Below are 134,157 nucleotides of genomic sequence, written 5' to 3'. Positions count from 1 at the left end.
TTTTTTGGAGACAGAGTCCATTCTGTTGTTCCAGCTAGAAAGCAATGGCATCATCATAGCTCACTGCAACCTCAAACTCTTGGGCTCAAGCGATCCTCCTGCCTCAGCCTCCCAAGTACCTAGGACTACAGGCACAGGCCACCATGCCCAGCTGATTTTTCTATTTTTTATAGAGATGAGGTCTTCCTCTTTCTCAGGCTGGTCTCCAACTCCTGGCCTCAAATGATCCTCCCACTTCAGCCTCCCAGAGAGCTAGGATTACAGGCGTGAGCCACCTCTCGCCCAGCCTGTTTTTCTTTATTTTTAACAGCATTATTGAGGGACTATTGACACAATAAACATCACATAAAGTATACAATTCTATGAGTTTTAATTTAACATACATGCGTGAAACCATCTCCATACTCACAATAATAAACATTCATCAGCCCCCAAGTTTCCTCCTGCCCTGGTGTAATCTCCCTCTATCTGCCCCTCTCTCCACACCCAGGCAACCACTGATGTTTTTCCAGGAACCATCGACTAATGTGCATTTTCTAGAATTTTATATACATGGAATCATATGATATGCACTCTTTACTACCTGCCTTCTTTCGCTCAGCATCATTATTTTGAGATTCACCCATGTTGTTGTATTATAGATCTATATCAGCAATATATTTTATTATTGAGTAGAATTCCACTGTATGCATATGCCAATTTTTTTTATACATTCACCTATTGTTGGGCATTTGGGTTGTTTCCAATTTGGGGCTATAACAAATAAGGTTCTTGTGACCATCTGTGGACAAACCTTTGTGTAGACATACACTTATTTCTCTTGGGTAAATACCTAAGAAATGAAATGGCTGGGTCTTGTGACAGGTACATGTTTAACACGTAAGAAACTACTGAGCTGTTTCCCAGAGAGGTTATATGTTGTACCTTCCCACCAGCAGTGTGGGAGAGTTCCAGCTGCTCCCAGGGTGTCTGGGTTTGGTGGGCAGGGGAGGAGGCACAGGGAGGGGACTTGGGCCTCTCTGTCCTCCCCTACCAACCACTGTGCTGACTTGTCCTATGTTGTCAGTGCCTGGAGAGAGAGGTTGAGTTCAGCAGACTCTCTGTGCAGTGCTCAATCAGCCAGACTTTGATAAAAACAGTTCATGAGAACTAGAGTGCGGGGGTGTGAGATCATGTCCCCTGAACCATCCAAGAAGGCCTATGCAAGTTGCATGTCATTCACTGGGCACCTCATTGTGGTGCTTCTGAGAATACTGTTTCAGAAGAAGTGTGTACCCCGCTCTACAACAGACAATTAGCTGCCCTGCCCAGGCTCTAGGGCATGATTTGTGGGCCCAGACAGGCATTTTCACACTGTCCCCATCTGCTCTGCTTTACAGGCACTGCCAGAGCCCCTGCAGTGGTTGGGCAATCCTGTGGCTCTAACCAGAGCCTGTGGATGGCCTCTTGGGGTCGGGGCCATGCAGAGTTGCATCCCATTGCCTTTGCATGGACCAGGAGTTTTGCAATAGCAGTTTCTGCCTTGGAGAGCTGGTGAGAATTTCTCCTTAGCAAACACAGCAACAACACTGGGAGAAGGAATGAGGGGCTCTGGGAGCCACCAGGGCAATAGAGTCACCCCTACCCTAAAGGGCAGGAGTCCCTTCCTGGCGATCAGACTTACCCACATATTATAATGAGGGCAGAATTCTCATTATAGCAGAAGAGTTCATATTCTATTCTAGCAGGAATTCCAGCATGGAGTTCAGGCCTTCCTGATGAACTGAGTAGGGAGGGTACAGTAGAAGTCTATTTTCAAAGAGGAAGCAGGGTGCTCCCGGAAGAGCACTCATCGGAAGGGAATCTGGGACCAGGAATGAGGGAGCCTGACCACCTCCCGCTGTCCAGAGAAAGGACGGGCAATGCTGAGGACCAGCCTCTAGTTCAACATTGTCCCCAAAGAGTCCCCACCAAGTTCAATGAAGAGAGAAAAGCTCTACAAAGGAATCAGAAAAGTTAGATTTGGGGAACCCTCTAGCACAGAGGTCTGCAAAGGTCACCATAGACAACCCAGGGCCTGGCACTGCAAGGGCACCCATCCATCCTTCAGCAGTGACCCCAGGGCACATGTCAGCAACAGCAGATCCCAGAGATCCGCAGGGGAGACGTCCCCAACAGACTCCCCCCAGATCCCTGAGGAGCACTGTACAGGGCTGAAGTCCTGCATGAGCAATGGGGTCTGAGCCAGTGCAACCTGGGTTGTTGCTCTTGATGTGACTTCATTTGTGCTCACAGGCTGAGGATGCTCTGGGAAACTGGGGCAATGTAATTATTACTTTAAATTAAATGTCACTGGGATGCCCCAACATACATCAGTTTCCGCTACTGGTCAATTCATTCAGTGCTCCACAAAAATGTATTAAGTATCTTTGATATGATGAACACTGCTGGGTTTGGGGCTACAGAGATAAACATACATATATGTTTATACGTATAAAAAAGGGGGATCAAATTCACATTTAGAAAGATTGTTCTGGCGGCAGAGTGGAAGGGGGATTGAAGAGGGAAAGACTTGAGGCAGAAATCATTTAGGAGAGGAGGAGGAGGGGTTGAGGAGGAAGAGGAGGACGAGGAACAGCTAACAGTGTCAAGCCTCATTCTAAGTGCTTTATAAATACACACTCATCTAATCCACATAACAACCTTGTGCAGTAGGTGCTCCCATTATCCCCATTTTACAGATGAAGAAACTGAGACCCAGTGAGAGTAAAATCATTTGCCCAAAGTCTGGGACAAGTAAATGGATCCTAACTCAGACAGCCCAGCTTCAGAACCCACAACTATTGCGTGACTATTGCTGTAGTCGCGGCACGAGCAAATGAAGTGCTGCCTAACGCCATCCATGAAGATGGGGAGGAGGAGACAGTCAGGAGCCGTGCTGAGCAGAGTGAGAGCGAGGCCGCGTGGGGGTGGGCACGCTTCTGGCTTGGCAGAGGAGTGCACGAGGAAACCCTCAGCAGGAGAAGGACATGAGTCAGGAAAGCAACGAGATGGGTTTTCTGCATGTTGAGTTTGCAGCATCTGTGGGCCCTGGGGGAGATGCAGCAGGTAATTGCATGTCAGTCTGCAGCTCAGGAAGGAAGCTGGCTGGGAACAAGAGGTGTGGGAGACCCGGCGCATGTTGGGGGGCAGCTGACACCACAGAGGCAGGTGGACTGGTCTAAGGAGAGCAGGTAGAGTGAGAAGAGCAGAGGACCAAGATAAAACCCTGAGGAACATCCCTACTTGAGTAATGAATTGAGAAGTAAAGCAACAAAAGAGACCAAGAGAAACGGGGGGAACTAAGAAGAGAATGGGTCAGCGGGACTCAATGAGGTAGAGACCAAGCAAGATGAGACCTGAATGGTAACCGTTTCACATGAATACAGTTAAAAAGCATACAGCAGGCTGGGAGAAAATATGTTAACATCATTCACAAATATTTAAAATGTACTACTCCCAAATTATATAAAGAGCTCCTACAAATCAATGACAAAATGACAATCCAATGCAAAAGGGAAACAGATAAGAATTACTAATTCACAAGAGAAAAATACAAATAGCTATAGACAAAGATACTCAACCTGACCAGCAATCAAGAAAACACAAATTAAACAATAGGATATCATTTCCTAGTATCTGATTGGGAAAGAAATTGATCATCTACAGTGTTTGTAGTGAATACACAGAGTAACAGGCCTTTCATAAACTCATGATAGGAAAGTAAATTGGCACAGTCTTTTTGAAGGGCAATTTAGTAGTATTTATCAAAATGTAGATACAGATATTACCCCCCAAAAATTACACTTAAGCTGCAGAAACACTCATACAAATTCCCAAATACCTATATCCAAAGATGTTCATATATTCACCTATAAGGTAATTATCAAATAAACCATGTACATCCACACCGTGGACTATTACGTAGTTGCTGAAAAGAAGAAGATGGATCTACATGTATTCATGTATAAAAGGTCTGCGATGCATTGTTAGGGTGCAGGACAATATAACTAGTAAAAATGGCTTTTTTATTAAGGAAAGAAGGAAGGAAAATGTGTTTCTATTTGCATGGGGAAGAATCTGGAAAAATGTACACACCAAGCTGTAGACAGTAGTTACCTTGGAGAAAGATCTGGGTGAAGAGAGGAAAGGAAAGGAGACTTTCAAGTTTTACTTTACATGTTTTGTACCTCTTGCATTCTTTACAATATCCGTGCTTTGTTTTTATAATATTAAAGCGGTTTTATTTAAGAAAAGGGCGTACTGGGTTTAGCAACCCAGAGCTCGTTGGGAACCTTGGCACAGCCGTTTCAGTGGCGCAGTAGGAAGGAAGCCAGTTGCAGGGTCTTTGCTGAACAGCGCACGGGAGGTGAGGAAGTGGAGAGAGCAACCGCTAACTACCATTTTCATAAGTTTGCCGGCGAAAGGAGAACACGGCAGAGTAGCCACCGAAGGGTCCTGGGACAGAGGGAGGGTGATAAAGACACAAGTAAGGTTGGGGCGGAAGGGGAAAGAGCCCACTGAGGGACAGAGGAGACGGAAGGCAGGATCCTCAAGGACCAGAGAGGCAGCGGGTCCCACAGCCAGGTGCGGGGATGCACCGGAAGCAGAAGGAGGGATGCTTCTCATCCTGACCCTAGAAGGAAGGAAGAAACTTTGCGTGCAAGTGCAGGCAAGTCTGTCGGCAGGGGGCTAGGATGCCTGCTTCTTCCCTGTTAATAAAAGAGGTGCAGGTTCAAAACGCTCAGAGTCAGGAGGTGGCTAGGCAAACCTCCACCCTCAGACGAGCAGGCTCCTCCAGAAGCCCTTAGACAGAAAGGCGTGAGAACCCCAGAGCTCATCTCAGAGTCATCAGGTGGGACCTTGGCCTGGGGTCAGAGTCCCAGGACAGACCTCCTTGTTCCTCTGAGGGAACACCCCCCGCCCCTGGATTTCCCTCTCACAGCCCGCGTAGAAGTTTCGACACATCTGCTTCACTTTTTTCCTGTCGAAGAGCTCTGGCCACCACCAAGCCTTGGGTCACAGCTTGGATAACAGCGGCCACTCTAATCACAACAGCAGCTGTAGCAGCAACAGCAGGTAGGTGAGCTGTTCAGTCTGAGAGACTGGAGACATATTTCTGATGGAAGGGACCTGGAAACTTCTGCCTCCTCGGAGGCCTCTGAGAACGGGGATGATAAATTGCAGAACCTTAGAGCTGAAGGCAACTACATGTTCACCTAGACAGTGCTGTACAAAAGAACTCTGCAATCACGGAAATGTTCCAGATCCGCACTGTCCAATATGGTAGCCACTAGTCACAGGTAGCTCCTGAGCACTTGAAATGTGGCCAGTGTGACTGAAGAATCGAATTCTTATTTTATTTTAATTAATTTAAATGTAAATAGCTACTTGTGGCTAGTAGCTACCATTCTGAACAGGACAGACTTAGAACAATCTGCTCGTTTTCCAGAGGAGCACGCCAAGGCCCAGGAGAAATGGTTTGTTCAAGCTCACCCTGACCATCAACAGCAGAGCCAGAATTGGAAGCCAGTTTTGGTGGGGTTTTTTGTTTGCTTGTTTGGGAGACAGAGTCTCACTCTGTCACCCGGGCTAGAGTGCCGTGGCGTCAGCCTAGCTCACAGCAACCTCAAACTCCTGGGCTCAAACGATCCTCCTGCCTCAGCCTCCTGAGTAGCTGGGATTACAGGCTCGCACCATACCCAGCTAATTTTTCTATTTTTTTAGTAGAGATGGGGTCTCGCCCTTGCTCAGACTGGTCTCAAACTCCTGATCTTAAGTGATCCTCTCTCCTTGGCCTCCCAGAGTGCTAGGATTCCAGGTGTGAGCCACCACACCCAGCCTGGAAGCCAGTTTTGTATTCCTCCACCACACACATGCATGCGATGGGCTCAGTGGAAATTAAATAAACGTAATAAACATCAAGAATTGGGCCCACTGGGAAATATCAAACCTGGACCTCCCCCTCTCTGCAGCCTTTGTCTCTGGCTGTCAGGGACAGAGAGATGCCCAACGGAGCTCTGAAACCTGAGGCTGAGATCCAGCTCCTTGTCACGGTGGACAGAAGGTAGAATTTTGAGAGTAGATTTTTCTAAAAGTTTTTAAAACTTCTTAAAACTTAGTTCAGCTGCGTCACCGTAGGTAAGTTGCTTAACCTCTCAGAGTCTTCGTTTCCTCATCCAGAAAGTGCCTACTTCATGAGGTCGATGTGAGGATTAATTGATACAAATTCCGAAAAGCACTTTGCCCGGAAACTAGAACCTAGTAAGCACTCAACACTGCAGCTGGTCTGACGAGTGTTACCCAGGTCAAAGCGAAGTAGGAGGTACCTCCAAGTCAGTCGCGAGAGCACACTCGCTGCTTTCCCTCGATTGTGGGCACAGTGGGAGATACCACATCATCGGGTGCTAAACTATTCTAATAATAATGATCACAACAATAAAAGCTAGCACTGTGCTCTGTGTGTGTCCTAAGCGCTTTACGGGTGATCCCTCATTTCATCCTCACCGTAACCCAGTGAGTTGGATTCTGTTATTGGCCCCATTTTATAGATGAGTAAACTGCAACTCAGAAAGGAAAAGTCCTTGCCCGGAGTTGCTCAGCCAGCTCTGCTCTCCTCTGCCTGTGTGTGTAATGAGCCTCCGTCTGGTTTTAGCATCAGCTGGCCAGGTGGCCTTGCATTCTTCCCCAACACGAAAAAGAGAGGTGACAAATACTGAGGGATGATTGCTGAACACTTGGACTCAAAGGTTCTCTCCTTGGGGTGAGGAGGCAGGTTAAGTGCATCCGCCACAGGCTTCGAGTGCTCTCTGGGCCCTGGGACGCGTGGGCCAAGAGATAGTGTAAGTGGTGGAGGAGGTTGAGGCGTTGATCACTGGGGTGGGGGCTTGGGAGGAGGCTGAATTAGTGCTCGTGGCTCTACCTGTATTAATCCTCTCATTTGTAACCAAGAGCAAATGTGATGCTTGTAAGGTCACTCAATACTGTCTTTAAAAATGTGTTTGGACTTGGGTGGGATCTTCACTTTTTCCAAAAGTTTTTCTTGCTAAATTAGAGGGTACCACTCCATGGGTGGTGGCTGCTACAGTCGTACAGCGGTGGGGTCCTCAGATCCAATGCCAAGTGTATAAGCCAAGAAAGAACAGCAGGGCCCTAAGATGGGCTTGTGCTCAGAGCAGATGGTCAGGGAGTGAGGTGGAAGACAAGAAAGGTAGGAATGGCGTGAGGGGGCCGGCGGAGGGGGTGGGGCGCGGGTAGAGATGAGAGGCGTTAGGTCCAGGGAAGAAAGCTACCAGACCACCAGCAGCGTAAGTTCCAGCTCTTTTGTTGCAGTGAGCGGCCGCCTTGCCACGTGAAAGCCATTCAGGAGCGGCAGTGCTGCGGAACAGTAAGGCAGGGAAGCCTGAGACAGCTGGAGCGTGGCGACACTCAGGGTGGCCGAAGGCGCAGGGGCTGTGAGATCACAGCAAAGATGAGAGGAGTCCGTGTGGCAATCCACTTCCTTTGGGCCTCAGTTTCCTCATCTGCGAAATGGAAAGACTGGCTAAAACCCCCCACAGGTCCCTTCCCAATATAAACTCTAGGAGTCCATAAATGAGTAGGCATCCAAGAGCTGACCTGGGAATTAATTATTCAAAGTCATCAAAAGCATCCTGCACCCTAAGGAACTCCACCCCTGAATTGAGTAATCTAATCCACCACTCACTTCCTCCACTGTGTTCTCACCACCACTCCCTTTCATTGGTCACAGCTGCCCTCCTGGAGGTGTCCCACAGGTGAAAAACCCAGCATCCTGGTAAGTCTTGGAACACCCACCCTTCCCCCCACCCGGTATGTGTCTGTTCCCTGTTCCCCTGGGCACCCAGCTTGCACTTATCCCAGGCAGCTGTCCCCACCGTTGGTGGGCCCCTCACCTCCACCCTCGCCCCTCCTCTCTTCATTCTCTTGCTTTAGGCCTCCCTGTCCCCAAAGGGAGAGCCTCTGCCCCTCCTCCCCACAGCCCTCTGCAATAACCACTCAGGGCAGCCTGCTGCCCACCCCTTCCCTTGGCCCCATGGCCTCCCCAGACTCAGCCAGCCCTCCTTGCTTGGGCTGGGATCGGGTCTGTGGAGGAGCCACACTGTTGACTCCCCACTCCCTATGCTAAACACAAATATTTGGGGATTGTATTTATAAAGAGAAGAAATAATGGAATTGTATTAAAATGACTGTTTGAATTTTTTTGTTGTTGTTAAAAAAGATTGCCTTAAAGGTTTGGGATCTTGTAAATGCCCCTCTTTCTATAGCATTCTCTTGTGATAAGATAGAATTCATCCCACCCATGGAGTGTCTGAGCTACCGCGAGTCACTCAGGAGCTGGCACTTTTCCTGCGTCAAGGAAGCTCCCGCTTGATCTCATGACTGACTGCATGGCTGGGTGGGCAGTAGGAGCCAGTTCAAAGGTGATGGGTTTATCCTTCCTGCAAGAGCTGTTTCTTTCATCCTGGGCCTCAAACAGCAAAAGAAAAAGATGCACAGAGCATCAAACATGAGTGCACTATATACAGGCTGACTTGGTAGCTCAAGAACTTACCTTACAGTTTTATTTAACATATGAGATGTGGTTTGTTTGGTGTTTTTCAAGAAGCAGGGCTATAGACTGAAGATAATATAAGTGGAGCCCGTTACACCGAGTTGGAACCCTGGCTGCACCAATTATTGGCCCTGTGATCACAGGCAGGGTGCTAAACAGGGCTAATCATGTCTGTTTGTAATAAGTGAGGGAGATCATGTAGCTGTGAGGCACAGAGTGGACCTCAGATGTGTCATCTCCCTTCACTTCTTAGTTTGTCCTCTCTGTAGATTTGATAAATTTAAAAAATGAGGCAGGGGCGATGGCTCACGCCTGTAATCCCAGCACTCTGGGAGGCCGAGGAGGGAAGATCGCTTGAGCTCAGGAGTTCGAGACCAGCCTGAGCAAGAGCAAGACCCCATCTCTACTAAAAATGGAAAAAATTAGCCAGACGTGGTGGCGTGTGACTATAGTCCCAGCTACTTGGGAGGCTGAGGCAGGAGGATCACTTGAGCCCAGGAGTTTGAGGTTGCTGTGAGCTAGGCTGACGCCACAGCACTCACTCTAGCCTGGGCAACAGAGCGAGACTCTGTCTCAAGAAAAACAAAAATGAACAAACACCAACAACAAGCATCCCTACCCCTGCCCCAGGGACTGGGGGTCATTGGTCTGTCCTGGTTCTCTTTTCTCTACTTTCTGTCCTGACGTGCATGTTCTCCCTCTGGAACTTCCAGCTGCCCTCCGATGCCTGGGGACATGAGCTCACCCAGACACCTCCAGCCCACCCCAGCACAGCTGAGCTCGGGGTTATCCAGAATGAGGATTTTCCCATGAAACATGCTCTGCCGCGGCTGCCTGTGCTGATACGGCAGTTGCCGGGGCGGCCCCGCCCGTCTTCTCAAAGCCGATGCTCATACATGCCATGTTCTGCTCTCTAAGGGCTCCAGCTCTCTGCCCCCACCAGGCCCTGCATCTGCTCTCAAAGGTGGGTCTCCTCTCAGGTCATTTGTTCTCTTAAGAGCATCGGCTCTCAGAGGTGACCCACCCATGATCTCGTGACTTCACTGGACATAAACCCCAGGCGTCTGAGCAAACTTGCTCTTGAACATGGGACTGCAGAGCCAGCGACTTCTTTCAGGTCTTACCAACCACACTGGCCAAGCCAGCTGCACTACCTGGCTCTCACACTACCTCCCGGGCTCCTGGCCAGGCAGGGCCCCACCCTCATCCCCACATCCCTCTAGGCTCACCAACTGATCGAATCTTCTCTACCTGTGTTCTTGGCATGGTGGGAGACTAATTTATCTGGCCTCCATACTCTGGGGAGAAAGTAGTACCTTCTCAGGAAGGTGAAGGCTAAGAACTCTATCACTCTTGGAGGAAAGGGGCATTATTTTCCCAGTTTCCCTATTCAGCTTTGTACTTTGCCAGATATGATTGACAGTAACAGAGACTGCCTTCTGCTAAAGAGAAAACCTTCACTGAGCTTTTATTGTTGTTGTTTTAATATTTGTATTTGCTTTGCAAGGCTGTGCATCTTTGGTTAATCTTTTTTTTTAATCATGATATAAGACCCACACCACAAAAGTTATCCACTCAAAGTGTATAATTTAGTGGTTTTTAGTATATTGTACAACCATAGCCACTAATTCCAGAACACTTTCATCAACTCAAAGAGAAACCCTGTGCTCATTAACCTTCCTCCCTCTCTCCAGCTCCTGGTAACCACTAACCCACTTTCTGCCTCTACCAATTTGCCCATTCTAATCATTTCACATACATGGATGAAGATTCTTATTTGTGTCCACCTTTTTCACTTAGAATAATGTTTTCAAGGTCCATCTATGCGATACTGTGTATCAGTACCTCATTCTTTCTTATGGCTGAATAATATTCCATTCCATGTAAACACAGTCGCTTAACAATGGGGATACATTCCAAGAAATGCGTCGTTAAGCAATGTTGTTGTGGTGCAAGCATCACAGAACATACTTAGAACCTAGATGGATAACATACTACACACCTAGGCTGTATGGTACAGCCTATTGCTCCTAGGCTACAAACCTGCACAGCGTGTTACTGTCCTGAATACTGCAGGCAACTGTAACACAATGGTAAGTATTCGTGTATCTAAACATATCTAATCATAGGAAAGGTACAGTAAAAATACAGTATTATAATCTCATGAGACCCCTGTCATATATTCAGTCTATCATTGACCAAAACCTCCTTATCCTGCACATGACTGTACCTAAACTTGTTGATCCATTCATCACTGGACGGACATTTGGGTTGTTTCTACTTTCTAAAAAGTGGAAACAGTCATCATATTATGATGAATGCTGCTATGAACAGTCATGTGAAAGTTTTTGTGTGGACACACATTTTCACTGTCTTGGGTATACACCCAGGATGGGAATTGCAGGGTCTCATAGCACCTCTGTGTTGAAATGTTTTAAGCAATTGCCAAACTGTTTTCCACAGCCGCTGCACCATTTTGCATTCCCACCAGCAATGCATTAGGATTCCAGTTTCTTCACGTCTTCGCCAACATTGTTCTTGTCCATTGTGTTTTCAGTATGCACAGCCCGGTGACGGTGAAGGGGGTCCTGGGACTGATTACTTCTATTTCTGCTCTAACACTAGGGTCCACGTGGCAACAGTATAGTCACGCTTTGCTCTAAAGGAATAGCAAGACGGGGATCTATTTTGTGGACAAATTCAGGAGCTGGTTTACTTTAGTTTAATCTCTGAGACACTGGGATGATGTTTCCCAGTGGCTGTAGCCAGCCCTCTACACCCAGGCATGCGCTGAAGCAGAATCTCTGCTGTCCCTGTAGCAACGACAGAGTCCTTGGACATAGATTAAGTCTGTGGGGACAGGGGAGTCGGGGTGGATGAAGGCAGGCATGTGCAGGACAGTAGGGTACCCAGCAGGACTGAAAAGCCACCAAACAAGGGTAGTGTGTCTCCCTGTCTTCTCTGCTGCTTGCCGCCCTCCCCTTGTTTGGGGAGCAGACTGTCTCTGCTCACCCCGCATGGCAGAACATGGCTGCCCACAGCTGCCCAAATAATCTGTTACATTTCCACCCATTTGGAGAATCAGTCAGCCACTTGCCTATCATTTATAATACATTTTTTGAAAGTACACAAAAACTCCCAGATCAGGCCTCCTTCTTCCCAGAAGAGAACCACTGGGCCTTGTTAACTGACTAAAGATGCCTCTAGCTTGAACCTTCAGAAACCTCATGCTGCTATTGCTCAAACCTTTTTCCAGAACACTTCCTTTAATAACTTTCAGAAAGTTGCACAAAAGAATTCACCCCTCAGATTTATAGACAAATCTTGACCTTTCTCTATGGGGTACAAGTCAATTGGATTGCGTGCTTAATCCACAGAGTAAGAACTGATGGCATCTCACATTTCTGGGCATTAAATGCAGCCTCCACAGCCAAAGATGCTCACAACTGAGCAATGCAGCAGGACCCTGTGTTCTGTAGGGATTATCTGAAGGGAACTTTCTACACAGACTTGCGTGATGACCATGTAAAAGAAATGCTAAGAACCTCTCTCTGATATTGAAGACAACTATAGTATTGTCAAAAAGTTTACCTTTTATCACTAAACTTGCCTCATAACATTAGTGCCCCTACCACTTACACATCTGAAGTGAAAGTTACTTCCATGTAATATACAAACCAACACAAGTTATCCTATCCCGGTTTCTTGGGTGGACGGGCAAGATCCTGGGCAGGATTTACTGTGCAATCACTCTCTTCTCTCTTCTCTAGGCCAGGATTTAAATTTGCCTCAACAATGGAAGATGTTAACTGGGAGGACTTCAACTTTGAAGATTTATTCGATGGAGATTTTAGTAATTACAGTTACAGCACTGACCTGCCCCCTATTCTACCAGATTCTGCCCCGTGCCGGCCAGAATCTCTAGAAATCAACAAGTATGCCGTGGTCGTCATCTATGCCCTGGTGTTCCTGCTGAGCCTGCTGGGAAACTCCCTGGTGATGCTGGTCGTCTTGTACAGCCGTGTCAGCCGCTCTGTCACCGACGTCTACCTGCTGAACCTGGCCATGGCCGACCTGCTCTTCGCCCTGACCTTGCCCATCTGGGCCGCCTCCAAGGTGAATGGCTGGATTTTTGGCACAGCCCTGTGCAAGCTGGTGTCACTCCTGAAGGAAGTCAACTTCTACAGTGGAATTCTCCTGCTGGCCTGCATCAGTGTGGACCGCTACATGGCCATTGTCCATGCCACACGCACTCTCACTCAGAAGCGCCACCTGGTCAAGTTCATATGTCTGGGCATGTGGGCCCTGTCCCTGTGCCTGTCTCTCCCCATCATAATTTTCCGTAGGGCCATCTACCCGCCCTCCGCCAGTCCAGTCTGCTACGAGGACATAGGCAACAGTACAGCCACGTGGCGGATGGTGCTTCGAATCCTGCCCCAGACTTTTGGTTTTATCTTGCCCCTGCTGGTCATGCTGTTCTGCTACGGATTCACCCTGCGCACGCTGGTTAAGGCCCACATGGGGCAGAAGCACCGGGCTATGCGGGTCATCTTTGCTGTGGTCCTCATCTTCCTGCTCTTCTGGCTGCCCTACCACCTGGTCCTGCTCGCAGACACCCTCATGAGGACCCAGATGATTGCAGACACCTGTGAGCGCCGCAACGACATTGACCGGGCCCTGGAAGCCACCGAGATTCTGGGCTTCCTCCACAGCTGCCTCAACCCTGTCATCTACGCCTTCATTGGCCAAAAGTTTCGCCATGGACTCCTCAAGATCCTGGCCACCCGTGGCCTGATCAGCAAGGAGCTCTTGCCCAAGGACAGCAGGCCTTCCTTCGCTGGCTCTTCTTCAGCGAACACGTCCACTACCCTCTGAGACTCCTGCCTCAGTGCAGCCCCTCGGGTTCCTCCCTTCCCCTCAGCGTCCCATTCCAAGCCCCTTGTCCACTGGCTGTTCATGGTGTGAGTGTCACTGCAGCCCCCATTGTGGCTGCAGGAAGGGGCAGAGGCCACGTCCTTACCAGCCCCCACTGCATGGTTTAGAGAACCTGCCCTGGTGCCCACCCCCTGCCATCATCACTAGGCCAGCGCTAGAGCTCTGTCCATCCTGCCACTGGCCACGGCACTCTGCTCTGTAAGAAGTGCTCGTCAAAACCCCAGTGAGACGCCCCGTCACACTCACTAGGATGGCTCTTGTCAAAAGAAAAAAACCATGAAATCGCAAGTGTAGAGAAATGGAACCCTTGTCCATAGCTAGTGGAATGTAAAATGACGCAGTCACTGCAGGAAACAGGATGACAGCTTTCCTCAAACATTAACCGTACAGCCACCACATGACCAGCAATTCCACTTCTAGGACTATACCCATGAGAATTTAAAGCAAGGACTGGAACAGATATTTGTATACCCATGTTCATAGCAGCATTATTCACAAGAGCTAAAAGGTGGAAATAACTCAAATGGTCATCAGTGAATGAAAGGATAAACAAAAGGTGGTATACACACAACGAAATATCATTCAAGAAAAAGGAGGATATGAACGATATGCCCAGAAGACTGAGGCAGAGACTGAGTTGCACTTATGGGAACTCTGTTATATTTATCCCTATCTCTTCCAATCCCTGTCTTTCCCTCTCTCTCTCTCATAAAGGAATGAATTCCTGATGCGTGTTACAACGTGGATGAACCTTGAAAACATTATGCTAAGTGAAATAAATCAGACATAAATGGAAAAATATCATATGATTCTGCTCATAAGAGGTACTTAGGATAGTCAAATTCACAGAGATAGAAAGTGGAATAGTGTTTCCCAGGGGATGGGATCAGGGGAGAGTGGGGAATTATTATTTAAAGGGTACAGAGTTTATGTTTTGGATGATGAAAAAGTTCTGAATATGAACAGTTGTGATAGTTATACAATGTAGTGAAAGTGCTTAATGGCAGTAAACCATACAACTAAAAATCATTAACTTGGTAAAGTCTGTAATACAGATTTTTTACCTCAATTAAAAAAAAAAAAAAAACCTTGGGCCTCAAAAGGGACTTTAACCACTGAACCAACAGAAAAACCAACTACCTATAATTTCATGTTAAGTAAGATCATTAAATACCTTTTTTTGCATAAACCACTTTTAGTTGGGTGTTTATTTTACTACTAAACACTTCCAACCAGAAGCATCCAAACTGCTACAGAGAGGTGGGGCAAGGGTGAGCAGAGGGCCCGGGTGAGGGGCTTAGCAGGAAGTGGCCCCTCTGCTATGTGCTGTGTCCATAGAGGAGGATTGGAACTGAGATGGGGACCAGCCTGCCCACCCCCATCCCCAGCCACACCTCCTGCTGTGGACCAGGTGTCATGCAAAGACATGTGTTCTGGAATCCTCTGGGATCTGTCACATCTGTGGAGTGTCAAGGGAGGGACGTAGAAGGCGCAGAGGGTTCAGGGAATCCACCAAGTCAGCCTGATCAGGGAGCAGGAAGGCAGAGAGCTCTCCTGAGCTCAACCAGCAGCTCACACCATAGTCTCCCTCCCTCTCTCTTCCCCAGCCAAGCACACACTCCCCCTCCACTCAGGATCGGATGAGAGCGCCCAAGCGCAGGTGGGGACATGGTTTATAACCTGTCATTCTGAGAAAACACGAGATTAGGATTATCCCTGCAACAACATTTATTGCCTACCGACTGTTCTGAGAGTTGGGATGTAGCAGCGACCACAACAGACTGGAGCTCACCTGCCTGGGGCTCGTCCTGGAGGGGCTGTGTCGGGAGGGGCTCTGAGCAGCCTGCAAAGGAAAAAAGCAAGAGTCATTGAGCTTCCACAGTGACCAAACCTCCCCCTTCAGGCTGACAACCACCTGCCCACTGGATCTAGACCTAGCAGGGAGGCAGGAGCACAGCTCTGCGCTGAGGGCCCAGGGCAGGGAACGTCACTCCTAGGCCAGAGAGTGCATTTCCTGTCGCATCAGCAGACAGGATCAATCCAGCACCAACACGCCCTGTGTCCTGCCCACTCTGTGCCAGGCACTGTGCTAAAGTCAGGATCACGTGTGACTCAGCTGCTCTGGCCGAGCCTTCAGAACAGCTTCTGAGTCAGCAGGAGGCAAATGCAGGAGAAGGTGTGTTTAGCAAACACCCGAGTTGCCAGAGGACCGTGGTGTCCTGCACAGCCAAGGCGCACGGGCCACACGCCTCCCTGAGATGACGCTCAGAGGGAGGAGGCCTAAGCCTCGCTCTGGTTCAGGTCTCTGCACTTTCCTCCCTCACAAGGGCTGGAGGAAACATGGTTCTCTAAGAAAAAGAGAAGGATGTGGACGAAAAGCCCAGAACAAATGAGGCAGAGATGAATCGCACTGATGTGAATTCTGTTACATTTATCTCTCTTTCAGTTTCTCTCTCCCTCCCTGCCTTTCTCTCTCTCTCTCTCTCCTCTTCCTCTCATAAGAACAGTCTTGGCAAAGATAATTTACCAGCCAAGCCATCACTAGGAAAGGCAAATCCAGGGCCTGCCTTGAGTGGCTGATGTCTTTCCTCTGATGTTTCCTGGCCTGAGTCCCAGAGTCCAGCATGGCCCTGCCAGGATCTGCCTGCCCTGCCTCCGCTGGCCTTTCTTGCTCCCAGAGCTGCATTCCTCGCTCATGCTAAGGCCATCCATCTGTCTGCTTCGTAATCTGTCCCCCTGAATTGGTGACGTTTCTCTCCACCACCATCCCCAGTCTCTGCAGGATGGGCTCCCTTGTCCCTGAAATCAAGACAGCCTCCAGTCTAGTTTGGGTGACACTGCGAAGTACCCCCTGTCTACACGTCACATTCACATCACTGCGGGCAGACCCAGGGACAACCGCACTGCAGGCAACAGCAGAGGCCAAGAGGCCTAAAGCCCCAGGACGACCATGCAAGACACCCGTGAGACACTGAGGGAGGAGGAAGCAGCCTGGCCACAGTCTCATGGCGGGATAGGAGTAGAGCAAGAATTAAAAATTCTACTTCCGTTCATTTTCACCATATGCTTTGCTTTTCAAATGGTGACATTTCAGGCATGTGACAGACAGATGGGAAATTATACACATGACCCTCACAGAGCATTACCCTCACACAGTAGGACCCATCTGCTTTTTCCGCACCTGGACGCCTCTGTGCCTGGAGCTGGGGCTGCTGGCGTCCAGGTCACACTGACAGAGGCCAGGCCCAGCTGAGGCTCAGGGCACAGGGGTGGGCACAGGCTCACTGGGTTCCCCTCTTCTGAGCTGGCAGGCGGGACAGTTAAAGGGACAATCACAGCCCAACACAAAACGCAAAGTCAGGCACATCCAGCCCCTCTGTCGAGGGCACTGCTGTGTCAGGCAGGGGTCCATCTGCAGCAGAGCCACTGGGAGGGAGTGTGTGACGGGGACGGGACCCTACACAACTGGGGGCTGGTGACACTGTCTGTGGCTTTGCTTTGGAGGCTGGGATCTGAAGCTGGCAGGACAGGCAGCCAGGAAGAAAACACGGACGTGAAGTGAGGAACAGTGAGAACAATCTGGAACCTACAGGACAGACTGACACCTGCTGTGGTGCAGGTTCAATATGTGGACCATATTCACCAGGTGAACCCACCCGGAGGGGCTGCGGCCCGGCCCCTGGCAACGCCAGCAAGAGGAGCCGGCAGATGAGCCACAGCAGGCTGGGTGCCTGGTGCCTGCGCTGCCCCGCCAACCTCCAGCAGACCCCGGCGCTGCTCCTCTTCCTCCCGCCAGATCCACATGAACCGTCCCTTCTGGCCAGGAAGAGAATTTGGGGAAACAGTTCCATCTTAGCTAAGTTGACTCAATACAAATCCTCCACATAAACATGGGTGCAAACCCTAAGGAAAAGGACGGGTTTCCACCAAGGTTCGTATGTTTATTGAACAGTGGGGGTGGGGAGCGAGCTGCAATGAGTCAGGGAGGAGCACACTGTGGTTTTTGAGGACATGAATATGTCCTCTTTCTTAACCTACATGACGGATGTCTGCGAGTCATTGTATTAGTCTTCCTTAGGCTACAAATGGAAGTTTTCTGTAGTTTGTAGCATGTATGCTATTCAAAATGAAAATGTTTTTAACCACTAAAATATAGGGGAAAAATTAAGGAGAAAGTGATCAGAAGGACAAAGGGACAACTCGGGTCATTCTGAGGCGCCACTTCAGGGACTGTAATTGTGACTCTATAGTTTAGGATCACAACTCACCAGATTAAAAGAAGACAGTATCACCCACTGCTGGGAGGAGAGTAAACAGGCACAGCCTCTAGAGAAGGCATTTGGTGCTATCTACTGCAATACACACCACCCCTGATCCAGGAACTCCCTTCTGCAAAGCTACCCTACAGAAATGCCCACCTCGGTGGAAAATGTACACAGGATATTCATCACAGCATTATGCATAAAAGTCAAAGCTTAGAAACAATCTAAATGTTCAACAATAGGGAATTGGTGAATACACTATGGAAACACATCCACACTACAAAATGCATTGAATGCAGTGGTTTTAAAATAATGTTAAAAATATTTTGCTATGTGGAAGAAGCCAGAAAAGAAGAACACATCTTGTATGATTCCATTGTCATAAAACATTTCTAGAAAAGGGCAAATCTATAGAGACAGAAAGCAAATGAGTGGTTGCCTGGGCCTGGGGGTGGGAACAGGGACTGACTGCAAAAGACACGAGGGTTATTTTGAGGAATAAAAATATTCTAAATCTGAATTATGGTGAAGGTTGCACAAACCCTTAAATTTACTAAAAATCATTGGACTGTATACTTAAAACAGACTGTGAATCTTACAGTAGGTAAATGATACCTCAATAAAGCTGTTTTTTAAAAAGAATCTTTAAAAATAAGGAAGTAGTTATTAATATGAATGGACATGGAAAGGTCTTCATGAAATAATGTTGAATGAAAAAGGAAGGCAGATGATTCATGAATTGATGTTTACTCAACTTCTTTAAAATTTCAACTAAAAGCAAAAAAGAAAAGGGAAGGTAGAACACCATGTATAGTGTATGGCTTACTCATTTGTGTAAAAAAACACTATAACATATGTGGGTTTATAAATGTTCAGAAAAATGTCAAGAGGATATACACCAAGCTGTTAATAGGAGTTATTGCTGAGAATTGGAGAATTGGAGGGCATAGTCATATTCATGTTGGTTTGTACAGTTTCACATTGTTTCAGTTTATTTTGTTGGGGCTGAATTTTTCCCAAAATGAAGGGTCTAAGGCTGACAGTGGCTGGGGCCTGCCAGGCCAGCATGGGTGCAGCCCTCCTTGTAGACAAGGAAGCTGGGCTTTATGGACAATTTCTATGTCTTATATTCTCTCATTGGACAATATGAGTCCTCTTTTTTTAACTCCATTTCCTGGTAAAGTTGCTTTTTGAAAAACATCGCCTTAGTCTCAAAGAGTTAAGCAATAAGGAGGCTTATTGATATTAAACCAAAAAAGAACTAGGCAGCATTCATGGCCATGGGGCAGCATTTCTAAAACACTTCCTGTTTAAAATGGACTCCTGGTTTAAAGGTAGATTTATTCACAACCCCTAAATGGATCAGGGTCCTGGCAGGATCCAGACAGGCACTTGAGCTCGATGAGAGAGAGTTTTATCAAACTCAATAAGAGTTGAATAAAGGGACTTTGAACAAAGTGTAGGAAGGGTTTGGGACAAGTAATGAGGAATGGTACAGTACCCTAAGGCTAGTGACAGTGGGGAGCAGTCACTATCCCTAGACCTAAAGGGGCCCTAAGGTGAGGAGCCATTACAGGATCCCAGCGAGAGAGCCATGTGACCAGGGCTGCCTGTCGGTTGCCAATCCCAACAACCAGCAGGGACAGACCTGATGGAGGACATGCCCTGGCTTGACACTCCTCTTGCTCAGGGTTCTTGAAGCTTCTCCTATCAGGGTTCCCCTTGACTGAACCCAGTCCAGTCTCCTACTTGGGTCCCCTTGGTTGAGCTCAACCCAATCTCCTACCGGGATTCCCATTGACTGAGCCCACTCTGACTTCCTTGCAGGATTCCCACTGGCTGGGCTCAGAAACCAGAAGACATGGGAGTCCACTGAGGCATCCTTATAGATCAGTAACCCAGGGCATAGGTCACACTAGAAAAAGGCAGAGAGTGGATCTGGAGGAAAAAACAGATATTCCACTCACTACCCAGCTTAAGGTTAAGGCTAATGGTTCCAGCTCTACTAAATCTGAATAGCTATGGGAGGACATGGGAATCTGGAGACCCAAATGACTCAGATCAAGATAGAGATTAAAACCCACTGACCCAGAAGCAATGGTGGCAGAGCTAGGTAGCCTAACTGGAGATGAGAAATGCCCTCTTGGAAATAGAATCATTTGTGAGGGTGATTCTTTCCCTTACAGGTATGTACCCTACTTCCCCTCTCTCTCCTGTGCACTGCCAGTCCCCAAGATCCCCAAAACCTGCTGACCCCTAGCCACAAGGAAGGTGGCCTTTCACTGGAGTCCCCTCCTGACCATTCCTTCTGCCCAAGGTGGAGCAGCTGTTGGAGTGGGGAGGGGAAACGGGGAGGAGCAGAGGGCATGGCCCCAACTCAAGGGTCCCGCATCCTGCGGCTTCAGTGACGAGCAGAAGGCACCTTCCTGGAGAAGACAAACGTGTCACCGATTTCTCAATAAGGTCTTGCAAGGTCTGATGTCAGACACGTTCCCCTGGCCATAAACAGCAGGGCCAGCTTCCCATCAACGTTGGCTCTGTGCCAAGCAGACCCAGAGGCAGGGCTAGTGTCATGGTTGTCATGAGATGGTCTGTCCTGGTTCTTTTCTCTAGTCCACTACAGTGCTAATTCCAGCTAGCATTTCCAGAGGACTTCCTCAGATGTCCAGCACTACACTAAGGAATTTGCTATGGCAGACTGCACGGCTGGCTATGGCACTTTGAATACATCTGCTGACACCCGCCCAACTCCATGCTAGCCCAAGGGTCCAACCCAATTGCCCAAAATGCATAAGCAGTGCTGCCAGGAAGCTTCTTCAAGGCTCATGGATCTCAATACCATAGTAGCTCCCAGGCACCAAGGTCAGGGTGCACAAAAACCCTCCATGTATGGGAAGATTCTAACTCATCTTAGGACATATACACATAAGTATGTTATTCACATCATACTTTCCACTCACCACTTATGTCAATGGTGGCCCTGAACTGCTTGACCTAAATCTAGAATATCTGCGTGGAAAGGAACTTGAAGGTCCACTTATGAAACTGACCTCCTCTTTTGACAGGTGAGCTACTGGAACCCCAGAGCAATTGGACTCTTGCCAACTGTCTTGAACTCAAGTGACAGAAGCAATACTGGACCCTGGTCTCCAGGTTCCCCATTCACTACCATCTTCACTTCCAGGAAGCCTCCTCTCACGTCACTGGGGAACCTGATTCTCATGGGACTGACAGCAGGATTGAGAAGATTGTGCCCATAACCATTTTATTCTAGTATCTTTATATAAAAATTCAGGGGTAAAGAAAACCCAGGGGTAAAGATGCAAAAGGCAGTCCTAATGCTATTCCTTCATTTATTAATTTATTTCCATCCATTAGGAGCTGGCTTAGTGGAAAACATTGTCATGATTAGAGCTTCTTGCAAGAGCTTTAAATGCCAAGATGCCTTGCACCCATACAGAGAGATGATGATTCTTACCCAAAAACATAAACATAAAGGATGTGTTAAAAGAAAACCTCTATTAAATTATGAGTTATTAAACAAGGCATAACTGAAATAGCAACCATTAACAGAGAGGTACTGGAAGAAAGCTACCAACGTGGGGCTAGATCCCCACAGGCACATCCCAACTCTAGTTACTTAAATGCTTGTGCCTCAGTTTCCTGCTGGGTAAAATGGGCTAATTATAGAACCATCCTCATAGGGTAGTTTTAAGGATTAATATAGTAAATACATATAAAGCACTTAGTCCAAGACCTAGAACATGGTAAGCTCTCAATACATGTTAGCTATTAGTATGTATTTAAATATTTTGTTCCAGTTTCACAGATATAGTAATCTGGGCTAAACTTTATGCATAGAAATTTTGATATAAAGTTCAAACTAGTTCCCAGCTACACTGTTAATGAAAATGTACATAGCCAGCATCAACTAGCCTGTCAAAAAAGGTAGTGGCATTTTTAAAATCAATTCTAAAACTGACCTATTCTACTTTTAGCCATTCATTTATTTACACCACCTAATCAGTCATATTACAAAGTTTTTATCTAGAAGCCCATAGATAACTCTGTAAACTCACAAACGAATGCTAAATTACACAGCTTCCTGAGGGCTGATACTCATGGAATGAACAGTGAGGAACACATAGCCAAGGCAATGAGCCGGCTGTGGCATTTTCTCTTTTCCCATCACGTGCCCGAATCTTGCCCCAAGAATCACCTGCATGGGGTGAATGGAGGTTAATAGGCTGCTCGGTTCCTTCACTTAAAAGTTGAATCTGTCCCTGTTTTAGACCTGGCTGCTCCCCTGACACTAGAGAAAAAGAGGGGAACAGGTCTGTGTCTACTCCCAAAAATCTCATGGTCTAATGGAGAGACAGACAGGAAATCAATGAACACAATCCAAATGTGATGTGTTAGAATCAAGGTGTGCTACAGTTTTACAGGAACACATGGAGGAGCTCTTAGCCTAAGGAGGCTTTCAGGGAGGTCTAACCCTTGAGCTAACTCTTGAGGGATGAATAGAATATGGCCAGATGAAGTGTGGGGAAGGGTATCCAGTGACAGGGAACAGTATGTGCAAAAGCTCAGCATGGGAAGCTTAGAGACCTCTTTGAGGCTATCATACAAGCCTTCCTTCTCATATAAGCTGTGTTTGCTCTACCTGATGCTGCCTCCGTGGCCGTAGCTGGGCCACCCACAGTTGCTTTCCTGGAAATGGGAAACTGGGATGCTACCTGGACTTTTCCATTGATCTGGGATAATGTACACTGAGGAGTGTCTATGGGCTAAAAGATGTGGAGAAAGCAGATGTGCCTAGAAAGAGAACAAAATGGACTGGATAAATGGAGTAGAGATGATTCAGTGGCCTCAAAGAGAGAGAGCCTGAGAAAGGAGCCATCTTATTGCTCCTGCCTGGTTCTGGTCCCTCTTACAATTTCATGACCCTGGGGTCCATCAGATACCCTTGGACCCTTCACTAAATTCCCTTTGGCTTTAACCTCTCTAAAGAAGGTTTCTGTCACCCACACCCACAGAAATCTGGACTAAGACAGACAGCATGATGATGTGTTAGGGGAAACACGCATCCAGCATGGCCAAAGCAAGTACCATAGCAGATGTGGGATGCGGTAGAAAGGACAGGGGCCCGGGCCAGTAGGCAAGGCCAAGCCACAGAGGGCCTTGAGTGCTGTGCTAAAACACTGCAACCTTATCCCGCAGACAATGGGAGCCTTGGGAGAGCTGTAAGCAGATGAATAACACAGTCCGGTTGCTCCCCTGGCTTGCGTGTGAAGGCAGTGAGAGGGGCAGGGGCCCAGCAGAAACACTGCAGGTCTGCACAGAATCATGACACTGGGAATGGAGGTGAGGGGACGAGGTTAAGAGATCTTTAAGGGAGAACCAACAGGACCTGGCTGTCAACTGGATGGGGACGGAGCAGTGAGAAAGGCAGAGGATGTCAAGCAGGACTCTTTAGCCCATAGTTTGGATGAATGGCTCAAAGGGGCAGGTTTGAGGGGAAGATGCTGGCTCCAATGTCGGACTCATGGTGAGGGTACTAGTAGACATGTCAATGTGCATTGGAACATCCAGCTCTGGGAGCCCAGGAGAAATTGGCTACACTGGACAGGCATTTTTGGAGATTGTTCGCACAGAGATGGCAGATCATTAAAACCGCAGAAGTAGGGGACGTCACCCAGGGAAACTGGAGAATCGAGAAAGGACAGAAAATCGGAGAGAAGAGAATCTTGGAGAATGCCAGCACTGAAGGGACTAAAAGAGGAAGTCGGGGCCCTCAAAAGAGACTGAGAAGAAGCCAAAGACACCAGAGGAAAACAGGAGCCCAGGGAAGTAGAAGTTGAAGAAGGAGGAAGTGTGACATGTGAGAAAATAACACACTCATACCCAACCAGGGGAGTGGAAATCTGACCACTCTGCACTGTCTCCTCCACTGTCACCCTCGTCCAAGACCCACCATCACCTCTCTTCCAGAATGACCTCCAGCCTCCTGACTGCTCTCCCTGCCTCCACCCTTTCCTGCACCCTCCACCTGGCAGCCAGGTTGATGAAGATCCTGCTCACATTCCTCACTCTTGGCTCCTGTGTCCTGACCTGATGTGCCCTGTGGCTGCCTCTCTATGTCATCTCCTGCAGTGCTCCCCCAGCACTGCACTCCAGCCACACCCGCCTCCTTCTCATTCTGGAAGATGCCAGGAAGAGTCCTGCCTCAGGGCCTTTGCACTGCCATTCCCTCCTCCTAGAATGAGCTTCCCCCAGATATTTCACTTCCTTCAGGTCTCTGCTCAAATGTCACCTTACCCAAGAAGCTTTCCCTCACCACCTCACCCAGATGAGCCCCCCTCACTCCTTACTGACTTGCCCTGCTTTATTCAAAGCACTAGTCGCTGCCCGACATTACAGTTATTCCCATTTGTTTGCTGTTATGTGCCCAGCAGAATGCAAGCTTGCCCCTCATCCGCTTGGACCACTGGTGTATCCCCAGCACCTACATCAGAGCCAGGAAAATAGTGGTCATTAAGTATTTGTTAAATGAATAAATGTGGCCATATGTATCCAGAGCCCTTTCACCCAGATTCTACTTCTAAGTATTTGTTCTAATAAAACAATTATGTTACCCGCAAAGTTTTAGGTACAAGGATGTCCGCTGCAGCATTGTTTCCAAGAGTACATTGGTTAGATGACATATGGTCCATCCTGACAGTGAAACCCGGCCATGCCAGAAATGAGGCCGTAGGTGAATATTTATGAACACGAAAAAGATTTCACGATAAACAGAAGTTTCTGCTCCAGCATGAACTGGACATAAGAAACGTGCATGCACAGTGTCGAGGACTGCTGTTAACTTTAACAGGCAAAGCAGGGAGCTGGTGTCCTCGGGCTCCAGGAGGTAAAAGTGTTGCCCTCCCAGCACGTTCACTGTCCGGCACAATGGGGGAGAGAAGTGCCAGGACTCTGTGTCACCAGGAGTGACAAGAGAAAGACATTCTTTTTGTGACTCCGGATTCACTCAGTGGTGTCTAGGGTTTATAGTCCTAGACTTAACTATCTTCAAACATTACCATTATGGACATTCCTAAGGGCAATACTGTCATTGTGAACTTGACCTCTCTTGCTTTTAACCCTTTTTCTCCCCTTTAAGACAATTTGCTATAGCAAAATTTCTTAGGAATGTCATATGGTGTTATAGCAAAACAGACTGTATTGAAAGAAAAACAAATCAGGCTATGAAATACCATATTTTCATTTTGTTTTTTAAAAATGTGATATATGCATAGAACGAGCTATGGAAGAATGTATAACTCATTGTGACAGTGCTTATCTCCAAGTGGGGAACTAGGGTATTTATTGTCTTCTTTAGCTTTTCTGAATTTTCTAATTTTTATACGAGATAATATTTTATGCAATAAATGTTCTCATTTTTATACAATGAATCTTGTCATTTTGGTTTTTAAAAACTCAAGCAAGAAGTGTGGATTTACGTTCTCGTAGGGCAAGGCTTTGGGAGCACTTTGCTCCCGCAATTCCTTGGACATAGCAAAAGGCCTGGCACATGGAAGCTGCTCCGTGTGTGTGTGTGTGTGTGTGTGTGTGTGTGTGTGTAGAGAAAAGGTCTCATCATATTGCCCAGGCTGGTCTCGAACTCCTGGCCCCAAATGATCCTCCTGCCCTGGCCTCCCAAAGAGCTGAGATTATAAGCGTGAGCCACTGCCTCCAGCCACATGATGTGTTTTAATCAATGGACAATGATATGAATGTGTCAAATGCCACAGAGAGGAAGTGTTGTCCAGAAAGGCCATACGCAGATACATCAGGAAGCCTGGGAAAGGGCGACACAATGGTGGGATCAGAGGGGACTGAAAGCAGAGTGAGTTCAGCATTACTGAGGGGTGAGGGTGGGTCGGGCCCTGCAGGGGATCCCACCTATGGAGTAGAAGGAACGGACGCCGCCCCTTCTGTGGACATCAGAGGAGGGGCAGTGGGGGAAAGGGGGGCGGGTGCAGAGGCTGGTGGGGGGTCAAATTGCTGGGGAGCCTCCTGCCCAACAGCTTAGGTTCTCTTAGATAAGTGGGAGGCAGGAGAGCCAACTGAGAGAGAGAAAGTGAGACAGGGCCCAGCCCTGGGATCGGACGCTAGAGAGGAAAGTGACAGAAATAACAAGAGGCCAGAAGAAAGTCAGAGAAAATTACTAAGTGGGAGTAATAAACACAGCCAAGGAAAAGCTAAATATGATAATAACATGAAAATGACCTTATATTAAATGAACTAGCGAGACTCAGCCTAAGCTGTACCAACAAGACATTGTGGTAATGTGACGTGGTGACACTGTAACATTCAAAATATAAATATTTCATAGAAAAAATGCTGGGAGGTTTTCTGCTCAGTTTTGCTGTGAACTTAAAACTGTTCTGAAAAATAAAGTCTATTTTTTTTAATGCCGGAAGGAAATAAGCCAAAAATGTGCAGCGTAGTATCAAAGTCAAGTGGGCGCTTTTTTGCCTTTTTTCTTCTCAGCTCTCTCCTGCTCGCAGCCTCTGTGCGTGTACCCACCCAGCAGCCTGTGATCCACACCACGGGGAGGGGACCGGCTCCCGCCTGCCCCCTGAGGCTGCCTGGGCTCTCAGTGCCAAGTCAGGCTCTACAGCTCAGCGGTTCCAGCCCGGCCACCGGCCACCGGGAGAGGAACAGGGCCAGCTCTCCCTGAGTGTATTGCTTGCACTACCAAGATCGCCCCACTTTTTTTGCTTTCACTCCCAGCCCCAGCTCCCTACCACTCAGGTGAGCGTCCACCAGCCAGGGCCGGTCTTGGCCTTGGCACTCAAGCCCTGCTGCCCCCAACTCTGCGTCATGGCCTTAGGTGGCCTGTGTGCTTCTCCCCTCCTGCACTCTTGTCCCCCAGACACGAACTCGTCCTTAAAGGGTCCCTGACCCTTCATTCCTTTCAGGTATGCCCAGACTTATGTGAATCCCAGGGTGGGCCCAGTTAGGTTCAAACTGAGACTCTACTAAATGTCACTAATCTGCCTTTATGGGCTTGAAGTGTCCCTTGAACAGTGGGACTCAGACTTTAGCTGCAAAGTGGAGCAGAGAAATAGGACTGTACCTGACAGGAGGTGGGGCAAGGGAAGGTTCTCATAAAATGGGAGCTCTTGCAGCAGCGGTGTGCTGATGGAACAGTCCGGAAGAGAATAAAATGGATGTCGCAGGAACATGAGAAGGACCGTTTATCCCCTTGCCAAGCCTTGTCCTTTCATCTCAAGCAGCCCAGTGCCTCGGGAAGTGGTGTACCCCAATGCTCCTAGTAGCCCCCGGCCCTGTGACATCCTGCAGGAAGCACTGCCACTACAGTGAGAAGATTCGGTGTCACATCCAGTTCCTCCCTGACTCACCTTTCCAAGACATGTCTGCTACGATAAATAATGTTTGCCGTTCATAGAGACCCCAGTCTACCCGAAGAGCCTAAGGTACCTTACCTTGAACCTTGGCAACTAGCTCCTACCGCTGCCGTCCCTTCAAGGAAACCAGGGCCCAGAGAAGTTAAGTTACTTGCTCAAGATCACACAAGTCAGGATCAACTGAGCCCCTGCCTACCTCAAAGCCACCTCGCGGCTCTCTCCACCACAGAGCAAGGGCAGCTGGCCCCCAACTTTAACACCAGGGGTTTTTGGGGGGTGGGAGGAGGATAAACGGGGAATGGTTAATTGGTGCAAAAATATAGTTAGATAGATAGAATGAACAGTATTTGATAGCACAACACAGTGACTATAATCAACAATAAGTTATGTTATACTTCAAAATAACTAAAACAGTGGAATTGGAATGTTCTTAGCACAGAGAAATGATAAATGCCTGAGGTGATGGATGCTCCAATTATTCTGATTTGATTATTGCACATTGTATGCGTGTATCAAAACATCACATATACCCTATAAATATATATAACTATTATGTACCCATAATTTAAAAAAAAAAAGAAACTCCAGTTTTGCCACTTACTAGCTGCTATATTACCTTGAGTGAGGTATTTAATCTCTTTGGGCCTTATTTTCTTCTTCTGTAAAGTAAGGACAATAATTCCTGTACAAGGTCTTGATGAGCATTAAATGAAATAATTCATGTAAAAAGTGCTTTTTGCAGTGCTTAAGTCGTCAGTGATCAGCGAATAATAGTTATTAATATTGGCTGAGTAACATAATTGGAAACACATTACACATAGAAGGAACTAGATGAGGGGTCTCCTTATGTTGTAAAATCTAAAACCGAACTCAGGGATTAAAGTAACAATTCCATGAAACGGGGGCAGAAACAGCTTATCTTCGGGTCCCTTTCAACACCTTGCTCTCCCCTTGCAGGAAGCCCTCAGGAATCCCAGGTTGCTGCTTTCTCTCTCCTTGCAAACTCTCTAACAGATTGATGTTGGATTCGAAGAGACTGCTTCTAAATCCAAAGCATAGCCATGTGAGCGAGCACAGATGTATGTTAGTGAGAGGCTAAGCTGGTGTGTTGGACTGGGGTGTGCCAGTTTGCTCAGGATCTTAAAGGCTCAGAAAAAGAGGATCTTCGGTGCAAGAGGACGATTTCAAAAACCCACTCTCATTCCAGGCTTAATGACAGAAAGAAAAGTATTTCCCCAACCCAGGGGCATTTGCTCTTTTTCTAAGGGACCCGCCTACCCCAAAGGAAGAGTGGCTGGCAGACCAGGGAGAGAGGCATTGGATGGGGAGGGGGGAGAGAGAAGGAAGGAGGGGGAGGGAGGGAGGGAAGAATCCCAGGCAGGGTCAGCAGCTGCCTGGAAAGCGCATGCTGAGAACTGGCCTTCTTGGGAGCACCTCACTACTGACAATCATGATCTGAGCAAAGATAGACATTTCATAACAAGTTCATGAGAGCTTTATCCTACTTATACATCTCAGCAGACTCTCAGATTTAGAGCATCCTCCTCTTCTTAGAACTGGAAGGGAACTTACCTAACCAAACCTCACCTCATGGAAAGGAAAACAGAAATTCAGAAAGTTTAAGTGAATATTCAAGTCACACTGCTTCTAAGTCTTTCTTTTATTTTTCTTTTATTTAATTAGGAGGATTTTTCAAAATCTTCAGGTTCAGCTTGTGGTGCACTAAGACCCCCAAGTAGATCTTTTTGTTCCAGTTCATGGAACTACAGGAAGTTTCATAACTCCTCACACATCCTCCATTCACAAGTTTCCTTTGTCTCCTAAATTTCATTTCTATAGTATGGCCTTTGTTCACAGGGCCTAGCGCAAAGTTGGTGCAAGTAGGCATTTGTTACATAATCAGAAACGGGTTGTTTGATTCTTGCTTATGGACATGTGGGACTGTGCACAGCGGACCGCACAGGCTGAGCACTGCAGGATCCAGCTAGGAGGAGGGCTGAAGGATGCTGGCAAGGTGAGAGCCCTGCACCACGTGGCCCTGACGCCTGTACCTGCTTAGTCTGCTCACACCCTCAAGACCTTCAGGGTTGGAGCAAAGCCAGCTCTTTCAGGAAGACAGCCATGTTGTTTACAGTACGGAAACAGAGGAAGAGCTGCGGATGTGGCCTCTTAGGTTTCTCTTGGGCAACACCATTCCTTCCCATGTCGGAAGTGACTAGATTTCTTCAGAGGCCCCTCCCCACTTACCTTCGAGATCCTACTCCTTCCATCCCCCTAATTTGAGCCCGGCTAAAAGAAAGAGGTGACAGTTCTGGGATAACGGTGGGCTCATTCACTCCCAACACACGTGTACACGTGCACACCATGCACATGCAACATACATGCTGTGGATTACCTAGAAAGCTGGTCTATGTATCCTCCTGGTTAACATTTAACATTCACTGCGAGAAGGTTTTAAGGAATGTTTATCTTTAAGGAAAGGAAATAAAGAACAAGAAGGGAAGTTTTGTTTTTCATTTTATGTACTATTTTTGTTTCCACTGATTTCTGGTCATGATAGTAGACTAAGGAGGCCTGGGAACAACACGCGACACACGTGCACACACATACATCATAAAAATACTACATAACTTTTTCTGTTTTTAAATAAATCTCTAAGGTGAAAAGCAAAAAGAGAGAGACAGAGGGATCTCTGAGGGCCAAAGATGAAGAAGGAACTTGGAGATGTGCAAGTTATCAGGGAGTGGGATGGAAGCCACAGGAACCCAGAAAGGTACTAGAACTGGTCATGCACAGTCAGCATGGGAATGGTGACACCAGGGAGCCTGCAGGCCCCACGAACAGCAGGGAACTGCAACTAGGTTCCCGCCGAAAGTCAGGAACCAGCAAAGAACTGGCCTGCCCTTGTTTGGGAATAGAAAAACACATGGCAATTCTGTGACATGATCCCCCAAGTGAGCTGCCTGCCCTAGGCCACGGGAGAAACAGGGCCACTTGAGGGACATTCCAGAATCCCAGTCCTGGGGAGGAAGTGATGAGGACCCAAAAGGGATGTTTGGAATGGTGTGGAAATTCAGGGCCAAGAAATAGCAACAACAAAAAATGCTTTGAACCATGTGACCCAGTAGGGCCCCAGCAAATACAGCCATGAAACTGTCCTTGTGTAGACTTCTTCATAATGAATGCAGAGCTCATGCATGTCTCCTGTGCAAAATAAATCCCTTCAAAAGGTGAATTCAAAATCAAATATTCCAAAGCACTAACAGCCACTGCAATCAACAGTCAGCTGACCTGATAAAAGGGAGAATTCATACCTGAGGAATTAAAGATAACAGAGCAATCTAAACATGAATTTAAAATAAGCATGTTTTGGCTGGGCACTGAGGCTCACACCTGTAATCCCAGCACTGTAAGAGGCCAAGGTGGGAGGACCACTTGAGGCCAGGAGTTCGAGACCAGCCTGAGCAACACAGCGAGACCGTGTCTTTATAAGGAAAAAAGAAATAAATGAAATAAGCACATTTTTAAAATCCAGAGGCATTTTATATCAAATGGAGAATTGGATGAATGTGTTTACATCTGCTCCCTCTCAAAAATCCACTAAAAATGACACCAAAGGGATTTTTTAAAGGCATTGTCCCCTGAGATACAAGAACAAAGAGAATGTAAGGGAAAATAACAGAAGATAACAAATTTTCTTTTAAGTGGAAGTCAGAGAGTAGATGGACAAGTGGGAACTGAATTATTAGACAAGAAGAAAAGCTACAGAGACAGCAAAGGGAGCCAGAGAAATCTTTACAAAACCTTAATAGCCTCCGAAAGATAGGAGGAAATATCGCATTCGTGAGACAAGAATGGGATGCTATAAAAGGGAACATCGGGAAACAGATTAATATCTTTTGGAAATTTAAAATATGATGGCAGATATTTTAAATCCCAGGGAAAAGCTGGGAGATAAAGTTAAGGGTAACTTCTTGGAAAGCAGAAGGATGAAGATATTGAAAAATAGGCAAAAAGTGATAAGAATATTAGAGAATTAATCTTGGAGATTCAACACACAAATAAAAGAAATCCTAGGGGGAAAAAAAGAATAAGTAAAATGAAGGGTGGAAAAGTATCAAAGAAATAATACAAAAAAAATTCACATAACCTAAATTTCCAGATTAAAATGATTTACCAGATGCCCAGCACAATGAATGAAAAAAGACCAAGGCACATCACCATGCATTCTAAAACTAAAGATAGAGAGAAGAGTAAAATGTTTAAATGATTGCATACAGTTAAAATCCAAAAGATTCTTTTAAAAAAAACCTACTAAAACTAATAATCGAATTCACTTAGGTTTCTATAAACTAGTAACAAAAAACTGGAAAATGAAATTTTTTTTAAATTCCATTTCTAACAGCATCCAAAAAACCTGTAAAATACTTGGGGATAAATTTAACCAAATACGTACAAGATCTGTGTGCCAAAAACTACCAAACATCCTTTGTGAAAAATTAAAGAAGACCTAAATAAATGGAAAAGATACCACGTTCATGGACTGGAAGACTTAATATTGCTAAGATGTCAATTTTCTTGAAATTGATCTATGGGTTCAACATAATGCAAATCAAAATCGCAGTTGGATATTTTATAGAAATTGACAAGCAGATTCTAAAATTTATCTAGAAAGTTAGCCAAGGCAATTTAGGAAAGAGGAACAGGCCTGGGAAGTCACCTGTCCAGGTGGGAAGAAGACAATGAAGAGCTCCAGGAGAGAGGTCTCCAGGAAGGAGAAATTAATAAATGATCCAATGAATGTGAACGTGTTGAGGGAGACATTGGGACTGATGTTACGGTAAGTCCGTGGAACATCCTCTCATCAGTTCCAGGGAAAACAAACCTTGTACAAAGGAAGGAATTGTAAACATTGAACCCAACTGCTGATATTTTTTTTACATAGTCCTGGCAACAAAAACACTGAATGTTGACTTAACCAAGAAGTGTGGTATCTGTATCCTGGGGGAAGGGGGAGGCAGTATTTGCGTTTGCTTGGATGGAGATGAAAGCAGGAGAGCAGCTGAAAGAGCATTAAATTCTCATACGCCAAAACAGAAAGTCGATGATAATGTCTAAAACAGAAGGGGGGGGGTCAAGAACTAGCACAGTAAGTTTGATATTTAGAAACATGTAGACCACTACTAGGTGAAACAGCTGTGAGAGCTGACAGTCGTTGCCTTGGCCTGCAGGGTTTGGGACTGGAAGGCTGTTGGTTTTCATTATAAGCTTTATAAAGCCATTTCACTTTTTCAATAATGTGCATAAAATACTTAGATTAAAAAAAGAAAATTAAGAAGTCCGAGTGGACATATTCTATACATTCTTTATTTTTTTATATCTTTCATTCATTTGCACCCTCAAGGTGGAAAGAAAGATCTTGAATTTAAAAACAGAATAGCAGGCTGGACAAAACCACTGGTGGTGAGAGTTCAGCTATTAGCCCCTTGTGGCTTTTTGGGTCGAGCCCAGAGTGGCCCCTCCAACCTCTGCCTGGAAACAGCTAAAGGCTGGACTCCACCACCGTCGCTTGATTAGTGGTCATCTCTGGAAAGACACAGCGCTGGGAAGATCCTTAGGCCAAAGGGGAAACAGTCATTTTATTTCATTTGCATCTGTAAGACTTTTCAGCCTCTGAAAGACCCTTATTAAAAAGTACGTTTCTGGGAAAGGGGCAATTTTAACCCCTAGGACATAAAACCTGGATTATCAATTAGCATTTTTTGCTGGAACTAACAAGAATGGGCCACAGGATGGGGGCAAGGGATGGTGAGGGACGGTGGTTTATCAAAAGGGAAGTAGTTTAGGGGAAACAGTAGATTTTGACATAATTTCTTGGAGGCTGGAACATTGTGACCAAGCCTATAACAAATTTTCAAATTTAACGTCAGCAAGCATTGTACAAAACACCCATTCACATCCCAAGCCCTGTCCCCAAACTTATCTCTGATGTGCACCCCCTCCCTGACACAATCCCCTCCCTGACCCCTCCCAACTCTGACCTTCATCCTCTCCTAAGATTCACCCCATCCCTGGTCCCAGCCCCACCCTGGACAGGGGCTCCCTCCCTGAGGTGAACCATCGCCTGGCCTTGAGCAGAGATCTAATCCTTACCCTATCTAGTGATTCAAACACCAGTTTTTGAAATTACTATGCACTATGTTAATTAAGTACCTGAATACTGGCATTTGTAAAAATTTGAAATCCAAATCATTTATGTCTTGAGCTATACCCAGAGAATTACATGCCTCATTAAAATATCTAATCAAACCATGCTGCACTTGTTTGAGAAGAGTCTGGCTACATCCCTCCCCTGTTTAAAACACTTTCAAGTTACTTTGTAGCTGACTAGGTCCCATTTCCCAAGTTACTAGTGAGCTGAGCATCTTTCCACGTGTTCATTGGTCGTTCGTATTTCCCCCAGACTCCATACGGATCCTTGTTTACCTGCTGCAGCCCCCGATGGAGTCGTTGTTGGGCTGGCACATAGTGACAGAAGAAAAGTGGACATTAAGGAAACAGTGAGAGAGGTACGGGGATTGGGGGAGGGAGGAAGAGGAGAAGGAGACCCCAGTTCTCAGCCCTCCTCGCCTAGATTGTCTCTTCCTTCTTCTGTCTTCTCTCCTGAATCAGATCTGTCTTAGGGCTTGAGGGCCTAATGCCTTCCCCTCACCCTGCCTGGAGAGCCTCGTCCGCTTCCCCTGGAAAAGCATCTGAGACACTGCTCCGGAGACGATGGTGACCCTGCCAGGGATGCTTTTGCTGCAGCCTTGTAGCCACCAACGCATCCCTGACAGTCATTCCCTGCCTGGCGCCCCCTCCCTGGGACTCACTGCGCCCCTCACTGATCCCAGCCCTAAGCCTCACTCTGCACCTGGTTCCAGCCCCATCTAGAATCTCCCTGTCCCCGATGCCTCACTGCATCCCTGAATCTCACTCACCCCATCCCCAACCTCCCCTATTTCTAGATCACTCCCCACTCCTGACATTCATCCTCATCTGACCTTATCCCAAGCTGCTGCCCCATCCCTGCCCCCCAATCTCTAACTGGAACCTCAATCGCTGATCCCAATCACAACCTTGATGTCAATCCTATCTCTTAGAGCATGGATAGCATGACATCACCAGAGGCCGGGAAGGGTCGTGGGGAGGGGGATAAGAGGAGATGGCTAATGAGTGCAACAATACAGTCAGACAGAAGGAATATGATCTAGTATTTGGTAGCACACACAATAGGGTGACTATAGTTAACAACATTTTATTGTATATTTCAAAATAACGAAAAGAGTAGAACTGGAGTGTTCCTAACACAAAGAAATGATAAATTCTTGAGGTGATAGATATCCCAATTACCCTGATGTGATCATTACACATTATATATTTGTATCAAACTATCACATGTACCCCATACATATGTACAACTATTATGTACTCATAAAAATTAAAAATTAAAGAAAATAAATCCCATCTCTGAGCTTCATCCCATTCCCAACCTCAAGCCATCCCTGTTCTTTCCCCACCCCACCTAAACCCACACATTCTAAGTTTTGCTTAAGCTGGTTTGAGTTCAGTTTCTATTATTTGCAATCAAAAGAGCCCTGACACCTCCAGGACTCACTTGGGACATTTCTACACAGAGAAAAATCTAACGGGATAAAGCATGAAGGCAAACTCGATGTGCAGCCGAGGACAGCAGGGGGCCGACCGGGGTACAGACAGGAGGAGCTCTGAGCAGATGGTGTACGAATGCACTGGGGTCCTTCCAGCACCCATTCACTCATTCCATAAATGTTTACCAAGCATTTAATAGGCTCAAGGCAGTGTGACAGACACGGGAATATAGAGTGAACAAAAGAGACAGGATTCCTGCCTCAAGGGGGGCAAATAGACAATCACTGAAACTCAGGGTAAGCACTTGGGGAGGGGGGAGGTGAGCTGATATAGTTTGAGGGAGCCAGGCAAGGTCTAACCCAGAAGATGATGGTCAAGTTAAGGTGAAGCTGAGACTCTCTGGAGGAACAGCTCTTTTTACGTATGGACAAAGGGATGCTCCTCAGCCTGGGGTATGAGCATGAATGGGAGTTTCTGTCCCTCAAGAGACTGTTCTAGCGGGAGTTAAAGCCCCAGGGAATGTCGCCCTTCAACCCAGAGAGATGCCTTTTGGGGCGTGCTGCTCCCATTCTACTGCAGGAACAGCCGACACTGCACACACATCTGACTCTGTGTCACACCCAAAATACTGCCCCAGGGACAACCTGGAACAGAAACTTTATTAGAGACATCTGGCTGCACGGCTGACTGATGACAGTGTCTGGCTTTCTGGGGTTGCTGGTGTCAGCTTGGAGGCTCCACAACGGCAGAACTAATCCTGCTCCATACGTGGCTTTCTGTGTGCACAGTACATGCTGTCTGCGTGGGAGGGAAGGGAGTCCTCATGCAGTAGGGCTGCCTTCCTGCCCCCTTCCTCTCTGCTCACCCACCACACCCAGGGGAAATGTGCTTCCAGCTCCATCCCAAGGCCACCTGGCGGTTTAATGCTTTTTGGTAGCACCTGCCTCGATGTCCCCAGCAGACACTACAACATACGCAAGATAAGAAAACAGTTCCACAAGCTCAGATCAGAGGACACAGAGGTACGAAGGAAGCAGCCTGGTTGGAGCACACTCAGTGGTTGAGGAGACGGTCCTGAGAGGGTCACAAGATAGTCCAGCCCACGTGAGCAAACAGCTTCAGCCCCAGCTCTTTGATCTCACATCAGATTCAGGCTGTGGATGTGACTATGCTGATCATGGAGTTAGTGGGTCAAAGATATAGGCGTTCAACAGGAATGATGATGCTTCGTGTTCGTGGAGGTGTGAAGGCCAGTCCTGGGTGGTACCTCAGCAGTTCCTCAGAAGGTTGGCTTGGCCCCTGAAGACACCAGTCCCTAACTTCCTGCCACGCTATAGCCTCCTTCCCAAACCCAGAGAGTATCTGTCCAGAGCCAGACCCCTCTCTACGCACAGCCTTGGGGTGATACTCTTTCCTTATGAGGACAGATATTCTTTCAGGGATGGTTTTTAGAGATTAGAAGAGACATTGAGAGAGGAAGAAGTATAAGAGGTAATGCGATGACGTGCCAAGAACTCCTTGCTGACCAGGCCACGGGTGGCCAGGATCTTGAGGAATCCATAGCGAAAATTTTGGCCAATGAAGGCGTAGATGAAAGGATTGAGGCAGCTGTGGAGGAAGCCCAGAATCTCGGTGGCATCCAGGGCCCGGTCAATGTCGTTGCGGCGCTCACAGGTCTCCGAGATCACCTGTGTCCTCATGAGGGTGTCTGCAAGCAGGACCAGGTGGTAGGGCAGCCAGCAGAGCAGGAAGATGAGGACCACAGCAAAGATGACCCGCATGGCCCGGTGCTTCTGCCCCATGTGGGCCTTAAGCAGCGTGCGCAGGGTGAATCCGTAGCAGAACAGCATGACCAGCAGGGGCAGGACAAAGCCGAAGGTGTGGGGCAGGATCCGCAGCACCATCCGCCACTTTGCTGTGTCATTTCCTAGGACCTCATAGCAGACTGGGTTGGAATTGTTTGGTTTAAAGGCCTGGCGGAAGAGGAAGAAGGGCAGGGACAGAATCAGAGACAGTCCCCAGATGCCCAGACATACAAACTTGACCAGGTGGCGCTTCTGGGTGAGAGCGCGTGTGGCGTGGACAATGGCCAGGTAACGGTCCACGCTGATGCAGGCCAGCAGGAGAATTCCACTGTAGAAGTTGACTTCCTTCAAGAGCGACACCAGCTTGCACAGGCCTGTGCCAAAAATCCAGCCAATCGCCTTGGAGGCAGCCCAGATGGGCAAGGTCAGGGCAAAGAGCAGGTCGGCCATGGCCAGGTTCAGCAGGTAGACGTCGGTGACGGATCGGCCGACGCGGCCGTACAAGATGACCAGCATCACCAGGGAGTTTCCCAGCAGGCTCAGCAGGAACACCAGGGCATAGATGATGACCACGGCATGCTTGTTGAGTGTCTCAGTCTCTAGCCTACAGGGGGTGTGGTCTTTTTCTATAGATGGCATGTCAGAGAAATTCGAAAATTCAGAAAACCAATCCCACATATCAGTAACGGTTTCCTCGGTTTCAGCCATGGTTTGATCTAGTTGAAAGGTTGGAAGGAAAGAAATGTGATTGAGTAGCTCAGATCAAGGCACTCGCATCAAGGATGGGAGAACAGTTACTGGGATACCTTTTGCTTCTCTGTTGGTTTGGCAGCCAGAGATCCTCCCCTTGGGCTTTTAAAGAGGTTGGCTGCCCCCTAGTATCCACCTTCCACAAAGTGGAGACCCAGCCTCAGTGTGGGGTAAGATGGAAATGGAGTATACGGGAAACCTTTGTTCTTGGTTGGCCTGCAAACCTGTCCCAACTCTACCTGCAACTCTACCTCTGTCTCCGCTTCAGCCTGCTCCATCCTCAGCCATGTCTACGCTCAGATGGGAGGACCAGGCTGGTCTTAGACATTTGGGGGGGGGGGGTGGGCAGCAGTAAGAAAAAGGGAAGGAGGCAAACCTGTTCCCAGGTGTCCCTTTCTATCATACTTCCCTTCCTACGTGCTCCCTGATTTTTGTTTATCCTTCTTAAGATCTACCAGGGAAAGGACATGATAGCAACCAATGACATCAAAGTGTATTTTAAACCTTGTCTTCAAAAGAGCAATAAACACTTTGGTCCTCTTTCTAAAGGATTTTTAAGTATTTCAGAGGATAAAAATCCCCATCTTGGTCCCTGAATCCCCTAATAAACATCTGCAGAATTGTTCAGCAGTTGTCAAAATTTTATTTTCTTGAAAGACACTTTGTTGAACAAAATCTTCCTAGAAGCCCAATATGTGAAACAGATAAAAACTGAGTCTTTGTGGGCGATGGTGGGCTGTTCTGTCTACCCACACATTCCCAAGGGAGCCCCATCGAAACCTCCAGGGCTCTGGAGAGCAGACTGAAAGCCTCTGGAAAGTCACCCAGAATGGAAATGAGCGTACCTAGCACCCAGGCCTCATTCTACCCTGATTCTATCACTAATAAGCTGTGTGATCTTGAGTGGGTCCTCTTAGCTCTATGGGTTTCAGCCTTCTCATCTGCAAATGGAGGAAGACAGAGGAGGGAACCTCTACTTTGCTTCCAGGTCTGAGATTCTATGGGAAGTTCATTCAGATCCACACATTTTAGTACGTTCTCTCCCTGCCAGTATTTACATTTGCACAGAAGACAAAGCCTCAGGGCAAAGCAATAAACATCAGATTGGGGAGTTGTCAGCCTCTGCCCCCCACAAGGGAGGGGAGGTGTAACAGGAGGGGATGAAGAGGCTGTGGCCCTCTTGTCACCAACTGCAGCCATGTACAAGGTCAGAGTGGAATACATTGTCACAAGGGAGGAGGGAGGCAGCCAGATGAGCAGAAATCCTCAGGTCCCCTTTTTTGCTCTCCCTTTGCTGTGACAATGGGTCCAGCCGTCATCTGTGGCATATGTACCATGCTCTGTAAACCTGTATCTTGCTCTTGCTCTATAACCCTATCTTTCTCTCCTCAATAAACCTCATTTTCATGTTTGTCTTAAAAAAAAAAAAAAAGAAATCCTCAGGTCCCTGGGAAATGAATGCATTTTCTAAAACAAAGACAAACAAAGCCTCCCTTCCCCAAAGAAAGTTCTGGCAAGCAGAGGTGGTTTCCTACCTGAGGCACCAGCCAGGTGTGTCCAACCGTAAGAGCCTGCAGCTCAGAGACCAGAGTGACTTAACAGTGAGAGGGAACTTGATGAATAAAGGGAACCAGGGAAACGACAGCAGGCCACACCCCCTCTGGCCCCACCCATGGCTGCATTTGCAGAAGAGCAGATGAGGTCAGGGCATCCCAGGAAGCAGAGACCCCAGGGGTCCATATGTCCCAGGGGGTACCACCCTGAAGCCAGGGTTGAGGGTCCATTATGTGAATACTCTGTAGATGATCACTTTTATTCTCTTCCTTTTCTTAAATTTATTTCCAGTTGTTTATTGCTAAATTCTCCAGCAGATCAATTTTGAAAGCTTCCAACTTGCCTGACAAGAATAAAGGGGGAAGGATTTGACTTTTTACAGTAGAGACTTCAGAAGGAGTCCACTGCAGGAGGGACTCGGGGGCAATCTGGTGGGAAGGAGGTGACCAACTGCACTTACGCCACGTTCGGACCATGAGCACACAGTCTTTACATACATTGTAGGCTTCTTTGGAGTGGCCTGGTGGAGATTTGGCGGGAAAACTGACCCCCCTCCACCACTAGCTACTCCAACCGCAGCCAATGACTGGTTGATTAGAATGGCTGTGAGGCTGGGAGCGTGGGCCACCCCTGAAGTCTGCCTGGATCACAGAGACACCATAAGAGCTGGGGTGATCAGGGAATGAAAGAGCTGGGGTCAAGGTCACTGCTGTCCCCCTCAGTAGTAACAAACGGCTTTTCTGGGAACCTGCCTTAGCTGCCTCCAGCAGATAATGACTGTCCCTTGGCTTGACTCCTCCAGCACCTTCATCACTTCTCCATTATAACAGGATCCCTACTGTGCTGCAGTGAAGGCTGTACAAGTCGGGCCTCCCCCCACACTGTGAGCCACAAGAGAACAAGGACCTCTGTGAGTCACCTCTGCCAGGGATAGAGCAGCTCTCAGTCAGTGGTGTGGCATACATGATGGTAGACACATCTCGCGTGATTCATGGATCATGGATCACCACGATTCAGAGTGTCTATTGCTTTTGGCCACACACTCATACCACAGCTATGTCTGGAAGCTTCACCTCCACACAGCCAGGCTGGTCTGCCTGGCATGGCGCCTCCCCACCCGGCCTCTAGCGTTTGGAGTTAGCGCCAATCTGTGCAAGTATAAATCCTGCCCTACCACAAATGCAGTATTTATCATGCCACTGGTGCCTACAGTTCTGCCCCTGGCAAGCCCATTTGTAAGCTAAGTAGTGTTTTCCTCCTGGGTTGTCTTCTCCTTTGTAAATAGTGACAGGAAGTGTAAGGAGACTCACCCTTTGCTTTGCTGATGTTGGACCACTGTGCTCTGATGCCTTAGACTAGAAAGGACTTGACGATGGGGCAGTCCTGGAGGGGAGGAGACATCCCCCCTATTAACCATCTAGGGAAGAGGCAGCTCCAGGGGCAGAAAACAGTCACTGGGGGGACACAGCAGACAACAGGCCGCCCAGGGCCTAGACTGCAGAACACCACGTGTACTCAAGGGCAAGCAGAGCTGATGGGGAAATGTCGCTCCTGCCACAAGGGGCCAGCAGTCACGGGATGCGGAAGCCGGGACAGCAACCGCTGAGAAAGGCCAGGGCCCTGAGGCAAGTTCCTCTCGGTATGTAAGTCCCTTCTGCTTTTCCCGAGCCCTCCATCAAGGGGGACCACCATTCCCATCTGTTTCCACACACCACTGAGGGGCCAGGGAAGGGCCCGGTCTACCCTCAAGCCCGAGGAGTGAAGGGCAAGCAGCCCCTCTGGAAGGGCCTGGTGGTGGCAAGAGCCGCTGCTGAGGTCCCCAAGGGAAGGTGGATCCGGAGGACACGAGGTGACAAGAACCTTTCACTGTGCAGCCGGAAAGAGCATTTCGCTGAAGGAGGGGAAAGGCACACAGACACCCTGGGCAGAAAATTCTCCTCACTTGAGAATGTTCCAGCAAGTCAGCACCCCACCCCCACCCCCAGCCATCTTCTGGACCTCACCTGCCACCTGCAACCGCCCCTCGTAAACTGACTACGATTGTCCTGATGGGAAGGCACTTCCTTCTCTGTGGAACACCCAGTGCCACAAGATGGCTGTGACAGGTGCAGCCTGAGTGCCACTCGACTGGCAAATGTGGCCTCTCTTCGGGTGCCACTGTTCTTACCATTCTGCTTCCAATGTGGCAGCTTCTACACAGACCGTGGGAACCGCACAAGGTGGCTGTAAGGACATTTGTGTTGTCCCTGCGTCAGGCTTGTGCCAGCGTAAGCATCTCCACACAGGCCTCCAGAAGAATCCCCTTGGATCTGGGGACCAAAGCAGAGGGAAGCGGTGGAAGGAGGTTTCTCCCCTCCTCCGGGGACATCCCCATTGCCACAGGGACAGGTGCGGGGCACATCTGTGACCTCAGAAGATCCAATCAGAGCAAAGGTTGGATGTGTGTTCCATGCCTGTGGAAAAGCAAGTGTGTTGCCTTCTCGCAGCCAGCAGCCATGTGGCTACCATAAATGGCAAAGCCTGTCCAAGGTCAAAAACAAACACGGGGACGAAGGCAGAGCTGAGTCACAGGGCTATGGAGCCAGAGCCCTGAGCAAACTACGCCTGGGGGCCATCTTCTCTCGGGACTTTTCAGTTCCATGAGCCAGTAAATTCTCTTTCTTTTTAAATTTAATGTTACTGTTTTAGAAACAAGATCTCAGTCTTGCCCAGGTTAGAGTACAGTGGCACAGTGATAGCTCAGTGCAGCCTCAACTCAAGTGATCCTCCTACCTCAGCCTCAGGAGCAGCTGGGACTGCAGGCCAGCACCACCACGTCCGCTAATTGTTTTTACTTTTTGCAGAGACAGGGTCTCACTATGTCACCCAGCCTGGTTAAATTCTCTTCATTGTTAAGACCAGCTCGCATTGAGTGTTCTGTTACCTTCAGCCAAAACCGTGCTCAACTAAGAGAGTTCTGGAATCCTAACGTGATCTGGGATGAGAGGAGAGGGCATGAATGTCAGCGAGTCACAGGGTCCAGGCTGTGACGGTCAGGACACAGCAGCACCTGACAGAGGCATGACCCAGCCAGGTGCAGACCTTCCAGCCCTGACGCCCAAGTTCCCACAGAAGCCAGAGAAGAGCCTTGGACAGTGGGCTTATGGCGCCCACCTGAGGGCCCCTCTGGAATGGACTCAGAAACCCCCAGGAAGGACCCAGAAATCCCTGCTTTGGCGCCAGACAGACCATGATGCAAATCCTGGCTCTGTTTTGTTAGTTTGTTACCTGGGGCAAGGATCTGAATATGTCTCAAAATATCCTTGTCTTAAAAGGGGGGAGGGGGCTAATAAGACTCACCCCCCAGAGCTGCTATGGTGCAGGGGGGTGCAGATCCCAGCTCTGTCCCTGTCAGGTGCTGCCTCTGTGCCTCAGTTTCCTCATCTGTAGAACAGAATAAAAGTAGGGGCCTAGTCCCTAGGACAGGCATGAGGACAAGTGAGTTAATACATGTAAAGTGCTTGGCACAGTGTCTGGCAAACATTAGTTTTCGGTCACTTTTGTCTGTCTTCATACATGACCCCCACGGTCCCGTTGGGGAACTTTGCATCACACACACTAGCAAATGCAGACTCTGCAATTCCATTTAGTGAGGCAGGAAGGAAGGGAGGGAGGGGACAAAGTTTATCACAGGGCTGTTTATAATAATAAAGCTAGGTGATAATTTCAACGTCCTTCAAAAATCTTTTACACAAATTATACTGATCTATAAAAAGGAACACTATGCTTCTATAAAAGCAATAATATACTGTCATAATTAATGCTATTTAATGTAAAGTGTCCATAATAGAATGCTAAGTGGAACTAAAGATTAACAAGCAGCGTATACAGCATAACCTTTTGTAATAAATGTATGTATCACATGCACAGGGAAAACATTGGAAAGATAGTCAAAATCTGAACGAGGTTATCTTTGGGGCATGGGATTACAGATATTTGCTTTCTTTTTGTCTTTTAACATGGCCCAATTTTTAAATGAGCCTGACTTTCACAATGAGAAAAAAAAAATACCTATTTAGCCATTTTCATTAAATAATAAATAACGCTCTGATGGTCATTTCCTGGCACAGCTCAGTCTGAGCCCAGGACTCTGAGCTTCCTCCGCCCCACTGGGCTCCTCCCTCCTCAACCCTGAAACCCCTGCAGCCTCCTCCCGCTCTGGCTCTCACACCCCTCGGTTCTTCAGACCGGGTTGCACTTATTTTCAGGAGTCTTTCTCTCCCTCTGGACTGGGAGTAGGCAGGACTCTGGCACGGACTCCTGGTCGTGGTTCTAAAAGCAACCCTGCCTTCCGTCCCAGGCAGGAGCTGTAAAGGATTCTGGTGTGCATCCTCAGTGCCCGGCACAGTGTGTGACACCACAGAAGGCACGTAGCCCGTGCAGCCACCCAGGGCCCTGGGCTCAGAAAAGCCTGCCCTTGGGGTTTGACATCCTGCAGTTCCAGTCTTACAACTCTTAATAATTTTATCTTGGAATGTGTGTTTTGTAAGTGATGTCTACTGGGCCAAGGGACATGCACAGGCACTTGGAGCCTCAGCTCATGTGCTGGCCCACCTCTGTTGCCTGAGGGACAAGGTCTCAGAGTCCCACTCCCCACCTCAAGAACACTGTGGTCCTCAGCCCCCCGGAGGTGGCCTTGGTGCAGGCACAGGGACAGTCGGTGTCAGGGCCCAGGCACCCATGATGGTCTACACTCCCCCACCAGTATCCTCATGCCCCAGGGAACACAACATTAAATAGAAAAAAAAAACAAACAAAAAAACACCACCCTGTCCACTTAAGGGAAATATCATGGAAGAAAAGAAAAAGCTTTTTTCCCAGCTTTTTGAACAAGGGCTCACATTTTCATTTTGCACTAGGTCCTGCAAATTGTGCAGCCAGCCCTGAAGCCAGGTAAGTATTTGTCAGATGGATGAAATATTGCAGGAGGGATGAAATTCTCCTCTTCGCTGAGCGGACAGCAACTCTATCCTTCCAGTCACAAAAATTCATGGACTCCTCACTGACGTCTCTCTATCTTTTACACCCACCATTCAACCCACCAGAAATTGCTGCTGGATCTGCCAAAATAAATTCCAACTCCTGTCTTCTCGGCAGCTCTACTGTGATTGCCCTGGCTCCTGCCACAGTCCTTGTCACCTGGATCATTGAAACACCCCCACTGGTCCCTGCTCCTGCTGCCTGTATTCTCATTTCACCACCTGAGCGATCCTTTTACCTTGCAAGTCAGATCACGTCACTCCTTATTACTGCCCTGAAATGCCTGCAAAGTACAAATCCTACTGCTTCTAAAATGTTTTCAGTGCCTTTTGAGTAACATTACTACAGCAAAATTTGACACATACTACCTTACCCAAATGAGGAAGGCTCCCATCACCAGCGATGTTGTGTGGATCTCAGGAACCCCCGATACGATGTGAACAGGCCCCTCACCTCTTCGGTACGCTCTCCAAAACCCACAACCTGAGTCATCATGAGAAAACTATGAGACAAACCCAGGTTGGGGGACTCTCTACAGGACACCGGCCAGAATTTCTAAAGACTGTCAAGGTCATAAAAAACAAGGAAAGACTGAGCAAAACTGCCAGAACACAGGAGACTGGGGAGACAATAACTAAATGCAATGTGGTACCCTGCATGGGATCCTGGAGCAGAAAGAGGAGATGATGGAATCACGGGCCAAATTCAAATAAAATCTGGAGTTTAGATAATAGTTGCTTTAGATAATAGTTGCTTTTAAAGTTGTTACCTACAGATGCTCCTCAACTTACCATGGGATTATGTCCGGATAAACCCATTGCAAAGTTGGAAATCGTTAAGTTGAGCCATCATAAGCAGGGGATCATCTGTGTTTTATTTTACTGCGTTTATTTTTCAAATCAGAAAAAGGTTTTGAATTTTGTCAAAGGCTCATGAAGATAGATAGTCTTCTGACTTTTTTTCTTCTCAGATATATTAGTATGTGAATTATACTAATGGTTTTCTAATGTGGAATAATGCTTGGATTTTTGGAATAAATCTTACTATCAGGAAAAAAGTGGATTTGATAAAGGCGAAAGTCCTCACATGGCCTTCAAGGCCTTCGTCTCTCTCTTCCCCTCCCCCTACCCCCATCCCACCCCATCACCCCTCTGTGTTTGTGTGCTAAGGCTGCCATAACCAAGTACCACCATGGGGTGGCTGGAACAACAGCAATGCATTGTCTCACAGTTCTGGAGGCTGGAGGTCTGAGGTCTAGGTGTCGCAAGGTCACTTCCTTCCAAGGGCTGTGAGAGAGAATCTAATCTGCTCCGTGCCTCTCCCCAGCTCCCAGGGTTCGCTGGCAATCTTTGTCGTTTTAGGCCTGTAGAAGCATCACTCCAATCTCTGCCTTCAGCGCTGCATGGCATTCACCCTCTGTGCATGTGTCTGCATCCAAATTTCCCCTTTCTATAAGGACACAAGTCATATTGGACTGGAACACCGCTAATGATCTCATCTTAGCTGATTACATCTGCAATGACCCTAATTCTGAATAAGGTCATCTCATGTACTGCGGGTTAGGACTTTAGTATATTAATTTGGAGGGTGGGGACATGATTCACCCAGAGCACCTGCTGACCCCCCTGCCTTAGGGCAGTGGCTGGCTGTTCATTCCCTGGGAAAGCTCTTCCTAGATGCCACTCCGAGAGTTTGCTCCAGCGCACCTGCCCGCTGAGGCCCACTCTGCCCTCCACGTGCAGCTGCACCTCCCCAGCCTTCCTGACATACTGGACCATTTGCTTGTGTGTCATACTGTCAGTTGCTGACTGTCTCTCTCCTCTGGAGCACGTAAGCTTGATGAGGGCAGGGGACCTCATCTACTCTGACCGCTGTACCCCACGTGCCTAAGAGACTGCTTGAGGCACAATAAGATACATAAGAACGTGCAATAAACAGTTGTTAAAGAAAGAAAAGGAGGCCGGGTGAGGAGGCTCACACCTGTAATCCTAGCACTCTGGGAGGCCGAGGCGGGTGGTGGCTCAAGGTCAGGAGTTTGAGACCAGCCTGAGCAAGAGTGAGACCCCGTCTCTACTAAAAATAGAAAGAAATGACCTGGACAGCCAAAAATATATAGAGAAAAAAATTTGCTTGGTATGGTGGCACATGCCTGTAGTCCCAGCTACTCGGGAGGCTGAGGCAAGAGAATCGCTTGAGCCCAGGAGTTTGAGGTTGCTGTGAGCTAGGCTGACGCCACAGCACTCTAGCCCAGGCAACAGAGTGAGACTCTGTCTCGAAAAGAAAAAAAAGAAAGAAAGAAAGAGAAGGAAAAGGACAAAAGATGGATTCTATTTCTGAGGACTGGGAGACCCCCCAGTGATCTGCCTTATGTTTCTCTTGCCTCCAGACTCCGGGAAATAACGCTGGTGGGAAAGTTAAGTCCACCATGGCTGTAAGAAATGATTTAGCAAAGCACAAGACCACTGGCTGCTTCTGGCAACACCTGAGACCAAGAAAAAAGGAAGAAAAGAATACATTCTTAAAGGCCAGCACCTGTAGTTGTAAGACTTGTCCAGGAGAGGGCAGCATTACCATTACCTTCAAATCAAACCAAATAACTGGCAGCCCTCAGGTGAAGTGATGCACTTCAAAGTCCCTCTCTGCCTCCTGGAAGTGCACAACTCTAAGCTGGGTTGGGCAGCCCACATCTAGAACCCAACGCCACCCTTTAAGGTTTGCAAACCCTTTCGTATACATTCATTCTCCTCGTAAAGTCCTCCCGGAAGAGAGTTTAGCCATTGCCAGAGCGTAAACAGAGTTTGAACTGAGCAATTGAACTGTATCACCCGTGTGGTCACATGTTACCCAACTTGTCACAAGATTCAAGCACTTGACAGTCCTGTCCCTGTGGTCAACCTTCTTCTTTTCCAGCCCACAGATGCTTCCTCCAGAAGGTTCTCAGCCTCTTTGACTTAACCCACACTTTCAAATACAGCATATTTGGCCACACAGATAGAAGGTATTCAGAAAGCAAGTCTCAGAGAACTGAAAATATTACCAGTTTTCCTACAACTCACGTTCTGGTCCTCCAGCCTGGACTGCCATAACAAAACACCATGCACTGGGTGATTTAAACGACAGAAATGTCTTCCTCGCCATTCTGGAAACTGGAAGTCCTAGATTAGGGTGCCAGCGGGGTCCGGTTCTGGTGAGGACACCATCCTGGCTTGCAGACGGCCACTTTCTCAATGTGTCCCCACACGGCGAGGAGAAAGAGAAGCAGCGCTCTGGTCTCTTCCGCTTCATATGAGGACACTAATCCCCTCAGGGGGCCCTACCCTCATGACCTCACTTGAAGCCAGTCACCTCTCCAAAGTCCCCACCTCCAAATACCATCACACTGGGGGTTAGGACTTCAACATACGAATTTGGGGGGACACAAACATTGAGCCCACAACAAGCACCATGTCCCAGTTTGACTGGAATGATTTTCTTCCGTGATAGGGCTCTCTTACATATTCACGCCGCAAGGCTCTAGCAAGTTCTAGCAACCTTTTGTCTGTCTTTGATGCAGCCTTGCTTCTTTTCTCTTACATGCGGCCACTTGTACCCAGCTCTACCCTACGGGTCCCAACCAGCATAGTCAACATGCTGCTGCCAGACTCTGCTGCCAAAGTAGTATCCTTGGTTGCAGTAAAAATAACCTGCACAAATGGTTAACACGGGGTGGGGGGGAGGGGTTGGAGATGGAAACTGGGCAGATGGGAGACAGGTGGGGAAGATGACTTTTCATGACTAGCTTTTAATTATTTTAATTTTTGAAACATGTGACATAGCTCCTAGTACACAATTTAAATGTAAAAGATAATTTGAAAATGTTAAAAAGTAATAACTTAACCATAGTGCTGGGAAGCCTGTGGTGCAGCCAAGGTGCCTGCTCTGAGTGCAGCTGTGGTGTCTGCACTCGAGTGTCCTCTGTCTGCTCCGTCTCAACATCCACCCAGATCGCCGAGGAGGCCTCCAGCCAATTCCAGGGAGCATCTTTCTGGGCCCTGGGCTTAGAGACCTGTGGTTCTCCTTGTTCCCTCTGCCCCAGACTCTCCAAATTAGCTCACTGTGGGCTCTCTTGGTCCTTGTCTGTTTCATGTCACTGGTCTGTCAACTGTCCGTACTCAGGGCCTCCACCACCAGTCAGGGCGCCCTGGCCTCTCCGCATCTCCCACTTGGCCTTTCTAACCTTATGGTTTCTAAATGCAATTCCAAACAGCTCCACAAATAGATCCTCCGCTTTCCTGTGCGCCAAAGCAACCTCCACCTGTAGGTTTTAATTTCACCCTAGCAGTGACTTCTCATCGATTAACATTGTCTTTTGGAACCCAGCTACTTGCCCTGAGAGCATTCCTATTATCTTTCAATTAAAAAAGGACCAGACCCTTGATTTATAATTTAATATACAACTATCCAGCTTCCTGCTGAAATGACCTCTTCCCGTCCCAATGCCACAGGCCTGATGCAGCCTGCACGTGAGTTTCTTTGGCTGCACAGAGTGGCTTTCTGTGTTTGTTTAAATCTTTCAAATATTGAGACTTTTTTCCATTTAAGAAATTTAAGGATTTATATGCTCTTCTTTAAAATTTGGAAGATCTGGCAACACTGAGCCCATGGCAAAAGTCAGCTAAACCTGGTATGGAAAAGAGCTCCTAGAAATAGAGCCACACTCACACCATCACTGGATTGTCAACAAAAGTTCCAAAGCAATCCAGTGGGGAAAGAAAGCTTTTTATCTCAGTTTTTTACCAACAATACGGTGCTGGAATAACTAGACATGGGAAAAATATAAACTTTGACCCCTACATCATACACGAACATTATTTTGAGATAGATCATAGACCTAAACATAAAAGCTAAAATTATAAAGATTTCGAAGGAAAACAAGGCCTATCTTTTTGACTTGCAGGTAAGCAAAACTTTCATAGATAAGTCAAAGGATGCAAAAAGAAGACCCTAAAAGAAAAAAATTCAAATGTGTATTTGAATCACCTGGTGATCTTGTTAAAATGCAGACTCTAAATCTGTAGGTTACAGTGGGGCCTGAGATTCTGCATTTCTTTTTTTTTTTTTTTTTTGAGACAGAGTCTCACTCTGTTGCCCAGGCTAGAGTGAGTTGCCGTGGCGTTAGCCTAGCTCACAGCAACCTCAAACTCCTGAGCTCAAGCGATCCTCCTGTCTCAGCCTCCCGAGTAGCTGGGACTACAGGCATGCACCACCATGCCCGGCTAATTTTTTCTATATATATTTTTAGCTGTCCATATAATTTCTTTCTAATTTTAGTAGAGATAGGGTCTCACTCTTGCTCAGGCTGGTCTCGAACTCCTGAGCTCAAACGATCCGCCCACCTCGGCCTCCCAGAGTGCTAGGATTACAGGCGTGAGCCACCGCGCCCGGCCAGATTCTGCATTTCTAATAAACTTCCAGATGATTCCAATGCTGCTGGTCCTTTTTGAGTAGCAAGGAGCTAGTCAACTCATCTTGCCTAAATAGAGTCTCCACTCAGCTTTTCAGTGTCTCATCTTTAACTATGAACAGACTGTTAAAGAAGACAGACTTTTGAGGATGGCCACTAACATGAGAGAAACTAAAACAAATCAGTATTTTTATAAAAGAACCCCCAAAAACAGAGACAAAACAGAAGAAAAACTAAAAAAAAAAAAAAAATTCACTCTAATATCTTCAGAGAGACAGGAGAAGATATCCCTCTCCATAAAAGCAGGATGGAATAGTATGGAAAGAAGACAGTCGGCAGGGAAAAAAAAGGTCATGGGAATTAAAAATAAGAAAACTGAAATTTAAAATGCTTGAAGATAATGTAAGGAAATATCCCAGAAAACCGGAACAACAAAAATCAAACAATAGGTTTAGAGATTCAGTTCTGCAAGATGAAAAAAGTTCTTGAGTTCTTTTTGGTTGTATAACAATGTAAATCTACAACACTACTGAACTGTACATTTAAAAATGATTAAGATGATACATTTTATGTTATGCATATTTTAGCACAATTGAAAATAAAAATCAAATAGACAAAAAAACCCCAAAGAGATAGAAAATATAAAATTAAAGGATCAATCCAGAAAGTTTAACTTCCAAATAACAGGCATTCCAGAAAGAGAACAAAGAAAATGGAAGATGTGGTGGCTCAGGCCTGTAATCCTAGCACTCTAGGAGGCAAAGGTGGGAGGATCACTTGAGCTCAGGAGTTCCAGACCAGCCTGAGAAAGAGCCAGACTATGTCTTTCTACTAAAAAAAAGAACAATTAGCCAGGTGTTGTGGAGTGCCTGTATTCCCAGATACTCAGGAGGCTGAGGCAAGAGGATCACTTGAGCCCAGGAATTTGAGGTTGCAGTGAGATGTGATGATGCCACTGCACTCTACCCAGGGTGACAAAGACTCTGTCTCCAAAAAAAGAAAGAAAGAAAAAGAAAACGGAAGAGAGGATACTGTCAAGAAAATAATAAAAGAAAATTTCTTCCAGGACTAAAGCACATGAGTTTCCATTTTGAATGAGTGCTCAGTACAAAAAAATAAGAAAGTGGTAAAGCAAGACATATCATTATAAAATTTCCAGCCAATAGGTTAAGGAGAAAATCCTAAGTCTTCCAGTGATGAGGGAGATATATTAATAATATACAAAAGATTAGGAATATGAACAGGAATCACATTTTTAATAGCAACCCTTGAAGGTATAAGAAAATGGAGTAATTCCTTTAAAGTGATAAGGGGAAATTATTTTCAAACTTGAATATCCATCCCAACAACAAATCAAGCATTAGAATAGAAGTAAGACATTTTCAAATATGCAAAGATTCTGACAACATAGTCCCTATCTTCCTTTCTTAGGAAGTTACTAGAGGAGGTGCTTTAGCAAAAACAAGGAAGTAAACCAATGAAAAGGAAGACATGGGATCCAGGAAATGGACAAAACCAGCCTAGAACAGCAATAAAGGAAAATCCCAGAATGACAACTGAGCGGCAAGTCTGCAGAGCAGTCAATTCAGATGGAAACAAGAGGAAGGCTGGCTCTGAGACAGAGACTCCTGAGAAAAAGTGGAACTTACATATTTGACCATATGGAAAATATTATTTCTAAACTTTCTGAGAGAGTCTTAGAGCACTTGGGGGGACAAGCCAATTGTACATATTGTATATAGAAAATCAGACAAATGAGAAAAAAGGCAATAACCCTAACAAAAATGAAGGGCTATATAAGCTAGAAGGCATGATTATAGTGCATTTCTTGGCTCATCAGCAAACAACATTTGCATACATAATAACTTTAATACAGATTATTAGCTGAACAAAAAATTATTACAAACTATGTGGTGGGGAGCAGAAGTGATAGAATCAAATTCTTATCTACCATGGTAGGAAGTCAATAGATAATGCCAAAAATTAACAAATCAAGGCTAGGTGGTGCGGTGGCTCAGGCCTGTAATTCTAGCACTCTGGGAGGCCAAGGCAGGAGGATACCTTGCGGTCAGGAGTTCGAGACTAGGCTGAATAAGAGCGAGACCCTGTCTCTACCAAAAATAGAAAAAATTAGCTGGATCTCCTTGAGCCCAGGAATTTGAGGTTGCAATGACCTTATGATAATGCCACTGTACTCTACCTGCGGTAACCAAGCGAGGCTGTCTCATAAAAAAAAAAAAAATCAAGAAATAGCGGTATAGACCGGGCGAGGTGGCTTATGCCTGTAATCCTAGCACTCTGGGAGGCCAAGGCGGGAGGATCGCTCAAGGTCAGGAGTTCGAGACCAGCCTGAGCAAGAGTGAGACCCCGTCTCCACTAAAAATAGAAAGAAATGATCTGGATAGCTAAAAATATACATAGAAAAAAATTAGCCGGACATGGTGGCACATGCCTGTAGTCCCAGCTACTCGGGAGGCCGAGGCAGAAGGATTGCTTAAGCTCAGGAGTTTGAGGTTGCTGTGAGCTTGTCATCATGGCACTCTAGCCCGGGCAACAGAGTGAGACTGTTAAAAAAAAAAAAAAAAAGAAAAGAAATAGCGGTATAAACATTTATTTAGAAATATGAAGGTAAATATCAGGATGAATGTGTGGAAGAGTTGAGGATATTGCCTCTGAAGAGTAGGACAGGTAATTTCATTACAAGCTTTTTAGTATTATATGTACACATATTTTAAACTATATATGCATTATATTAACTCCATAGACGTTAACGCTAAAATGTTAGCATATAATTTGGGGGGATGTGCAATGTCCTGAAGCTCTTAAGTAATCTGCTTTTTAAGGGCTGTTGGGGGCCTTAATGATAGGGGCTAGTTTTTGTTCAATTTTTGGCCCCCTCCCCCGCCAATACTTAATAGAAAATAAATTTTTTTTGTATGTAGAAGGGACTCAGTTAAGTTTGTTATATTCTCCCTAGAAGACGGCGAATAGAAACCTAGGCACACAGGCAGAAGGTGCAGATGTGGCACAAAGATGAGTTCAAATTCTGAATGCAGATGAGTAGGAAGGTATGCCTCTGCCAGAGGTACTGGAAGGTGAGAGTTTCAAAGGCAGGAAAAAATCATGCTCGGGAGCTCCCCAGGCATAGAAATGGAGGTATGAAAGGAACCCAGAGGGGTCCATCTGAGTTGCCTGTTCACCTAGGTGACTTCTCTTTCCTTTCCTTGATTATCCTTTTAACGACGTGTAGTTAGTTACATAATTAAGAATTTGTTTATTGCCTGTTTCCTTCTCCAGACTATAAGTTTCACGAGAGCAAGACCTCGTCTACTTCATTTACCACTGTATCCCCAGCACAGAGCAAGAGCCAAGTATTTATTTGTTGGAGAAACGAATGCGTGAGGAGCCATTAACCTGGAATGAAAAAGGGGCACCCACAAGCTGAGAGCAAAGAATCCCGCTGGGAGATGACAAGGGCGAGTTTTTGCGGGGTCTCTGAAATGAGAAGACCAGAAGGGTGGACTTGTACCTCCAGGAAAAGCGTGAGGGAGAACACGGACAGTGAAACAAGCACTGGGGAATGACAGCTCCGTGGACAGTGGTGGGTGCATGTGACGGAGGGGCTCTGTGGGAAACTAGAGGCGGGGCAATGGTATCACGCATGCGCAAGATTAGCCACCGCCTAACTCCCCTGGCGCGCCTGCGTGCGCGTGCACGAGGGGTTGGAGCGGAAATGGTGCCGCGGGGCCGCGCGTCCGGGCGGCGAGCGGAAGTGGGTGTGAGAGCGGAAGTGGCCGGCTAGAGCCGGGGGCTGGGCGGGGACCAGGCTTCCCGGTGAGGCGGCAGCAGCGGCGGCGGCGGCGGCTCGGCAGGCGGGTTCAGGCTTCTGGGGCCAGGTCGGTTGGGTGGGTGGGTATCTCCACAGTCAGGGCGTGCGTGGGCCAGCGCGTGCGTCTTCCCCCTCCCTCCACCCCGATCCCTTTCCCCTTCTCCCTTAACCTCCTACCCCACCCAGCCCCCCTCCTGAGGGGGCAGCAGGGCCGCTCCCTCAATCCTTCCTTCCCTAACCCACCCTCACCCGCCCTTGTTTCTCCTTCCCCTGCTCGGGGCAGCCGCCGCCATGATCCTGCTGGAGGTGAACAACCGCATCATCGAGGAGACGCTCGCGCTCAAGTTCGAGAACGCGGCCGCAGGGTGAGCGCGCGGCCGTGGGTTGTGGGGGAGGCAGAGTTGACCCCAGCAAATGCCCCCAGTGGGGTCGTCCAGCCCCCCAGACCTGGAGGAGAAAGATGGGAGGCCTGGCAGGGTGTAGGGGCTGCCCCGGCGGGACAGACGTGGGAGGCGATTGGGTGCGGCGGGGTGAAGGGCAGAGATGCGTGGGGAGAGGCTCGGAGGAGGGATGCGGAAGCAGCGAGCAGACAGGAGAGTGCATGCCAAAGGGTTGGAGACCTGTGGGACGTGAGGGCAGCTTGGGCTGGAACTCGCGCTGGAGAAGCCTACTGCCCTCTGGGCGAGAAAGGAGACCCTTCCCTCCGTATTCCCCGACATTGTACTGAAGCCAGAGAGAGCCCGTTTGGAATTGGGTTGGAAGGAGTTTTCAGGAATTCCCAGGACTGGAGGAGGGAAGATGCAGGCCCAGATCGCCACCAGCGTTCTAGTTCCCCACCCCCATGTCCTCTAAAAGGAGCAGGAGGGAAGACTGAAAGCCGACCCAGTCTTGCAGCCAGAAAAATGCGATCTCTCTAGTTCCCCTTCCCTGAACCCTACTGTGAGAGACACTGGCCATTTTGTTACATATTTCTCAAGCAAAGCTAAGATCCACACCCCTTCCTTATCTTTCTTCTGAGGTTCTAATGCTCTTTCCCCACCCACTATCCTTTATCTGGTTATCTTTTAAATTCTTATAGGAGACCCTTGGTCTTTGATTTCTTCTGTGGTAACCCCGGCCCAGTTAACACACGTCAAAACCTCCAGAATCTGTAAAGTTCTGAGATAACCTTTCTTATGATTGGTATTTTTTAAAGATAAGCTTAGAGCATATTTCCAAGGCAGCCTTCTCTGTCAAACACAAGAATCAGTAGAAGACAAACAACCTCCTCCCCCAAAGCTGCTTTGCTTTTCTTATATATTTAAAACATGAGCCGAGGGTTCTAATTTTTGGTGGCTTGTGGCCAGTCCCTTTGCCTCATTTCCCCATCTGGGAGGATGGAGCTTCACATCTTGGTTTTGCAGTTGAGGAAATAAGTGCGAACTGTTTCTGGTGAACTGGGAACTAGTAATAGGAAAGTACTTGGAGATCCACAGATGAGAGAGGATTGGTGGAAGGGAAATTCTAAGTGGTCATAATGCACTTACGGCTTAAAAGACATTATAAAAAAAAAAAGAGTACTAACTCACCGCTTAAATTGACTATATTGTGTGTCCTGTCTCTTTCATAATGCCGCAGATTTTTGTCTGTAAAACAAAGCACTACTTTCCTTGAAGTAATGTGTGCAGGAGCAATAGTGTTTCCTGCCAGGAGCTGCAGTTGCTTATATTTTAAGCTGACTTGCTTCTTTCTTATCTTCAGCCCCTCTTTCCAGTTGCTTTGCGTTTTAAATACTCAAGTGAATCAGCCCAGGTCTTATTTTGGGTGATTGCTATGTACTTTTTTTGAGCAGTGTAGCACACAGGAGGAAGTTGAATTAACTTCTCCATTTTCACAACTGATCTTAATGCATCCTCAGGTCCAGACTAGCAAAGAATGAGACCTGGGTGGTTATAAGCTGATCTACAAGATAAATGGCTATGTATTTTCAAGTAGAGGCATGCCTTTTACTGTAGGAGTGTGTTCACGTATCTATTTGTGTGTTAGTAACTTGTGATTCTAAAATGTGGCCCATTATTCAGCTCTTTTTCTTTTAGAAAACTATTCTTAAAAATAACAGCTAACCCTTTCAGAGGGATTAAAGTAGGCCCTCAAGTCTGGAAGACATAAATTACAACTTCCAAAACATTTTTTACAAAGGTGTGCATTGTAGCAAAGTTGAATGGGGGAGGGGGGAGCTAAGTTTCGGGTTTTATTCTGGCCCATCTCCCCTTTGAGATGTGACTTTCAATAAGTGAGCTCAAAATATTCTGCTGAAAATTACTTTGAAAATCTTTGAGAAGATACTATGATATGGTGCCTAGTAGATAGGGCTTTCCTAGTGTTACAGTTTTAACACCTAGCAGAAGCCTAAAACAAGTGTAAGTTTTCAGGCATCCCAGTAAGATGAGGCAGGAGCGAAGCAGTTAAATATTTATCAAGGCTCATGCCTACACCAGAACTTCAACAAAGCCTTGCCTGGTGTGATCATCATAAACATTTATGGGATTCTACCAGCGCTCAGCACCAAGCAGCAACAGAAAAAGAGGGCCTTTCAGAGAGCCTAATAGCTAAGTTATGGAGGAGCTAAGGGGTGAGGTGTTGGAGTGGAGATCAGAGCAAGACATTAAAGAAAGGGAGTAGCTTGGAGGAGAAACCTAAGAGATTTGAAAGGCTTTGCCAGTGTGGGAACCTGCTGGGAAATGTCAGCTCCACCCTGCATTTTACACTTCTCAGAATAAACCAATTGGGGAAAGTACAATTCAGAGCAACCGTTCCAGAATGTGCCTTCCAGCTCTAGGATGTCTAGTAAGATAGCTATACATGTGACTGGCTAAATTTAAGTAAAAATTAATTGAGGTGAAATAAATTTAAAATTGAGTTCCTCAGTCACAAGCTACATTTGTGGTGCTCAGTTGCCACATGTGGCGAGTAAGCTGCTGTGCTTATCACAGATGTGGACCATTTCCATTATTGCAGAAAGTTCTATTGGACAGCACTGTTCCAGCTACTGAAAATGAAAGCATGCGACAGTCTTAAAAATAGTTCTGTGGCACATACTTCGAAGTGCATTGCATTAATTTTCCTTTTGATGTTGATCTTTTTTTAATGATTCCTCTTGGATCATCTTGCTGAATCTTCTTGCCTATGACATCCTACTAAAAGCTAAACTTCCTTCTGAGTAAAGCAGTTCTGTCATCTAAACTGTTCAAGAATACATTTGGTTATGATAACCTTTTAATTTGGAGGCAATTCAACAAAGCCTACGGTTTGTTCCAAACAAATTGCTTTTACTTTTTCCTATCACACTCCTGGGAGTGGCTTATTCAAATGATCCATGTATCCTCACAAAGTGATAATTATAGGTAAATTGTCTTCCCAACAGCCTCCAAACTGAGAGAATGTGAGTGGTTAAAAAGCTATACCCCAACACTGCACATAACCTCATGCACAGGTCTAATCAACAGCATTGCGTTTTCATTTAAGAATTCGTACCCAAACCCCTAATTAAAGCAGAAGTAATCTGGCAAATTAATTTAATTCTTTTGTTAGTATGCACACCAAGAACCTTTTCAGCCTCAGAAGCTAGGCCTGTCAACTTAGCTAGAGTCTGGAGTCCAAAATTGAAGAAATGCTGTCAGATGCAAATTGCCGTTGATTTTACGTGTATGCTGGCTCCGTGCCACAGCCTGTGCACATTGTGGGGAGCTGTAGTTCAGTGAGGGGGAGTGAAGCTCAGTAAGCAAGCCGTGCCAGTTGGGGTGGGCGAGGATTATGGCAAGAGAAATTTGAGAAAGGCATAAATTACATCTTGCTGATAGCTTGTTCTCATTCCCGAATGTGCTGCATATGTCCTCAGAGAGACAGGCTGGTTTGAAATGAGTTAGAATTAGGACATTGTTTAACATTTAGAAGAAATGGAATGTAGTGTCTGACTTGCTAAGAAGATCTGGTTGGTCTTTTTACAAGTCGTTATAGTTACACACTGCTGCCTGCCCTCTGGCCCCAGAGATGCACTCCACCAAACTGATGACTCCTTAGGGGCTGGGTCTAAAATTTTAGTCATTTTTGTTTTGCCAACATCCTCATTGTGTATAGAGTCAGTTCAGTAAATGTTTCTTGAAGGAATTAATGAAGCCAGATAGAATAATTCTTGGTTTCTTTAGGAGCTATCACTTTTCTGACATTGTGTGAATTAGCTTTTAGGTCTCCTTTTCTCCATATTTTTTGAGATATGGCTTAGCAGAGAATAGGACCACCTCTGACCTAATATGATCCATTTTTGACTGATTATTGACATTCCAGGAGCTTCCTTAGAAAAAGATGGAAGAAATTTTTTTCCAAAGGATTTTGAGAATAGCTCTCGAAACCCATCTGAATGGATTGAATGTGTTTTAGTGTCTTGGGCTGTCCAGTCAGTAACTCTGAGGACTTACCCAGCTGGCTTGTTCTAGGATTCCAGAGATTACAACAGACTGGCGCTAGTCGGAGTCCTCTTTCTCCTTGTACTGCTAAGCAATTCCTGATTCAGGAAGTTACCGCAATCCTAAAACCTCTCCCAACCACAGTTGGTCTCCTCTGACTGCACCTAGAAGAAAAACCAATTTATCACCTTCTGTGAACCAGGCATTGTGCTATATGCTTTAAGAGGGTTTCATTTAACTTTAAAATACGTAGCTTTTGTGACAGACAGTAGATCCCATTTACAGTGGAGAAAACTAGGGCTCTTGGGGTTGGGGAGGGTAGGCCTTGGGTAACTGCTATGTATCAAGCACTGTGCTAGGCATCCTTCACAGTGATTCTTGACCTCGTTTATCATGTGACACACATAGAACATGATCATATTTGTATGGCACATTTGGGTAAATGGTCTAACCTAAGGATCCTGCCACTGGCTGCCCTAAGGGCTATGGGATCATTATCTCAGCATATCTGTAACTCAAACAGGAGACACTGGTTGGGAAACTTTGCTGTATAGTAGTCCCCCATTATCCATGGTTTCACTTTCTGCAGTTTCAGTTACCCGCAGTCAACCATGGTCCAAATATATTAAATGGAAAATCCCAGAAATAAATAATTCGTAAGTTTTAAATTGTGCGCTGTTCTGAGTAGTATAATAAAATCTTGCACCGTCCCACCCTGGACATAAATCTTTCCTTTGTCCAGCATATCCACACTGTATAGATCAACTATTGCAACATTGTGGTGCTGTGTTCAAGTAACCCTTTACTTAATCATGGCCCAAAACAAGAGTAGTGATGCTGGCAATTTCGATATGCTAAAGAGAAGCTGTAAAGTGCTTTCTTTAGGTAAAAAGGTGACCTTGGTGTTCCTCAGCTAGGGTTCGGTACTATCCACAATTTTAATCATCCACTGGGGGTCTTGGAATGTATCCCCCACGGACAAGAGAGGACTACTGTACATATATCATCTCAATTCATCTTCACAGCAACCTTGTGAGGTAGGTCTTTTTGCCCCATTTTATAGAAGAGGACCCTGAGGCCCAGTGACACTTGAGTTACATTGCCTGTGGTCACATAGCCAGTAAGTGACAACTTAATTGAACTCTGAAGGACTTATTTTTTCTGTAATTAAACTGATTCCCAGCATCTGAAACTTTAGCAGATGTTTAATAACTTAACCATTTGTCGTTTTGGCCTATTCAATGGTACGCTTTCCTCCAGGCCAATCTACTCCTGTGTCTGCATGATTTTAAACCACGAAAGTAAAATAACAAGCACCTGGAGAAACAATCAATCCTGTTACCCGGGATATTTCACACTCAGTGTCCTTGTTGGGACATGGCGTTCTCTAACTCCCAGGTGACCTCTCATGAAGTCTCCTGGGGCCTAATGCTCTCCTCAGCAGCCTTTCTCCTCTGCAACCTTTTGTGCAGCCATAAATAGTAAACTAAAATATGGCAGTGATTTGACAGATAGTCCTAAGTCAGGCAGCAAACCACTTAGGATCAATCTTGTGACTTCTCCCGCTGGGGAGAAGGTACTTTATACCTAGAGAAATTCAGAATTTCAGAGAGTCAAAATGTTTATGCCTTGAACCCCTAAGATTTATTAATAGTTGATTTTTCTCAGATCTGGTGAAGAAGTGGGAGAGTGAGGAACTCATCCCTCCTCGACTGGGTTAAAGCCTAAAAAAAAGAAGAAAACTAAATCACCTACTAAGTGATGATGGAATTTATGGGCTTTTTCCTGACTCTTTGGCACAGCCAGCCTTCCCCAGGAAAATATGCTTCAGTGCTTCCTCCCATTGGTCATCCTCTTGATATTTCATTCAGATGGGCTATGATGAATATTTCTACTTCTTTGTCCTTTGCTCTTGTTTTCCAGAGGTGAAAAATGGTTTTTGGCCATTCATTGCCTTTGTTTCCTGGCTACAGTTTCAAAATGAAAGCTCAGAAGCAATTTAAATTTTCATCTAGCTCTTTTCTCTTATTCTGGACTCATTGCTTCTCCATAAACCCACTTGATCCTTCCATTCTTAGAGACACCCAACATGCTTTTCCTAAGTCACATATAGATGGCTTTGAGAAGCACGTGGAACTTGGTATATGATTCATATAGGCTGATTTTCAGAAGGGCTAGTATTTGCTTAGTAGAAGCCAGTTTCCTTGAAAAGTATTGTTTGACCTCTGTATCAGCTTTTTAACAGTCATAAACCATGTTATATATTCCATTATTTCCCAGTAACCCTGGAGAGCAACTCAGTCTTGGTTCCTTTCACAGGTAAGGAAGCAGAGATAGCATAAGATATGTACTTGATTGAGAGGTCTTGAGCAAGTTAGGCAGAAATAAATGTGAAAATGTGTACATCTTGTCTGTTAGCCCATAAGGCAAAGTGGAATCACTGCATTATAGGCAGCAAGCAGGAGAATCTTCATTTGTTTCCTGTCATTAGCTTTGAGGAGAACGGGGGGGGGATGATATAAAGTGACTTTCACCAAGGGTAAACTGATCATTGTTTATAGGTAGAATGTAGGTCATGTGCCAGGCTAAGCTGCGAATCACACAGAAGATACTAGGTAGTCATTGCCTTCCAGGATGCTTTATTTCAGATCTGTTCTCTTGTTTTATCTGTAGTAGTTCCATGAGGTAAATAGGTTCATTTGTATTCTTTCATTTTATTGATGATAAGTGAGAAAACAAAGGCATTCATGGTGTAAGTTTGTACCAAAACATGAGCCTGAGAAAGCTAAAGTTGTAAAACAGATGTCTTGACTATCCTCAGTGATTTCACAGTGTTATTTTGTGCAGCACTTTTCTGTGTAAGTGCAGAGCTAGAATTTAATAACAAAACCAGGATAGAACCAGAGGGCTTCGTGAAGGTGAGTGGTGAGTACTTTGGTGATGTAAAGGAAGAGGGAAAGATGAGTAGAAAGACTTACAGGTGTTGTTCTTTTTATTATTATTATTATTATTTCAGCATATTGTGATGGTACAAAAGTTTAGGTTATGTATAATGCCCTTGCCCGGCCACCTCCCTTACAGGTGGTTTTTGAAATGGAATAGAACTTGCTGTTTTGTTTTACAGCCCAGAGTCATCCTTTCACTTTACGCAAATCACAACCATTCTACTTTATATAATACTTAGCCATTTTCCTGCTGAATGTACTACTCCTATCACTATATCCTGTGGGGGAGGCATTGACCAAAAGATGGCATTTTGTGGTGCTCATGTACAGACATGTATTTATGATGTTCTTAGGGAATTCAGAATTGAAAGTAAGCACTGATAATGGCAAGAGATACAACAGCAGGTGAAAAACAGAAGCTATAGCTGTCTTTCTCTTCCATTTTAAATAAGTCCAGAGGTTCAGGTGCATGAAAAAATGAATTGTATGCTCTCATCGGCAGTAATCTAAGATTTATACAAAGTGGTCTGATCTTAAGTAAGGCTCAGGAGCCTTTCCAGTTCCCCTTGAACACAAGCAGCAACACAGCTTAACTAAGGGCCCTTTGTTTTGTTTTGTTTTGTTTTGTTTTATAGAAACAAACCAGAAGCAGTAGAAGTAACATTTGCAGGTAAGTGTCTTTTTCTCAACCTTATTAAGAAAGGTGTAATATTAAAAAAACAGAAAATAAAATTGTTCCTAAAATAAGATTTGACATTATGGGTACTATCACTTGTCAAGTCTTTCTGAGCTCTTTATTACAGACGACCATCTCATCTATTTAATCCATTGATGACCATGTAAAGTTACCTGCTGATATTTTAGAAGTTTGGGTTTAATTCATAATGCAACTAAGGCTTTTTTTAAATTTAGAAATATTACATTATATTATCTTTAAGTAGCCATCAATCTTAGTTTACCTAGTACTCAAGTAGTAGGGAAACAAGAACATGCTGCAGACCTGTTCAGCAAGTCAGTGGGACATGTTGCTGCTTTCTGTGAAGCCTTAGGCATGGGAGTAGTATTGTGGTTGTGTGTTTTAAAAACGTAACCTTGTGTTCTTTATCTTCCAAAGATACATTCTGAAGTATTTATGAATGAAATGATGTGATGTCTGGGATTTGCTTCAAAATAAATTATCAAGGGGAAATCTCTAAATGAAACAAGAATTAGCCTTGTATTGGTAATTCCTGAAGCTGAATGATGGGGATGGGAGTTCATTATACTGTTCTTTTTGCTTATATGCATGTTTAAAGTGCATCCCAAATAAAAGTTTTTTAAAAAATTCTTTCAGCACCAAGCTGTGATTAAGTATAGTTTTGTAGGCTGGTCTGAGTGCAGTGGTGTTTACAATTAGTTAATCACAACCAGTTACAGATTTCTTTGTTCTGTCTCCACTCCCACAAATTCACTTGACTAGACTAAAAAAGAAACAAAACATAGATTTATAATTTTAATAAAGAGCAAAGAGATGGGTACTCAGCAATTCTGTCTCAGTATGTCACACATGGATTTAAGATAAATGCCATTTTAATATGCTTTCTTATAATGGGTCTTTCTTTTGGCCTACGGCAAGGTAGGTGCCTTGAGATACCATTCCCCATTCCCAAGTTCAGCAGTCTTATTTATTATTCCTTACAGATTTTGATGGGGTCCTCTATCATATTTCAAATCCTAATGGAGACAAAACAAAAGTGATGGTCAGTATTTCTTTGAAATTCTACAAGGAACTTCAGGCACATGGTGCTGATGAGGTAAGTTCCACGTCATTTTCCTTAGAACTCTTACTTCCTCCTCACCTTTTATTGGCAGCTTGCTACTCATAGGAGAGCCATAGCACTAAATGACCCCTCTGGCACAGGCCACTCTGGACAGCTTGCTCGCCTAACTAGGGGCTCTTGACTCAACTCCCATAATGATGTAAAGATGTGTGTTTCCCAGAAAAGGTTTTTTTTGTTTTGTTTTGTTTTGTTTTTTGTTTTTTGAGACAGATTCTCACTCTGTTGCCCGGGCTAGAGTGCCTAGCTCACAGCAACCTCAAACTCCTGAGCTCAAGCAATCCTCCTGCCTCAGCCTCCCGAGTAGCTGGGACTACAGGCATGTGCTACCATGCCCAGCTAATTTTTTCTATATATATTTTTTAGCTGTCCAAATCATTTCTTTCTATTTTTAGTAGAGACGGGGGTCTCGCTCTTGCTCAAGCTGGTCTCGAACTCCTGACCTCGAGCGATCCTCCCACCTCGGCCTCCCAGAGTGCTAGGATTACAGGCATGAGCCACTGCGCCCAGCCCCAGAAAAGGTTTTGGCTCTTTGCCTGCTTGCTTTTTATCTTGAAGAATAAAGATGTTCTCTAACGAAAGTTTAATAACATTATCAAAATCTTAAAAGGACCTGCCGTTTTTCAAATTTTACATGCTACCAGGATTTTGTAAAACAGTGGAAACAAAAACAGCTTTAGTTCTCTGAAAACATAGCAAAGAATACTTTTCCTTGACCAGTACAAAAATAGCCATTGTAAGAATGACACAGGTTCTGTTCTATTTTTGTAACATTATCAAGGCAAATATATAACTTCTGGCTTGTTTAAATTCTGTAATCTTAGTTTCTCATTCTAGAAGTTTAGGAACAAATAACCTTCCTTTAAATTTTTAATTTAGTGTTTTTTAGAGCTGGCCTCTCTAAATGTCTCCTCTTCCTTATAACTACTTTAGGGGAAATAAGAAGGGATGTCCAGACATTATGAAACTCTTAATGGCTATGCCTTTTTCACTGGCTTCTTTCAATGGCTAAAGTAGCAGGTTTGGTTCCTGTTGAACTGTATTTGCTCTGGGGAGAGCCATTTATGGAAGAAAGAAAACGCTATTACACCAGTGTGTGCACGTTGTGGTTGGGTCTTAGAGCAGGAAGTATGACTCAGTTCCTGAATCAGTTTTCAAATATCTTAGTTTTAACAAACTAGGTTCTACTTAGTTGGTTGAATGAATATACAGGTTGAATGAATATGCAACCATTTCTGTTTTCTTTCTGAAAAGAGTAGTAGCTTTTGAATTATTTAAAATTTATGTAATAAAGTGCTGTTTGTAAAGGAATATGATCAAAAACTTGACAAATTTTTTTTTCATATAAAACTAAAATTGGTCTGAACCAACCAGAATACCCAAAGCCCTAGGTAGTTGCTTCCCTTAGTTATTCAAACACAATTGATTTGCCCCATAAGTTCAAGGAAAGAAGAAATATTTAGAGAATTTGGATTCAGGGTTATTTTACTGGAAAAAGAAAAGTTTCAGGAGGAAGACCTAGTCCTTTATAAAGTTTATGAAGGAATATTATATAAAAGTTAGTGGCTAATTCTTCTTTTCATAAGTTGTATAATCATTTTCCTGGATAATCCTCTCTCTTTAAAGATCTAGATGCAAGCCAGACCTGGTGGTGCACACCTGTAGTCCTAACTACTTTTTAGAGGCTAAGGCGAGAGGATTTCTTGAGCTCAGAGGTTTGAGTCCAGCCTGGGTGACAGACCCTGTCTCAGTTTTCTGTTTTAAAAACAAATAAAGGTCTAGGTACAGTGATAATAGTCCTGGAAGGGAAAGGAAGCGTTAAGCTAGATTTTTTAAATCTCCTTTCTGTTCTGTGCTTTTCTTACAATGGAACTCCAGAACACAGTGTTGTTCTTGTAGCTACCTCAAGGGTCAAAGAACCAACTCCACCCACTCAAGTGGAGTAAGTGACATTCACAGTGTTGGAGCAGAATGCACAGTAAATGGCTCCTTGGGTTGGTTAAACAGTGACCAGCCTGTGATAACCACAGGAAGCTTATTACTTTGTCAGAGGCCCTTTTTAAAAGCAGAACGCCTCTGCTGCTGGGCTGAGAAGGTCTAATGGTGATGAGTGTAGGTTGCCTCCACCCATCTCCTGGTGTTAGAGTGGGAGAGGGGGCACAAATTCAAAAGTGAGTCATAGTTAAAATTGCAAATGAACAGGGAAGTGTTTGCTGGTTTTGCCAAAGGGAGTTGAGCATGGTATAAATTTTGAGCATGGTATAAATTTGGCACTAAGTTCCTCTTAGATCTCAGAATACTAAATAAGCAAGCTTGGAATTAAACTCAATCTTAGGGGCTGTGGTTTCTGAAACCACATCTGATTTCCTCTTGTTCCTAGTACCAGTAGTACATGCAACACAGAATTGTAGCTCAGAGGTAGCATGCTGGTTAAAATTCTTGTGGGATATGCATGTTACTTTTTTCCCCCAAAACTCCTTAGGAGAAGTGGTATGTGGGACACCTGTAGGTCACCTCTTTCTGTGCCACCAACAAACTCTGTGACCTTGAACCCCTCCCTTCAGTTCCTCTTCTGTAAAAGAGATACTTCACAGTGCCTATGTGATCACCAAACAGGAACCACACATGACATTACTTACCTTTTGCCTTTGTATAAGCAAGTAATCATTGATTCATGCTTTGAGCTCTACTCTATTATCCAAGTTTTGCCAGCTGAGAATTCCTTCCAACTATAGGAAAATGGTTAAATCAATATGTGAAATACTAAGAAATTATTGTTCAATGGACTATTTACAGGTCATTACTTAAGTTACTTTGAAAGAGTAAGAGGGATAATTTTTTCAAATGAGATATAAAATAGATGATTTGTTCCTATTCTTTTTTTTTTTTTTGACAGAGTCTCGCTCTGTTGCCCAGGCTAGAGTGAGTGCCGTGGCATCAGCCTAGCTCACAGCAACCTCTAACTCCTGGGCTTAAGCGATCCTCCTGCCTCAGCCTCCCGAGTAGCTGGGACTACAGGCATGCGCCACTGTGCCCGGCTAATTTTTTCTATATCTATATATTTTAGTTGGCCAGATACTTTCTTTCTATTTTTAGTAGAGATGGGGGTCTCGCTCTTGATCAAGCTGGTCTCAAACTCCTGTCCTCGAGCGATCCACCCACCTCGGCCTCCCAGAGTGCTAGGATTACAGGCATGAGCCACTGCGCCCATCCCTGTTCCTATTCTTTTTAATACTACGTAGAGAGTACCATGAAGATAAAATGAGAAGAAAAACATTGATATTTCTTCAGATATTTGCTGCATGTTCCTGTGTGCAGGTGTTGCTCTGGGCGCTGAGAACACAGCAGTGACTAAGACAGGACCTCCTCGCGTGGAGTTCGACTCTGCCGCTACCTGTGTTCACAGTGCTTTTCTCTGGCTAATGAAATTCTTTAAAACAAGCATATATAACTCTTAGAACTAAAACGAAGTTTGTGCTTTTGTTCATTTTTAATTTGGTAACTTACCACATTAATAGATTAAGTACCCTCCGCCCATCTTTTTGGTATCTTGGAAAATACTAAAGGATTATAAGTGTGTTTGTGGTGCAGTAGTGTTGGAAATTGAGTGGATGCTTATAGACAAAATCCTGCAGCCTGTTGTACTACTGAGTTTTTAGTATTTAGGTCTCAGTTTTAACTTCTTATGGAATAGTGATGACATCTTCCCTCTCTAATGATGAGTTTTTAATGAGGGTTATTAATAACCCATGTCTGTGTTTTGCCTCTTAAACAAAAAGCTTATTAGATTGTTAGTGACCTTAATATTTATTTTCTTTCTATCCTAAATAACTGCCTTTCTGCTGCTTGATGTATCCCACACAACATTTAAGTCAGAACTACTTTTAAAATAAAAAGTTTGTTTCTTAAACCATGTCAATCTAGGAGCAGTTTCTATCAGGTGAAGCAGTCACACTTGTAGAGAAAAATTAGGAAGGTGTCTCAGTCTGTTTTGTGTTGGCTATAACACAGTGCCACAGACTGGATAATTTATAACGAAAACAAGCTTAGTTGGCTCACAGTTCTGGAGGCTAGGAAGTCCAAGAGTGTGGCGCCAGCATCTGGCAAGGACCTTCGTGCTGTGTCATCCCATGGCAGAGGAAGGAAGGGCAAGAGAGGGCCAAACTCGCTTATTTTTTTTTTTAACAAGTCGCTCTTATAGTAACAAACCCATTCCCCAATATGGACATTAATCCTTAATCCACTCATGAGAGTAGAGCCCTTATGGCCTAATCACCTTTTACCATCACAATGGCAATTAAATTTCAACATGAGTTTTGGAGGGGACATTCAAACCATGACAGAAGGTATAAAAGGGTCTCTTGTTTTTTCATTTATTTTAAAAAGCTGGAAAGTAGCCAGCAGTAAGTATTGGTTTAGGGGAAAAGACATGTAGAGTGTGCAACCTTCTGTGGACCCACCAATATTAATAGCTGGGTAAGATTCCATTATCCATTGTCTTTTGCCTTAAAAGCTGTTTATGCACTAAGTAATTTTAAAGCATACAAGATTAGTAGGCTAACAGAAATCGGTTCCCAACATTCCCATTTTTATTGCTTCATTCACCTGGGTTAGTGGCTTATCCTGTGCTCAATAGCTAACTAACGTAATCTCTTCTCTCCCTTGCATTTGGCATCCTTCTGCTCTCAAAAGATGATTAAGTACAATGTAAAATCTGGAGAACAAAGAACATATAAAGGGTGTGGTCGGGTCCTAAAAGAGTAAAGGGAGAGCTTTCATTGAAAGATCCTAAGGTAACCTTTTGGATTCTAATCGCAGTTCTATGAGTGGCCTGTTCGGTGACTTAGATAAATCTGCTTCCCCTTTGTGTCTAGTTTTCCCATCTACCAAATGAAAGTTAGGAAGAATGCTGGCTTAGGAAGAGCTTAGCAAGTACAGTGCTTTAAAAATAATGAAATTATCATGGCCTTTTGATTAATGTTTGTTTGTTTGTTTGTTTTTTCCACCTAGTTATTAAAGAGGGTGTACGGGAGTTTCTTGGTAAATCCAGAATCAGGTATGTAGTTACATGAGCAGCTATGGAATGACATGGGAAGACATGTGTCCTATTGTATTATGCTTTTTTCAGCCAAAGGATTTTGTTTAAATATTATTTATTTTACAAATATTTCTGCATAAGTCCAGTTCCCATTCCCTCCATAAAAACAGCTTTTAAGGGGCTTTGCTTTGTCCTGTGTGGTACACAGTGGGATGTACAGAATTGATGTATGGTATTTTTAACATTTACTTCATGGGGCCAAGTGACTCTTCCTTAATCTTCCAGCCAAAAGGCCACCTTTGTTTGCTCATGGTGATTAAAATGCCTTTGAGAAGACTGAGCAAACATTGAATCCCACCCTCAGCTCCCAGTAACACCTTTTTCTGCACACTGCATGTTTGGAGAAGGAAGAGGAACAGTCACAACACTATTATATTTTCAAGTAATAGAAAATGTCCCCTCTTTAATCCAGTCTTGTAATAGGTGATCTCTGCATTCAGGGCCAGAGGAATTGAAAGCACCGTGTCATCCTTGAGTAGAATAGCTATGTTAACACTGCTTCAAAGGAGGTTTAAAGTGGGAAAATCAAACAGCATTTTCACCCTGGTGATTCAATGATATGTCTCAAATTCTGAGGCATTTAGTAGGGTCCCAAAGTGAGAACGAAGAAGTACGATCATTTGAACTTTTGCTAGCTTGTTTCCTCACCTTTTGACATTTTTACAGCATGACACCACCTTAACACCCCCATTAGAATACCTTTTTGTCTTCTGGAAACAAAGTCTCTAATAAAGAAAGATGCCTTTGGAATGCAAATTGTTACTGAGTATTTGTGGATACAAGCTTTGAGGACGATAGTTCATAAAGAATACTGAAATATCTTAATCTCCAAATTGATGAAATAAATGTATCACAGAAATAAAAACCAAGATAAATAACATTGTGAAGGCTTTAAGAGGAATCAAGAAATTTAAGAAAAAAACAAAAAGCTCTAGAACGGAAAGATCTCATTGGAAGTCTTGGGCATACTTGTCACAGCTGAGATCCTAACACAGAGAGTTTATGTTTCTGTCCCCGGGCTTTCTCTTCCACCTCGTACTAAAGCACAGACATTGCCAGATTGCAGGCCCTGTGTTCATACCAGTGCAAAGTGTAAAAGTGTGTGAAAGTGGCATCTCTCCTCTTTTTTAGTAAGTCTGTCTAGGCAAGTTTGGAAAACTCAGGCCATACTGGATGTTTACTTCTCTTCATCGTCAGTATGATTTATTCATCATAGTTTCTTTTTAATCGAATCATCTTGTACTCTATGTGCTTATCTGGTTTTCATATACCCAAAATGGAATGATGATTGATGTTATTTAATATTGGAGTGCCAAAAATGTGCTAAGCATTATCAGAGCAAAGATTTAGACAGCCCATGCTCTCAAAGAGTATCTGCAAAAAAACACAGACCTCAGGAATGTTCTTGGGGAAGAAATAAAATAGTGATGCACTATAAAGGTTTGAGATAATTTGGAAGTGTGAGATTCATACAGTTCTGGTAGAGGTATCCCTATCAGTTGTCTAGATTACAATATGAAATGATCTTCAGTAATACACAAATATTCTTGTAAAAACATCTGCAGGCTTTTTAGCACTTATTAATCATTTGATTATTTAATCAAATGTTCTTGCCCTATTTCCTGAAATTCATAGTAGACATGCCATAAAGAGGCAGAATGGTATTGTGGTCAGCAAACTTGGATTTCAGCCTCTGTATTGATGGCCCACTGTGTTCCACGCACTTTAAATACTGTACATTCTTTTAATGCTCACAACAGTCTCCCTCATCTCCTTACCCGTCCCCTTTTTTTTAGTTGTAGAAGTTAGGCAGTTTTTCAAGTTCAGGATTTGTACCCAGTTTCTGTTTAGCTCAGAATAGAGTGGCCCTACACTTGTATATCATGCTGCATTCAACAAGTCACTTTGCCTCTTTGAACCTCTTTTTTGCTCTGTAAAATGAGAATAACCATATCTGCCCTGCCTACTTTAGAGAATTGTTATGGAGATCCAATGAAGTAAAATATTAAAGAAACTTTGAAAATTTTACAGTGTATTCAAATAAAAACTATTGGGAGGTATATATATGAGCAGATATTTGGGTTTTTCTACATTGCCTCCTCTCACAAAGGGTTTGCAATGGCATGTAACGGGGTATGTTTTATTATGAGAAAGCTCTCCAGCTGCTAACCATGTTGACATTTGGCATGTTAAACTATCAGGAAAATAAGTGATTCAGTAATCCCCTTCACAACTGCTGTGGAACACTAAACTTCTAATCAAAATTTCCAGATTGTGACTCCCTCCCATTTCATATTTGCAATCAGTCATCTAATATTGATCCAGATTTTTGCTTAGCATTTGTTAATTAGCTATATATATTTACAGGATTTTTTTTTTGAAAGAATTTCACCTTATTTTATACTGTGAGGTAGATGGAAATAGAAAACATTCTACCTGGGTTAAATGTGCAGACACAGAACAAATGTTATTAGAATGCTAATTTTTTTTTAATTGCCTCTAGTCTCTGTTGACTTGGGAGAGATTAGTAAGCTTTTTTTTTTTTTTTTGTAATATAAATGCTGGATATTTTCTTCCCCACAGGATACAATGTCTCTTTGCTATACGACCTTGAAAATCTGCCTGCATCCAAGGATTCCATTGTACATCAGGCTGGCATGTTGAAGCGAAATTGTTTTGCCTCTGTCTTTGAGAAATATTTCCAATTCCAAGAAGAAGGCAAGGAAGGAGAGAACAGGGCAGTTATCCATTATAGGGATGATGAGACCATGTGAGTATAGAATTTGGTCCTCAAGTCCAGGTGTGGCTGTCACACCAGGATGGCACTTACTGAAAGAAATATGACTCAAAGCTTAAATTCTGTTGTGTGAACTCCCTTGAAGTGTTTTCTCGTAAAATTCCTTAAGCCAAGATATATATGATAGGGGGAAAAACTGACCACCTCTTCTAGTCTTCAGATACTGAGAGTTAACAAAATATGAAGAGAGAATCTAATGCTTTCTTTTAAGGCAACCGTCCCCGAGCTTTTTGGCATCAGTAGCCAGTTTCATGGAAGACAGTTTTTCCATGGGTGGGGTTGCTGGAGGAGCTCTGCGGCCCAGTCCCTTACAGGCCACAAGGAGTTGGGGACTGCAGGGTTAAGGCACCATTATTCTAAGTCCTCTTTAAGAGTATAGCCTGGATAATCAGGAGGCAAAGTGACCGTGGGTTCTGTGTTATTGCAACTCTTAGATTATCTACATACTATGAGTCTCATAGTATATAAAGAAAATTTTAAAAAGTGGAGTTCTGGGAATCACTCTTTTCCATGTCATACTATATATACACAAGTTAATAAAATCTACTTTTGGTAATTTCCATCTCCTGCCTCTCTTTTGGGGCATGCATTGTTTACATTGACTTTGTGGCCATAAATACCTAGTCTCACTTGGCACACCTTTGTTTTATGAATTAAGAGATTTATGACTTTTAGTCTTCACTTGATGAAGTTATTGACAAAACCCCATTCTGATGCTGTACTTAACTTTCATGGGTTTTGTTCCCCTCAGGTATGTTGAGTCTAAAAAGGACAGAGTCACGGTAGTCTTCAGCACAGTGTTTAAGGATGACGACGATGTGGTCATTGGAAAGGTGTTTATGCAGGTATGGAGTAGCATCTTGGAGGGAAACCAGGGCATGGTGATTTATACCTTTGCCCCAAAACACACCATAATTATAGAAAAGAGAACTAGCAGCTCTGTTGATGCAGGAACTTGTTAAAGATTTAACTAAACAACCCCCACAGAATTCACTGAATGTTACATTTTTTCATAGTGGTTCTAGTCTTTTGAGGACAGGACTAGAAGAATTGAGTATTAAACATACTATGACTGAGTATTTAAGTATCCTGCCTACCATGGGGTCTTTGATCTGAAGCTTGGTTGAGTTTCCTACCATTTTGTATTTCCTCAGAGTTCTAGCAAGGTCTACTCGTGTCTTGATTTAGTCCTAAGGTCTTTCCAGGTTGGAGTCTATAGCAAATCCTTAGGTAGTAGATAATGTGTTGTTGAGTGGAATTGTTGACCTAACAGAGGAGAGACTGGGCATGAGTTGGGATGAGTCACCATGGAGTGCTTCGCTCAGAAGCAGCTCATCTTCTAAGAATAATGGGCGTTAACAGGACATTTTGTAATTGGGTTTTTGGTGCGGTTGCATTCAGGTCGTCAGACACCCATTGTGGCTTTGTCATGTTGTCTGCTGGCCAATTGGTTGCTGGCTCTAGGACATAAGAGAGTTCATTGGTGGGATGGTATCCAGGCTGGTTTCTTTTGAGATGGCTCAGCATTCAAAATCTAGCACAGTGATTAAATTCTTTAAAAACTTTAAATCCCTCATTTTGTTCCTTGGCAGAGTGATGAAGATTTTTAAACTTTGAGACAATCTTTTTTGCAAAATAGAGTTGAAAGACAGCTGTGCTTAACAGTGAGGATACTTTACGTGCGGCCTTCTAAGTGGCTAGGGAAATCTTCAAAAGTGATATCCTCAATTTGACCCATCTCTAGTGGCTTTTTGTGTTTTGGCTAATTAATCAGAAACTCTAGTTTAGGATCCCTGTGCAGAAAAATTGGAATACTGACACTTTAGCATTTGCAAGTACTGAACTTGATGAAAAAAAATATATAGAGATACGTATCTCCTGGATCCTAAAAGTAAGCCCCTAGACAGGCATTTCATGTGTTTTTATGCAGAATTGACAGGGATAACTGCAGTAGCTCAGAAATTGGGTGAAATCCAGACTGACAGACTAATTTTAAAAGCTATGAAGTGTATATTTAGATTTGGCTAGTTTTTTACCGTCTTCCATTTTATTCCAGGAAACAACTTATTTTCATACTTTAAACAGATCTTATCTTGGAGAATTTACTGGAGATTTGTTCCTTAGGGGAATTTTGGAGGAGGGGTTTTGAGACAGGGTCTCACTTTGTTGCCTGAGCGAGAGTGCAGTGGGGTTATCAAAGCTCACTGCAACCTCACACTCCTGGTCTTAAGTGATCCTCCTGCCTCAGCCTCCTGAGTAGCTGAGACTACAGGTGCGTGCCACCACATCTGGCTAATTTTTCTATTTGTTTGTAGAGACGAGGTCTCACTTTTACTTAGGCTGGTCTCAGACTCCTAACCTCAAGCGATCCTCCCACCTCCACCTCCCAAGTGCTAGGTTTACAGGCGTGGGCCACTGTGCCTGGCCTTTGCATATGAATTTAAACTCCTCCCTCAAGGTACCTGTGGTTGGACACTTAATCTAAAAGTCAAAACAAAGCCTCTTTTCCATTTTGGCATTAACAGTGTTTCTGGTTAGTGACTCCCCTAACTAGAGTGCAGTGTAGGCCAGTTGGTGTCTAGGAACGTGAAAAGGCTGTGCCCAGTCTTCTGCCCTGTCACCCTTTCCAAATTTGAAGGCTGGAGTAATTTAGAAAACTGGCACTTTTTTGAGGTTTTCCCCAAAAATAAATTGTCTTGAGTTTTGTCCTGGGCCTAGAATTTTAAATCTCTAGGAGAAAGGAGACTGATGGATGCCTGGCACAGAAAGTCATACCCTAGGAACATTGAAGTTCCTCATGGTTACTAATGTGCTTGCTGTGGGCTTTTGTGGACTTTGCCCTGCCAGCATGCACATCCCCTGATCAGCATACAAGTCCTGCCCTAGTCATCTGGCAGGCGGGCTCTTAGGATGCTCGTTACCTTTAGGGAATAGGAAGTTTATTCGTCACTCACATGGGTGTCCTCCTGCTGGGGTTGGTGTATTATGATTATAGGCATACCAGCTGAGTGCTGGAGAAAGTCTGGTAGGTGGCATCATTTTAGCGTTCATTCCATGAAAAGCAATAGGTCCAGCAGTTATGCTTTTGTAGATTAGCTTATAATGAACTAGAATTCTTTTCCTACCATAAGGTCCTAAAGTCAAGCTAGTAACTAAGTAACTGAGAAAAGTTAAATGGAAACCACTGGTTTCTATATGTTCAGGGTCAAGACATGAGCAATCTGCCTCTTAGGCAGTTGTGAAGATGTTATTTTGAGGGCCCTCTATATCTGTTTGCATGTTTATATCTATAGAATGTTTTCCTGAACTGGACGCACTGAGGTTCCGGTCGGAATTCTGTAAAAGTCCATGTTTACACCTCTGATTTAAGATGCTACCTTTTTCATATAGTAAATTCCTATGATATTTGGATTTATTCTGAACTTTCTGATAAATTGTACCTTGACAGAAGAGAAAAATAATACGATGTCCAGAAGACATCCTAGCCACAGGGAGAGAAAAGAGGCAGTATTGCTGGTTTATATGTAACAAAGACACTAATGATGAAGGGGGGCTGTTTGGGTTTTGTTTTGGTTTTTCTTTTTAAGTTTTATTCAAGAAAGAGAACCAAGAAGAAGCAAAGACATAGATTATCCAAAGGATTGTCCCAAGCCAGAAGCATATTGTTGACTGAATCTTAAATGTATTATTTTCCATATGCAGAACTGATAAACTGCTAATAAGTCACCACAGGTTTACAAATACCCCCATCTCGTAAACACCTCATGTACCTGTGAATTGGAACCTTAAAGACACTTAATAAAAAAAAAATGCAGATGTTTATTTATCTGTTCTGTTTGATTCTCTGAGGCTGAAGAGTAAAACCAGTAGAAGTTAGAAAGCTTCCTAACCCCTTTGTAGAACAAAAGATGTTTTCTAGAGAAGGGCAATTTCAGAAGTTTTGGTTTGGGAATTTCCATTAGGGATGATCTTGACTCCTTCCCTTCCTCCCCTGCTATTGGGGAACAAAATGTGTTCAAAAAGGAGCTAACGTAACCCAGTTTATGATCATTTATTTTCCTCCAACCATTACAGAAGCCAAGGAGTGCTTGCTTGAGGGGCAATATGCAAAACGGGTGAGGTCCCAGACTGGGCGTTGGGACTCCTCAGGTGTTACCTTTTTCCTTTGCCACTAATTGCTGGAGGCTTGCTGGTGAGCGTATATTTTTCCTGCCTGCCAGTGGAAACAGCCCCTGCTTCTTCTTTGCTAAATCAGCTAGGGTAGAAGTGCTTTCTTTCACTTAGCAAGCTACGTGCTAAACAGTCTCTGTGAAGGGCAGAGGAGTAGACACAAAGATGACTAGAATAAAGCAGGATTTGGGGCATGAGGAACTCTTAACCAAAGGTAGGGAAGCCAGATGCCTTAATGAATAAGTACAGTGTCATAGTAGAGGTTTGTAGAAAAGACATGACAACTCCAGCAAGAGAGCAGCCACCTACCCTGGCTGTCGGAGGTGGTGTTATGGAGGAGGTAATATTTGAGCAGCAGTGGAAGAGCACTGCAGATCACACAGCTGTGTCTTGTAGGACAGAGAGACCTTGCATAGCCATCCTTTGGCCATCCTATAACCATCATCTTGGAAGGCCCACTCAGTGGATTAGATTTGAATCATCCAGTGTTACTGGCATTGCTAGAAAATCTACTTCTGTTCTTGCAAATCTGGCTGAGAGAGGAAAGCCTTGTCACTCGTCTGTTTACATGGGAATGCATGGACTTTGCAATTAACACAGTCTCAGCTATATTAATAATTTTATCACCTATGTTGGTCCAAAATAAGAGAAAGGGAAGAGCTGGGCACGGTGGCTCACAGCTGTAATCCCAGGACTTTGGGGGGCTAAGGCAGGAGGATCATTTGAGGCCACGAGTTTGAGACCAGCCTGGGCAACATAGTAAGACCCCATCTCTGCAAAAAAAAATTTTTTTTTTTTTTTTTAATTAGCTGGGTGTTGGTGGTGCACCTGTAGTCCAGCTACTTGGGAAGCTAAGGCAGGAGAATCACTTAAGCTCAGGAGTTAGGTTGCTGTGAGCTATGATAATGCCACTGCACTCCTATCTGGGTGACAGAGTGAGACCCTATCTCATGAAAAAAGAGAGAAAGGGAAAAGGATTATTAACAGTGTTTTCATCATGTTTTGAAGATCTGACTTTTAAGTACTTCGCAGTCCCTGCCTTTTGAATCTGAAGTGCACTGATAGCAGCCAGCACTTGTAATATTCCAGGTTTGGTGTAGTTTTATTTCTAATCATCTGGTTCAGAGGGCTACAAAAGTCACACTGCACAGGGCAAACCCCATAGCATAGGTTGCCGTTCGTCTTACACCCACTTCTCTTCTGGTTGCTTTTGCTTTCTCTTGGCAGGAGTTCAAAGAAGGACGCAGAGCCAGCCACACAGCCCCCCAGGTCCTCTTTAGCCACAGGGAACCTCCTCTGGAGCTGAAAGACACAGATGCCGCCGTGGGTGACAACATTGGCTACATCACCTTTGGTGAGCAGGGTACCTTTGCCACTTTTGTGCAGCTTTATTGAGTTCACACTGCAGAACGCCTAAATCTGCACAGAATCTTGGTTAACATTTTAAGATGGGCAAAAACAGGCATACTAAGTTGTTCCCATTGCCATTGTTATAATGTAGGAAGGGTATCACAGAGCATTAATTACAGAGCAGGCTATGTGCTATTTTTATATAGTAATCATTTCCTTTTTCTTTTTTTCCCGTTTTTCTTAAATCTTAAGGAAAAATCTTAAGACTGAACTGTGATGTCAGTAGTTAAGCATAGAGCCACGTAAGCGTTATGAAGCAGCTGGACGGGAGTTTTCTGTCCTTTGGCATTTCTTGGTTTTTTGCTTATTAAGCCTGAGCTCCAGCCATGATTGGCATATTCCAGTTACACGCCAGAGAACTTGAGTCTGCCTGTTGCTTCAGCCTCGTGAGCTGCCCGATCAGTGCAGCTGACAGTGTGGAATAGCAGCTCGTTCACACGCTGTGCCTGATGCCACTGGAATGTCTCCCTTTGTGAAATTTCATTTAATTCACCTCAGTGCTGAATGTTTACCTGTTTTTTGGTGATGAATGAGTTGATTTACTGTATTTCATTACATCTAAGCTGTACGTTCTGACAGACTTACTGTCATAAGCACGTTAGTCTTTGAAATACAGTTATCGACTACTTGGTGTTCTTTTTAGGCCAGGGCAAACTGACCCAGGAATGCCAGCCCTTCTTAGGAGCCATTCCTTTTCACTTCAGCAAAGCTTGAGATACCTCAGGGGATTTCGTGGTGGGTGAGGGCAGTGAGTAGAGGAGGTGCGGCAGGCACGGAGGATTCCAGAGCGCCAGGGGGAGAAGGGTGCAGGTGGGCGCCGGTGCAGAGGACCGCGCAGCGGCTGCGCAGGTCTTCAGGTGCCTGGTGCACAGGGGCACTTTGCTCAGCCCCAGCCAGAGGAGCTCCCCCGCCTGGCCTGCCAAGAGGGTTCGGGTCCTTCTACCTTAGTGTTTGGTTTTCACAGCAAGAATATGGGATACTCTGGCATCTGTTTCTGTGAAGACTTACTTTACTTTGTATTTTAGCACCAAGAACCCAGGATAGGCAGCCTTATTTCCCAATCTGATTCCTTCAGGTAAACTGTTTCCCACATAGCCAGTTCATGTCACCGTGGGTCTGCCGAGCTGCAGAGACAGAAGCCAGTAGGTGTGTGGCAGACAAGGGGTTGGTTTCAGCATGCACAGCCCCAGAATCTGGACCTGGGATGCGTGGCCAGGGTCAAACCCTGGTTTTTCCATCATGGGCTCTTCCTTTTGTGCTCAGGGGCACATCCCCTGGTTGTGCTATTTATCCTTTCCTTGTCTCGACAAAACCCTAACGGAGGCCAGGAGTGCTGGAACAAGTGGATTGTACTTCAGCTTAGAGAGAGTGAGACTCACTATAGGCTGCTGTTTTTCCCGGCCCTTTGGCATTTGTGTTATACCCTGACACCTTGTTTGTGTCCCCACTGTCAGTGCTGTTCCCTCGCCACACCAATGCCAGCGCTCGAGATAACACCATCAACCTGATCCACACGTTCCGGGACTACCTGCACTACCACATCAAGTGCTCTAAGGTGAGGGGGCCCGCATCTCAGCTCCTGTGCTCCAAGTCTGTCTTCCCTAAAGAGTTCAGAGCTCCTAACAAAAGCTGTTCCTGTAGTTCAGGCTGTGGATCTGACTCTTACATAGGTAATTCCAGAGGCTTCAAGAAATCATGGTCTTTCTTCATCAAGCCACTTTCTCCCATACCTCCCCATATCAGAGAGATGAATTTATCTCCAAATTCCTCACCTTCCTGCTTCCCTGCTTGGCCTAGGTCAGTCCCAGGGTGCAGCCAAACTTTCCTGATCACATCTCCTAATGGAAACAAAGCTGTCTTTCTAGAACATGACTCTGCTTCAGTACCTGTCGTGTTTGTTCCCAGGCCTATATTCACACACGTATGCGGGCAAAAACATCTGACTTCCTCAAGGTGCTTAACCGTGCACGCCCAGATGCCGAGAAAAAAGAAATGAAAACAATCACGTAAGTAGGGCAGTACCGTAGCAGGACCACCTACCCCTCCTGAGCCCACCAAGAAGAAAGTCGTGGGTGTGGGTGGCCTGGCCCTCCAGGTGTCTGGACAGCAGCTACATGTGAGGCCAGCAGGTCTGAGCAGATAGACTGAAGATGGGATTAACAGGTTTTTCACTCCTGAATGGGCTAGGAAAAAAGCAAGGGGGCCTTGTTACAAAGAAGCCATGGTCTCTTTGGGCCTGAGTTGAGAGGTTGGTCTTGCCCTTCTCGTGGTCCTAGAGAAATTGAGCGAGTTGCTTTTTGGGTATTTAGTTGAGTAAATAAGCCTGGCACCACCCTTCAAGTGTTCTTTTTCATGGTTGTCTTCTCAAGAGGAAGTTTGCATGGAGAGGAAGGTCTTTATCAGGGATGGAAATGATGAGCAGAGTTCTAAACAGCGTGTGGCTCTGAGTGCCAGAGAGGCCAGCGTGGCCTAGAGCCTAGAGAGTCCTGTCTTTGTGCAGGGTGCTAGTTCTTGGTCCCCCATCCATCTGGTGAGACTTAGGAAATCCTGTTCACAAGATGTGCTATCTTTTGTGTTGTTTGAACTAAAGGTCTTGAGATAAATTAAGCCTCCCCTCCTAGCCATTGTGTTTGCCAACACCCAGTACTCCTGGGGCAAACCTTTCATGTAGGGTGGTATGCGTGGGGCTTCACGCTCCTTCGCCTGGCCTGTGATGCAGCTTCTACCAAGTTAGTTTCTGCTGCCATTTGAAAGGATGTGAGTACCTGAGCAATAGGTGAGGCTTACAGTCCCAGAAACATCAGGCACTTACACAAAGCAGTTTAAGTCACCCCTGACTTCTTTAGGCAGAGGCCTTTCTCTGTAGCAGCTCTGTGTCTGCCACCCAGAGCCTAAGGAATGGTGTTCAGTCTAGATGGAGTCTCTGCTCAGAGAGAGGTGTCCAAATGCCATGCAATGAAATGGCAGCATTGTTTCTTCTACCCTGCAGCTTCTTGGCAGATCCTAAGCTGGGCAAAGTGACCAACAAGGTGGGTTGGGCAGGTGAAAGGCTGTGCCCTGGGACACATGTATTCTGGCTGCTCCCCCAGAACCTGGTCTTCATCCTGGCATCTGCAGTTTCCCTTTTCCCTGCTTGCTCTTCGGGGTCCTTTTCTCACCAGGTACCACTTTAGTGACTTCAGATTTGAGGCCGCCAATTTCATGCTGCTTTCGCCGGTAGAGAGATGGGCAGTTTAATAGATGCCAGGAGATGACCTGGGTGGCCCGTCACAACCAGACTGGAAGGCTGTGGATCGGAATAGTCCCAAGGCTGCCTGTGTCACCCTTCAGCCCCAGTAACTGCTTATCCAGTCAGGAGGAAGGCCCACCAAGTGGCCACTGCGCTATTCCACAGCCAGCCGACAGTCGGCTGCCTGTCCTGATGGGGGACCTGGGGAAAGGATGAGTCCTTGAAATGAACAAATCATCCATAACCACTATCTTGGGACTTAAAAGACCAGCTCTGGCCCTGTCTGTTCTGTGACCTCTCTTTGGCAGAGTTGGGCCCCAGAAAGGAGAAGCGGGATGCAGACAACTGCATCCACCCTGAAAACCAGATCATGTTACTAAGGGTGGGTGGGAGTGAAGTGGCTCAGCTATGAGCAGGAGAAGCTGGGACCTCCGCACAACGGAGCAGGAGGAGTCTGCAGAAGCGCGGACAGGGTGAAATAGGGTGGCGGGCCTGCTGTGAGAAACAGGGCCCTGGATCAACAGCTGACAGTGTCAGTACCCCCAGTGTGCTGCCCAGAATTAAACACTCGGGAGCTTTTCATTTTGGGGGGAAGGGTAATAAATTATGCCTTCATTTTGGAGTGGGTGGGACATTCAGGGCAGGAAAGATGTAGTACCCTTATTTGTTTGGTTTTTGGTTTGGTTTGGTTTGGTTTGGTTCTTGCTCTGATTTCCTGTAGTTCTCAGCTCGAGCTTCCAGGCTGTTTTACCACATATCCTTAAGGTTCCAGTTACAGGCTGTCTTTGGAAACCAGCTGGCCCTTCTGGAGAAATCCGGGTAGAACAGGACGCCTTGTCTCAGGAGCCTAGAACCAGACGGTGTGTTCTGTAAGCCAGAATGTAGTCAGCACGTGGTAGCAGAAATGCCTTTAATCTTGGAGGTTTTGAGGATTGCTTTGAACCTCTTGTCCCCATGGTGATAGATAAGGAACTGCTGTCTGGGAGCCCTGAAAGGTAGACAGTTGAGTCCAGTATGAAATTCAGGTACATCTGGGCCATCCAGAAATTGTAGATGAGTGATGCTCCTATTTAACGTGGTTCATTTAATGTCTTTGTGTGCTTAACACAGATATTCCCTGGTACCCTAAAGTATTCAATAATAGGAAGGAAGAGATGGTGAAACCATTCTCTGAAAACTGGATCTTAGCCCGTGCCCTGTGGTTCCAATACCCCTGCCTAAGGAATCTAGGACTTTTTCACCTCTTTTTGGTGTCTCTTTGGGGTCCCATCTAGTCCGGGAGTATGGGATGGGAGGAAAGGGCAGCCGGAAACTGGCCTTCACATTTCTCTCTCCTTTCAAAGGGGGAAGACGTTTTCATCCCGCTAACTCCTGGGAATAGGAGGAGGAAGCGTCTGGCAACTGAAGGCTGGAACACTTGCTACTGGATAATCGTAGCTTTTAATGTTGCACCTCTTCAGGTTCTTAAGGGATTCTCCATTTTGGTTCCATTTTGTACACGTTTGGAAAATAATCTGCAGAAACGAGCTGTGCTTGCAAGGACTTCATAGTTCCTAAGAATTAAAAAAAAAAGAATTCCACTTGATCAACTTAATTCCTTTTCTTTATCTTCCCTCCCTCACCCCGCCTTCCCTCCCACCCTCTTTTCCAGGCTGTTTTCGCTTTGCAGTATGTTGCAGGATAATGCAATCTTAACTTGTTTTCTCCTAAGTATTTGAGTTCAAAACTCCTGTATCTAAAGAAATACGGTTGGGGTCATTAATAAAGAAAATCTTTCTATCTTACATGAGAATTTGCTGGGTTTCTGGACTGTGAGTCCAAAAAAGAGAGGGGAGGGGAAGAAGAATACACCTGCATTGCCCTTGGGCCTGCAAACCTGAGCTAGAAAGCCTGAGGTTCAAGAGCCTGTCAGGTCTAGATCCTCACCCCCTAGAGGAGACAATGGCTAGCCAGTGAGCTATAAATAAACTTGAACATGCTTCCTGTGAAGCTTGGTCCCTGAAACTGCCTGGCTGCTCCTGAGTGGCCAGGAAGCTCCCCAGTGACAGGAAAATTAAAGTGTTTTCTGATTTATTCCTTTATCGTGGATAACATATAGCATTTCCCAAAATGTGTTCCTCCGTGTGTGTGGCTCTGCAGGACACTGCTGAGTATTTAGGTGTGGATCTGATGCGAACTAACTGGTCACATTTTCTCTTTCTTAAACAGCAGCCCAAAAGACTGGCTGTCAGGGAGATGCTCGCCTGACAAACAGTGCAGAACCTAGCGGAGCATGCTGTCCCCTAGCAGGACACTGACCTTTGAAATAAAATTGATTCAGAAAGTGCTCGTAGTAAGGAATTCATCAGGAGAATTTAGGAGGACCTGAACTGGTCTGAGGGCTGTCCTGATGGCTTCTGCCTTCCTGCTTTCCCTTTTAATTTGTCTCCGTCTAGGGCCGCATGTGTGTTTTAGTCTGGTTTGATGCCCATTAATGACTTGTGAACTCACCTGACTGTATCATAACCACCATTTTTATTTCCTAAACTTTTGATTTTGAGATAACTATAGATTTACATACAGTTACAAGAAATAACACAGAGAGGTCCTGTGTATCCTTCACCTGGTTTCCCCCCTGGGTGGTAACATCTTACGTAACTGTAGTACAGTATCACAGCCAGGAGGTTGACGTTGGTATAGGCCACCCACATGCTGCAGATTTTACCGGTTTTACATGCACTCTTTAGGGTGTATAGTGTATTTCTAGGCATTTTTATCATACATGTAGTTGTGTGTGGCACCAACATTTTTAAGAAATGGAATAGTATGTACTAGATCAATCAGTGCATCACACCTATGAAGGGTAAGTATTGATTTGGAAATCAATCATGTGTTCTCGTTACATACACACATCATGACTGGATTGTAAAAATGTCCTTTAACGGTGCGTCACTGGAGAAGACTGAAAGCCACAGGTCATTCAGTCATCAGACTTCATTTTACTTCACTGATATGGGCTCCTAGAGAGCTGGGGGTGCTCTGATTTCTAATTGGCTGTTATTGGGGTACCCCTGGTCACCTACTTCTGGTAGATGGAAAACTTGGCTAAGTTAGATATATCGAGAGAAAGTGACATGTGCATTCTGCACCCCGTGAGTTATTTGAGGATAATTTTGACTAGAACTAGTTTTCACTTTTAAGAGACAGAGTCTCACTGTGTTGCCCAGGTGGGACTCAAACTCCTGTGCTCAAGCGATCCTCTCACCTTAGCCTCCAGAGTACCTGGAACTACAGGGGCATACCACCGCGCTCAGATGTCTTTGCTTTTTTGCTCACTTTAGAACATACATGTTGGGGCCGGGTGCAGTGGCTCATGCCGGTAATCCCAACACTCTGGGAGGCTGAGGCAGGAGTATCACTTGAGGTCAGGAGTTCAAGACCAGCCTGAGCAAGAGTGAGACCCTGTCTCTATTAAAAAAAATAAATAAATAAAAACAAATGATACGTTGGAACTCACTGTACTCTGTCGCCAATAGTGGGAATTAGATTTCTGCAAAGTACTGTAGATGGCAAAACCAAAGTCACTTAGAAAGTGTGGAGTTAGGAGAGAAACAAAACGGCACTAAACATTTTTTTACAGGAGTAAATCCTAAGGAAGCTTCTAATTGCAGGACATTCTGTCAGCATTAAAAATCCATGCTAGGCCAGGCTCGGTGGCTCACAGCTACAATCCTAGCACTTTGGGTGGCTGAAGTGGTAAGATCCCTTGAGACCAGCCTGAGCAACATAGCAGAACCCTGTCTCTGCAAAAGAATCTTAAAAATTAGCCAGCTGTGGTGGTGCACACCTGTAGTCCCAGCTACTCCGGAAGCTGAAGCAGAGTTTCTTTAGCCCAGGAACTCAAGGCTACAGTGAGCTACGGTCACACCACTGCACTCTAGCCCAGGTGACAGAGTGAGACCCTATCTCCAAAAGGAAAAAAAAAAAAAAATGTTGGGTAAACCCCTAGCCAGATTCTGTTCTTTCTCTTCCCCCGTTTCCAAGACACACTTGGCATTAGAATGGATGGATCTGGTCTCAAAGATGCTCGCTGCTTGTGGGCCCTGAGGCCCACTGTAGCTCCATTCAGGTCCTGATGGGGGTGGGGCATGCTGAGGGCTTGGCTGGTCTAGTCCCCATGGCTGCTGACGCGCCTGGGAGGGGTAGGTATCCTTGGATATGAGCTGGAGAGAAACAAAACAATGTTTTAGAGATGGTTCAGTTTGAATCCAGGTTCTACCACTTAAGAGCTATGTGACAGCAATTTTTTTTTTTTTTTTTTGACAGGGTCTTGCTCTGCCACTCATTTGCAATGGCACCTCAAACTCCTGGGCTCAAGCAATCCTGCTACAGCCTCCTGAGTGGCTGGGACTGCAGGTGTGCACCACCACGCCCAGCTAAGCAAATTTCCTAATCTGAGCCCTCACAGCCTCACCTTTAATTGGCCATACCACCATCTTCCTCACAGTATTTTTAAAAGGAAGAGTAGATATAAATGCCTGTCACATCCTATGTATTATGCATGTAATTATTTATAATGCCATTTAATATATCCTTGTTCCCTTTATACACTCGAGAGGATCAGAAGTGACAGGGCTACTGCAAAAGCAAGGTCCAACATAAGCCCAGCCTCATTTTGTTCTTGGGGTTCCCCAGGCCTTCCCTAAGATGATTGGCATTTTGTATTTTCCCCTTCTTGGATGGCCCTTACTGCGGGGGAACAGGTGATGGGAGTCTCCATGTCTGGATCAAACTGGGACCTGGGCAAGCTAAGAACAAGGAGCTTGGCAGGCAGGAAGCGGAAGGACGGGGTCAGGGTTGGGGGTGGAAACCAAGGAAAGGAAGTGGCCCTAGCTGCCGCATCAGCCTTCTCACAGGAGCTGGTAGGTAGAGTTGCCATTCGGTCCCGCATTCTCATTGGGAGTAGTGCTGAGGAGCCCTTGACCCAACAGCTACTCAGGCCTAAGCCAGGACCTGGGTCTACTATGGTGGTGACTTGGGGTTCGAGCAGTGCTGCCCCCTTATGGGGATTGCTAAAAAGCACTGCAATTTCCGTGGCTCCTAGGGTCAGTATCTGACCCAGACAGCCATCCCAGAGCTGAAGAATCTGGCAGTTTAGACCTAACAGGAAGACACAGTTTCTTCTGCCCATACAGATGACTTAGGGCTTCCCGAAACCAGGTTTGTGTCCAGAGCCCTTCAGAGGCTCTGAAGGGTTCATCTGCCCTTTGCCTATGGGGAATGGAGAGAACTGCACAGTGGTGCAGGGAGGCTAACCAGGGTCCAGAAAGCCCTGTCTCCCCCGGCCTAGGGTCAGTAGCCCTTGAGTGTCACACCCACCCAGCCCCAAACGTCTCGGGTCAGCAGAGAGAAATTCAAATACGTACGAGAATGGAAGTGGACAGAGGAGGCCCAGGAGGATTCTGTGCCAGTCTGGATTGGCCACCCTGAAACAGACTCCACCTCAGAAAGAGAACTGGGTCCGGGCTGCAGAGTCATCTGAAAACTGCATCTCCGTGGGCGAAGGGAGACGCCAGGGGATGAGTCAGCCCCAAGGCTTTGACAAAGGAGCAGAGAGGAGCTAGATGATCCAGTAAGGAGGAAATGAGGCCGCTTGGGGAACAGAACCCAGGCTCCCCAGCTGCCCTCCGCCTAAGTTGTGCCCCTCACGCGTCATTCCACACTCAGTGTTTAGACAGGGCAGTGAAGAAGAAACACAGACATTCTGAGTCCCGCAGGGAGGAGGCCAGGGCTGGGAATGAGAAGGTCTGTTTATTCCCGACAGTCCCTTATCCAAGGGGCCCACACCCACTTGTGTCCATCCCCCAGGCTGAACTCTCCCAGAGCCTCTGACTTCTGCCCAAGCAGACAGTGTGAGTCCTGGGCCCGGGTGCTGGAACCCCGGGCATCCTCCCCACCAGCTCCCTGGGGGCTGGGTTTGAGGGATAGACGCCTTCCTCTTCCCACTTTTTGTCCTAGTGGGAGTCCCACCTCCCCAGGCCCCCTGGCTGGCTGTGCAGAGCTGGCAGAGCCAGACTCCTCAGGCCTGCAGCCCTTCAGGCCCAGGTCTCTCCAGAGAGTACTGAAGTCCCCTTGCTCCCTGGTCTGGTGCTCTTCAGCCAGGAAGATTTTCCCTATTGTCTCACCCCCAGCTTTCTTGCTATAGTGTCTGCCTGTTCCCTCCTATTTCCAGCCTTAAGGGAGTGTGGCCAGGCTTCTCTCCTCCCCCTCACCCCAAAGCTGCACTTGATACAAAGTGGAAATCCTAGCACCACACCTCTTGGCTTCCTGTCCTTGAACTTGCCCTTCCTTTCACTGTACCTACTTTTCTCAGTTTCCCTGTGGAGCAAGTGTCATTCCCCTCTCACTTTTCATAGGCTCCCTACCTGCCTTCCTCAGCAGAGGTGTTTCTTAGAGGGGACAGGTGGAGAAAAAGGCAGAAATCCTAATACTGTTAATAATAGCTGTCTGTCACTGAGTGTTTGTGTGCCAAGTGCTGTGCGCCAGGTCCTTATCACACATTATGAGTCCCATTTTACAGATGAGGAAACTAAGGCAAGAAAACTTCAGTAATTTGCCTAAGTTCACACAGCTAAAAAAAAAAAAATAGGATCCTGGACAGCTCTGATTCCAACACTGGCTCATGCCTCTTAATCATCGTGGAGGGGAAGGAGAGTGTCAAGCACTGGGGTGTACGCGGTTACACGTTATCCCATGGCATTCCCCACAACAAGCTTAAGAGGTGGTTTTTCTTGTTCCCATTTTACGTAGCGGAAACTGAGGGCCAGGAGTAGCTTGCCGAAGGTCACATCCCAGAGCCATTTGTACCTCATAGCCCAGAACTTAGAAAGTAATAGTTAAGGAAAGTGTGGAGTGACCGGATTCAGGAGGCGAGGCTGGCCTTGTAAGCTGAAAGGCCCATCAGGTGATGGGGTGGGGCCAGTGAAGACCCTCAGGCCCCGAACCCCCACCACTGCCGTCCTCGCACACACCACCTGTAGCTGCTGTCAACGCACACACCACCTGTGGCAGGCGGCAGAAGTGTGGAGCTGGCTGTGCTGTCAGCTGGCTGGCAGCTCCAGTTTAAAGGTTATAAATGTAAATGTATTAGCTGAAGCAGGAACTGGGGAGGGGTAGACTAAGTCATCATTATTCATGAACCGGAATGCATTTGTCAGATTAGCTGGGCACTAGCGGGTGAGAGGGCTCTGAGCTGAGGCAGGGGAGCCACAACCTAGGTGGCAAGATGTGTCCAGTTGGCTAGGGGTGGGGGGATGGGGCAGGAGGCACTCATACAGAAGGATACGTCAGGGCAAGGGGTTGCTGCAGCTCAGGATGTGCTAGGTCCCACCCCCAGAGGCGGGGCCAGGACCCAGCCCTGGCTGCGGCTACTCCATCCCTCCGGGAACCAGGCAAGCCCGGCCCAGACCGCTGTTCCCACAGAGCAGAGACACCATTCGCTGGCCAGCCAGGACACCAGACATGGTCCGAAGCCCTGCAGGGATGGCTGCAGCAACTCTTGGCCACTGAGGAAAGCCCAGGCTGGAGGCTGGGCAGGCAACACCTGTCCCCAAAAGCCATGTGAGTAGCTACCCCACATCCTCCTGGGTCACACCTCAAGACCTCAGCCCTAGATTCTGGAGAGGCCACTGCACCCAGCCCAAGCCACCAGCCCCTCCGGGGTGTGAGGGTGGCACAGCCAACATCCCACTGAGAAATCACAGCGGCAGGCTGCTCCCCGCCTTCTTACTGCCCTGGTGGAGGTGGGGTGGAGAGAACCACTCCAGGCTAGAGCTGGGAGCTCTGGCTCAGGCCAGGTTTGGGGTAACAGACCCTGGGTCTCATGCGGTTTAATAAAGGTTATGGTGCAAGGAGGAAGGGGAACAGAAACTGAGGGCCTCTGGAGAGGGAAAGATGACCTGAGTGGACGATACAGGGGACATTGAGGAAGAGGAACCAGGGGATGAAGTCAGGGGAAAGGGACCCAGAAGTGCGGGGTGGGGCTTGGTGGCCGGGGTTAGCACACTGGGGAACCTGAGAGTGGAGGGAAGCATCTTCTCTCAGCCCCAGGGTGGCCGTGGGGCCCGGATCCTCTGACCTGGAGCGGGTGAGGAGTAGGAATCCTTTCCTTATTGACTCTAATCCTAGCAACAGCAGCTGCTCCCCTGTTGACAGAAGCAGGAGCTCCCACAGGACCCAGGACCCCTCCCCCTGTCCCCAGGATAGGGCTGTGGGGCCATGGCACTGGAGGACTGAGACCAAGGAGCGAAGTGAAGGGGAGGACGGGGACAGAGCCACAGAGAGGCCAGGCCCTGCCCACTGGCTCCTCCTCCCTGTCCTCTGGGCTCAGCTTCAGGCTCTGGGGGTGTTGGGGGTCATCTCCTTGCTGCTGGCATCTCCACATTCACTGCCAAGCGTCCCCTCCCCTTCTCTCCTCCCTCCAGTTCCCAGGAAGGGACCTGTTGCTAGTGCGGAGCGGACGAGTCAAGTTTATGGGCTGGAAGTCCTACCCGCAGGCTGCTCACTGAACTGTAATGGGCTACAAGGACAGATGGGGGGAGGAGTGCAGGGGACAGGGCACCCCAGTTGTGCCCCAGACCTGGCTCAAAGGAGCCTCTCTCCTGATGACTTGCTAGAAGACCACTGCACACTGGCAGGACTTGTCCTCTCATTTGTAGAGGCCACCCAGGTGGAGGCCGGGATGCCCAGCTCCTCTGCTGCATGCTGCGGGCCCAGCCGTCTGCCTCGCAGTCTAAACACAGGCGGAATCACGGCTGCCAGGGGAGGCCGGGCAGACAGCAGAAATGGGTGGAGCTGGCCCGGTGGGGACTGTCCAAGGGCAACCGCCAGTAAGCTCTGCTGGCTGCTACCATACAGATGTGTTACCAGACCTGATTTTTCAAGAAAAACCAAAAATATAATATGAATTTTATATAAATTTTTAATTGGCAATGAATTGAAAAATCATATGTATCAGCACATAGGATATGGCCCCCAGCCCGTGGATCTACACCCTCTGGATTCACGTGCAGTCCCCACCAGGACAGCAACCTGCACCCCAACCTAACTCTGGCGCCCCATCCTCCATGCAGGCATGCTGGCTGCTGCACCAGGCCCGCTCCATCCCCAGGCCCAAGATGACAGCCAACAGCACCGAGGAGTGGCCCAGCCCTGTTCCCAACGGGGCCCTGGGGCTGTCCCTGGCCCTGGCAAGCCTCATCGTTGTTGCCAACCTGCTCCTGGCCGTGGGCATCGCCTGTGACCACCGTCTGCGCAGCCCACCTGCTGGCTGCTTCTTCCTAAGCCTGCTGCTGGCTGGGCTGCTCACAGGGCTGGCGCTGCCCATGCTGCCAGGGCTGTGGAGCCAGAGCCGCCGCGGTTACTGGTCCTGCCTCTTCCTCTACTTGGCTCCCAACTTCTCCTTCCTCTCCCTGCTCGCCAACCTTCTGCTGGTGCACGGGGAGCGCTACATGGCAGTGCTATGGCCACTCCGGCCCCCTGGGAGCACACGGCTGGCCCTGCTCCTCACCTGGGCCGGCCCCCTGTCCTTTGCCAGCCTGCCTGCTCTGGGGTGGAACCACTGGACCCCTGGCACCAACTGCAGCTCCCAGGCTGTCTTCCCAGCCCCCTACCTCTACCTTGAAACCTATGGGCTCCTGCTGCCCGCCGTGGGTGCTGCCGCCCTCCTCTCTGCCTGCGTGCTGGTCGCCGCCCATCGCCAGCTGCAGGACATCCGCCGGCTGGAGCGGGCAGTGTACCGCGATGAGCCTTCAGCCCTGGCCCGGGCCCTCACCTGGAAGCAGGCAAGGGCACAGGCGGGAGCCACACTGCTCTTCGGGCTGTGCTGGGGGCCCTACGTGGCCACCCTGCTCCTCTCGGTCCTGGCCTATGAGCAGCGCCCACCGCTGGGGCCTGGAACGCTGTTGTCCCTCCTGTCACTGGGCAGTGCCAGTGCGGCAGCCGTGCCTGTGGCCATGGGGCTGGGTGATCAGCGCTACACAGCCCCCTGGAGGGCGGCTGCACAAAGGTGCCTGCAGGGGCTACGGGGAAGGGCCTCCCGGGGCAGGCCCGGCCCCAGCACTGCCTACCACACCAGCAGCCAAAGCAGTGTTGACCTGGACTTGAACTAGGGGAAGGGCCTCTGCTGACCCTACCAGGGCATCCATCCAACTCAGCCACGCCTGTCTCCACAGGTCCCCATGCCTCTGGGTCAGAGACCCTGCCCCATCTGACTCCTCCCTGACCGAATAAAGGCTGTTCATGGTTATCTCACTCCATATCTCAGAAAGGGAGAGGCAGGTGGACCCACTACAGAAAGAACCTAAAGACAGACGTGTGGAGCAAGGGAGATTCCGGCCCAGACAGGCAATTAGTTGGTGCAAACAGACCACCCCTGAGAGAGGGTGCGCTGACACATCTTGACATGGAGCAGATCTGGAGGGGAGTGTCACCCTGGCATGGCCCTCACTAGCTCCTCCTTGCTCCCAGCCACCACAAAATCCACACAGACGCCGTCTCTGGGAAGTATATTTTATTTACATTTTTAAAATCTGTAACTAGTATCTCTTCCTCCTTTCCACCCCCAGAGACCTGGGAAGGGAAAGAACGGGAACCTCAAATACCTACTCCCCACATACAAACACACACCCCCATGGCTCACACCAGCAAGTGAAAGTGAAAGAGACAGAGGCCTCAACGGCCTCGGAAGGGCCCGCAGGGCCTGGGCGGGGGGAGGGGAGGGGGCCCAGGGCTGGGTCTCTAAAGAGAAGAAAAGGACAGAGAGGGGGCAAGTCAGCTGAAGGGGTTGGAAAGTAGTCCGAGGCCCCCTCCCCTCCTCTTCCCTCTGTACCCTACCGCCTCTGCTGGTGGGGGAGCTCCCTTCGTCCCCCTCAACACCAGACACAAAGGCAGGGGCTGCAGCCATTAACGGTCGGGTCTCTGGACACAAAATACTTTCGCTTTATGGTCTCCTGACGTGGTCACCACCAGGGAGGCATCTCTGTAAACAGAAAGCATGTGGGTGAAGGGACCGGATGACCAGGGGACCAGCCCAAGCCCACCCTAGGGCCTCCTCCAGCACATCCTCAATGCTAGACTCCGGTGCCTAAGGCTGTGCTGACACCTCCACGTGACCAGCAAGTGGATGGAAGAAGGAAAGCCCAGCAGGGAGAAGCACGGAGCTGACTCGGACAGGGGAAATGGATCTCAGTCTCCTACCCCTGTGACTGGGATGTGAGACCCTGGGTAGGTCACTGTCACCCACTGGGGTGGGGGCTGGATCAGCAGTGACAACTCCCTGGGTTGTGAACCCTCCGGCTTCCCAGTATTGCTGCCTCACAGGGCGCAACCAGGCCTTGGGCCCAGCTTCCCCCAGCAATCCCCTCCCATACCCCAGGGACCCTTTCAAATACAGAGATCCAGCCCTCGCCCATGCGCTTACTTGCTGAGGGCGAAGTCCAGGATCTCGGCTGTATGGCCCCGGTAGTCAGTGAGCAGGCGGCCAGTCCGGGCATCCCAGAGGCGCACGATGCCATCCAGGCTGCAGGTGTAAACCACAGCGGTGCCTGCCTCCCACAGCAGCTGCACGATGCCCGACTGCCCCGGGTGTGACAGATGCAGGGTAAACATCAGGGTTAGGAGAGTGGAGAGGCATCTGTTCCCAGCCCTCAAGAAGGGACAGCCACAGAGAAGGACCAAGCAGGAGCCAGGCCTGGGGAAGATGCCCCCAAAGGCCTGGGCTTCCCCATGGCCACAGCCCATGGGGAACCCAGCTCCAGCTGCCCATACCTGGTGCTGACACTGATGCCTAAGGGTCTGTGTAGACAGGTCATAGATGGCCAAGGTCCCATCCAGGTAACCAACAGCTGCCAGAGGCATCCTATGCCAAGGAGTACACTGTGAGGATGCACATGCCCTGCCTCTACCGGGGGCACCTGCCTCTCCCTGGGGGTCCAGCCCAGGCACCCCCAACAAGCCCCCTCCTCCCCCACTCCACACCGTCTCCGGCCCAAGGCCCTGGCTCACACTCACACGCTGCAAAAGCCCAAGGACTCCACTGAGTTGGACTCACTCTCCTCCCCTTCTCCCAGGTTGGGCTGGGAGGCCACGGTCTCAGGTCTGAAAACGCCTACCACCTATAAGCAACAGAGGATCAGAGGGGGCCTGGAATCTCGGTCCTCCAATAAAGAGAAAGACGGTGGGAGGGAGGCGGAGTGAAGAATGAGAAAGAAAGGAGAGAGGATACGGGAGAGCAGAAGCCCAAGCCAGGCTCCAGGTCCACTCACCTTGCCAGTGGTGGCACTGACCAGCTTGGCCTGGCAGTCCACAGAGCCAGTCAGGATCAGGCTGCCATCCTGATTGGTGGCGACGCAGGTCAGAGGGCCCTGGTGACCCTCAGTCCCTAGGGTAGAGCAGGGGGGCAAGACAGACTTCATCCTCTCTACCCTCTAAGACCTGCCCTGGGTTCTCAGCCCCGCCTCAGGGCCCAGGTTAACACTTCCCCCACCTCTGATACCTTTCAGTACGTGGATGGGGTTTCCCTGCTTCAGGTCCCAAATCCTGATAGTGCCATCTTCATAGCCTACCACAGCTCTCTTCCCTAAAGGGCCAGAGGCCCAGGTGAAAAGAAGACAGAGCGTGCACTCAGAGACAACGAGCAAGGGAATGGGGGAAGGGGAGAGGCGAGAAGAGAGCAACGGCACAGATGCTGCCCCAGGGAACACAGATGAGACCCAGTTCAGGGCAGGAAGGAGGTGCTGTCAGCTTTGGGGCCTGGGAGGTCAGCACTGAGGCCAAGAGCAGGCCTCAGAGTTTGCCAGCTGTGGCCTAGGAGGGAGCTTAGGGAGGTGCCTAACCCTGGATTCAACCTCTGTACCCAGGAAGGGACACTCAAGGGAGCTGCTCTCACCATCCGGGAGGACTCGGCCACAGGTGGCTGGGCAGTTGGGGCCCTGGAAGGTCTTGCAGTCACCATTCGGGACCTTCCACATCCAGGTGTTGCCATCAGCCGTGCCCGCCAGTAGGACAGGTGCCCGAGGGTGCCACTCCATCCACTGGGCAGGGAGGAAGAGGCAGCAGGGAGGCCCATCACCCCATCCGACCTAGAAGCCTGCCCCACGAGCCCCACCTAAGGTTTCCCTGCTTCTGGGGTCAGCAGGGACTTTCCAGGTAACAAGTATAGACACTCTTGCTGCACCTTGTGTGGTACACTGGCTCGGAGCTGGCTTGTTCCCATAAAGGTAGGACTGGCCCCCCAAGCTCTCAGCCCCCAACCCAAGGCCTCAGAGTTGAATCCCACTCTGATGATCTCACCTCCAGGTCTCCTGCTTCAAAGGACCAGACCTCCTCTTTGGTGTCCACCTGCCACACTTTCAAGAGGCCACTCATGTCCCCTGTGGCCACGAGGGTGGAGTCGTGGCTGAAACCAGCACAAGTCACAGAATCTTTATGGCCTGCAAAGAAAAGTGGGCAAAAAGAGAAAAAACTATAGGGTACCGACTGCTGGGGGCACACGACCCCGTATCTGGCCAGCTGAAAGGACTAGCGAGGAAAAAAAGAGGGGCAGGGCATGCTGGCACACGCCTGTAGTCCTAGCTACTTGGGTTCAAGACCAGCCTGGGTAACAGCAAGACTACATCTCAAAAATAAATAAATAAAAGAGGGGCGAGCCCCAGTAGAACAGGTGACAGAACTCACAGCTGCTCCAGAGCCCCAGGAGCCCCAGGTATCTCCAGCAGAGACACTGCTGGCCCCCTCACCCAAGCATATCCCAGGCCTCCTATCTCTTACCACTTCTGTTCACTCTACACCTCTCCTTAAAACCCACATCCCCCCTCCACCCAACTACTCCTACACCAGTGTCACCTCCCCAGGCCTTTCCTAGACTCCCTCGGCCAATTAGTGCCTCCTGCTCCTGAGCCTGCAACAGACTATTATATTCTCCCCCTTTGTGGCCCTGGAGCCCAGCACAGAGCTAGCACAAAACACAGGTCACTAAATAGCTGTTGGATGCACAACCACTGCAGACCAGCCCCCTAAGATCTCCAAAGGAACATGACCCCCCAGGCCTCTACCCTGGCCCCTCACCTGCACACTCAAAGAGCAGCTCCCCATCGCTGAGCCTCCACACAAAGGCTTTGTCGTCTTCACCCCCCGTCACTGCCAAGGTGTTGGTCTTGGGATCCAGGCTCACACAAAACACAGATGCTGTCCCAAGAGGTAGTCCACGGGTAAGGGGACAGAGCTCCTACCTAAAGTTCTGTCCTTCAGAACCTTCAGGCAGCCCACCCCTTTTCACCCAAAGCAACTTGACTTTCCTTCTGGAAAAGAATCCAAGTCCTTCTAAGTTTCAAGAATCAGGCTGTTAGAGAAAGCCTTCCCCTAACTCGCCAAACTCAAGTCCTTCTCCAGAGCAGATGCACCCTATGTGCTGCTCCCCTCACCACCCACACTGATGGCATGGACGAGGGGTACATGTGCAGGGCTTGCAGTTCTCAGCATGGGGTACCACCAGGCTGGGTACAAAGAAAGCCAGGAGAGCATCGTGTTGTGGGTTTCTCACTAAGAACTGGTATTTGAGAACATTATTAAAAATTCGTTCATAAAGGTACCTCTAATTTACACTCAGCTTACTTTCATTAACTCTTACCAAAGATAACTTTTTAAAAGAAAACTAAGACTCAGAGAGATTAAGGTTAGTGGGCATGTAAGAGAGGTAGGATTTGAACACAGGTGTCTCAACAGACTCCAGACCCAAGCTCTCACCCATCCCACCATAATGCACCCTACCTGTGGCTCCTCCAGGGCAAGGCCAGTATCTTTCCCATCTCTGGGTCCTTCATAGTGCTCTGTCCACGGCAGATGTCTAATGCTCACATGCCCACCTGGACTGATTTAAGGTGGATCTCCTCAGAGACCTACCTGAGTGCAATGCAAAGGTGACCTCGCTATCGTCGGGGCCCTCCATGCTGCCGACCACTCCTTCCTGGGGTTCCAGAACCCAGCCCTCCTCATTGCCCTCTTCCTCTTCTTCCTCTTCCTCAAAGTCCACATCTTCCATCTCCTGCGCCAGATCATCTGCTTTGAGGAGAGGGTTAAAAGATGGGGCTCAAGAGGCGGTAAGAGGGAGGGAGAGAAGCGTCAGCAGGCCTGAGGCTGGGTCATGTGGCCAGAGGGTAAGGAGGAGTCAGACACACAGGGTGCAGCGGGGGCGAGAAGCGGCAGGGAGGAGGGGGCGTGTGGGACGGAGGACGGGAGGCCAGGTCTGAGGACCTGGAGCTGGCCAGCGACGGTGCAGGAAGGGAGGGCCTAGGGGATGATGGGAAGGGGGTGTGTGAGGGGAAGGGCCAGAGGAGGCGTCAGGGAACCCCCACCCCGCCAGGCCTGAGAACTAAGTGTGGGGGTTGGGGAGGAGGACGGAGAAGGATGTTGGTAGGAATGACCGGTGGGATGTGGAGGAGAGGGGGGTAGCAGCAAGGGTCAGAGGCCATGGGTGAGCGCCTCCTGCCTGCCCCATGGCCTGAGGAACGGCAGTTCTCACCCGGGTCCGGTGGACCGGGATCCAGTTCTACCACCTCGATAATCTCTTCATCACCATGGAAGCTTAGGGTCTCCAGTGGGGGGGTGTCAGCGGCAGCCCCGCTTTCCGATTCGGACTCCATGCGGCGCAAGCGGCCGATCCACTTCTCCGGGCCCAAACGCCTCCCAGAGTCAGCTCTGCGCGACGACGCGGAACTCGAGCCCCTCCTCCCGGGAGGAAGTAGGCGTAGGCGACTCCCCGGCAGGAAGAGCGACGGCCCTTCGGCCACTAGCGATAGGGGTTGGCTGGCTGAGCCACCAATCACAGGGCAGAGTTGGAAGACCGGGTCGGGGCGTGGCGGAGAGAACCCAAACTCCGCCCCACCTGACTCCGCCCACAACAGGAGGGAAACAAGCGAGCGTGCGCGCCTCCGGGGTCTCCTGGGAAGAGTAGTTCTCGCGGGTCCGCTCCGTGGGTTTCTGGGAGTTGTAGTTTCTGGCCTGTAGGCAGGACGGAAGGAGCGGGGGAGGCCCCTTACGCAAACTACAATTCCCGGCGGGGAGCGCGGCGTAGGGGGGTGGGATCTGAACATGGCGGCGGTGGTAGCTGCTACGGCGCTGAAGGGCCGGGGGGCGAGAAATGCCCGCGTCCTCCGGGGTAAGGAGAGGGACCCCGGGGAGGGCAGGACTGCAGGAGATCCCTTTTCTTTCACATCTCACCCAGCGATAGCAGGAGGTCAGGGCTGTCTATTCCTGCCCATACTCCTCTGCAGGATCTTAAAGAATCTGGGGGTGAAAAGATGCTCTCTAGAGATCACCCAGTCCATCCCCCTGCCTTCGGGCTACACGACACTTCTGGGGTCTTGCTGCAAGAGGGAGACCCAAGGAAGCCTTTTAGACTCCCGCGCTCCAGGTGTTTTACACTCACCGCAGTGCAGAGGAAAGAGCCCCGGGCTTCTGGAGGCTTGGGTTCTAGCCCCGGATAATTAGCAGTTTGACCTTGGGAGAAGTAGTTCGTCTCTCAGGGCTTCGGTTTCCTCTTCTATAAAACGAAGGGATGGAGTAGACTATCTTTAAGCTCCCTTCCAGTGCTAACATTCTGTAGTTTTAAAACCTTTTCCCGGATCTCTTTCATACGTCTCATGTGAGTCCCACTGCAGTCCTTCCCATCCTGTCGTCTGAGATGAAGAACAGCGAATCTCGCCTTCCTCGCACCAGGGTGATGAGCCCGCAGTGACGTGGAAGTGGCTTCCAAAAGTGCCACCTCGATGGCGATTTTCCCATTTCCCTTTGGATTCTCCCTGGCACTGTTACTTCAGACTGCAGTCGCTCCCCTTCCTCAGATCTCAACCACTCCTCCCAGCCCTTATCCCTCCTCCCCTTTTTCTTTCTCCTCATCCCCTCTTACTGACCTTCCTTACCTCCATCCACAGGGATTCTCTCAGGAGCTACGGCTAACAGGGCTTCCCACAACCGGACCCGGGCACTGCAAAGCCACAGCTCCCCAGAGTGCAAGGAGGAACCTGAGCCCCTATCCCCTGAGCTGGAATACATTCCCAGAAAGAGAGGCAAGAACCCCATGAAAGCGGTGGGACTAGCCTGGTGAGTTCTAAGTGAGTTTAAGTTGCCCACTAATGGGGATTGGCATCCAGGGGAGGGCAGGACTCAGAAACTTCTCCAAGTTTCAGGTCACGGTGAGTTGAATCCAAAGTTGTGTGTGGAAACAGATTTGCTAGTTCAAGGATCTGAATTTCAGAGGAGTGGGACAGGGGAGGTGGGAAAATATGTGGAAGTGGGGAGAGAGTGGGTTTTCTGTGGAGTAAGCTGAGCTGATCTGATTCACGCTTGGGTCCCTGGCCTCATCCTCCCTTTTGAGAGTTTGGGGTGAGACCCAAGTTTCAGTAATTAGTTAATTGAGGCTGTGTGAGATTATATTAGTTGTGTACAGGGCCTAGAAGGTATTACACTGTTATTTGGATGCAACTCTGACCTTGATACCTATTATTGATCAAAATTAAAGGGAAAGGAGGATGAAATTAACATTTTTTTTCAGCACCTGGGGTGTGCCAGTGCTTTACCATGTAATGTTTTAGTTTTCTGAGATTAATATTACATCCCCATTTTACAGAAGAGAGAACTGAGGCTCAGAGCTAGATTTTCACTAGGTCTTGTGACTCTGTGCTCTTTCCCCCATACCAAGCTGCCTTCCAAGTCGCAGTTACTCAGATTAAGAAGGGGAGTCTGAGAGGGGATGTGGGGCAATTAGGCAGATGGGGCCTTTGCCAAGACTCAGGGAAAGAGGCTGGGTGGCCTGGAGAATCACACACAGGCGCTATGGCAGGAGTACAGGGCTCTAGGACCCTTTCCAGAAGCTCAGAAGAGCTGAGGAGTGTGGGGCTCTAGGGAAAAGGAGTGAAGAGGTAGGCAGAGACCCAACCACAGTGGGCCTTTTGTGCCATGCCTAAGAGTTTAAACTTGGCCAGAAAGTGATGGAGAGTTGTTACGGGGTTTTAAGCAGGGCAGCATTAGGATCTGATTTGTGTGGGTCCCTCTAGCAGCCAGCACGGAGGACGAATTAGACACATGAGATATTGCAAAATTCATACAGTTGATAAAGCTAGAATGATTCTCCCCAGCGCCTCTGGCTCAGGCTGGGCCCCTCCCCAAACCCCGTGCACATCTCCCCACCCCTAGGGCCATCGGCTTCCCCTGTGGTATCCTCCTCTTCATCCTCACCAAGCGGGAAGTGGACAAGGACCGTTTGAAGCAGATGAAGGCTCGGCAGAACATGCGGGCGTCCAACACGGGCGAGTATGAGAGCCAGAGGTTCAGGGTCTCCTCCCAACATGCCCGGTCCCCTGAAGCTGGGCCCGGGGTGCAGGCCTGAGGAGTGCTGCAACCCTTGGCTAGACTGTATCATTGACTGTGAAGTCCTCGGGTTTGGCCGGGATTCTAGCCCTTACCTCTGAGGTCCACCAGAGGGCGCGCGAAGCCCAGGCTGCTGCCAGCCCCCGCCCCTCCCACACCAAGGAGCCAGCCAAAGGCAAATAAAGTTATTGAGTGGAGTGAAAAGGATCCAGGTCTGGGTTTGTGAGTCCCTTGGGACGGGAGGGGCAGAGGGTGGGGCTGGTTACTCATGTGTGCTCCCTCTCACAGAAGAGCTCAGTGTTCCCGGCTGGATGGTGGGGCAACCACAGAGACTTAAGTGCAACAAGCCTAGGCTCAGGCCCTGGGGACCAAGCCCTCAGAGATGCTGGCAGGGAGGGTGGGGCTCTGCTCAGCCTTGACACAAATAAAGAGAATCAAAGAAGGCATTCAGGGTGTGGAGGCAAAAAAAGCACTACTCTTGGCTGAGTCCAAATGACGCAACATCTCTGGGCCTCAGTTTCCTCGCTTATAAGAGATTGGACTAGTGATTTCTAAGTTGGAGTTCTGAACCTGAACCTGCAGTCCATCCCCTCCCCCATCTGCAAAATTGCGTGTGTACATACAGCTTTGTGGGGAACAGAGTTCATAGTTCTCGTGAGCTTCTGGAAACGGTCCATGGCACAGAAGGGGTCAGCACTCTGGCTGAGAGGTCCCTTCCAGATCCAGTGTTGCAGGGTTGAGCTCCCCTGTCACCAGCCCATCACATCCACCCCCAGGATGTGCTGCGGAGTATTTATTTACCCTGGAAAAGGTGGGAAAGAACAAGGCAGAATGCAGAGGTAGGAAGTGGATGCTCCGGACACAGCCAGACAGATGCTCCCAGAATGAGCTTTCAAGTGAAGAAAACCAGAGCCGTACAGGGTTTTAACATCTACACATAAAACTTTATTACATTTCTAGTTGCGTCCCTTTGCGTGATACATTTAGCATCAAGTACTTAATAGAGAAATCCCAAGTATGTCCTTGGGCTGATTCGGTTTCCACCCCCACCCGACAGACTGACCCTCATCCCCCCTTCCCCATTCCAGCTTGAGGCACTTTGATATTACAAAGAAATCGGTGGCTGGCTGGAGAGATGGGGCTTAAGTCAAAAAGCTCCCAGTGCAAGTTAAGAACAAACTGAGAGAGGAAATCACCTTCCCCTCAGGGCCCTCCTTGGGTTAGCAAAAGGAAAGAACACAGAAGTCATCTTGGGCACCACAGTAGGCTTCAGTATGTCTCAGGCCAAGTCGGGGACTCCAAAGCATTTTCCTTGCCTCCCCCACCTAGTCTCTTTTCCCCCTGGTTAATTCCTGACCTCACTCATGATCCTTAAACCACCCCATTTCCTAACCTTTGCCCCTCACTTCCTCCGAGCTGCCTGAGCACAGAAAGCAAGAGGTCACTCTGACCAGAGATCTCAAAAGCACCTGGGGAGGCCCCAAGCAGCTTTGGAGAATAGGGATCAGTTGGCTACAGCCAGTCTGCTCTCTCTACCACCGTCACAAGGCAGCCCTGGGTAGATGCTGCTCCATACTGGCCCCTGGAGCTTCACTTTGCTCACTCTCTTCCTCCCCTCCATCCCTGGGATACCCAGATAAGCAATATACACGTGTCACTGAAACAAGAAGGGGCTGAAGTGAGGAGACTCCGGGGCACAGATTGCTTCTCCTTCCTGAGCTAAAAGGTGCCAAGCCAAAGGAGTATAGGATAATGGTCTATATGTCCAGGAAGCTGGGGACAAAGCTTGCTGGCTTTGTTGAGGGTGGGAGAGGAAACAGCTCCAGGTGCCTAGCCTAGAAGCCTTTGGCAGAGGTGGGAGGGGACCCTCATTACCTTGAAGTCACTTCTACCTTTCATATTCCCTTTTAGCTACAGAATAGGCTCTTTTCATCTTCCCCCGAACCCCAGCTGTTAAGAAGAATTTGGTGCCATGTATTTGGAGGGGAGAAGACACATCTTCAGCCTAGTCCCTGCCAAGCTCACCAAAGGCAACAGTTAGGCCCCAGCTCCTCCTTCCCCACTAGGTACTTCCCCATCCAGAGCCAGAGAGATGGAGACCACCATCTCCAGGACAGAAAGGAAACTGGGCATACTACTTGAGGGGAAGGAGAGGGGTCTGAGGCCCCAAGCAGTCACAGGGCACAGCCCTCTAGGGAAGGGAAAGCCCAGGGTGGGGTGAAACAGGGGGGTGCTCCTTAATTGCGATCCCCCACCAGCTGCAGCACAAAGGTGAAGATGTAGACGATGTCTGTGTAAATCTGCAGGGCACCAGTGATGTAGTCCTCCGGGCTGATGGTGTGTTTCCGGTTCCCCAGGACCAGCTGTGTGTCGTAAGCCAGGAACTGCAAGGACAGGGAAGCCAGAAGTGAGAACCCAGAGCTCAGTGTCCAAAGCTTATTTCTGGTCAGCAGATTTGTCCTAGGAGACTATGTGCCATGCAGGGTGCTTAGGGGACACACTAATGAACAGCATAACACGTGGGTTATACCCTCGAGTATATCACAGTAGAGAATAGGAAAGAGACACACTGTCCTCTATAATAATGGCCTACCAAGTGATCCAATAGCAGGCAACATGAACAAGGGATGGTGGGAATGCCCAGAAAAATCACTGGAACCTCTGACAGTGGGGAGAGGAAAGACCAGCTATACCCCACTCCCTGCCTCCCAAGCAGCCTAAATTCATGCTCCATCCCTTCAGCTCCCCTTCCTAGAGTGGGGCAGGGACTTACCAGGGTGAAACAAATGGCCCCCAGAGCGGCGTAGACCATGTGGAGCCAGTAAACCTGGGAAGGGAGGACAGGGGATGGCATTAGAAACCTTAGCACAGCACAGACCAAGGCAGGCCCTCAGCCCCAGCTTCTCCCTGGGATTCTAGCGAGAGAGCGGGTAGAGCTAGGAAGCTAGCTTTCCTACTAGACAACTAGAAAGACTACTGCCTTTCTAGATCCTGCAAGAAATTTAGCATGGTGGTACAGTTGACTAGAGAGAGCAGTGGCCATCCTACAAGGGCCATATAAAGCCAATCACAGTACCACAAACATTTGCACAAATTTTTTAGAAAGGTAAATGTAAAAAAAAATGAATTGATCAAAAATAAAACTAATCACGGCATCTTTTAGCCAAACCAGTCTCCGAAGTTAGTCAAGGTACTGAGGTGTCCACTATACTTCTGAAGAAACGAAGGCGGCTGAGTTCTAACTCTGGACGGGGCAGACCCCGTCCCGGTCAGCATTCAGTAGAGTGTTCTGCGGCCCAGCCTGGGAGGGACAGACCAGGGGCTGGGGGCTGGGAAGGAAGCTCCCCAGCCACTCTGGGGAGTGTTAGAATCAGGGGGCACCCACGGGACAGCCTGTGTGACACTCCCATGGGTGCCTGTCCACAGAGGGCAGGGCTGGCCTGGTGAAGTGGGCAGGCCGCCCTCGTGTTCACATGCTGCCCCTTCAGGACTGTGCTCTCTCAGCCTAGGGGCTCATAGACTCCCCCAGCTGACTGGAGTAAAAGATGGAATGGGATCCAGAAATCCCTAAGTTCCCTCCCACCCAAGCCCACCGTCTCTGTCCTCTGGGTTCCTCTCCCAGGCTGCCTCCTGGAACCTGGTCTCAGCTGTCAGATGGATCTAATCCACCCCTTCCCGTAGGAAATCAGTGATCCTGTCCCCGGCTTCAGGTGCTGTGGCTCCCAGGGCCAAACAGAGATTACACCCTCACCCAAAGGATAGTGCTTCCGTGTTGGTACCCTTGCTAGCCAGGACCTGGAGGCCAGAGCCTGCCCAGAGGCCTCGCAGGCCCGAGAGGGGGCCCGCTATACCGCGCTGTACAGGAAGTCTGCTCTGAGCACTGGGCTCACGGCCCCCAGCTCTCCTGGGAAACTCACGTATTTGAAGTATAGCACAATGCCAGTAACAATCCCAGTCACCATGAGCACAATTCCCAGGACACAGAAGAGGCCTGTACACGAGGTGAAGTCCACCTGCCAGGAAGGGAGAAGAGGGCACCTGTCAGACGACTGCCACAACCAGCAGCCCAGCCAGACTGGCCTTGCCGCCCCTGCTGGGGCGTTCAGTGCAGCCTCCTAGGGGGCATGAGAGTGACCATGGCGTTTTAAGGACAGACACGGGAAGCAGTTTTATAGGTGCAGATGAGGGGAAAGAGAAGAAAACCCGTGGCACACTGAGCTCTGGGCCCGCCCGGGCCTGTTCAAGTGCCAGGCCTGATACGAAAGGGGGTGGTGGCCAGGGAAGGGCCCCCATGTCCTCACCTTGGTCTGAAAGCAGAAGATGGTGACTGAAATGGCCACCACAGCAGTGATGATCATTGCAATTATGACGGCTTTGGTTTGATACATACTGGGGGGGAAAGAAGGAGTTAAGAGAGGCCAGAGGCATGAGCCATGTACAAATGACTTCAAAATCACCACTTCCAGAAGGCTCTTGCCAGCCCGGGAACACCCCACTCCCCCACAGTACAAGGTTCCCAAGAGTGTAGTGGTTTGTCCCTCCCTGAACGTACCTGGAAATGGTGCCCGTCATGAAGCCCATGGCAAAAGTCTAAGGGAAGGAGAGAAATAAGAGTGAAAAACACTTAAAAAGAAAGGCAAGGCCCTGGGGGAATGGTCACGGTGGCCTCCCAGAACTGGGGGTAAATGTGACCAAACTGGAGAGAGGCAGCCACAGAGGAGACAGAGCGGTGATGAGGTGAGGGGACAGCCAGGGACATCCTTCCGCACTGGCATCCCCATCCCTTCCCTGGGACCAGCCCTCCCTCAAACCATCTCCACACCCTCCTGCTACCCTTCCAGACTCACAAAGAGGGTCAACAGGATGATGTTCCATGGGAAACGGCGTCTGAAGCGAAAGAGAAACCCTGATTAAATGACTTGGCTGGCCAGGCAGTAGCAGCTTCTGCGGCAGAAGGAAGCGCTTGGCTCCTGTGCTGGAGGATTAAGCCTTGACTCCAGGGAGGGGAGGCTGGCTGGCCTTTGGCACCTGCTCAGGTGTTCTATGCAGGGACAATATGGGGCAGTGGGACAGACGTGCAGTGTGGAAAGACCTGAATTCACGTGCAGCTCTTACACTGCCTGCCTGCGTGACTGAGAAAGATCCTCAGCCTCCTTGAGTCTTGGGTTCTTCCTGTTTGTTTTTTGGGTTTGGTTGGTGGTTTGTTTTTTTGTTTGTTTGTTTGTTTTTTGAGACAGGGTCTCACTTTGTTGCCCAGGCACAAGGGCAGTGGCATCATCATAGCTCACTACAATCTCAAACTCCTGGGCTCAATCAATTCTCCTGCCCCAGCCTCCTGAGTGGCTGAGACTACAGGCATCTATTTTTTGTAGAGATGGGGTCTTGCTATGTTGCTCAGGCTGGTCTTAACTCCTGACCTTGAGCCATCCTCCTGCCTCAGCCTCCCAAAGCGCTAGGATTACAGCGTGAGCCATGGTGCTCGGCCATCTTCCTATTTGTTAAATGACCGAGATACCACATATTTGCAGGGTTGCCATAAGAATGATAGCTAGATAGACCCTGCACACACAAGGTCCTTTTACACGCTGGAACAGTAGCTGCCATCATCATCATCATCATCATCATCATTTCTTATAAGTCTCCATTCAACTATTATCAGGAATCCGTTTTCTTCCCAAACTACTTGGCCCCTGTCCCACCCCCTGCCATCCCTTCTCATTGTCTAAGGTCTCTGGCACTCACCTGGGTCCTTGGCAACAGGCAAGGGTCAAGTAGGTGACGAGGAAGACAGCACTGGGGAGACAGAGATGAGGGAGTAGTCTACGGGCCCCAACCTGCCTCAGCCCCCTCTCGGCCCCGCCTGGCAGCAGCCCCAGGCCGATGGGTTGCTGGAGGTCTGAGGGTAGCTGCTCAGCAGAAAGCAAGGATGAGACCACCCCCGCCAGGGGCAGTGAGAAGCTCTGAAACACCAGGTGTGGGCCAGGAAGGTTTAGGGAGGCCGCAGCAGGCAGGCTAAGAGAAGCGGAGGTGGCGGGGACTGCTGTCCAGCCTGCATGTTGCCACCAGAGCGCCCCGCCCCGCTCCCGTGAGTTCCAGGAGTCTGCACTCATCTGGGCACACACACCTGCACTCCCCGGCATGAAAAACTGGCACCAGCAACCTGGGGGGCCCCCTCCAAAAGCATTTGATCCTGCCCTCAGCAAAGCTGTCAGCCAGCAACAGAGGCTGCCGCCCTCCTCCCGCTGGCCCTGGGCAGGGAGGAGCACCACTCACTAGGACACGTAGTAGACAGCTGTGTTTCTCCTCACGAAGGCGCTGACCGGTTCCCTGTGGGTCGGGGGAGGACCACAGGAGTCACACCATGGCTTGTGTGACGCCACCAAGCCCACCAGGCAGCCCAGGGCTCCACCTTCTCTAATCACCCACGGTCACTCCGAGAGCGGGCCCCACACAGCCCAGCTCCCAGCAGGCGACCCCGACACCCCAGGGCTGGTAAGGCGGCGAGGCAGAGACTCACACGAAGGTGAAGATGGCGATGATGGCCACCGTGAGGAGGAGCTGGACGGAGATGATGGAGTAAACCTGGAACACAGGCAGGGCGGGGGTCACCATCCTGCATCCCTGGCCTCTCCCAGGAAGCTGCCATCCCCCAAGCCAAGGAACCCAAAGCCCACCGGACCCCTGCCACTCCCTGTCCTGTTAGTGGTGGGCGGGGCCGCTTGTTAATGCTGAAGTATCTGATCTTACCTTGTTCCCACTCTGGAGCCCTCCCCAGCTGCAGCCTGGCCCGGAGGTGACCCCGTGAGGCACCTGGCTTAGCTGCTCTATCACCTCCTCCTTGCCCACTCTCGGGCTCCCTGGCTTCCCCCTCCTGTCCAGCACCTGCCTCGGTTACCACCAGCTCGCCCTGCCTCGCTGCCAGGGCTCTACCCGTGCGGCCGCTGCACTTCCAGCGTTCGGTCTGCACGTGTTGTGCAGCTGTGAGCTGGGGAGGGTGGGTTACGAGCAAGTTGGTCATTTCTGGCTTCAAGTTGCGTACAGTCTAACGGGAGAAAGATGTCTGGGGAAGGAGGAACACTTTGGCAGAGGCCACCCAGGAGGTTCTCCCAGATTGAATCTGCTCTCCCAAAACAAGGTCAAGAAGAGAAGAGCAAGAGGAGGAGAACACTGGGATCAGAGGAGCCGAGCACCCCTCTGAGGAGGGCGCAGGGCTAGAGAAGGCAGGCAGCCAGCATGTTCCATGGGACTGAGGGGCCCCGGGCACACCTGCCTCCCAGCCCACATCTCACCTTTCGGATGAAGGTGTGTCGGACTTTCCGGTCATCCCACTCTCCAGGCCCGAAGTTGTCACTCACTGCTCTCTCCTCCCCATCGTAGCCCTGGCCCGGGCCTAGGGACAGATCACACATAACCAACTGGGGACCTGGGACATGTGGCCTCAATCCCAAAGCCTCCCTGACACTGTCTCAAACAAGGTCTCGAGTATCTCCAACCAAAAGACAAGTGTTATAACGCAGGAACTCCTCGCCCAAGCAGGGTCCTCTAGATGCCCTCAGAGCCACCCAGAGCTGGCCTGTCACGAGAGGGCTTAGGTGTGGGCCATTCCATCAGCACGCATCTGTGCCCAGCCCGCGCCACTGAGGGCAGGCGGCAGGGTCACAGCGTAGGCAGGAGCAGGCCTTGGAGCCTCAGTGGGTGTAGCTGGCTGGGGCAGAGTGGGGCACGCGGGGATGGAGGGTCAGAGGAAAGGAGGTAGCAAAGTGCAGGATATGTGTGTGGGGCGGGGGGACACAGGGTGAAACCGGTCTGCACCCGGCCTCACAGAACAGACGCGTCCCAGGTGTGTGTGACTGTAAGCTATGACGCTCCGAGATGCACACCAGCACACACATCCAGACGAGCTGGCAGGACAATCGCTGCAAAATTCCAGAGAGGTTGCAGGGGCTCCAAACATTCCTTGGATGCCTTTTGGGGAAGTGCGTTCAAAATCTGCATGTGAGCCACCCAGGAAAGGAGTCTCACTGCATTCTAATCTCACCTCATTTCTGACCAAATAGAGCATTTACCTGCCATGACGTTTACCAAATTTGCTTCCAAATAACTTCTGGATGTTTGCAAAAATCAGATTTTACCTTAAAGGATGAGGATCTCTCAGCACCAAGGATATTAATATTAATTTAAAAAAAAAGTGCTTTGGGTTCCAAAGGCAGTTGCTAAGGAAGACATGGAGCCTGGGTGGGTGGCAGGCACCGCGTTGGGCAACAGGAACGGTCTCCGGGGGTATGGCTCGGAAGTCATTGCTTCACCCAACCACACTGTCTCCCCTGGGGCGTAGGTTCTGGTACGAGTCTCACGGACTCGCTGTCCTTGCTGAATGAAGTGGCTGGGGGACAGGTGCTAAGGGGGGTAGCAACCATGGCAAACAGAAGGAGAGCTCTAAACGGAGACGCAGGGAAAGGGAATCAGAGCGGAAGTGGAAGAGACAGGGATGAAAGGTGGCCTCATCTGCTCCAAGTGTCGCCCCTCCCACCCACGCACCATCTGCCCTTCAGACACTCACCGTAGTGCATGGGCATCGGGTGGACGGGGGGCATGGGCTGCGGGTAGCCAGCAGGGTGGCCGTAGCCAGGCTGTGGGTAGCCAGGGTAGGCGGGGTACCCGCCCGGCAGGACGGACGGCTGCCCATAGCCCCCAGGGGGCGGAGAGCCAGGGTACAGGGGGTTGCGGTCTTCATACGGAGGTGGGGCACTGGGGTTGGACATGGCGCTCAAGGGCTGAGGGGAAACCCCCGCTGCTGGGACCTGAAATGGGAGACAAGGACAACAGTCATGAGTGCCCAGGCCCAGCTCCCCAGCCACCCGGCCCCCTTCCAGCCCAGTCCAGGCTGCGTCCATGGAGGAGACCCTCCTATTTTCTCTCTGGATCACAGCCTGTCATTCGCTGTCCACAGACACTTCCCCACCAGCTAAGCCCCTGCCCCTCGCGACTCTCCTCACTGCACCAACCTGGCCCTGGGAGAGCAGGAGGAGGAGGGTCAGCTCGGGAGCCCAGAGGAGCCACTGAGCTTCGGCGCTGGGGGAGGCAAGGACAGGGCAGCCCAGGACTCCCTGTTCTCAATGAAGAAAACCTTCCGGGCGGGCGCGGTGGCTCACGCCTATAATCCTAGCACTCTGGGAGGCCGAGGCAGGAGGATCGCTTGAAGCCAGGAATTTGAAACCAGTCTGAGCAAGAGCAAGACTCCGTCCTCTACTAAAAATACAAAAATTAGCCAAGTGTCGTGGCACGAGCCTGTAGTCCCAGCTACTTGGGAGGCTGAGGCAGGAGGATCGCTTGAGCCTAGGAGTTTGAGGTTGCTGTGAGCTATGGTGACACCACGACAGCCTAGTCTGGGTGACAGGGCAAGACCCTGTCTCAAAAAAAAAAACAAACAAACAAACAAAGAAAACCTTCCAGTGTTGGGCTTGACAGCAGAACCAGAGAAGAAGCCTCCTGGTGACTCACAGGGCCAGCTGCGACCCTTTCAAAGGGTCAGCCCCACCCCCAAGGCAGCTGCCAAGAACATCAGCCCTGAAAGCCAGAGCTGGGACAGAGCCAAGGCTCAAAGTAGAAAGTGAGGAGGAGGAGGAGGAGGAGGAGGAGGAGGAGGAGGAGGAGGAGGAGGAGGAGGAGGAGGGGGAGGAGGAGGAAAACAAGCCAGCCCCAGTGCCAGAGCTGCCAGGCCCCAGGGGGAAGGGGCCAGTGGGCCAGTGGACCAGGGCAGGCTGAGTCAGGGGAGCTGAGAGGCTGGGCGGGAGGGTGCACAGAGCTGGCCGTGGGGGCTGGGAAGCTGTAGGAAAGGGCAGGCCTGAGACAGGACTTTCTGGTTCGTTCAAATAACAGCTGTGGCGTGTTAGAAAGGCATGTGGCAGCCTGTGACTGTGGCTGCTGTCTTCACTGGCCCTGCTAAGGACTGGATAGTGAGTGTAAGGCCCCAAACCCTGCTAGCAGGGGGAGACACACATCTGCAATCCCAAGGTCTCTGGAATCACTATGGTTTCTGCCTGCCTTCCCCCAGGGCAGTGGCTAGCGGGGAGGGGGAGCTGAGGAGTCAGGCCACAAGACCGGAAGAGCCCCACAGCCAGGGGGCAGGGCGGGCAAGGAACCCCAGAAACAGAGCTAGAGGGGACCCGGAGGTTGTACAGCCCCGAAACGTTCATTTCAGATGAGAATCAAGGCTCAGAACAGTGAAGTGACGCCCAGGATCACTGAAGTAGCAGGTTAGTGGCATAACCAGAATCGAGGCTTTCAGGATCCTGGGCCCGTCCTTTATGTCACGCTGTGGTCTTATGCCTTCTCTGCCAAATAAACATCCTCTGGCCTGGCATTACCCTGTGAGGTGGCAGAATTAGAGATTTGGGAAAAGCTAATGAGGAGGTCCCTGGAAGGCCCCTGTGTCCCTGGTGAGGACAAGCCTTGGCAGAGTCTGAGCCCCTTGACAGTGCCACCACCTCTCCTAGTGCATCCCCGGGGGCCAGACCTTTAGGACCCCCGGGGAGGATACCCCAGACCCAGGTCAGCGTGCCTCAGAGCCTCTGCTGGAAGCAGGAGAGACCTGCCTCTCTGTTTAGGACACGATGTGCAGCTCGGGAATCAGATGAGGACTGTCTTATCTCTTCTCTCATGACAACTGGGATGAGGTGGAGAGGGGACGGCGCACGGAGGGCTGGGAAGGGAGCTTGAATGACAGGTCAGGTGCCTAAGTGGGTTATTTTGAGGAAAGCCGTTCTCCATCTCCCCGGAGTAGACGGGATCGAGCCAGAGCGAGAACGTCAGGTCAGAAATAAGAAGTGCCCTCCCAAGGGCGAGGAGGTGAGGCGGCAAGCCAGGCACCAGTAGGGCAGAGTGGGGGAGACGCCACGCAGTGGGCAGAACACCCCAAAGAAACTCGGAGCGAGAGAACGAGGGAAAGGCAACAGAGAGTGTTGGGAGCGTAAGATGCAGAGATTTGAACTGTTTTTGAAAATGTCTTGGTTTATGTCAGGGTAGGAAAATAATATTAAGTAGTTGTACTATGTGAATTCTCTTAATAGGATAAAAGAAAAAAGACACAGAGAGAAGCTCGGCCCTGTCTTCCCCTGGAGCAAGAGGCTCCCCTTCCTGGGACCCCTCTACCTGGCCCCTTTGCAAACACACTTTTGGCTCCACAAAAAGAATGGCGTCCTATTTGGAGGAAGGGGTGTAGGGCAGGTCACCTTTGGAGTAGGGGTGTCTGTCATTATTGCCATCAGCTCAGCACCCCAGGCCCATCTGACGTCCACCATCAGAGGGGCGGTACACAAGTGGCTGGGTGAACTTGGCACAAGAGGCACTGGCCGGAAGGGCCACCAAACCATGATGTCACTGTGACCTATCCCTTCACTTCCTTGGGGTGCACCTCTGTGAAATGGGGTGGGGCAGGCCAGATGATCTGTGAGCCCACTGCCAGCTCTGACAACAGACTTTGGTCCTGGACATTGGGCTATGTAGGGCCTGCCCTCTGCCTGGCCAGACATCTGCCCCTCCTTCCCACCCCTAAGCCACACAGGGCAAACAGGTCCCTTCCCAGACCAAGGGTGAGAGGTGACTCAGGGAGAGAAGGGTCAGCCTGGGATGGGCCACCAGGACTCCGGGGTTCTAGACCAGCCTTGCAGGCTGCTGACTCACAGAGATGCCCTCCTGCGCTCCCCGGCCCTCCCCTTCACGCTTCTGGTGTCAGAGGAATTCTCCAGTAGGCCTGCCTGCTGGGAACACAACAGGTCCCACTCCAGTTCTCTGGGGCCTCAGCCACCAGCCTGTCTACACCAGAGACCACCACGGACCACTGAACTTCACTATGCCTCAGTTTCTTCACCTGGAAAGTGGGTTCACCACTAGTAATAGTACCCCCCACAGACTTCTTCTAAAAGTTAAATGAAAAAATACAGATAGAGCACTCAGCACGATGCCTAACTCCTGGTAAACAGGGATAAATGTTGGGTATTTTCAGTTATTATTTCATTAAATCCTTTCAGTGATCCAGGGTGAGTACGGTTATTACCATTCCCATTTACAAATGAAGAAATTAAGGCTTAGAAGAATGGAGTCACTTGGCCAAGGCTACCTAGCTAGGGTGGGATGAAGTCAAGACTGGAGGCCCAAGACTGACTCCCCAGGCCCTGTTCCTAGTCCCTCAATTGGGCACCCTGTCCTTCCAGCTTCTCATCACTGCCACCAGGGCTCCCCATCTGAGACCCTCTTGTGACGATGGAAAACCCTCCACAATGCCACAGGGCTCAAACCCTGTCCCACAGCACGAGGAGAAGAGGGTGGTCCAGCCACAGAGATTCATAAAGGTCAGAGCTGAACAGGAAGCTCACTCACCCAAGGCAAGCCAAGCCCTCACCTCACTTCACCCACCAGACAGCCACAGTGCAGGGAGGCAGTGACCTATCCTCAATCACAGAGCTGGCCCTGGGGCCAGGACGGGCTGCGAGCTCTCTGGTGTAAAGACAGCGTAAAGACAGCTGGGCGCAGGAGAGGAAACCCCCAGCATTAGTGCCCGTCAGGGGAGTTTCTAAACTCAGCCACACCTGCCTCTGAGCAGTGCCAAAAATACTGTCTGACCGCAGGAGCCGCTGGGGCCCAGGCTGCCAGGCGTGCAGCTTCGCAGCCTGCTCCCAGCCGCTCCCATGCACGTGAGTGCCCTGGCCACCTCTCTGGGGATGAGGATTGGGGCTGCCCCTGTCTAGGTAGCAGGGAAACGGGGAAGCAGCCAGGTTTACTCTCCCAGCTGTGTCTAAGGGTGGGGCCTGGAGAAGATGGAGAACAGAAGGAAGGAGGGCAAAGGGCAGGGAGGGCATGCCCGGCAGTGAGGGAGATGCCCAAAGACCAGACATCAGGCCTTCAGGGTTCTGCTGGTGCCTCCTGGAGGGACTCAGAGTCCCAGGGGCTAAAAAGGACCTTTAAGGTTCCCACTGGAAGCCCAAATTTTCCTGAAATACAGTAGGCATTCGGCTTCTGCTGGAACCAACTCCAGTGGCTGGGAGCAGGCAGCTGTGTCTGCAGCAGCCTGAATCTCTAGATCTGTCCCCTCTCACAACACCTGTGACAGCGGCATTTGGACCCTGCCCCTCCTTGACCATTACAGATCTACGTTTGTTCCTCTCATGGCCCCAGTCCCCTGTCAGGAAGGAACCAGAGTCCGCACTTTCTCCTGTAGCACCCGAGACTCAGCCGTGGTGGCAGCAGAAGCGGGTGGGCTCAAACAGCAGGACTTGCTGGGTGTCAAGGTTTTCAGGTCCAAGGGCGAGAAGCCTCTCCTCCCCTGGAGCCGTCTGGGTGCGGTGACCCTGCTCCGCCTGGTGAGGCCCAGGCTTGGACTCTCCTGGGGGCATCTGTAGGGTTAAGGCTCTGGAATCTGCAGAGGAGGCCTGAGCTACCGGGGTTCCAGCAAGAGGGGGTGTGTGTTGGAGGGAGGGATGGAAAGGAGCAGCTGACGGGCCCAGGCAGCCTGCCCTCCTCCCTGCCAGGGACAGTCGCCCAGAGCCAGAGTGGAAAGAATAGCTCAGAGTGTGCATCTCAGGAAACCCCACCCAGCAGCGCAGGAGCACAGCTGAGCCACCACGCTCAGATCTCTCAGACATTTCCTGTTTCCTTCCCTCCCTTTTCCTTTACCTACCCAACTCAAGAGGATAAAACTGAAGGGACCTAAACTGAAATATCAGAGCTGGAATGGACTTTCGGAATCATGTGGTCATGTGACAGACAAGGAACCCCCGGAGCCAAGAAAGGTCCTGCTCCACCCTAGGGCCTCTTGGTCATGGGTTTGGAACTTCCCTTCCCGGTTCTGCCCACTGTCTGAGAGCTCAGTGACAGACACAAGCACACACCCCCCCTCAGGAGGAGCCAGAACAAGCCACCAATCCCTCCGTTCTCTAGTGATCTCCTGGCTCAGTAGTTAAAGGCTGCCAGCCCAGGACTTCCCGCCCCCAGCTCCACCCCGCCCTCCAGCCCCATCTCTTGCCAGGCAGGGCGGCCTCTTCCTGGAGACAGAGGGGCAGCTCCCAGCTCCAAGGAGGACCCAGGCACCACCGTTCCCCCATCACCCTAATCTCTGGAGGCAGAATCCTGTCATCAGGGTGCTAATCTCAGAGACCCCAGCCAAGTCAGGAGTCAGCCGGCCTGGGAGCCTGGGAGCACGTATGAGGAAAAGGAAGCCATTAACCGGCTGGCGGTTGCCACTTCTGAAGAGCAGGCCCTATCCACCTTCTTCTTTGTGTTTCTTTTCAGTTGAGCTTCAAGATCAGGAGGGAAGAGAGGCAGAGGAATTCAACAGATAATTAACAACCCGCATTGGAGACCTGGGGATGGGCAGGGAAGAGAACTACTTAGAGTAGTAAGTACTAGAAGTACTTACTAAGCAACTAAGTATAAGTACAGGCTGAGTATCCCTCATCCAAAATGCTCCAACATCTAAAACTTTTTGAGCACCGACATAACACTCAAAGGAAATGCTCCAATGAGCACTGGATATCGGATTTTCACATTAGGGATGCTCAACCCTTAAGTGTGACACAAATATTCCAAAATCTGAAAATATCCAAAATCTGAAGCACTTCTGGTCCCAAGCATTTTGGATAAGGGACACTCGACCTGTAGTAACTACGGCACATCTGATCCTCACTGCAGCCCTGTCAGGTAGATATTCTTACCCCCACTCTGTCGGTGAGATTCAGAGAAAAACAGATCTAAGGTCCCACGGCAGGCAACAGCAGAGATGGGTCCAAATCCAGACCTGATGTCAGATTTAAAGTGCACCCCTTTGCTTTACACCCGGCTGGAGCAGAAGCCCCGGAGACGCCCCCGCCAGTCACCCGCGTGAATGGGTAGCAGCTGGGACAGGGGTGAGTCGGTAGAGATCAAAACAGCAGAAAAGAGCTGAGCAGGTGTATTGCTGAGGCCAATTCCTTTTCCCTGCGGAAAGTCGCTCGGTCTGATGCCTGAGCCTGGGTTAGGAGGCAGGGACCTGAGTTTTTGTCCCGGCTTTGAAAGGCAGCTATGCTCACCACTATACCACCAACACTTGTCCCGGCTTTGGTACTGACTCCATCGTGTGACGTGAGTCACGGTAGGCCACTTCCTATCTCTGGACTCAGTTTTTCAGATGAGTACACTGAGTAGAAAGATCAAAGGCCACTCTGACTCTGCCAGTTTCTGATTCTGAATGAACTGCCTGACAGAAGGCTTCAGGGCAGAATGACACACCTCCCAGTCTACACTGGGGGTCACTACTGATGTGCAGCTGGTCAGAGGACATCCGCAGAGACAGAAGTGCATGGCACGTTCTAGGTATGGGGATGGCCATAACTCCCTCCCTCCCAAACTGCCCCCATAATGCCCTCTGGACCCTGGCCAGTTCCTCCTGGGTGCTCAGTTAGCCCAGAGCCTACAGAGAAACAGCATGACACTGTAGAAAAGAAAGAGTATGAGGCAGGAAGTCAGGAGACCCGGGGTCATTAACTAGCTGTGGGAATCCAGGCAAATAACTTCCTCTGGCCTCCCTTTATCCCTAAATCAGCCCCTCTGAGGCAGAGGAATAGGGACTAGTTTACTGGAACCAGAAAGCAGAGAGACAGAATCACCTAGCCAGGAATTTCCCAGACAGTCACGCCCCAGGAGACCTTAATGGATAAGCTCTGGAAACAGAGGAGTCTGAGAAACAGTCCACATCCCCTTCTGGAAATTCACAAGGCACAGTGGCACATTCTGTCTCAGAGAAGTCCAGCAGCAAGCAACTCTGCCCAACTTTGTTTAACCAAGTGTTCCTTCAAACTTTCTTAAGCCTGAAACACGTCCATCAAGGTGCACCTGTTAATATCCTGTGGGATGCGGATCCAGGCCTCCTTGTGTTACAGACAGACCCAACCCTGGGAGTAATTCATGTCCAACCTCCTCAAATCTTAAAACCCCTGTGCTTATACCAAGTGTGCCCCTCAGAGCCGTCGCATTAAGTGCCAGGCATGCCCTCCTTCAGGGAGTCATCCCAGTGCCAGGATCCTCTGCAATTGTCCTCCCTTCCCCCCATTCCACACAGCTGCTATTATAACTTCTACGGTGGGATTTACTGCCAAGGGCTGGGGGACATGCCAGCCGGCACAGAACCAGGAAACTGGTACCTGCTAACCTCACCTCTGTGTACTGGGGAAGTACAAATCATTATACAAGAGTGAGGACTCATTATACCTTCCTCCCCGACCAATGTATTGAGAACGCTCTAGGTACCCACCACTGTGGCCTGTGGACTTCTGGACTTTTTTTTTTTTTTTTTTTTTTTCTGACTCTACTAGAACAAAAAGGATTTCATTTCTACTTCAAAACAAGTCTCGGGCTTTTGCCTAGAATCCCAGAATCTTAGGGTTGGCAGATTCTGTCAAGGTCAACCTTTGCGCAGCATTCCCAACAAAATGCATCCAGAAGGCCCCATCATGGTCAGCCACGCTGTTAGCAGAACTTCCTCCCAGAGAGTTGTATGAGCTTCCACTCTGGTCCTCCCAGTTCAGCCCTCTGAAAACACACAAGTATGTGTGTCCCTTCTCTGTGTCTTCTGCTCACTCTGAAGGGCCCAGAGTGAGCAGTTTTGGGGCTGGAGGTGCTCTGAGGTTGGTAGTTTCTGGCTGAGGCCCCCATTCTCAGGGGAGGAGGCTGAGCTGAGATGGCTATTACCCCAGCTCGTGACATTAGGTTCTCCTGACACTTACAGTATAACCCATCATTACCTCTGTGACATGCTCATTTTTACAAGTGAGGCCCTGATGTCATAGCCCAAGAAGACGGAGGCAGTCCAGGCCCCAACATTGTGTGGTCCTCCCACTTCTTTCTAAGCTATAAACCAGTTCTCTGGGTCCTCATGACTGGAGAGACAAGGAAGGCAGGCAGAAGAGAAGTATGTTTCTCCCTTTGCCCCAGACAGCACCCGGCTCCCTTGCTACCACTGGCCAGGCCAAAGGCACCAGCTTTGAAACCAAAGCTCACCAGTGAGATGAATATTTCAGAGCCCAGAGAACTGGACACCTGAGGGCCCTTCCATGACATATGGCTGTGACCCTCATTCCCAGGCCCCGACTTGTCCCACATCCAGGGTGCTCAGCTAGAACCCCAAGCCTCTAGGTACTGCACGGAGGCCACAGTGGAGTGAGGAGAATGGAGACTCCATGGGCACAAGAACGGGTGCAGAGCCCACAAGGTCAAGGCCAAGCCTTCCAGCAGCCTCCCCTCTACTTCCTCCCACTCACTGTTCCCTGGCTTCTGCCCCAGTCTTCTCCACTTGGTTTCCCTTTCCCCATTTCACTGTTTTGTTTTTACTCTCACCCAAAGAGGTCACCAGGAGGATGGCACTTCCCTGAGCTTTCTGAACCCAGCCCAGGCAGCAGCACCTGGAAGCAGGACTGGCTGAGGGCAAAGTCATGGTGACAACGGTTGCTTCTCCTTAGGCTGCTCATTGGCTTCCACAGCCAACTCCAAGCTAGGACCCTCATTCCCCCACCCCTTAAATATTCACCTGTCTGCACCTAGACTGTTGCCAGGGCATGCAGGGGCAACAGGGGGTCGGTGCCAGGACCTGGTCTGTCTCCCTGCCCTCTTCCCACCAGCAAGGGCCATGAAAGTCCCCATCCCACACACAGCTGGCCACTCTGGGGCTGCCATGGTGGGCACGCCCTGCGACAGACAGGCCACTCGTGCCAGTAAGCGGGGACCCTGGTCCGCTCTCCGGTGCCCACAACACGCAGCTCAGCTCCCAAGGCTAACCAGGTGCCACACGCCTATCCGCCTACCCTGGGCGCACAGGGATAGCGAAACCCCCAGCGGTCAGGGCGAGAGATCCCCATTCTGGCGCGGGCTCCTTGGGCTGGGCCCCGGCCCGAAGCTAAGTCCCGGGAGCGGGCCCAGCCGCCCGCGCGCTCCGAGAAAGTTTGAGGACCTCAGCCTGGCGCCACCGCGGCCCTTGCCCCGTCCCCACCGGCCCACAGTCCCCCATTCCGCCGGCCCCGCCACCCTGGCTTGCCTGCGCGGTTCCCGACGGAGCGTTCCGGGCCTCCGGGTGTTGCGAATCCTGCCCGGGCAGGGCTGGGCTGGGCTTGGGCTCCGCGCCGCGCCCCGCCCCGTCGCTCCTGCCCCTTGGGGCGGGGCCTCAGGGCGCCGCCAGGGGGCGCAGGGGTCCGCCCTGGTCTGCGCGCCTCGGTGGCCCCGACGACGGCTTGCGAATAACGTCGGGGGTTATTTTCGGATTAAAGGCAATATAACAGGGCTGGGAAGCCGCAGCGTGCTCAGCCCATAAAGGCATTACGGGATTATTGATGGAAACTTAGAAAACTCACAGGAAGAAAATAACTTTTTCTTTTTCTTTTTTTTTTTTTTTTTTGAAAATAACTTTTTCCACCCCTCCCAACTCCAAGGGGAAAGCGCTTGTTTTGGGTGCTTCTTTGCCTGTTATATTTATCTATGTATTTTACTTGTTTCTTAGAGTGGGGTCATATTGTGTGATGTTTTGTTTGCTGCTTTTCTTTGTAGTCAACATTTTATCGTGGACATTTTTCTTTTTTTTTAATTTTTTTTTTATTTCAGCATATTACAGGGGTGCAAGTGTTTAGGTTACGTATATTGTCCTTGCCCCACCCGAGTCAGAGCTTCAAGCCTGTCCATCCCCCACATGGACATTTTTCTTGCCACTAAGTAGTCTTCAAAAGCATAATTTTAATGCTGCAAAGTATTTCATCACGTGGCTGTACTAATTTATGAAATCGGTTTCCTACTGGAGGATATTTGTTTCCCAGTTTTACATTATCATAAATAAATCCAAGATGAATATCCTTGACAATGCCATGCTTTTAAGCTAAATGAACTTTTCAAGTTTAAAACCTCTAACGTGCAAATGTGGAGATGGAACCTAGAATCTCTGCTTGGAATTCCTTCAACCAGAAAGCTGGTGTTTTCCTGGAGTCCTGCATTGAGATGTACATTACTACTGGTAGCAGTAGTGGGCTGGGAGCTTTGCAACCCTCATAGCCACACAGTGAAGAATGCCGCAGCAGTTCCAGGAAGAAGTGGGGTTCAGGAAGTTTTGAAACGTCACTCCAGCTTGCCTAAGTGTGTGGTTCCAAAGTCTACATTCTTTCCATGACGCCAAGGCTGCAGGTGGTTGAGTGTTATGTTTACAGTGCTTATCTTGTGCTATGACACTTTCAATGAACAGGGATTGAGTTGACAAAACACAGCTAGAAATTAATAGAGCTAGTCTGAGACTACCTGAGCACCTCCTGAAACCAAACCCATCACTAAGCACTTTTATTTACTAGCCAGTCCAGCTCTTTCATAGAGCAAGCTTTGGGAAGGAGATGCCTGTGGATTTACCTGGAGACTCATTTGCATAGTAAGCATAAGTGACAGCCATGGGCCTACTGTAGTAAGCATCGTAAGAAGTTACCACTTAGATCATATATTTCAGACCAACTAAAGATGATTTTAAAGGTGCCCCCCAACACGTACACACTATGTATGTTTATTTGCATAGATAGATATAATTTAAGTTACTTAGGTTAAGTTACTTAGTTAAGTTACTATGGTTAAGTTACTTAGGAGGGTGGCCATCATTATGGTAGGCCAGCTCCCCCAGCTACCTAACCCTTCAATGTAATTCCAGTTCCTATGGGACACAAACCTCAATTTAGGAAGTTTCCTCCCAAAGTGTGAACTCATAAGAGCAAGTACAGCTCTGCTCAATTTCTGACTTCCCGTTGCTAGAAGAATAGAGCCCTAGGTGAACTGCACAGCCCTATAGAATCTGGCCAGATATCTTGACAACCTTCCATGCTCTCTACACTTTGGCTCTTGTCTTAGTCCATTTTGGCTGCCAGACAAAAATACCTTAAACTGGGTAATTTATATATTATAGAAATTTATAGCTCACAGTTCTGCATGCTGGGAAATCCAAGATCAAGGCACCAGCAGATTAGGTGTCTGATGGGGGCTTTCTCTGCTTCATAGATGGTGGTATCTTCTAGTGGTATCCTCTCATAGCCAAAGGAAGAAACAGACAGCCTTCCTCCAGCCTCTTTTGTTTTTTTTTAATTTCAACTTTTTTAGAGGGGTACAAATGTTTGGGTTACATCTATTGCCTTTGCACCACCCAAGTCAGAGCTACAAGTGTGCCCCTTCCAGACCATGAGTACCGCACCCATTAGGTATGAATTTACCCGTCCCCTCCTCCCCTCTCCCACCTGCCTGATCCCCAGTGAATATTACTTCTATATGTGCACATAAGTGTTGATCAATTAGTACCAATTTGATCGTGAGTACATGTGGTGCTTTTTTTTCCATTCTTGTGATACTTCACTAAGTAGAGTGAGCCGTAGCTCCATCCAGGATAATACAAGAGGTGCTAGATCACCATTGTTTTTTGTGGCTGAGTAGTACCCCATGGTATACATAGACCACATTTTATTAATCCACTTTGACAAAGCAGACAAGAACATACACTGGGGAAAAGAATCCCTTCTCTATAAGTGGTGCTGGGAAAATTGGATAGCCACATGTAGAAGACTGAAACAGGATCCACACCTCTCACCACTCACAAAAATCAACTCTTGATGGATAACAGACTTAAACATAAGGCAGGAAACTGTAAGAATTCTAGAAGAGAATGTAGGAAAAACTCTTATAGACATCAGCCTAGGCAAAGAATTTATAAAGAAGACCCAAAAAGCAATCACAGCATCAACAAAAATAAATAAATGGGACCTGCTCAAATTAAAAAGCTTCTGCACAGCCAAAGAAACTATCATTACAGTGAATAGACAACATCCAGCCTCTTTTTTTTTTTTTTTTTTTTTGGTGAGACAGAGTCTGGCTCTGTTGCCCTGGCTAGAGTGCTGTGGTGTCAGCCTAGCTCACAGCAACCTCAAACTCCTGGGCTCAAGCGATCCTCCTGCCTCAGCCTCCCGAGTAGCTGGGACTACAGGCATGCGCCACTGTGCCTGGCTAATTTTATATATATATACACACACACACATATATATATATATATATATATTTTTTTTTTTTTTTTTTTTTGTCCAGCTAATTGCTTTCTATTTTTAGTAGAGACAGGGATCTCGCTCTTGCTCAGGCTGGTCTTGAACTTCTGACCTCGAGCGATCCACCCACCTCAGCCTCCCAGAGTGTTAGGATTACAGGCGTGAGCCACATTGCCCAGCCATCCAGCCTCTTTTATAAGGGCACAAATCCATTCCTGAGGGTTCAGCCTCGTGACCTAATCACTTCCTCAGGGCCCCACCTCTTCATACTATGGCACCCAGGATTAAGTTTCACCAAATGAATTTGTCAGGGCACCAACGTTCAAACCATAGGAGGCCCCTTCTCTGTAAAGCACCCTCCACTTTCTAGAACTGCCAGGATGGTTTCCAAGGAGATTCATTTTCCAGCCAGCAAACATGAAGGCCTCACATCTGCCCAACTGTGGGAGTGGAATATGGAGCACACGCAGACAAGTCCCGCACAGGCCTCACTGTCTCCTGAACTGTCTTCTGGTCATGGGATCACAAATAATACCTGAAACCGCTGGGCCAGCAACAGTGCTTAGCTGGCGGGAGGCATACAATAAATGACACTTTACCGAGGGCCTTATCTGTAAAATTATCGATTAAGGCCCTGCTATTTGCCAACCAGACAGGAATTTCCAGTTCTAGAGAGAACAGAGCTGAAGAACACAGCCCCTGCTCTCCAGAAACTCATAATCCAAGGCAGCTGGTAAACACCGCACTATTACAATTTTGACAGTTTGACTGTGTTGGGATAAAGAAATATTCACTTGGTTCTTCGGGATCAGAGAGAAAGGAGCTCCTAACCCGGGTGAGGAGTGGAGTGAGGGTACAAGGAGGATCTTCCGAAGAGGAGACACCTGAATTGAGTGTTGGGGTGTTAGGAATTAGCCTAGCCAGAGGAGGGGTAGAGGGAACAGTGTCTGGAGCAAGGGGCTTAGGGCCCATTGTCCCAGCAAGCTAGGATTGAGGGGCGGGGGGTGGAGTGGGGGGTGGGGGGGCAAGTGCAGTGTGGTAGGAAGGGTAAGAAATAGGACTGGGCAAGCAGGCAGGGGGCCAGGAATTGAGATTTTAACCTGTGGGCAATGGGGAGCCAGAAAACAGCCATCTTGAGAAAGGTTGGGAGGCTGTGGGAGGCTTTGGCAGGGGCCCTGGGGTAGGGCCTCCAGCTTTAGCAAGCAAAGATGCAGGACTACCAGTTAAATTTGAATTTCGGACAAACAAAAAGCAATTTTTTTGTATAAATATCTCCCATTGTCCCATACAATGTTGGGAATACTTATACTCAAAAAGTGTTCATTGTTTATCTGAAATTCAAATTTAACTGAGCACCTTGCATTTTCTGGCAACCCTGCCTAGGAGGAAAGTCAAGTCAAGTCACATCCCTGGCAGCAGGAAGAGGGGTGGGGAACGAAAGGAATCAGGCAGTGACTGATGGGAGTGGGTAGGGGAAACATAATTGGATCTGTGGAAGCAGAGAACTTTCTCTGTTGCCATGTGCCCTCCAGCCCAGCCCAGCCCCAGGGCTCCACTAATTCCTCCCATAGCTGCCTGATTACCTGGCATTTAACGGGTTACTCCACCCAAGTGTTTATCACTAACTTTCTCAAAGAAGTTGCCTTTTTTCAGAGGATTTTGTATTTACTGAATCGAGGCATCTCACACAGCCTGAGGTAAATCAATATGCCTTTTTCTCCCCTACTGGAGGGCAGGGACAAAGTCTCCTTCATCCCCAGGCCTGGGCACAGCTGACTTGAAGGAACTCTAATGCCCCAAGGTGGGCTGGGGGAGGCTCTCCTGCAGGAATGACAGTGTGCAGGGGAGGTGGGGGTGGAGTTTTGGGGCTGCTCCCCCTAAAATTGGCCTCCTTATTCACAGATGTTACTTAGCACTTTCCTAAAGAAATAGGGAGTGGGAAGAATGGTGAATTTGCATGTCCTGATCGCAAAGGCTTTTGTTCCAGCTTTGACACTTTACTTAGAAGTGGGTCCACTCATACTGCTTTCTTCTACCTCCTGGGACTTTTGAAGCCTCAGATGAAGTCATCTAAGTGAAAGGCAGTGAAAAGGGCACTGGTTGATAGTCACTGTTGATAGTGACTCAAACTCCGCTGGAACTGGAAGTGGGTTGCACCATGAGGAAGCCCGGCCACCGAACCAGCCTGGCACCCAGCCAGCGAGGGCAATGCTTTCCAATCTCCCCTGACCATCAGCGTCACCTGTGGTGCTCAGAAAACATGCTGATTCCCTTGGGGGTACCTCTTTCTGGACCTGTGAATCAGAATCTTCATGGGATGTGTAAACAAACGGCCCCAGCTGAATCACCAGCCAGCACCAGTCAACAGCTATTTCCTCTTATCTTATTCCCAGCCCCAGGTAACAGCAGTATGAGAGTAGGTCCTCCTATAAGTAGACCCAGCTTTGGTGCCAGGCAGACCTGGGTTTGAATCCCACTTCAGATCTTTAGTGGCTGTGTGACCTTGGGCATATTACTTAACTGCTCTGAGCCTTAACACAGGGTTGTTGTAAGGATCAAAAACAGCAGTTATCGGGCGGGCGCGGTGGCTCACACCTGTAATCCTAGCACTCTGGGAGGCCGAGGTGGGCGGATCGTTTGAGCTCAGGAGTTCGAGACCAGCCTGAGCAAGAGCGAGACCCCATCTCTACTAAAAATAGAAAGAAATTATATGGACAGCTAAAATATATATATAGAAAAAATTAGCCGGGCATGGTGGTGCATGCCTGTAGTCCCAGCTACTCGGGAGGCTGAGACAGGAGGATCCCTTGAGCTCAGGAGTTTGAGGTTGCTGTGAGCTAGGCTGACGCCACGGCACTCACTCTAGCCTGGGCAACAGAGTTAGACTCTGTCTCAAAAAAAAACAAAAAAAAAAACAGCAGTTATCAGGGCGGTGGCCCTGAAAGAGAGAATCTGCTAAGGAGTGTGTAACAGCTCACCTGCCAAATAAAAAAAAAAAAACACTTTGGCCTGGCGTGGTGGCTCAGGCCTGTGATCCTAGCACTCTGAGAGGCTGAGGCAGGAGGATCCCTTCAGCACAGGAGCTCGAGACCAGCCAAGGCAAGAGGGAGACCCATCTCTACTAAAAATAGAAAGAAATTAGCCAGGCAACTAAAAATAGAAAAAATTAGCCAGGTGTGGTGGCACAGGCCTGTAGTCCCAGCTACTCGGGAGGGTGAGGCAGGAGGATCGCTTGAGCCCAGGAGTTCCAGGTTGCTGTGAGCTAGGCTGACACCACGGCACTCCAGCCCAGGCAACAGAGACTCTGTCTTAAAAAAAAAAAAAAAATTAATAAATAAATATACCAATTGTCACGTAGAATTAAAACTGTCAATTGTTATTGTTTGTGAGCCAGAAGCCCAGTGATTCGCTCAGTGATGAACACAACCTCCTTTCAGACTATACAGGGCCCGGAGGGATGAATGTGCCGGGTGCTGAGCCAGCCGGGCTCCCGCAGTGCCCTCACACCCTGCCCGCGGCAGCCCCGGGCCTTGGCACCTCTGCCCACCAGTCCTACTGGGGGGGTTCCCAGCTTTCGCAGCCCCTCCTCCTCCATCTTGGGCTTCATCCTCCTACTCTCCTGCCTCCCAGTCAGGAAGCTCTTCCTCATATTTCTGGCATTTGTCTAAACAACTCCACTCCCCAAGAAAGGCCAACAGCTATTTCCTCTTATCTTATTCCCAGCCCAAGGTAACAGCTGCCTGAGAGCCTCTCCTTATCAATAACTGCACCCCTGCATAATCTCACTTTCAAGCTCCCCACACTCCGACCAACATCTCCTCTCTCTCCAGCTCTGTGACCCTGACTCCCACAATTCTGTGACTGTATTAGGATCAACAAGCTATTAATCTTTCCGGCTCCCTCTCATCCCTCACGTGTTCGCTCCCCTCCTAGACCAGCTTAGATTCCAATAGTACAGTCACCCCTTTGCACAGCCCTCAGCTCTGCCTGGTGGCTCTCAGCAGCAAACCTCAGCTCTGCACCCACACAGCCAAGAGAGAGCAGGAAGACATGCCACGGCCCTGACTGATCTCACTTTAAGTTCACAGAAACTTCAGCTTTCCTTGTCCATTCATACTTACATCCCCATCCTAAGTAATTACTCCACGCTTTCTCCAGTGCCTTCAAACTCCAATTCTCTTCTGCAGCCTGGCTCTCAGCCTTGGCCTTGCTTCCAAAGTCACTGAGCAAAGAAAAGCAATTAGGGAACCACCACCTGTATCGCCACTCGGATGTCTAATAGGCCACTTCTCAAACTTCGATGTGCAAACGGATCACTTGAGGATCTTATTGAAGTCCAGATTCTGCTTCAGTAGGTTGAGATTCTGCATTTCTAATGAGCCCCATGTGATGCTGTCGCTGCTGGACCACACTCTGGGTAGCCTCCAAAATTTAACTCCGAATTCACGCCAGTCTGACTGAGGATTCTGGCAGCTTCCTCCACCTCCATCAAGGATGCAAAGGGGCAAGACGCGCAGGAGGGGCTGGAAGGAGGGGTCATCAGAAGGAACTCTAGCCTTGCCAGTGTTGCCCAGTAGAAATATGATGTGAGCCATGTGTGAAATTTTAAATTTTCCAGTACTTATTTTTAAAAGTCAAAAAGATAAAGGTGAATTGATTTTAATAATGTATTTATTGGCTGGGCGCGGTGCTCATGCCTGTAATCCTAGCACTCTGGGAGGCCGAGGCGGATGGATCGCTCGAGGTCAGGAGTTCAAGACCAGCCTGAGCAAGAGGGGGACCCTGTCTCTACTAAAAATAGAAAGAAATTATATGGACAGCTAAAATTATACATATAGAAAAATTAGCCAGGTTTGGTGGTGCATGCCTGTAGTCCCAGCTACTTGGGAGGCTGAAGCAGAAGGATTGCTTAAGCCCAGGAGTTTGAGGTTGCTGTGAGCTAGGCTGATGCCATGGCACTCTAGCCCGGGCAACAGAGCGAGACTCTGTCTCAAAATATATATATATGTGTATATATATATACATATATATTTAACTCAATATATCTAAAAATATTATCATTAAGAATTATGAATAGGACCAGGTGCTGTGGCTGGTGCCTGTAATCCCAGAAATTTTGGGAGGCCACAATGGGAGGATTACTTCAAGCCAGGAGTATGAGACCAGCCTAGGCAACATAACCGCACACCATCTTTACAGAAAATTTTTTAAAAATTAGCCAGGCATGGTTGTGCATACCTTTAGTCCCAGCTACTCAGGAGGCTGAGGTGGGCGGATCACTAGAGCCCAGGAGTTCGAAGTTACAGTGAGCTAAGATAGTGCCACTGCACTCCAACCTAGGGCGTTAGAGCAAAACTCTGTCTCAAAAAGAAAAAAGAAAAGGCCAGGCATGGTGGCTCACACCTGTAATCCTAGCACTCTGGGAGGCCAAGGCAGGAGGATCGCTTGAGCTCAGGAGTTTGAGACCAGCCTGAACAAGAGTGAGACCCCATCTCTACTAAAAATAGAAAAAATTAGCCAGGCGTGGTGGCACATGCCTTTAGTCCCAGCTACTCAGAACGCTGAAGCAGGAGAATTGCTTGAGCCCAGGAATTTGAAGTTGCTGTGAGTTAGACTGATGCCACGGCACTCTAGCCTGGGGGAAAGAATGAGACTCTATCTCAAAAAAAAAAAAAAAAGAAAAAGAAAAATGAATGAGACTTTTTTCATACTAGATCTTTAAAATCTTGTATGTATTTTACTGTTACAGCATATCTCAAGTAGGATGTTAAATTTTCATGGGAAATAATTGATCTGTATTTAGATTAAATCTAAAAAATTTTTATAAAATGAAAATACTTGAATGTTTTCCAATACCTGAAACAAGTATTGGTGCTTATATTTAAATTTAAATGCATTGCCTGTAATCGTAGCACTCTGGGAGGCCAAGGCGGGAGGATCGCTCAGAGTTCAAGACGAGGCTGAGCAAGAGGGAGACCCCCCGTCTCTGCTAAAAATAGAAAGAAATTATCTGAAAGAAATTATCTGGACAGCTAAAAATGTATATAGAAAAAAACTAGCCGGGCATGGTGGCGCATGCCTGTAGTCCCAGCTACTCGGGAGGCTGAGGCAGGAGGATCACTTGAGCCCAGGAGTTTGAGGTTGCTGTGGGCTAGGCTGACACCACAGCACTCTAGCCCGGGCAACAGAGCAAGACTCTGTCTCAATAAATATTTTTATTTTTATTTTTATTTTTTGAGACAGAGTCTCACTTTGTTGCCCAGGCTAGAGTGAGTGCCATGGCGTCAGCCTAGCTCACAGCAACCTCAAACTCCTGGGCTCAAGAGATCCTACTGCCTCAGCCTCCCGAGTAGCTGGGACTACAGGCACGTGCCACCATGCCCGGCTAATTTTTTCTATATATATTTTAGTTGTCCATATAATTTCTTTCTATTTTTAGTAGAGACGGGGTCTCGCTCTTGCTCAGGCTGGTCTCGAACTCCTGACCTTGAGCGATCCACCCGCCTCGGCCTCCCAGAGTGCTAGGATTACAGGCGTGAGCCACCACGCCCGGCCCTCAGTAAATAAATAAATAAATAAATGCATTAAAATTAATAAAATTTAAAATTCAATTTTGCAGTTGCATGCACCAACCGCATTTCAAGTTCTCTGTGGCCACACGTGGCTAATGGCTACCATATGAACAGTACAGATCTGTGGCCACTGTGCTGGTATCGACTGGGAAGAAACTCTGGGGGTTAGAGTCTAGTCTGTAATTCGTCTTGGACTTCAGCTCTCCAGATGTCTAGCCCAGAGGCTGCACTCAGGACTTTACTGAATTCAGTTTACTTCCAAGAAATCAAAAATCGACGTCTTTGAAGAGCCAAGTCAGAGCAAGGCACAATCAGTTCCCAGATATTACCACTAGGGGGCAGCATCTGGCTAGCTCTGCTTCGCAAGAAAAGGGGACCTCCTAATACTTTCCTGGATAGACGCCGGTGGGAGATGATTGGGCTCAGTGTTTTCCACACCACTGGTGAAGTCAACTAGTGGGTCATAACCAGCATTTTAAAAAATAGACTAGATAAAGTGAGAATATAAGCATAATTACTGTTTCGGGGAACTTCGTTTCAGGTTTTTTATGTATGTATTGTGCACGAGTCTCGCTTTAAAATGTATTTCTTAATGAGGTCCATGGTCAAACAAGTTTAAAAATCACCCTAATCTCCCTTATCTACAGGTAAAAAAAAAAACAAACCTACAGTGTTGAAGCTAGATAATGGGTACATGAGAGCTCGGTATACCATTTTCTCCCCGTTTTTAGATTTTTTTTTTTTTTTTTTTTTTTTTAGAAAGAGTCTCACTGTGTTGCCCTGGTTAGAGTGCAGTGGTGTCATCATAGCTCATAGCAACCTCAAACTCTTGGCTCAAGTGGTCCTCCTGCCTCAGCCTCCCGAGTAGCTGGGACTACAGACGTGTGCCACCACACCCAGCTAATTTTTCTATTTTTTTGTAGAGAATGGGTCTCGGGTCTCACTCTTGCTCAGGCTGGTCTCCAACTCCTGGCCTCAAGTGATCCTTCCACCCCCACCTCCCAGAGTGCTAGGATTACAGGTGTGAGCGACCTCCCCCAGCCAGCTGTTTTAAATTATGCATAATAAAAAATTCATTTACAAAGAGCAGTACAATGGCATGCTCACAGGTTCACAGTTGGGACTGGCAAAGCCAGGACTCAAATACAGTGCCTTTAATATTCATTGAACAAGCATTTATGAGGAGCCGACTGTGTGCTAGGTAGGCCCTGTATCGATACAGAATAAAATACAGTGTCTGCCCTCTTGGAGCTTACAGTCCAGTGGGGAAGGCAGATGTTAGCAACTAATCTCACAAGTGAACGTATTGTTAGGAACTGTAATACACGTGCTGAAGGAAAGTGCACTCAGTGCCCTAAGAGAGTGGCACCCAGGGACCTCATTTAGGGTGGGGAAGGGTGGCATGCAAGAGTAACCGGAGACGGCACGGGCAGTGTGTGTGGGCACACACACAAGGTAGCAAGCATGCTTTGACCCCTCTCAGCGGAGGAAACAGACTACATGAAGGTAGTGGAGGAGACGCTGAAGTTGAAAGAGCCTGGGGTGCTCTGGAAACTTCCAGGAGAGGAGTGTGGCTGGAGACGACAGGCACTGGGGCGTGGCCTGAGAGGAGACCGGGGAGATGGCAAGGGCCAAGTCTACAGGGCCTCATGGGCCCCCTTGATATCATCAGATTTTACCCTAAAGGGAAGCCATTGAATGGTTCTGAGCAGGGGAGGCACATTCTGGGTGGTATTTTAAAAGACCCCCCTGGCTCTGAGCTGTGGATGGGTTGAAGAGATCCAGCCTGAGAGCAGGAAGGCCAGTGAGGAGCCAGGTGGGTCACAGGATGAAAGGGGGTGGCGCCAGCCTGCACCCTGAAGAGTCAGGACAGCCCCTGCCATCCTGGACACTCACATCTCTTGGGTCTGATCTGACCAGGTGCCATTCGCTCCCCGCATCCTCCTACCTCTTCTCCATCGCGCTGATGCTCGCAGCTGGTCCGTGCGGGCATTGCAGTGGGTTGGGTTTGGCCAATGGAGAGCTCCCGCAGGGGATGGAGACGGAGTGCTTGTTCTCTTTCCTCCCAGAAGGGCCGGCACAGACTGGCTCATCCCTCAACCAGTGCTCACAGCCCCCGTCAGGTGGCCCTGTCCACCTGTCCACACAGCTCTGTCTCTCTGTGTCTTATAACTGCTCCCTCCCTGACCCTTGGTGGGGGGAGCCTGGGGGGCGTGGGTGATAGAGTGTCACTAGCCCTGGGGTACTTTCCTGTACCCTGCCCTGGCCTTGTAGAGTAGGCCTCTTATAAAACTCTCCTCTGGCTGGGTGGTGGCTCATGCCTGTGATCTCAGCACTTGGGGGACCGAGGTGGTAGGATCACTTGACGCCAGTTCAAGACCAGCCTGGGCAATGTGGCAAGACATAGTCTCTACAAAAAATGCGGCAGCATATGCCTGTGGTCCCAGCTGCTTGGGAGGCTGAGGCGGGAGGATCACTTGAGCCCAGGAGTTCGAAGTTTTTGTCCTGGCACTGCACTCCAGCCTGGGTGACGCTGTCTCAAAAACAAAACAAAACAAAACAAAAACAAACAAACAAAAAACAACTGTTCTCAGCCTCGGATTACAGCTTGAGTGTGTCGTCTATTTCCTGGCAGACTGACTGATGTGCCTCCTACCCAGGCTGGCAACATAGTGTCAGCGGAAAGAGCATGGACTTTAGGGTCAAATAAAACCAGAATTGAACCTCACCCCCTCGCCCCGGCACTTCCCTAGAACACCTGTCCGAGTCCGGGGCAAAAAAAAAAAAAAACCAGAATTGAATTCAGGCTCTGTCCCTGTGATGGTGTAAGTCATTTAGCCTCTCCAGGCCTCAGTTTGTTAACTCTGAAATGAGGACACCATTACCTTCCTTATAGCGCTGTTACCACGATTAGATAACACATGCAAAGCCTGGTGCTCAGTAGATGATCTGTGGTCATTTGTTCTATTCTTCTCCCTTCCCCTCCAACTGAACACACATTCACTGCAGGCCGTGTGCCAGGCACGGTGCTAGGTGCTGGGGGAGGGAGAGACAGAAGCACGGGCACCCCTGTTTTTGCCTATAGGGAGGCCGCAGGCTTGCGAAGGAGATGCAGTGGCTCCAGGTGTCTCCTCCATAGTCCAGGGTGGAAAAGTAGCTACTTTTCTAACCATCCGTTTCTGTTTGACTATGATGTGGCATTTTTTCCAGGATCTGGAGATAGAGCAGTGACCAGGCAATGCAAATAATTGTGGTGATCAGAAAAGGCTTCAAAGAGAAGGTTGAATTTATTTTTAGCTTTAAAGGAGCTGCACTCAAGGAAGGGCATATCAGCCTCCCTGGGGGCTGACTCACTCTCCTCTCCTCCTCCCCCTCAGAGAGCCTGCTAGACTCCCCAGATTGAGAATTGGGCCTTAATTAGTGACTCGCTCCTGGGAGTGTAGTATATCCCTTGGATGTGTTGGGGCCAGAAGGTACCTGGCGTCTTGAGAAGGCTGCCTTAAAGGAATTCTCCAGGTGGGGCGGGGACAGAAACTGCAGGATGGCAACCAGTGCAGGCTAGTGGAGGGGAGCAGCTGGAGCATGGCACACTGGAGAACTGGATTGAGACCATATTGCTAAACCAAGTGATGCAAATTTGTATAGATACTGACTTTGAGCAGGGGGAGCCCCTCTTCGGAGCTGGGCTGCCAAAGGCTTCATCTGATGACCATGTACGGTGGCTGGGGTGGCAGGTGCCTGCAACGGGCCAGGTGTGAGGACCCAAGGGCCAGTTCTGGGGTGATGGCAGTGGGAAATGAAAGAGAAGGGTCACACCTTCAGCCTTTACTTATAAAATGTTAATAAACATTTTAAACGAGTATGAGCACCCACCAGGACCAGACGCTGATGTTACAAGAATGAGACAAGCTACAATAGCATCAAGACACAAGTAAGGAGTACCTGAGATGACCCAGGCACTGCGTCCTTTCCTCGGGTAATCACAGTTAATCTCAAAGTAGTGTCAGGTAGCTTATGAGCCCCAATGCAGAGAAAGAGGATGAGGCTTAAGTAGATTAAGAACATTGCCCCAAGGTGCAGAGTTCCTAGTGCAGCAGGATTCTAAGATGGTCATTCCAAGTCTAGCACACAACCTCAGACCCACTCCCTCCCCCACTGTCCCGCTTCTTACCCACAAGGAGCTCACATTGCTGCAGGGGCAGCACCGGGAACAGTCACATAGCCTGAGTACAGTGACAGAGGTGTGAGTCATGAAGCAGAAGTCATTACCTGGGCCTGAGGGGGTGGCTTAAGAAGGCCTCCCCCAGGAGCAAGGTCTGAGGATTGGTTCATTTGGTCATTTGACAAATATAGATGCTCCTCAATTTATGATGGGGTTGCATCCCAATAAAGCCCAATAAGGCCGGGCGCGGTGGCTCACGCCTGTAATCCTAGCACTCTGGGAGGCCGAGGCGGGTGGATTACTTGAGGTCAGGAGTTTGAGACCAGCCTGAGCAAGAGCAAGACCTCATCTCCATAAAAAATAGAAAAATTAGCCAGGTATGGTGGTGCATGCCTATAGTCCCAGCCACTTGGGATGCTGAGGCAGGAGCATGGCCTGAGCCCAGGAGTTTGAGGTTGCAGTGAGCTGTGATGATGCCACTGCACTCTAACCTGGGTGACACAGTGAGACTGTCTCAAAAAAATAAATAAATAAAAAATAAAATAAAGCCATCCTAAATTGAAAATATCATAAGTCAAAAATGCATTAGTACACCTAACCTATCAAACATGGTAGCTTGGCCCGGCCTACCTTAAATGTGCTCAGACCACTTACATTCGCCTACAGTTGGGCCAAATCGTCGGCAACACAGTGCACTGTAGAGTATGAGTCTTTCCCCTGGTGACTGTGTGGCTGACCAGGAGCTGTGGCTCGCTGCTGCCACCCACTATCACAAGAGAGTGTCCTACTGCATATCACTAGCCCAGGAAAAGATCAAAATTCAAAATCTGAAGTACAGGTTCTACTGAATGCACACCGCTTTCACGCCATGGTAAAGTTGAGAAATCATACGTCAAACCGTTTTAAGTCAGGGATGTCTGTACGTTTCAAAGGACTAATATGTGCCAGGCACTGTTTTAGGGACTGCAAATACAGCTGGGAATAAAATAGGTAAAATCCCTGCCCTGGTGGAACTTACAGTGGAGTGGACGGAGTGGCCAGAGTAATATCTTACAAGTGTTGAGTTCTTTCTGTGTGCCAGGCGTGTTCTCAGAGCTTTGTATGATTAATTTCCTCACAGCAACTCTATGAGACAGGTACTATTGTCACCCTATTTCCCGGATGGGGAAACTGAGGCCCAGAGAAGTTATGAATGACTTGCCCATTATCCCAGGATTAGTAAGTGGTGAGTTTGGAGTTTGCTGGGGAGCTAGGGGTGGGGGGAGCAGCTTCCAGAGAGAAGCAGCAGCAGGTGCAAGGTGGACGGTGAGAACCGGCATCCTAAGGGTCAGTGCCGCTGGAGCAGAGGGCTGGGAGCGAGCGGGGAGGCCTGACAGGGATGAGAGAGGTAGGCAAGGGCTAGATCTCAGGGGCTGTGGATTCCAGGTTTGCCAGAAGGGACGGTATTCCACAGACAACAAGGAGACACCCAAGCACCTTAAACGGGAGAGATATGCTCAGATTTGCATTTCAGAAAAATCCTTGTGGAAAGCTAGAGGAGAGGACAGTTGGAGGGGCCCCACTGGATTAGGGGAGGCTGTGCCCAGAGTCCATGTGAAGGGGGCTGAGAGCTATAAAAGCAAAGCCAGGAGCAACAGAGGTGGGAGGGGGAGAACAATTCAAGAAGTAGGAAGATTGTGGGATCACCAGGAGAAGAACCGACTGGCTGTGTGGCAAAAGGAAGATGTCAGTTTATTTTTAAGTCAACATTTCTTGACCATCTATATGCCAGGCATTGTGCAGCACATGCCAAGCACGTATTATCTCATGTGAGCCTCGCAAAATCCTAGCAAGTAGATCCTCTCCTCGTCTTGACCTACAGATGAAGAGACTGGGGATCAGTGAGGTTAAGTAACTTGCCCAAGGTCACACAGCTAGTAAGAAGCAGAGCTGGGTTTTGGAGCGAGAAGTTCAAAATCTGTGCTCTTATAAATCCCCTTTATGGGACAAACCGGAAGGAAGCACCATTTGCCAAGATGGGGGGCACTTCGGAGTGGATGGGGGTGACATGAGGATGAAGAGGTCAGCTTTGGACAAATCAAGCAGAAGAGACTGTGGGACGTCCAGGCAGAGCTGATCAGAGAGGGGATGGGCATTGAGGTTTGCAGCTCAAGGGGAGGCCCTTGTGGATGGTTGTCGTCTGAGTTAACACGTAGGTGGTAGCTGGAGTCAGGGAAAGGGTGAATGTAGAGCAAGAGAAAAGGGCCAAGGCGTGAACTCTGGGATGTGAGAGGAGCCAGAGAGACTGTGGCAGGGAAGGCAAAGGAAAAAGAAGACGCGGTGCACTGTCACAATTGCCACACAGAGGCTCAGTGACAAGGGCTGAACAGTGGCAAATGGGCTTGACCCTCAAGGGGACAGAGCAAGACGAGGATGGGGTGGTGGAGGCGGGAGCCCGGGTGAGTGGCCTGAGACTAGATGCAAAGTGAAAAGTAGAGACAGCAGGCAGAGTTGCCGTCTTTGTTTTAACACAGTAATACTTTAAAAAATTAAAATAGTAACAAATTCTCATTATAGAAGGTTAGAAAATACTTTAAAAGTATAAAGAAAAAAAACCACAGGTGATACCCCGTGAGCCCACCAACCAAAGATTATGACTGGTAACATTTTGGATTTTTTTCTATGCATTTTTGTTTACAAAGTTTCAATTATCCAAAATGTACCCAGTTTTGTATCCTGTCTTTTTCCTCCACTTTGTAATAAAATATAAAATTTACCTATAACACTAGTTTGGGTGCTTTTGGCTGCAAGTATCAGAAAATCCAACTAATAGTGGCTTAAATTACAAGGACGATTATTATCTCACGTAACGAGAGGCCCAGAGCAGGGCCATTCCAGGACTGGTGAATGCAGGGGCTCAGTTATGCTCTGAAGGGCACGGGCTCCATCCTCCTTTCTGCTCTGCCCTCGTCAGCATGGCGGAATAGCTCCTTAAACTGCTCCCTGAGAGTCCCAAGATGACTGCTGTAGTTTCAGGCACCTCGGGCCGATGACAGCATCCTGGAGCAAGAAAAGACCACGGCCCTATTACAGTCATGTGCCGCAAAACGAAGTTTCAATCAGCGACAGACCTGCATACATGACGGAGCGCATACACGGCGGTCCCATAAGATTATAATGCTGTATTTTTACCGAACCTTTTCTATGTGTAGACACACAAACACTTACCGTTGTGTTCAGTTGCCTACAGTGTTCAGCACTGTCGCATGCTGTGCAGGTTTGTAGCCCAGGAGCAGTAGGCTAGACCATACAGGCTGGGTGTGTAGCAGGCTAGACCATCTAGCTTTGTGCAAGTACACGCCGTGATGTTCACACAACTACAACATTTCCTAATGACACATATCTCAGAATATGTCCACATTGTTAAGTGACACATTACTGTATTTCCCTTCTTAAGGACAAGAAAAACCTTCCTGGGAAGCCTCCCGCCTATTTCCCTCCACATCTCAGCATCTGTGTGACCTGGAGCAATTGGCTTGATTTCTCTGTGCCTCGGTGTCTGTATCTGTGTAATGGGAGCTGTAATCGTATTTGATGCATAGGGTTGTTGTGAAAGCTGAAAGTTAATCTACGTAAAGCACTGTTAATCTACAAACAGTGCCTGGCACATGATTTGTGCTATATAAATATTTGCTGTTATTATCTGATAGCAAGAATTGCATCACCTTCCTGGTGTAACCAAAAGGTTGGCTGGGCAATGAGTGCACCAGTTGGCTTGGACCAATCAAGATCCACTCACCAGGGCTGGAGAGGGACTCGCTTGAAGGCTATGACTGTTTAGAGAAGAGTGGACAAAATAGGGGTTAACAAGGAAAAAAGAAGGGTGGAAAAGGGGTATTAGCAAACAGGACCTGCCACCCCATGTTGGTTTTTGTTTGTTTGTTTGTTTGTTTTTTTGAGAGCCAGTCTCAGAATCTCGCTCTGTCACCTGGACTAGAGTGCCGTGGCGTCAGCCTAGTTCACAGCAACCTCAAATTCCTGTGCTCAAGCGATTCTCCTGCCTCAACCCCCGAGTAGCTGGGACTACAGGCGCATGCCGCCATGCTGGCTAATTTTTCTATTTTTAGTAGAGATGGGGTCTCACCTTCACTCAGGCTGGACTTGAACTCCTGAGCTCAAGTGATCCTCCTGCCTCAGCCTCCCAGAGCACTAGCATTACAGGCGTGAGCCACTGCACCCGGCACCCCATGTTGTTTAAAAAAAAAAAAAAAAAAACTTTATCAACATGTGAACAGAATTCTATTTTTGTGTGTTCTATTTTTTTTTAATTTTTCATTTTGAAGTAATTTCAGATTTCTAAAATAGTTGCAAAAAAGTACAAGGAGATCCCATACCTGCCACCTGGCTTCCCCAATGCTCACATCTTACTTAACTACAATATTAGAATCAAAGCCAGGAGATTAACATTGATACAATGCTAATAACCTCTCCATAGTCTTTATTGATTTTGACAGTTAGTCCCTATTGTCCTTTTTCTGGTGCAGGATCCAATTCAGGATCACCTGATGCATTGGATTTTAATTTTAAACACCCTTCTAAAGCAACACAGAGGTCCAGAGGACCTAACTCTTGTTGCAGGACCTCTAGGTTGTTTTATAGAGTCTCACCATTACCAGTAACCCTGAGCTGAACCTCTATGGCCTTAAAGTTTAGTGTACATTTCAAATTATGCCTTTTGGGCAGATCCCTAAAACAGAATTACTGAGTCAAAGGAAGTGAACATTTTTAAGGCCTTAATATGTATTGGTAATTGCTTTCT

The 134,157-nt window shown here is 48.3% G+C and overlaps 7 protein-coding genes across 11 annotated transcripts; 4 read left to right on the top strand and 3 right to left on the bottom strand.

The window, feature by feature from the left end:
• The first annotated feature begins 12,385 nt into the window (after positions 1-12,385).
• On the top strand, positions 12,386-13,465 carry LOC138382700 (C-X-C chemokine receptor type 2-like). Its single transcript, XM_069467246.1, has one exon. The coding sequence runs from the start codon at positions 12,386-12,388 to the stop codon at positions 13,463-13,465; it is 1,080 nt and encodes a 359-aa protein (XP_069323347.1).
• A 22,794-nt stretch (positions 13,466-36,259) lies between these two features.
• Positions 36,260-38,996, bottom strand: LOC138382690 (C-X-C chemokine receptor type 1-like). Its single transcript, XM_069467233.1, has 2 exons — positions 38,941-38,996; positions 36,260-37,371 (listed from the first exon to the last, which is right to left on the bottom strand). Exon 2 carries the CDS (start codon positions 37,361-37,363, stop codon positions 36,299-36,301), a length of 1,065 nt encoding a protein of 354 aa, XP_069323334.1. The 5' UTR covers positions 37,364-37,371; positions 38,941-38,996; the 3' UTR covers positions 36,260-36,298.
• Positions 38,997-53,247: 14,251 nt separating this feature from the next.
• Positions 53,248-80,942, top strand: ARPC2 (actin related protein 2/3 complex subunit 2). Of its 2 annotated transcripts, XM_069480110.1 has the most exons (11): positions 53,248-53,317; positions 53,534-53,615; positions 61,273-61,307; positions 62,318-62,430; positions 67,465-67,510; positions 70,136-70,322; positions 71,101-71,194; positions 75,747-75,873; positions 77,384-77,484; positions 77,835-77,935; positions 80,502-80,942. In XM_069480110.1, the coding sequence occupies exons 2-11, from the start codon at positions 53,542-53,544 to the stop codon at positions 80,524-80,526; spliced, it is 903 nt and encodes a 300-aa protein (XP_069336211.1). In that variant the 5' UTR covers positions 53,248-53,317; positions 53,534-53,541; the 3' UTR covers positions 80,527-80,942. The 2 variants fall into 2 exon arrangements, with proteins under 2 accessions (XP_069336211.1, XP_069336303.1); XM_069480202.1 differs by lacking the exon at positions 53,248-53,317 and having other exon boundaries at positions 53,464-53,615.
• A 5,768-nt stretch (positions 80,943-86,710) lies between these two features.
• On the top strand, positions 86,711-89,429 carry GPBAR1 (G protein-coupled bile acid receptor 1). 2 transcript variants are annotated; one of them, XM_069467222.1, is made up of 2 exons: positions 86,711-86,757; positions 88,269-89,429. In XM_069467222.1, exon 2 carries the CDS (start codon positions 88,314-88,316, stop codon positions 89,304-89,306), a length of 993 nt encoding a protein of 330 aa, XP_069323323.1. In that variant the 5' UTR covers positions 86,711-86,757; positions 88,269-88,313; the 3' UTR covers positions 89,307-89,429. The 2 variants fall into 2 exon arrangements, with proteins under 2 accessions (XP_069323323.1, XP_069323315.1); XM_069467214.1 differs by lacking the exon at positions 86,711-86,757 and having other exon boundaries at positions 88,157-89,429.
• A 263-nt stretch (positions 89,430-89,692) lies between these two features.
• On the bottom strand, positions 89,693-94,908 carry AAMP (angio associated migratory cell protein). Of its 2 annotated transcripts, none has more exons than XM_069467192.1 (11): positions 94,715-94,908; positions 94,096-94,254; positions 93,262-93,381; positions 92,488-92,627; positions 92,084-92,228; positions 91,691-91,774; positions 91,461-91,576; positions 91,207-91,310; positions 90,964-91,054; positions 90,617-90,771; positions 89,693-90,175 (listed from the first exon to the last, which is right to left on the bottom strand). In XM_069467192.1, exons 1-11 carry the CDS (start codon positions 94,833-94,835, stop codon positions 90,100-90,102), a joined length of 1,311 nt encoding a protein of 436 aa, XP_069323293.1. In that variant the 5' UTR covers positions 94,836-94,908; the 3' UTR covers positions 89,693-90,099. The 2 variants fall into 2 exon arrangements, with proteins under 2 accessions (XP_069323293.1, XP_069323302.1); XM_069467201.1 differs by having other exon boundaries at positions 94,096-94,251.
• A 358-nt stretch (positions 94,909-95,266) lies between these two features.
• On the top strand, positions 95,267-97,767 carry LOC138390625 (probable hydrolase PNKD). The gene is made up of 3 exons (XM_069479969.1): positions 95,267-95,350; positions 96,126-96,294; positions 97,387-97,767. The coding sequence occupies exons 1-3, from the start codon at positions 95,284-95,286 to the stop codon at positions 97,577-97,579; spliced, it is 429 nt and encodes a 142-aa protein (XP_069336070.1). The 5' UTR covers positions 95,267-95,283; the 3' UTR covers positions 97,580-97,767.
• A 1,965-nt stretch (positions 97,768-99,732) lies between these two features.
• On the bottom strand, positions 99,733-115,663 carry TMBIM1 (transmembrane BAX inhibitor motif containing 1). Of its 2 annotated transcripts, XM_069479591.1 has the most exons (12): positions 115,619-115,663; positions 106,121-106,361; positions 104,850-104,950; positions 104,078-104,142; positions 103,834-103,887; positions 103,303-103,353; positions 102,408-102,447; positions 102,113-102,150; positions 101,862-101,949; positions 101,478-101,573; positions 100,334-100,387; positions 99,733-99,944 (listed from the first exon to the last, which is right to left on the bottom strand). In XM_069479591.1, exons 2-12 carry the CDS (start codon positions 106,320-106,322, stop codon positions 99,798-99,800), a joined length of 936 nt encoding a protein of 311 aa, XP_069335692.1. In that variant the 5' UTR covers positions 106,323-106,361; positions 115,619-115,663; the 3' UTR covers positions 99,733-99,797. The 2 variants fall into 2 exon arrangements, with proteins under 2 accessions (XP_069335692.1, XP_069335784.1); XM_069479683.1 differs by lacking the exons at positions 104,078-104,142; positions 106,121-106,361; positions 115,619-115,663 and having other exon boundaries at positions 104,850-104,942.
• Between the last annotated feature and the right edge of the window lie 18,494 nt (positions 115,664-134,157).

This window comes from Eulemur rufifrons, chromosome 1 (assembly GCF_041146395.1).
Source record: "Eulemur rufifrons isolate Redbay chromosome 1, OSU_ERuf_1, whole genome shotgun sequence".
In the NCBI taxonomy this organism is placed as follows: Eukaryota; Metazoa; Chordata; class Mammalia; order Primates; family Lemuridae; genus Eulemur; species Eulemur rufifrons.
Note: the sequence above shows the minus strand (reverse complement) of the source record. Positions and strands in the feature narration are given on the sequence as shown.

What these genes read in the sequence shown, in the direction of transcription:
- GPBAR1 (XM_069467214.1), top strand. Translation starts at nt 88,164, where the DNA reads ATGGCCCCCAGCCCGTGGATCTACACCCTCTGGATTCACGTGCAGTCC.
- AAMP (XM_069467192.1), bottom strand. Translation starts at nt 94,835, where the DNA reads ATGGAGTCCGAATCGGAAAGCGGGGCTGCCGCTGACACCCCCCCACTG. An exon ending in TGGCCGAGTCCTCCCGGATG is followed by an intron (nt 91,775 to 92,083) that starts GTGAGAGCAGCT and finishes CTGGCCCTTTAG; the next exon opens with GGAAGAGAGCTGTGGTAGGC. An exon ending in GGCATCAGTGTCAGCACCAG is followed by an intron (nt 90,772 to 90,963) that starts GTATGGGCAGCT and finishes CACCCGGGGCAG; the next exon opens with TCGGGCATCGTGCAGCTGCT.
- LOC138382700 (XM_069467246.1), top strand. Translation starts at nt 12,386, where the DNA reads ATGGAAGATGTTAACTGGGAGGACTTCAACTTTGAAGATTTATTCGAT.
- LOC138382690 (XM_069467233.1), bottom strand. Translation starts at nt 37,363, where the DNA reads ATGGCTGAAACCGAGGAAACCGTTACTGATATGTGGGATTGGTTTTCT.
- LOC138390625 (XM_069479969.1), top strand. Translation starts at nt 95,284, where the DNA reads ATGGCGGCGGTGGTAGCTGCTACGGCGCTGAAGGGCCGGGGGGCGAGA. An exon ending in AAATGCCCGCGTCCTCCGGG is followed by an intron (nt 95,351 to 96,125) that starts GTAAGGAGAGGG and finishes CTCCATCCACAG; the next exon opens with GGATTCTCTCAGGAGCTACG. An exon ending in AAAGCGGTGGGACTAGCCTG is followed by an intron (nt 96,295 to 97,386) that starts GTGAGTTCTAAG and finishes CCCCACCCCTAG; the next exon opens with GGCCATCGGCTTCCCCTGTG.
- ARPC2 (XM_069480110.1), top strand. Translation starts at nt 53,542, where the DNA reads ATGATCCTGCTGGAGGTGAACAACCGCATCATCGAGGAGACGCTCGCG. An exon ending in TTCGAGAACGCGGCCGCAGG is followed by an intron (nt 53,616 to 61,272) that starts GTGAGCGCGCGG and finishes TTTGTTTTATAG; the next exon opens with AAACAAACCAGAAGCAGTAG. An exon ending in AGGCACATGGTGCTGATGAG is followed by an intron (nt 62,431 to 67,464) that starts GTAAGTTCCACG and finishes TTTTCCACCTAG; the next exon opens with TTATTAAAGAGGGTGTACGG.
- TMBIM1 (XM_069479591.1), bottom strand. Translation starts at nt 106,322, where the DNA reads ATGTCCAACCCCAGTGCCCCACCTCCGTATGAAGACCGCAACCCCCTG. An exon ending in ATCGCCATCTTCACCTTCGT is followed by an intron (nt 103,888 to 104,077) that starts GTGAGTCTCTGC and finishes CCCGACCCACAG; the next exon opens with GGAACCGGTCAGCGCCTTCG. An exon ending in GCTGTCTACTACGTGTCCTA is followed by an intron (nt 103,354 to 103,833) that starts GTGAGTGGTGCT and finishes CTGTCTCCCCAG; the next exon opens with TGCTGTCTTCCTCGTCACCT.